Source organism: Leucopleurus acutus, assembly GCF_964270905.1.
Source record: "Leucopleurus acutus genome assembly, chromosome: 19".
NCBI lineage: Eukaryota > Metazoa > Chordata > Mammalia > Artiodactyla > Delphinidae > Leucopleurus > Leucopleurus acutus.
The window spans coordinates 58023675-58164898 of NC_139161.1; the positions used below are offsets into that span (position 1 = coordinate 58023675).

Sequence of the window (141224 nt, forward strand, 5' to 3'; positions counted from 1 at the left end):
ATTTTTCATAGTAAAATATTTACATCTTTTCCTTTTTATATTCTTTATTTACTCTTTTAGCAATCCCCAGGTTATATATAGTCTCCTAAATTTGTTTGTAATATTCTGATAATTTTATTTTTTACATTGAAGTTTTAATCCATCTGGACTAGATGGCTCTTCATAGAAGAACAACTCCAAATGCATTAACCTATGAAAATATTATGAACCTAAATAAACAATACTCAGGGAAACGCAAATTGAAACAACGAATGATATGTTACTTCCACTTCATGGAGTTGGCAAAAATTAAGAGATCTTTTGCTAGTGGAGTTTGGCAAACCATATACTCTTACCAAATGGTTATATCAACTTATATTTCCACCAGCAATCCAGCGGTATATATTTTTTTTAATTCTTAAGTAAAATTTTAAAAGCACTTTGACCCAGCAGTCTCACTTTTGGGGAATCTGCCCCACAGAAATAATAGCATCAGTGCAAAAGCATATGCATAAATAAGGATGTTTATTAAAGTATTGTTTGTAGAGACAAAGAAGAAACCCAACTGGAGACAAAGTGAATGCCAATTAATAGGGGAATGGGTGAATAAATTGTGATATAGCCATACCATGGAAAAGTATGAGAGTAACTTTTAAAATGAGTTATAGCTACACTAGTTGACTTCAAGGTATTTCCACAATTTTTTGATAAGTAATTGCTTTATTACAGAGATGTATATATACAAGATTTCATTTTTGTTAAAGTAATGGTCGCATGCATTTATATATGCATATATGTGTGCATGTGATTAGATGAACATGGAAACAAGTATGGAAGAATATACATCAGGCTGTTAATATTGGTTACCTTGAAGGGAGGGAGAAGAGAAGAAGCAGTGATATAAGTGGGGGGGGGGGGGAAACTAGGAAAATAGAAAAATGTAAATGCAGTGTGTATGGTATGAAACTATGTATTTGTGTGAACTTTTGATAGCCATGAATGAAGGGACAGTCTCCAAAAAGTTAATGACAGTTGTTTTAGATTTGTTGCAGAATCCAGTGTTTTTTGTTTGTTTTACCTCTCTCTGCTTTTCTGTATTTCTCAGTTTTTCTTTCCAATGAGCATGTAATATTTATATAAACATGAAAAATCTATTTTTCTTGTGAAGCTAATTTACTAGACACCTGTGATAGCCCAGGAGTTACCCTAGGTGCTGGATATACCTTGGCAGGGCAGGAGTGGTCATGGATCTAAGAGCATGGAAACTGGTCTTGGTACCACCTAGATTCCAAAGAAGTTATCCAGCACTTCAGGACCCCCCCCCCCTCAGTTTCATTTGGAGGAGGTAATAGAAATTTCAGGTAGATGAAAAACATATCTGAGAATATCTGGAAATTGTGTCCAGGTTATAGACCAGAAGATTTGCAAGCTTCAGAGACAAGTTCCACTTTAAACATGGCACCAAAGGAAAGATCACAGTGGTGTAAAGGTCTGTGTACAGCCCCGCAGAACACTGTGTGATGGAGTATAGAGAGGGAAACAGCCAAGAACTCCGAAGTCCATGTATAAAAGCTTGGAAGTTCTGGAAATACTAAGAGAGTCCTGGAGTCAAAATGGGAGCCCAGAGGCTGTGACCCTGGTACTGGAAGGCCCTAAGAGACCGTGGACCTAACATCTGAAAAGGACAAGGCATGTAGAGCTACACTTCAGTGGAGACTGAAGGAAAGAATATCAAATACTCCTCCCACAATGCTAGGATAAGTCTTTAATATTGGGAAGGGGATATTGGGTGACTGATGTGAGCTGTCTCCCATTTTAAAATGAATAATTTGACATTGTGGTTGAAATGACTATTTCTGATTGAATTATAATAGTGAAATTTATTAACTATTAGCAGGAGATGTGTCTACTTTGGACAAAATGTACCACTTTCTGATTGGAAAGTTTAAGGGTCTGACCTTGAAATACTATCCTTGAGAAACTCTATTGTCAAACAGTCTACATGACTTGATGTCAATTTTTTTGGCTGCTCGTATCTACCTTCAAACCCTCACCACACATAAACCCCATCTCCCTTCCCTGCCTTAGAAGGTAGAAGAGGAGTAAGGTCAGCAGGTTCAAGTGACATAAGAACTGAAAGGTGTCCATCAGGTTAGGGGATGGAGATGATACAGGGCACCTTTACTAGAGCAGTTTCCATGAACTGCTAAGGTGCCAAAGCCTGGTTCCAGTGTGTAGTGGTATCTCACTATAGGTTTAATTTCATTTCCTTACTCTCTACTGATGTGGAGTCCCCTTTTAGGTGTTTATTGGCTTTTGGAATATCCTCTTTTGAGAAGTGCCTGTTCAAGACTTTTGCCCATTTTTATTGATAACTCTTTCTGTTTATTTTTAGGATTCTTTATATATTCTGGATACAAGGTATTTTTTAGATATTTGTATTACAAATATCTACTCATCAGCATCTTGCCTTTTCACTCTCTAAATGTTGTCTTTTGATGGACAGAAGTCTTTAACTTTGATGAATAATTCAACAATCTTTTCTTTTATGATTACTGCTTTTTTTGTGCCTAGTTTAAGAAATCTTTTCCTAACCCAAAGTCATAGGATATTTTCCTACATTTACTTCTGCATAGCTACTGTTTTACTTTTCAGTTTTAGGCTACAATCCGTCTGATATTTTTATATGGTGTGGAGTAGAGGTCAATTTAATATTTTCCATGCAAATACACAATTTATTCAACATCATTTGTTGAAAAGACCATCTTTTCCCCTCCCCCTTGGGTACCCTTGTGATAAGTCAGATAGTCAGATTATGTGAGGGGGTCTATTTCTAGATTATCTATTCTGACTCATTGTTCTGTTGAATACCAAATATTTTTAGTGAAAACAGGTTGATAGTAAATCTTGGCATCTGGTGGTATATGTCTTCTAATTTTGTTCTTCTTATTCAAAATTGTCACTGTAATTCTGTGTCCTTGGCATTTTCATATGCATTTTAGAATGATTATTTTTTCAGTTACTCCACCATAAAAAGTAGGGATTTCAATGGATATTACATCACATATATAGATTAATTTTGGAAGAATGGGTACCTTAGCAATATTGAGACATCCAATCTATGAGCAGGCCATACCTTTTCATTTATACACATCTTTTAATTTTAGTAATTTTTGTATTTTTTCAATAAAATTTTGAATATTTTGTAAGGTTATTATATATTTGATGTTTTGGTGATTCTGTAAAGGCTATTATCTTAATTTCATTTTCTGACTTTTGCTAATATATATAATACATAACTATATATAATATATTAAATATATAATATGTAATAAGTAATGATATATATAATAGATTTTTTTAAACTGACCTTATATCCAGTGACCTTCATAAAATTGACTTGTTAATTATAATAGTTTGTTCATTCTTTCGGACTTTCTACGTACACAATGTGTCACCTGTGATAAGGTAAACTCTTTCTTACCTCACCCTTTCCAATATTTATGCCATTTTTGTCTTGCTTTATTGCACTGGCTAGGACCTTCAAAAGTAAAGATTGTAGGCATCCTTGCCTTTTTCCCAGAATTTAAAGGAAAATCCTAAACATTCCATTAGAAATGATATGAGGTATAAATTTGTAGATAATCTCTATCAGATTAAGGAAATTCTCCTCAAATCCTAGTTTGCTGAGATTTCTTATCATGGACAGGTATTGAATTTCATCAGATATGTAGTTTGTAGCTATTGAGATGACTGTATGGTTTTTCTCATTCTGTTAATGTGGTTGAATTATGCGGATTGATTTTTTTATTTTAAAAATTGTGGTAAAATACACATAACATAAAATTTACCATCTGAACCTTTTTTTTTTTTTTTTTTGCGGTACGTGGGCCTCTCACTGTTGTGGCATCTCCCGTTGCGGAGCACAGGTTCCAGACGCGCAGGCTCAGTGGCCATGGCTCACGGGCCCAGCCGATCTGCGGCATGTGGGATCTTCCCGGACCGGGGCACGAACCCGTGTCCCTGCATCGGCAGGTGGACTCTCATCCACTGCGCCACCAGGGAAGCCCCATCTGAACCATTTTTAAGTGTACAATTCAGTGATATTAAGTACATTCATGTTGTTGTAGCCATCACCACCATCCAAAACTCTTCATTTTTCTAAGCTGAAACTCAATATTCGTTAAACAATAACTCCACATTACCCGCTTCTCTTAGTCCCTGGAGACTATCATTCTACTTTCTGTCTTCAGTCTGTCTCTGTGAATTTGACCACTTTAGGTACCTTATGTAAATATTTATTCTTTTGTGACTAACTTATTTCACTTAGCAAAATGTTTTCAAAATTCAACTGTATGGATTGATTTCTGAATGTTAAGGCAACCTTGCATGCCTGGAATAGATTCTATTTGGTCATTATATATTACCTTTTAAAAATATTGTTCAATTAGAGTTTCAAAATTTTATATCAGATTTTATGTCTATGTCCAGATTGTCTTGTATGTTTCCTTTTTTTTAGTAGCCTTGTCAGGATTTAGTGTGTGGGATAATGCTGGGCTTGTAAAATGAATTGGTAATTACTTTTCCCCCCTCTGGAAGAGTTTGTTGTTATTTCAGTTGGTATTATTTTTTTCCATAAATCTTTTCTGTAAAAATGAACAGTAAAGCCCAATGAGCCTGGAATTTTCTTTGTAGGAAAGTTTTAAATTATAGATTCAGTTACTTTGATAGGCATAAGACTATTGAGATATTCTATCTCGTGTCAATTTTGCTAAGTTTTATTTCTAATTTGTCTATATCATTTCATTAAAATATCTAATTATTGGCTTTAAGTAATTGATAATGCCTGCTTGTTATATTTTTAATCTCTGTAGGATCTAAAGTGATGTTCCCTTTTCAGTCTTGGTATTGGTAATTTGTGTACTCTCTTTTTGTTTTCTGTGTTAGGCTCTGTAGGGATTTAACACTTCATTAATCTTTTCAAAAGCCACCTCTTAACTAATATACAGCTAATTTCTTTTTCATTGACTCATGCTCTTTTATTTTCTTCTATCTACTTTATTTGAATTTGATTCATTGTTCTTTTTCTAGCTTCTTGAAATGAAATCTTAGATAATTGATGTTCAACCTTTCTTTTTTGCAAATATTTAAGTCTAGATTTTTCTATAAGTTCCTATTTAGCTTCATCAAGTAGAGGTTTTTTTAATCAACTTTATTGGGACATAATTTACACATAATAAGTTGTACCAGATTTAACTTTATATTTTGATGAGTTTTGGCAAATTTACACACCTGTATAACCATCACCAAAATCAAGCTATAGAACATTTTTCATCACCCCAAAATTGTCCCCACCTCTGATTCCAAGAAACCGTTAATCTGCTTTCTATTGCTATATATTAGAATTGTCTTTTCTAGAGTTTCATATAAATGGAATCACATAGTATATACTGTTTTCTTTCTACCTTCTTCACTCATGAATTTGGAGGTTCATTCATGTTATGTGGTTGGTACTTCATTCCCGTAGTGTTAATATACTACAGTTCATTCAGCCATTGATGGACATTTGTATTGTTTCCACTTTAGAGCTATTATGAATAAACCAGCTGTGAACATTCACATATAAGCTCTGTGTAGACATATTTTCACTTCTATTACATAAATACCTAGGTTCGGAGTTGCTGGGTTATATGGCAAATGTATGTAATATTTTATAAGAAACTGCCAAGTTGTCTTCCAAAGTACCATTTTGCAACCCACCAACAATGTATGAGTGCTCTAGTTACTCCTAGCCTTGCCAACTCATGGTATTGTCAGTCTTTAATTTTTTTTAATTTTATTAAAGTATAGTTGATTTACAATATTGTATTAGTTTCAGGTATATAAGTCAGTGTTTAATTTTAGCTTTTCTAATGTGTGTACTAGTACTTCATGGTGGTTTTAGTTTGCATTTCTCTGATGATTAATGGTGAACATTTTTTATGTGTTTAATGGCTATTTATATCTCTCCTTTGTGAAGTATCTGTTTAAGTTTTTTGCCCATTTAAATTAGATGATGATAATGATTGTATAGTCTAGATACAAGTCCTTTGTCAGATATGTGTTGTAAATATTTTCTCCCAGAATATGGCTTCCCTTTTAACTTTTCTTAGTGGTGTCTTTTGAAGAGCAAATGTTTTTATTTTGAAGGATATCAGTTTAACATTTCCTTTTTATGGGTCATGCTTTTTGGGTCCTCTCCAAGAAATCTTCACTTTCCCTAAGGTTCTGGAGTTTCTTCTCCCATGTTTTTTTCTAGAAGTTGTATGGTTTTAGATTTTATATATAGGTCTGTGATCCATTTTGAGTTAATCTTTCTGACCACAGATTTTTATATGTTGCATTTTTATTATCATTCAGTTAAAAATATTTTCTAAACTCCTTTGTTATTTCTACCTTGACCCTGGGGTTATTTATAAGCATGTTGCTTACTTTTAATGAATTTGTGGATTTTCTATTTATATATTATGGAATTCTAGCTAATTTCCACTGTGGTCAAAGAACACACTGTATTATTTCAGTCATTTGAAATTTGTTGATACTTACTTTGTGGCTCAGCCAATGGTCTATTTTGGTAAATGCTCCATGTTCACATGAAAATAGCATGGAAATAAGAATTATCACTTGAAATTTCTGCAGTTAGATGTAGTGTTCTATAAATATTAATTAGACCAAGTTGATTAATAGCATTCCTCAAATCTTCTATATTTGTACTGATTTATTTTTCTGCTTGAACTATAAGCTACTAAGAATGGTGTCTTCAAATCTCCAACTATGATTGTGGATTTATCTTTTTTTTCTTTTACTTCTATTAATGTTTGCTTTCTACATCTTGAATATATATTATATATATATTTAAGTGCATATAAATATTCAGTGCATATAAATTTAGGATTGTTATATCTTCTTGTTGAGTTGACCCTTTTACCTATATCAAGCATCCTCTAACTCTAGTAATGTTTTTTGCCATAAATTATACTTTTTCTGATATTAATATAGCCAAGACAATTTTATTTTTGTTAGTGTCTGCATGGTGTGGTACGCAGAATTCTAAATTGGTTCCTAGATTCCCAGCCCCTGGTATACAAGCAGTTCGCAGTTATTCAGTCAAACACTAATCTAGGTGCTTTTGTGAAGGGATTTCGCAAATATAATTAAGGTCCCAAATCAGTTGACTGAAAATAGTGCAGTTACCCTCAGTGGGCCAGACCCAATCAGTTGAGACCTTAAAAAGTGTGGGGCTCGTCCTGGTGAGAGAGATTTGGTGTATAAGGGGGACTCAGTGTGAGCGACATTCTTCATTGCTGGTTTTGAAGATAGAGGGGCTGTGTGACAAGGCGTGTAGGCACCCTTTAGGGACTGAGAGCAGTTTGTGACTGACAGCCAGCAGGGAAACAGGAGCCTCAGTCCTGCAACTTCAAGGAACTGAATTTTGCTAACAAGTTGACTTCACTTGGAGTTGCTGTTTCCTCAGCCTTCAGACAAGAATTGACCCGTTGACTCCTTGATTTCAGCCTTTGAGACCTGAGCAGAGAACCCAGCCATGCCATGCTTGGACTTCTGACCCACAGAGCTGTGGGCTAATAAATAGTTGTTGTTTTAAGCTGCTGTTTCCATAAATGTGTTATGTAGCAGTAGAAAACAAATACACATGCTATATGTCTTTTTCCTATTCTTTTACTTTTAACTTAACCTGTGTCCTTACATTTAAAGTGTATCTCCTTTAAGTAGCATATATTTTGGGTCTTATTTTTATCTAGTCTGATAATCTTTACATTTTAATTGGTGAGTGTAATCCATTTTCATTTAATGTAATTACTAATATATTTGGGTGTAAGTCTCTCTATTTGTTTTGCCTGTTCTTCTTTTGTTTCTCCTTTCTTGCTTTTCTTCGGAATACTCAAATATGTTTCATTTTCTCATTTTTCTACTCTATTCAGTTTAATTATACATTCATTTATTATTTTGGTCTTACTCTGGAGCAGCAGAACTATTTTCATAATAATTCTAAGACATTACCTTTTTCATTCTCATTTTTCTCATGAGTATAGATTGCTGTTTTTCAGAAGCTGCATGGCATGTGATATTGCAAAATATTTAATGCAAAAGAAGATCTCAGAATTCAGCTATCTTCTATTGAGCCATTATTATCAACTGAATTATGTCCCCCCTCAAATTCATATGTTGAGACCCTAACTTCCAGTGCCTGAGAATGTGACTGTTTTAGGAGATAGGGCCTTTAAAGAGGTGATAAGTTAAAATATGGCTGTTAGGGTGACTCCTAATAACTCTTGACTGGTGTCCTTATGAGAAGAGAAATTTGGATGTACAGAGAGTCACCAGTGGTGCGTACACACAAAGGGGCAACCATGTGAAGAGGCAGCAAGAGGGTGGCTACCAGCAAGCCAAGGAGAGGGGCCTCAGGAGAAATCAACCTTGCAGACACCTTGATCTTGGACTTCTGCCCTCCAGAACTGTGAGTAAATAAATTACTGTTGTTTAAGCCACCTAGTCTGTGACATTTTTTTATGGCAGCCCTAGCAAACTAATCCAGTGAGACGTTAAAGAGATTTGCAAAAATTTAAAACAGTACCACTCTTTGCACTAATTTTTTTGTTTTGAAGATTTGTTTTTATTAAAAATGTTTTCCAATATCATATAGTAGTTTAATAGTATTATTTTTAATAAACTAGTAAACATTAAAATTTTTTCCAATTTTAATTTCAAATACAGTAAACTTCAATAGATGTAACCTACATAAATAAAAGGTCTTTGGCTTCCTCAATAATTTTTAAAATTGTAATGTTGTCCTGAAACTGAAATGTCCGAAAATCATTGCCCTTAAAATTTGTTTGGCTCTCCACTGGAGCACTCTTTTTTTTTTTTTGGTTCTTTTTTCTTGGAGCACTCTTGAAATTAATATTTCAAAGCAATGAAAAAAACTAATGTTTTAATTCCATTTACTCTTTGCCTTTTGTTCAATTGTTGTCATATATTTTATTTCTACATGTTTTAAACTCCAAAGGATTTTATTACTATTACTGTTTTCAGCAGTGTTTATTTGTACTTACATATTTACCTATTCCCGTGTTCTTCATTCTTTCCTGACATTCCTTGTTCCAACTGGATCATGTTCCCTTTGCCTGGCTAATTCCTTTGGGCATTTATCATAGCATTCCAGTAGCTTATCTCAGCTTTTGTCTGAAATATCTTTACTTTGCGTTCATTTAGGAAGGATATTTTCACTGGGATAAGTGTTCTAGTCTGGCATTTGTTTTTCATTGTTGTTGCTGTTTTTTCTTTCCTCATCTAAAATAAAACCTCAGCTTCTGGCTTCCAAAGTTTCTATTAAAAAATCAACTGTGTTCTGCTCTTGTTTTATTTTTTCTTCAGCTACTTTTAAGATTTTATCTTTGCCCTTGGTTTTTGTAAGTTTTAATGTGATGTTCCTAGGTGGAGAGGTTTTTTGTTTGTTTTTAAAGCATATTTTGAGCATGTGGAGCTTCTTGAGACTGTGCTGTGATATCTTTCATCAGTGTGGGGAAACTCTCAGCCACTATTTCTTTAAATATTACCTCTGCCCCATTTCCTCTCTCTCTTATTCTAGGATTCTAATTACCTGTAGGTTAGACCTTTCACCATGGTCCAGGTCTCTCTTTAGGTTTTCTGTATTTCCCATCTTTTTTCTCTCTGTGCATCAGACTAGACACTTTCCACTGAATTGCCCTCCCATTAACTAATGCCTATTCTGTTTTCAATCTGTTATTAAACCCATTTTGAATTCTTAATTTTAGTCAGATTTTTTATTTCTGGAATTTTTGTCCTGTCTTTATATGGATTCTAGGTATCTGCTGAAATTCTCCATTCTTTTCTCTTGAATATATTAATAACGTTTATTTTAAAGTCCTGGACAGTTAACTACAGTAGCTGAATCACTTTTTGGTCTGTTCCTTTGTCTATTGTTTTTCTTCCTATCTGGTCAGCTGATTTTTTTAGCATGCTTTCTGATATCTCATTTGATGCCAGACATTATAGGTGAAAAAATTCTGGAGATCCTTGGTTTGTCTTCCTCTAAAGAGGATCAAGATTTATTTAGCACTGTCACAACACTGTTAATCAACTCTACTCCAATATAAAATTGAAAGTTTTTTTTTAAATGAACTTATTTACAAAACAGAAACAGACTCACAGACTTAGAGAATGAACTTATGGTTAACAGGGAGGAAGGGTGGTGGAAGGGATAGTTAGGGAGTTTGGGATTGACACGTACACACTGCTATATTTAAAACAGATAACCAACAAGGACCTACTGTATAGCACAGGGAACTCTGCTCAGTATTATGTAACAACCTAAATGGGAAAAGAATTTGAAAAAGAACAGATACATGTATATGTATAACTGAATCACTTTTTTGTACATCTGCAACGATCACAACACTGTTAATCATCTATACTCCAATATAAAATAAAAAGTTAAATAAAACAAAGTTTTATTTTAGCAGACAGAGTACTAGTGGAGCACCCTGACCCCATTTGTGATTGACATTAGGTTGAGTTAAAGCTGGTCTGTTTCAGTTTTGTCCTTTTGTCTGTTTCAGTTTTGTCCAGCGTGGTTCTTCTGGAATCTCAGTGGAAACTCCAAGGCGTTTACCAAGCCCCTCTAACTTGCTAGGGCTTGATCTTGAACTGTAATCTCTGTCTTTCCAGTACTAGACAGCTGCTGAAACCTGCGCATCCATTTAACCTCTCAAGTGCTGCTTTTTACAGGGTTTCTTTTATTTTCACCATTCACAGCTTAGAAGTCAGCTGAAGGTTTGAGGGGAAATTTTATGCAAGTTGTAGAGCTATCTCCTCTAGGATATCATCCCTTAACTCCCAGCGGCACCCCTAAACTCTGACAGTTTCTGCCTGGAATCCATAAACAGAGGAAACACCAGGTAAATGTAAGCTCACCTCTTACACTTCATTTCTGTCAAAGATCTCAGTTGACGTCTGTCAGCTCCTGTTTAGTCACCCAGTGCTGACAACACAAGCACGAATGGAGCAGCCGTGGTGGCATTTGCCCAGCATCACAGGCTGCCCCTTCCCAAGGCTTAATTACCTGCTGCAACTGCTGTCTGCCTTCCAGCAACACGCTCTTCAGTGCTAAGTCCCCAGTATGGTTACCATCCCACTAGGAGACCAGTCAGATGCTTGGCGGCGAGTTGGCTCCACCGGACCCCTTCTATTCTGGAAGCAACGGCAATTCATACAACTGAATCAACCCACACTCTAGGTATTTGCTTGCCTTTCCTGCTTGCCAGACCTCAGACAAAGCCACTCACTATCTGGGGATTTATAGAATGTTTGATTCATCCATCTGATACCACATCAAAGCAAGGAACCTACTGTATAGCAGAGGAGATAGAGGAGTGTGCATATTCTCACGGGATCCACTGGTCATATCACATACCACATCCCCAGAAGCTGCCAGGCTGATAGATGTTGGAGATGGAATGGCCTGTTAAAGGCACACTGTGAGTGCCAGCGTGGAGGCAATAATTTACAGGGATGGGGCACCATCCTCAGGTTGCAGTTTATGCCTCAAATCAACTACCTTTATATGGTTGTGTTCCTGGTAGTTGGAACGTATGGACTGGGAACCCAGGAGTAGCAGCAGGAGAGACGTGCTTACCTCACTCCCCGTGACTCAATATGTGCTGCTCTTCCCTGCAGGCCTGGGCACTGCAGGTTTAGAGGCTTGATTCCCAAGGCAGAACAATTCATTCAGGAAACACGTCAGTAGTCCTTTTGAGATACAAACTACAGCTGCTGCCAGGGGACCAGCCAGCAACAAGAGGAGTCACCATTGTGACAGGGATATTTGATCCTGATCACTAGGAGGTGGGGCTGTTATTACAGTGGGAGAAGAGAGACGTATGTTTGGCACCCAGCTAATTCCCCATAATATTAGAATACCTCTTGGCACTGTCTCACCCATTTTGGTAGTAAGTAATGAAAACAGCAGTCAGCCTGAGAAGCACACAGTGACCAGGGCCTCAGGGATAAGTGTCTGGGTCTGGCCACTGGGAAAGCCACCAAGACCAGTGCAGGTGTTAGCTGAGGTTGAGGAGGGCAACAGTGAATGTAATTTGCAGTCCTAATACCAGCAGCAGGGGGCGAGGAGGCTGTAGTTCATCCTCCTTGTAAGTTTCTTCCAGGAAAACAGGCCCACCGGAATCCTGGCGTTGCTTCTCCCAGAACTCATACGAAGAAGTGAATCCAGGTGATGAAATTATGGGCCACCCCATCCCCCCTTTCAGAACTGAAGGTTTATTCTCCGGCCGCTAGAAGTGCTGCTGGCAGGCAGTCCTCAGCTTGAGAGAGTCGCCTTGCCCCAAAGCAGACCCATTCCTGGGACAGCCCACATCCAATAACTGGTTGACAGGAGCAAAGACCTGGCCCTTCCACTTAACTTTGGGACAGTTGTGAATTTGGAGTTCTTCGTGGGATCAGCTGATGCCTTTACTGAGACTGCATAGCAGCCCTCTTCTCTCTCTACCCAGTCCTGCTTCCTTCTCTTGTGATCCCAAAAGCCTCCATGCAAACGTCCACTCAGAGTCAGCTTCCTGGGGAACCCAACCTGGGAGAGTTTCCCTCCTGCCTCTCGTATTTCAAAAATCTACACTCTGCTTATGGAACAGAGCAGCTAAAACTGCTGCTAATTCTTCACTATTATAAACAGAATCTTGATAACCCTACAGGAAAATTATTGCAAACATCCTTAATTGTTTTCCATGGGGTCATAAAAATGGAATTTCTGGGGCAAAGTACACATTATTGAAAAGGCCTTTTAATACACGTGCCAAATGCCTTCCAAAAGCTCTGGACTCTCACCAGATGTATATGAGGGTGCTTGCTGCCCTGACATCTTTGCCAACATTGGGCAATCACATCCTTTTTAATAATTGCTATTTTGACATTGCCTTCGTTAAGTTTGAGAATTTTTGCATCTCATACAAACTGCAAAAGGAGCCTCATTCTTTCCATGTAAAATCACTAGAAGAAGGAAATGAGGTTTTTGAGAATAGCAAAATAACTGAGGAGAGCGGGATCCAAATCTCTGAGAGAAAACTTTCAACTCCTGCCGTCCCATCTGCACCAGAAATTTCTCCAAATCCTTCATGTGAGCACAGCACCACACTGTCACTTAAGGTGATATTATCGGCATAGAAAACCCTGATGTTCCACATCCCCAGGCAGTAGATACACCAGGAAACCCAGGTATACCCAAAAATGTGAGAAGAGGATTCTCACAGCAGTGTGACAGCATCACTGCTCTTTTCCTTTGGTAGGAAACTCCTGGCCAGAGTCTGGACTCGTGTTTCCTGAGGGAAAAGCTGTTGTCTCCCTCACAGTGGCTTTTCTGTGGGAACAATGCTCATGGTTTTACAAGGCAGAAGAGAAGGAAGTTACTGTAATCAGGCCAGAGCTTCTAAAATTTATATTTATCATCCACATTGCCCAGAAAAAATCAAAATAAAAAGTTAAATCAACATACACAAAAGGCTGAGACTTCCCTGGTGGCACAGTGGTTAAGAATCTGCCTGCCAATGCAGGGGACCTGGATTTGACCCCTAGTCCGGGAAGAACCCCCATGCCATGGAGCAGCGAAGCCCATGTCCCACAACTACTGAGCCTGTGCTCTAGAGCCTGCAAGCCACAACTACTGAGCCTGTGCACCTCAACTACTGAAGCCCACGTGGCTAGAGCCCATACTCCACAACAAGAGAAGCCACGACAATGAGAAGCCTGTGCACTGCAATGAAGAGTAGCCCCTGCTCACCGCAACTAGAGAAAGCCCACACGCAACAACAAAGACCCAACAAAGCCAAAAAAAAAGTAAATAAGATAAAAAACATGCACAAAAGTGGGAAATAGGTGAGCCATAATAAAAAGAGAGAGAACAGTCAATAAAACAAATCCAGAAATGATCCAGACTTGGAGTGAGCAGTCAAAATTGCTATAATTCATATGTTTAAAAAGGTAGAAGGAAAGAGGGCGACAACAGATATGTTAGCAACGTGGGCTAGAGTATTTCAAAACAGCATTAAAATAAGCCAAAAATCAAGTGGAAATTTTAGAACTGCAAAATAAAATATTTGAAATTCATTGGATGACTTTAGCAGCAGACTTTGCACAGCAGAAAACAGAACATACTAAACTTGAAAACAAGAAGAAAATAGCTAAACTGAATAACAGAGAGAAATAAGAATATAAGGAGCAAAAAAGTATAAGAAAGGAGCTTACTTACATGTAATTGCTGTCCAAGAAAGACAGGAGAGAGAGGATGGGCAGATGCAATATTTGCAAAAGTAACATTGAGAACTTTCCAAATTTATTGAAAGATGTCAACTCACAAATTCGACAAGTTCAGCCATCCCCCGAAGGGTTAATAGAAAGGTCATTATGCTTGGCACATAGTGATTTGCTGAAAATAAAAAGACACATTATATAATCAACTAAAAACTAAGGAAGGTAGCTTAGTGCAAGCCTGGCTACATGTTAAAGGAGTGCCAGCACAGAGCCAATCTGAAAAAAAAAAAAGGGGGTGGGGTTGTTGTTATGTTATTGTTGTTGTTTTTAATAAAGTACCTGGAATTCAAGGAAATCTCTGTCAAAAAACTAGCTAAAAACAAACCAAGAAACAGAGACACTTCAGTAACCACAAACAACAAGGAATACAGCCTTTGCAAACATAATTTGGGAAAGTCACTAAACAGATGGACTACTACAGCCTTCAACAATCAAGAAAAACAGCAAAACCTGTGAAGGGGGAGAATCTGATTCCTACTTGATGTGAAAAAAACCTCCACTTGTTTTTTTGGTAGATTTTCTTTTTTTTTTTTTTAACATCTTTATTGGGGTATAATTGCTTTACAATGGTGTGTTAGTTTCTGCTTTATAACAAAGTGAATCAGTTATACATATACATATGTTCCCATATGTCTTCCCTCTTGCGTCTCCCTCCCTCCCACCCTCCCTATCCCACCCCTCCAGGCTGTCACAAAGCACCGAGCCAATATTTTTGGTAGATTTTCATCCTACCAAATTGATAAAATCTGATATATCCATATGATGGAATATTATTGGGCAATAAAAAGAATGAAGTATTGATACATGCTTGCAACATGGATGAACCTTGGAAATATTATGCAAAAACTACAGGAAAGTGGTTGAATAAGCTATGCTTACATCCACACCAGGAAGTACTGTGTAACTGTAAAAAATAAAAAAATAGAGAAAGATCTCAATGAACTGACATGGAGTGATTTCCAGGATAAACTGCTGAGGTAAAACGGCAAAGTGCAAAATAGTAATTATAGTGTGCTATCCTTTATCTAAGAAAGAAGAGGATGTAATAAAACAAACATACCTGCTCATTTGTGCAAAAGAATGCAGGAAGGATCAACCAGAAACTGAAAAGATTAGTTACCGACAGGGATATTTGGGAAGCGGTGGAAAGAAGGGGGCAATGAGTCTGAGTAATAGAGATGACAAGGGAGTGACACAGTTTTTAGTATACCCTTTTATACAGCACTGGTACTTAGAACTATGGTAATATTTTACAAATGCATAAGTTTAAGGAAAATAATGAAAACTAATTATGAACCTGAAATGGAATATAAAAGTAACAACAGAGGCTTCCCTAGCAGCGCAGTCATTAAAAATCCGCCTGCCAATGCAGGGGACATGGGTTCAAGCCCTGGCCCAGGAAGATCCCCCATGCTGCGGAGCAACTAAGCCCGTGCGCCACAACTACTGAGCCTGAGCTTTAGAGCCCGGGAGACACAACTACTAAGCCCGCAAGCCTAGAGCCCATGCTCCGCAATGAGAGAAGCCACAACGGAAGCCCGCGCACCGCAGCAAAGAGTAGCCCCCACTCACCACAACTAGAGAAAGCCTGTGCAACAGAAGACCCAATACAGCCAAAAATAAAAACAAATAAATGAATAAAAGTAACAACCTAACTGTACTACAAATAAATAATATTACCGAAAGTGAAGGCTTGGAGAAGAACTAACCTAAATAACTTTTCAAAACAGTATTTTGCCTGTAAAGCTACAGGAAAAAAAAAAACAAAAACAAAAAACCCTGTACACATATAAGGTAATCCTCTTAGTAAATCTTTTCTTACAGGTGTATGGGTTAGTAATTCTGAAACACACATATATGCACGTACATATATGTATACATATATAAGTGCATATATTATAGCTAATGAGAGCTACGTTTCTCAGTGTCAGAGAAGCTACAAATAATGAAAAGGGGAATGACAGCCCATTGTAATGATCACATCTAACAACTAGATCTTAATTTCTAAACACCTTTCTCCAAAAACAGGAAACAGAGCTCCTTGGAGAAATAGTTGATTCCAGGGCTGCTGCAGGGAAACTGCAAGATAAGCCTGGAACATCTTGTGCCAGAAACTAAGGAAGTGCTAAAAACAGGATGGTAGATATCAAAAGGACACATGAGCCAACCTGAAGGAGTTTGTAATAGCAAAAGCTGGGAAAATTTCAGAAACAATATTTTTTAAATGATGTTCTATGGGTTAAACCTATAAAATTAAAAAATATCCATGAATCTGTATTGATGCAAAGAAATACTTGAATATGTAATACATAAGTAAATGGAAGAGAAGAACCAGTTCTTTCTCACAGAAGGATTATGTTGATAAATGTAGATGGAAAAGGCAAAAAAGAAAATGACCCTGAGGCAAACACTGCAGTCATAGTTGTCGCAGTCAAGATGGATGCTAAAATTAGTGGGTGCAAGGTTGAAGAGAAACAGGATATTTGCATAGCCTGAAAGCGTTTACCCCCAAATATTTATTAATTACCAAGGGGGAAATAGTAGCATACAGTGGAGGACCACGGCAGAAAGCGTGTTAACTAAATGATTTAAGTTAGCATCCTCAGTAACAAGACCCACTGACAACGCGAACTACCTGAAACCGGTGCTGAGAACGTCGTTTCGTTGGGGCCGGGGGAGGATGTGAGGGGAAAGGGATGGATTAAAAATGACATATACGTCGGAACGCCACTCCAGTGTTTGCTGATGCATATTTGGGTGATAAAACTGTAAACAAAAGCAAAGAAGTTCTTTCCGTAGGCGTCGGGGTTGGCTGCAGGTGGAGGCAGAAGGCAGATGTTAGGCTCTGCGGGGGTGGCAGGTCTGGTGGTGGCAAGGGTTTGTGATCCTTCCATTAAATATCTTAGTTTTGTGCCTTTTTCTGCAGCTGCTGTACTTTACAGCAAAGAAGCTTTAACAAACGCGGATGGACACTTGTGTATACCTGGGAGGAAGGAAATCTGGAAAGAAATACATCAAAATGCTTTACAGCGGGTGGTGGGATTATTGATTTTAATTTTTCTTACACTCTTCTATAATGTTCGAATGTTCAAAACTGAGTTTTATAAGGGGGCGGGAGAGCCGGGGTGGGGGGAGGGGTGGATACATGCGCATCTATTTTTCTGCTAAGTTCCGAAGTCACCTCCCAGGTGTGCCCGCAGAGTCCTGGTTTGGTTTCCCCCTTTAACCATGCCGGGGGCGGGAACTCGGTCCTACACGCACCCTCACCCCCCTTCGCCGGCCCGGGTTCGGGTTTTGCAGCCGCTTCCCCGCCCGGACCCGACGTAGCCGGATTGGGGCGGGGATTCCGGGGCTCGCACAGCCGCGCCTTCCGCCCGCCTCTCGCTCCTTTTCAGTTTGACCTGAAATTCGCTCGAAAAGCGAAAGATTTATACGGTGAAGTGACCTGGATGCGCGGGAAGAAAGAGTCTTAAAGGATCAAAAGTAAAGCGGCTTCTGTGACCTCGTGGCGCAATGGTAGCGCGTCTGACTCCAGATCAGAAGGTTGCGTGTTCAAGTCACGTCGGGGTCACAGCTACCCCTTTTCCCACCAAACTAACTGGGGACTTTGGGCCGCTTAGGATTTCATCCCACGTCTCTATTCAGGTCTCCGTGCTCCCTATTCCTCCGCACCGAGGTTCAGAGGACGAGCCTTAGAATTTCTGTTTCATCATTTTCATATCTGGCGGAGGTGATTTGGGAAACTCCTGGAGGCGCGAAGCCAACCGGCCAATGCCACTTCTCCTTGTCACCCAAAAAGCCACTTTAAAAGAGACCAACAGCACAGTAGAAGACAGGATGAAACAGTTATTGGAAAATGAAATGTAAATTATTTTTAAACATATGAAAGTAACCTCTTTCATAATGAGAAACGCAAATTAAAATTCAATAAATTATTTTTAACCTGTGAGATTGTCTAACCTATGATCAAAAAGCTTACATTAAATCGCATTGCTCACATCCTTAAAGCTACAAAGAACAGGACCAGAGGAAATTAAAATAATTAGAAAAGAATACTTTTCAGCCAGTTTAGAAAAGTTTTCAAGTATATTTTTCAATATTGTTTCTGTTCCTTTTGCTCCACACTTTTTCCAGGAATGCATTCACCCTTCCATATGGTGGATAATTACCACCAAATGGGAGGATAATCATGCTTCTCTATCCTCTGCATCTATAATCTTCTCTCAAAACGTTTTCTGTTTTCATATTTTCTCTGCCCTTTGGGCGGTCTTCTCAGACGTGCCCACCATCTGGAATGCCATATTCTGCAACTTAAGAGAACCCTGTGAGCCTACCATATTGTCATTTCAGTTTCCAGGGTGTCCCCTGTCTTTAAACTCAGTCAGTTGCCCCATAAGGCTTTTCACACCTCATTTCAAAGAAGCCACATCTTGGAGGAAGCCTCTTACTGTTTCTCTGAAGAAAATAAAATAAAAAATCCTGAAACTTCCCATCATTTTCAGTGGTATGCTTTTCTTCTCTCAGGAACTACTCTCTTTTTCTAGTTCTGCAGAATTAAAAAGACAAAAACAAACAACAACAATTTGCTTTTCTCTCTCACTCATACTGTGAAATTACTCTTGCTGATCCTTTAAAATCTGTTCAGACTCAGTGTGAAGCAACAGATGGGGCTGTGCTAACGCTTGGCCCTGCTCTCTGTTCACTGGTGTGGGTCAGATGCCTTCTCAGATCCACTGGCTGGAGGACAGGCTGGGGCACAGCGCCCACCCCGTTCCCAATGCTTAGGAAGGTGTCCCCTAGGGCTTTGTTGCAGTGACATTTTCTCCTCTCCTGTGAGGTTCCCTTGCTACTGTGAGCCAGTGAAAGCAGTACTTAACCCTAGAGATCCCACATTTCAGTGTGAGTTTCAACTTCAATGTCTTAAGTGGATCTTGCCTCTTTAGCTAAGGCAGAAAACAACACATTTCTATTCACTTAAATCTCCTAAGAGTAACATTTTAATTTAATGCCAAACAAATACTCTGAATTCCCTGAGATTCTTTTTCTTTCAAGAATTTTACATTCAATCTATTTTGTAGATATTCTAGCCTAAGAATTTGTTCTAAGCAAACCTTATTAATTTTAAAGTTTTAATGGTGTCCTTAAAGTTTCTTATGTGAATTGATAAAATTCTCTTTTCATATATTCATAAGTCAAATTGTAAAAGGTTGTAAAATTGTCAGATAATATATTACCATACAATCTCATCTTTATTATAAGGAGCAGATTTTCAGTCATCAGTTTTAACCCTCAGCTCATTTATTTCAGATGAATAAGCACTTGCCCCTCCACATTGAGAAAACAAAGGCAGCATACATTTTTAGAAAAACCGGGGCAAGGGTATTTTTTGTGGGTAAAGTATCACTTCTTAGACAGAAAAAGTAGGGATGAAGAGGAAGAAAAAGAAAAATTGCCTTAGACTTAATTTCAAAGGTTTATTCCACCTGCACCAATGCATCAGATATTTTTAAATTTTAAAATTTCCTAGAGATTATTCTGTTCTGTTAATCTAGTTGTACATTCCTGCTTCACATGAAGCTGGCTGTATTGCTTTATTTTAAAAGGAAGGTAAAATTAAAGACAGCACAGCCTTGCCACAGATACAGTATTTGATAAATTCTTTTGGCCCATTGTCTCTCCCATTGAAGGTGCTTCCTTACGTCAAGCCAGATAGGCCCTGGGACACTGCCCCTGGCCCGAGAGATGCTCTCCTGCAGAGGCTGAGCCAACTGCATGGTCTCCAAGGAATTTGGATTGGAAGCAAATGGGACCTGCTGTTTGTTTCAGAGGGTGTTCTGAACATGTACAGGGTGAGCTGAGATCATACAATGACTTTGTTTCCTATCATCCCTTAAAAAGATATTCAGTTTCTCTCTTTTGTTTTTGTTTTGATGGTTAAAACAATTTGGGTTTTATTGTTTTTGCTAAACAATACTAAAAATTTTTCATTTTGAAGGCAGGGCTTGAATTATTTAATTTTGATCCACTTCATAAAAAAAGAAAAAAAGGAAGGGGAAACAGATCATGGCCAAGAAAAACAAAAAATAGTAGTTAGGGACTTCCCTTGTGGTCCAGTGGTTAAGACTCCACGCTTCCACTGCAGGGGACACAGTTTTGATCGCTGGTCGCGGAACTAAGATCCAGAATGCCTCATGGTATGGCAAAAAGAACAGGGAACGGGGTGGGGGGAGATTTTATTTAACAAAGAAAAAAGAAAAAAAATAGTAGTTAACTCCCCACCCCTGAAGCTCTAGCCAGTCACATGAGCATCACCCGCTTCCCACGATGCCATGATGCCTGATATTCAGATGGTAGCACACTCTACCCCACTGGACTGCCTTGAAGGCACAGGGGCAGTAAGTGCCAGTTTAGCAAAGATATTCAGTCTCTAGTTCTCCTTCTCATGGATGAGGGAGCAAAAGGGGCTGAAGAGAGTGAGGGGCAATTCCATGACTTTTCTGGTCCCTTTGTGATAAGAAACACTCCCCCAGGCTGTGAATATGACAAGCATCCTATGTAATAGTCAAGTCTCTGAACGTGAATTAAAGTCGGGGTCCCTTCCCTCCTGGTCTTGTACTTCTGGTTTCCATCCACGGCTTGCTAACGGGTGTCTCTGACCCCTTCTGAGTCAGAGCAGGGGAGGAAGGATAAACAAGGGTGCAGGGAACGTCTCCACGTCAGTAGGTCAGTAGTGTCGTCAGCAGGCGTCCTACTCTCTGGAATTTTGAGAGACTCCCTCAGTGCTGAGGATCCTTCTGAATTTCACTTAGCCCTGGTGAAAATACTATTTCAGCTGGTTGCTGTCTATTGGGGCAACATTTAGGACTCTCTTCTAGGAGATGTGATCAGCCCTCCAGGCATCCCTGTGGATAGCAGCTAAGAGGAACTCCCCTCAACCCCCCACCCCATGCACATGAATCATGTCTAGACCATGGGAGGAATTCATGCATCTTTTGTCCCCAAATTTGTGCTTTAAAAAGTGTGCAGACACCTTTTCCAACTCACCATGAACAGCTAGTCTGGCCAGCTCTTGCCCCTTAGGTTTCTTAAGCAAAGATATACATCAGGCCACGGAGTCCCCAAACCCCAGGGGGACACACATCAAGCTGTCCAGGTGGCCTGTTAAAACGTCTCACTAGGTTTGAACTATGGGACAAGCAACCTCCCCACCATCTTTCCTCTGTGAAGCTGTTTCCAAACGTTTAGAAACCCCCTTCAACCCTTTCTAGGAGCCCTTTGATACTCTCAGTATAGGTGAGGGGTTTAACAATCCCCTAACAGTTTCTCAGCCACTCCTTTTTTTTTTTCCAATTCTGCCTGGTGGCCTGCCTCACAGCTCACTTCAGGTATCTGATATCTGCTGTCTTAGATTCTTAGCAGAAACCCCCATTTTAACATTTGTTGCACTTAAGCAATGGAAGGGAAGGATGGGGGTGGGCGTGGGGACAGCCCTCTCATCTGCACAGGATTGGGGTTGCCCAGGGGTCCCGCCAGCCACACTGCTCTGGGTCGGCTCTCCCAGGGTCCTAACTTGTCCACCGCCTCCAACTGTCTCCCATCTGTCCCTGTGCGGTCACCACGCCAGGGCCGGCTCCCTTCCCCTGCCTCCAGACTCAAGCTCTGGTCGAGGGGATGTGGACACGTTCTCTTAGGGCGCCTCCTGCCAGGACAGAGGGCGCTGTCCAGACCTCGGTGCTGAAGCACCTCGGTTCTCTCCGCCCTTGAAGGAAGTGGAGATGATCTCGGAGATGCAACAGTGAGTGGTGGCATGAAGGGAGATCTTAATTCCCGGCCCAGGAATTGAACCTGGGGAGCCTGTATGGAAACCAGGAATCCCAGCCAGCACACCCCCTGGCTCTTGCCCCCCGTGAAAAACGCATTTCTCACGGAGGCAGAACTGTAAAAACAGGTACAGAGTTTATTATTAGAGACATAGCACAACAACAAGTGAGAGAGCTCACAGAGAAATGATTTGTTTAGTTAAGACAGAAGCAAGGCAGAGATGCACACCGGAGAGAAAGGGTGTGGGCATTCCCCCCAATGAGGAGGAACGCAGTGAAGAGGCGGGTAAGTCACTTATATAGGGCAGGTCTTCCGGGTCTCTTTACCTCTGGCCAATTATCTGGTTTCTTTTTCCACACCTGCCCTGCCCTAAGACCCTCCCCAACATGCGTGTGCAACTTTTTTCCAAGAAGGATTACAGCCCAGAGACATATGGGACGGCCTTAGCATCACCTATTATGGGGTGGTGCCCCTTCCTTTTTGACCCCCAAGGAGCCTTTCTGCGCATGTGCAATGTTTCCCTTGCCCCAAGGATGGGAAATGTATGACCTCTTGATCTTTTAACAGGGTTCGGTCCCACTCTGTCCCTGCCATAAAAATGTCCATTGTCTGGTTATTTACCCTATTTCTCTTACTGGTTTTTATATCGAGGTGCAGATCTCGAAATATAGACAGGAGTCTGGTCATAAATATGTAGTTCTGGAGTCCGTGTGTCTCTTGCTTCAGGAAATGTAAACAGGGGGCTGGTAATGAATGTCCTGATGGAGCCCATCTTCTTCTCACCCCAGGAGGTGTGAACAGGAGGCCAGTTGTAAATGTCTAGCCTGGAGCCCATCTGTCTCCTGCCTCAGAGCCTCAGCCTGCAGCAGCCTCCTTGTCCCCGCGGCCCGCCCTCCAGACCCGGCCACGCGGGCTCAATAATCCACGGCCTCAGAGCTTCCGACCAGTACCACCAGGCCTTTGAACCGTCAGCATCTCCGCAGGAGGTCGAGTCTTCCCTAAGGAGGCCTGGAGAGGGCCAGTGGCTTGGCAAAGATTCGCAGGTGAGAACGGGAGGAAATCCCAGTCCAATTCCCCAGAACAAGTAGGAAGGCACGCACCTTGGACGTTTTCACCACCGGCTCAGGCCTTTCCTGTGAGTTGTGAATAGGGGGCTGGCCCCACGGGAGCTCCTCCCACTTTCTAGGGACACAACCCTTTCCACAGGCCTCAAGAATATCCCTAAATTCCTCACAGGCACATTCCATGCAGTAAAGACACCTCCACATCTAGTCTGGGTGACTCCCAGCTGCGTGGACATTCACACCCCTTGTCCCCAAGCCCAGGCAGGGAGATGCAGGCAGGCATCCCTGATGAAGGGCATCCTTGGGGGAGTAGATGGCAAGGTTGCCCTGAAAGCTTTGCAAAATCTGACAGCAGTGATGTTGGGGAGCACGAAGAAGGGGCAGCGGCCAGTTCAGAAAAGAAGGGCCGATGGGAACCCGGAATGAGCAGCCAGGTGGGCTCTGGTGGCCACTACCCAGGCTCCACTGGACTCACCAGCTCCACAGCCCAGGACCTCCCACCTCCTTAAGCAGTGTAAGGGATCATTGTGGAACCAGGTAAGAGAGGTATAGACCAGGTCATGTTCAAGGGAAAGGGGTTTGAGAGGGCATCCCAGGGATCCTGCACCTGGCCCTCCGGAACCTGGGCAAGGGTCCTGTCCTGGCAGCCCTGGAGTTTCGCGGGGGGGCCTTGCCCAGCTCCAGCTACTGCTAGTGGCTCTCCAGTCGGAGGCTCCGCCTGGTGTGCACAGCGGTGCTTCACAGGCCTCAGGACTGTTGAAGCATCCCAAGATGTCTGGTAAGATAGAGTATCTACTGACTGCTGATGGGTGTAGCCAGACCCATGCAGCCTGCAGCTTTCTTTATCCAGCAGACCAGCTGGGATGGGAAGAGGCACTTCAGGAGTCCTAAGTAAGGGAGGCTGACACTAGCATTAAACGGGCTGAAAGCTAATTGAAGTCTTCACCTCATCTATGGGGACCATGTTCAGGACGCATAGGGGTATACCAGGGGGCAAGTCCTTTGTGGAAAAACACCTGATCTTCATCCATTTCCAGATGGTTATTTGAAATATATGATTTTTTTACACCCTAACATAGAACACATTGATGGTACATTTAACAACGTTTTTAAATTTAATTTTTTTGTGTGTTTTTCCCCCTAGCTTCACTGAGGTATAATTGACAAATCATTTAGCAAATTTTTAAACAGCAATTTTAGTTACATGCTTGGCCATCATTACTCCGCAATAGAATAGCTCTGAATAATCATAAATTTTAAATAAAATTAACATACAGTAGTAACTCCCTCACTGTTTTGTTTCATTTTCCTTGGTTTATGAGAGTCTTACTCTTAGGGTTTAGTTGTTAGGGTAATGGGAACATGGGCAGAATATCTAGAATTGTATTCAATATTGTGATTTAGCTGATGAAAGCAGTAGGAGCTCATAGGCGAAGACAGACGAGAAACGCTCATTCTGACACCAGGTAACATTCAATCTGCTTTGCCAAATTCTTCACTCCCAAATGCAGACAATGGCCCTTGGAATCTCTGATCATATATTCTTTGATGTGTTGTCTTCTTGTGATCACTACACTTGAGAAGAAACATCATGGCAGCTGGATAAGATTTTGTCTTTCCTTTTATGCGGAGTCAACCAGGACAGATATGGATGTATTTTTCTTCCACAGCTCAGAACCATGTTGCAGAAAGACATAGTTGAGACTAACAGGGAGACTGCCCACCTGAAACACAGGTATGGGATTTTGACATTTTTTTTTCAGGGTGTTTGAAAATTTTAAGGCTAACTTGTTTAGTATCTAGTAAAGGGCTTTGTTTTGTAATTTTTTTTTTTTTTTTTTTGCGGTACGCAAGCATGTGGGATCTTCCTGGACCAGGGCACGAACCCGTGTCCCCTGCATCGGCAGGCGGACTCTCAATCACTGCGCCACCAGGGAAGCCCTGTTTTGTAATTTTTATTCAAGTCATTCTGTCTATATTCAGGAGAACTGGAAATAATTTTTTAGATGACAAGGCTACAAGAGAAATGCTGGATTAACAAACCAAATCCAGAAAGACACCTCCCCACCCTTCAAGAGGCTGGGAGACTTTGTGAAGAGCACCACTTTCTTTCCTGGGAAAAATCCACAAAAATTGCTCTCTGGTCCAAAGAGCATCATTGTTATGCTGGGAACAAGCCCAAGGATTTACTACAGAGAAAATTGTCTCACAGTGGTGACCAGACACCAGGCTGGCTCTTTGGGCCTGTCCCCTGGGAGCTGCAGAGAGTGCCCCCTGTCCTAACAGTGAAAACAGCCCCACACACAACCTGCTGGGCTCAGGGTTACTTTTTTTTTTTTTTTTTTTTGGCTGCAAAAAGCTTTACTGTTTCCCTTTGGTCCAAGACTTGGGAGAGGGCTCCAGGGCGGTTAACAAGCTGCCCAGTGGCTGCAGAGAGAGGAGCTCCTCAAAGGCCGCTGGGCTCCAGAGCCTCCTAGTGCTGCTTGAGTCTGAGCCTTTGGAAGAGATACTGGCTTAGCCCAGCCTGGGGACCAGCCAGCCTGTGGAGGTTAGTCAGGTGGTTGTCCACCTTCTTGACGAGTTTCACCTGCTCATCTAGGAAGTGGCTCTCCAGGAAGTCACAGAGGTGGAGATCTGCGCGGGTGGGACCCAGGGCCCGGTTTGGGTTCTCCATGAGAATGGTGGCTTCCATAGCGTCCCGGGTGTTACCCCACTCATCTCGAGATGGCTTCTGCACGTCCTGGAACAGGGTGAGGCAGCCGCACTGGTTTTGCATTTTCAAGACACACTCTATGCCCTCGCACTTCTCCTTGGCCAATTCGCAGAAAAAGTGGCCTATGCCCTCCAGAGGCACCTCATCGCGGTCGAAATAGAAGCCCAGAGAGAGGTAGGTGTAGGAGGCCCGCAGATGCAGGTTGACCAGGCGGTTGACAGTGGCTTCTATCTCGATGGAATAATTCTGACAAATCTGGGAGCTCATGGTTGATTCGGTAATAAGGAGTTAAGCTCAGAAATGGTGTTGGTTGGTCCCAGTGGCCAAGGATAGCTTGAGTGGCTGATTCTGAAGATTGCGACTGGAAAGAATGTTGGGGGGTGGTTAGAAGCTGGAGCAAGGGGCGTCCCTGTGTCTGTTCCATCCAAACACTGTTGAAGCAAGAGACAGATCTGCGGGAACCACCGAGCGCACAACTCAGGGTTACTCTTTATGAAGGGACTTGAGTAAGTGTGCCTCCCGGCTTTCAGTAAACTGTTTGAAAGGTTCTTTTTCCTTTATTTGAAAAGTCTAACACAGATGTTTTACGAAGTGGGCTGTCTACCCAGAATAATGAAGAAAAGTTTCTTAATTAGTCTTTGGGGATAAACAGTCACGATGGGGTCCTTCAAGAGAGAAAACTGAAATTAATGAACAATTATTTAAGATTGTCACTGGGTCGTGAGAAATTGCCAAACATGTCAATTATATCAAGTGAAAACGAGATAAGGTAAGAAGCATATTTTTTAAATGTTATTGATGACCTTGCTTCCAGTAAAGCCAGGAGAGTAGACATATAAGTTTTCCTTTGGTATAAACTAGACAGGATGTTTAACACCCCTACTTTCCAATTTTTCAATGTTTTCAAGTAGTTTAACGTTACAGGGAAAGCGAAACATTAAAAAATGTATAAAAGCACGTCCAGGGGAGCGCTTGTTTCCCCTCCCACCTCCAGCTCATATTGGGCTCGAAGGGACCAAGATTCTGTCCGTTCCTTCACCCCCGTCTGCGTTTCTTTCTCTGAATTTTATAGAATACTCCCTCACATGGGCTTCCCTGGTGGCGCAGTGGTTGAGAGTCCGCCTGCCGATGCAGGGAACACGGGTTCGTGCCCCGGTCCGGGAAGATCCCACATGCCGCGGAGCGGCTGGGCCCGTGAGCCGTGGCCGCTGAGCCTGCGTGTCCGGAGCCTATGCTCCGCAACGGGAGAGGCCACAACAGTGAGAGGCCCGCGTACCGCAAAAAAAAAAAAAACCAGAAAACCCCACAAGACTCCCTCACGTTATGAGTACGACGTTCAAACGCCTCAATGAGCGCTATTATTGTAAAATAGGCCCTGGTACCATGAGAAAGTAAAGAACGAAATACACAGGGGAATTCTAGAAAAACGAAAGCTTCTGCATAAGAAGCCCGGAAGCGCATTCTAAGCTTTTTCCTCCTGGTGGACCAGACGCCCCATCCGCGGCCGGAACACGCATGCGCTCCAGGAGGGTCGGAAAGGGCGGGGTTCGCCCGCCCTCTTGTGGCCAGAGGCGGGCAGCGCACAGAGGCCGGCCGCCTGCTGAATCACTGGAATTGAATTTTCAGTTTCATCTAAATTACCTAAATCTGTGGGCGTACATTGTTCATTGCACTCTCTTATAATACTTTTCATTTATGTAAAGTCCTCAGCAATGTCTCCACTTTCCATTCTAATTGGCCAGGCCCATGGCAACTGGATCTTCCTCCCTTATCAAACCCAGCGTTTCCCTGGTCGACTTTTGTAGTGACCGGACCCTAGTAATTGGTCTAGTTATCAGGAGGGGAGGAAAGAGTAGACTGCACCGGCTTTATCACAAAGTGGAGGCCTTGTCTGCATCATCTTCAAACAAGACTGGGAGGCGTGGGTCACATTTGCAGGCCCAGAGGGACTGGTGTGTAAAGGTGTTTGCCCACATCAACCTGAATGTCCCCATCCCAAGTCTCAGGGTTTCCTCCTTTCCAAACAAGGTCCTGACCTTGACATAGTAAACTTTCTGGGACTGAGAATTCAACTTATCTGCAGTTATGCTACTCTTCCATTTTTGCCATCAGGCTTCAAGAAGCCCTCTGATTTTCACACTTTCCCTTTACTTGGTGATTAACCACCCTCCACCTGTCCTTGTCGATGGCTCCCAGTAATAGCCACTCAATTCCACAGTCTGGAAAATTGCGACCTCCCCCAAACTCCTAAAGATCTAAGATGCAGCACCCACCAGCGGTTCCCTCCCATCAATATCCCATCCTGGTTCAACACCAGGGACAGTTTTAATGATTGTGCCACTACAGCCTGACATATGCTATCAGTAGTCCATCAATCACAAGTGATAGGGTCCTCACTGACGGCAAGCTGACGAGTGATCTGTCACCCAAATCCCATCTTAGAGTCTGCTTTCCTAGGATCACGGCTGGTACCACTTGTCATAGGGTAAGATTCCATGGAAGCAGATTCTGAGATGGAAATCGCGTGCAGAGGTGTTATTGGATAGCGTTCTCTAGAAAAATACCTATTAAAAAGTGATACCTGGAGGGAAGAGTGGGCGGAGGAAAAAGTTGAACTGCTGTACAGTTGCAACAGAGGCCTCATTTGATTCTACAGGGAACTCAAACTAGGATGGCCCTTTAGAGAGACTGCAAGTTGAGGCAAGGGGGCAAGGTCTTTGAACCCCTGCAGCGAGCACCACTGGAAGTGGAGTGCCCCTGGGGAGGACGTGTGACCTGAGAGGGGCAGCCCCCTTCAGCCAGGACAATTCCCAGGGAGGTATTCACACACTGGCAGCTGGAGGAATGGGCGCCCCAGCCCTGAAGGGGGACCCTGGCAGCCCATCACAATGTGCCCTATCGGGTGTACTAAAGTTTCCAGGTTCAGTTGTTGATTTCTCTCTGCAGTTATATCAGTTATTGCTTGGTATCTTTTGAGGCATTATTTTTAGAGATATATATTTATGATGGATATATCTTCTGTCAAGTTTTATAACTTTTATAGGTAGATCTCATGCTTATCTTTTCCTAATGATTTTTTAAGATTCTATTTTGTCAAACATTAGGATTATGACTTGCATCAGTCAGGGTTCAGCCAGAGAAGCAGAACCAGTAGGTCATACATACTAGGAGGGTTTTTTGTTTTGTTTTGTTTTGTTTTTTGCAAGGAATTGGCTTACTGGATTGTGGAGGCTGACTAGGCAAGTTCAAAATCTGTAGGGCAGTCTGTCAGGAAGGGCAGGCTAGAAGCTTTGTCCAGAGTTTCTTCTTCATCTAGGAAGCCTCAATTCTGCTTTGAAGGCCTTTCAACTTATTCATTCAGACCCACCCAACTTATTTCAGATAATCTCCTTTACTTAATTCATCTGAGTTTATGGGCTTTAGCCACACCTACAAAATACCTTTACAACACCACCTAGGTTAGGGTTTGATTAAACAGTGGGAGACTTAGCCTTGCCAAGTTGACACATCAAAGATCATCAAACTACCCAACTTTCTTGTTGTTCAAATTTGTCTGGTGTGGTTAATATTAAGACTCTCTGACACTCCACCCATCATGAAATGGGGTCTACATCAGACTCCACTTGATTCTGCACAGACTTGTGACTGCTTTGACCAAGAGTACAATGGAAGTGATGCTTTGTGACTTCCGAGGTTATATCATAGTCAGCTTTGGAGCTTGTCTCTTGTTTACTAGAACACCTGCTCTTGAAGCCCAGAGCTGCCATCTCAGCTGCCGGCTGAGTCCTTCATGCCGAAAAGGCCACATACAGGCACTCTGGTCATATCCAGGCTGAGCTCATCTTTGAGCCATCTCAGCCAGAAGAGGAGGCATGTGAGTAAAGAAGACATCTTGGAAGTGGACCCTCCCGGCCATCAAATCATCTCAACTGAGGTTCCAGACACAGTGGAGCAGAGAAAAGCCACACCCACTGTTCCCCTTCCAGATTCCTGACCCACAGAATCCAGGAGCATAATAAAATGCTTGTTCTTTAACTCCATTAAAGAGTTTTGCCAACATTATCTAACGTTGGTTTGCCAACACAGCATTAGATAATGGGACCCCCTGAATGTTTTTCTATCCTTTTATTTTCAAGCATTTTATGCTGTGAGTCTTTCATAAACAACGTGACGCTGGATGTTGTTCTTTTTTCCGATCTGAGAGTCTCAGAATCAGATTCCTGCGGAGTGACTCGGAGCCTTTACGAGTGAATGGTTATGAGCAGTAAACCCCAAACCAGCACTTCGGGTCTTTCTGCCTTAAAACCCACATCTTCCCTGTCCATCTTTCCTCCGTGAACTCTGCCACCAGGTTTTCTCTGGTTGATTAGCGCGGGGCTCCAACCGCCCCCCGCCCAATCCGCATTCCCTTCCCCCAGATGCTGTAGCTCCCCGACCTCCTCCCAGTCGTCTACCAGACCTGACTCTGCTCAGGCAAACTTTAAAGTTTCCTCAGAACCTCTGCGGCTAACAAGCAAGTCCCGGCAATGGGCGGAGGAGGTTGCCATGGAGACGGGTCCAGGGTCCGCAGGTCTGGCAGGGAGGGCCGGGCGCGGCTTCCGATTGGCTCCGAGGGTGCGCGGCGTCCTTCCTGCGGACATGCGCAGTGGCGCCGAGGCGAGGTCAGAGTGGAGTCGGGGCGCGGTGGGTTCCGGGCCGGGCTTCCCAGGACCGGCTGCACGGGCGGCTCCAGCCGAGGCGCCGTTCTCTACGGGACGGACGCGGCGGGGCCGAGGCCCCTCCGCAGCGCGGGACCGAGCCCGCCACGCAGGCGCCGCGCCCGTCGCCATTGTTGCCCGGGGCTTCTCGGGCCGCTCGGCTGCGCGTCCCCGGTCCGGCCACAGGTCAGGATGCTGGCGGCCTGCGGGGTCGGGGCTGCGGGGCAGGGGCTGCAGGGCAGTCCCCGCGCAGCGGCCCGCGAGCCTCAGACTGCGGAGTTAGGGGGACCTCGCGGGGGTGGGGAGGCGAGGAGTGCCTCTGCCCTGTAGGCCTGGTGCGCAGCCGGCTTTGGGGGACACGACGGGTTGAGGGGGCTCAGAGCTGGAGCCCGTGGACAAGTGGTGTCGGTTCTCCTCCAGGTCAGGCCTGCAGTGAGGTATTCTGCGGGAATCCTGGTTTCAAATGTATTCCTTAGGAATTGTGTCCTGTAGAAGCTCTTCACGGGCTTCAGGTTACACCAGTCTGCTTCTTTCCCGTGCCCAGCCCTCTGGTAGTGCAGGGCTGGAACAGTCTGGCATTGATACGCAGAGCGGGTAAACGGCTCGCCCTTTTTCCCTGACCGTTCCCTTGGGAACCTTGAGCTCTTTAAGGAGAAGTTCTCCTCCCAGTTTTTTCTAAATAACAGATTTGCTGTGTTTTAGAGGCACTTCAGTCATTACAGCTTCTGTAACATCAGTGACTATAATACTGAAGCTTTTGTTTTTCTGTAAAAAATGTTTGTTTCAACAAGTTAGAAGTTTGATCTGTCTTTTTGCTTTGCTTCTATCACCACCGTTTTATGGCCCCAACCATAAAACCGTGCCCAGGGCAGGTTGCATCTATTTTACAAGTCTTAAGGGTATCAGGGAGGTAGAGTACGGTAGACTCTCAGTGTTTATTTGTACGCTGTGGGTCGCCTGCCTATTACTGTTTGTGCGTATGGCAGACACCACCAGGAATACTTGACCTTGTGTCTGTTCTTGTGTTTCAGGGTCTCTTAGCCATCCCTACAAGTTCTGGGCTCAGAGTTTGTAAGGAAGACTGCTAACTCTACCTTGCCTCTGTCCTGCCCCTGGCCGCAGCAGCCCTTGGTAAATGCCTTTGTGGTTCTAGCATGCAACTTCAAGCATTCGGCTCACTCCTGGAGAAATAAAGGCTGTTGCCGGGTTGACTCTCCTGTGTGTAGCCATGTTCTCCCCGAGCAAGAGGACGACCAGTTCGTCACGTGCCCAAGTCCTTCTAATGTGGAAGCCGGACAAGGCTCAGAGTGGACCCCGCAGTGCTGAGAAGGAAACCCTCGCCTCAAGACTCCTGCGTGACACTGAGACCTGTCGGCAGAATTTTAGGAATTTTCCATACCCAGACCTGGCTGGTCCTCGAAAGGCATTGAATCAGCTCCGAGAGCTCTGCCTTAAGTGGCTGAGACCCGAGATTCACTCAAAGGAACAAATCCTGGAGCTGCTGGTCCTGGAGCAATTCCTGAGCATCCTGCCTGGGGAGGTTAGGACTTGGGTGAAGTCCCAGTACCCGAAGAGCAGCGAGGAAGTGGTGACTCTGGTGGAGGATTTGACTCAGATTCTAGAGGAAGAAGGTAAGACTTGTAAGGGCAGAGAGAGGAGGAGTCCTGGGTGGTCCGAGAAGACAGCCATCACGTCAGAGAGCAGCCCTTTGAGGTGATTAGGAAAACGGAGGTCAGGGAGTGAGTGAGAACAGGCTTCACTGAGCCCCGTCCCACCTGGCATTCCCCTTCCAACTGCTCGGAACCCAACACACGTTCTGTAAACCCAGAGGACGTATCATAAACAGTGGCCAGACACAACCAAATTACCCCTATGTGCGCCCTCAGGAAGTTTCCCTGCAGAGGTTTGAACCATTCTGCCAATAAATCATTTGCTTTGTGAATTGAGTTTTATGGTAACATACTTCCAAATATGTAGAGAAGTGTCCAGAGAATATTTCTTTCCTAAGTAAAAAGACAGCTCACAAAATTTCTATCACGCAAGGGTTTAGTAGAAAACTCTGAATTTGGTACATATTCTGAAGCATCCCAGAGCAGACTTCGTTTTTGAAGCCTGCTCAAAAACAGGACAAGTTTCAGGATAAGTCATTGCCCCTTCTCTCTGGTTCTGTGAAGCAGGGGCTTTGTTTTTGGTTTCCTTCTGATTCCTCGCTTTAAGAAAATGTAGGCTTCTATTGGTGAAGAGTTTCCTAGGCTATTCAAACAGGGCTGATCTCCACCACGGTCTCTTTCTCTTCGCTAGCTGTTCCTCAGAGCTCCACCCTTTCCCAGGAGACCCCAGAGGAGGACCCCAAAGGAAGACAAGCTTTCCAGGCAGGGTGGCTCAATGACTTCGTGACCAAAGTGAGTGTCAGTTTCTTCTGTGATTTTAAAATGCCTTCCTAGTGTGTGAGGACATTTTCTAACCTGGCCCTCTACCTTCTGTGACCCCAGAAGTCCTATGAAGGACCTAAGCCTCAGGTTTTCTCCTTAAGTCACCGTGGCCTGTTAAGGTAGGTGAATGCCTTGTATAGGAAATGGGATCCATTGCTTCCCGTGATATCCCTTTCCTCACTTTTTTACTTTAAAGCAGTGGTAGTGCATAGAGGTTAAGGGATTCACCTCCACAGCCACATGGATCTAGATTTGCTTCCTGGTTCTGCCACTGAACCTGTGATTTGGGGCAAGACACTTAAGCACTCATAGCCTGAGTTACTAAGCTCTAATGAATATTCCTCTTAGATTGTGACAATTAAATATTATGAGACCTGTTAGCCTGGATTACAGTAAGTGATCAAGAAGATCACAGGAAGATTAGACAATAGTTATTATTTTTCTTTGTTAACAAGTAATTAAAGGCCATGTATTGTTTGTTGTTACTGTTTATTACCAGTCTGTGTTATTTTAAGGAAGAGCAGCTCAGGCCATCTTAAGAGAAAGGTTTACTGTAAAATACACTGTAAAATATACATGGTCTGAAATTGGTAACCAGAGTAAATTATTATTTGTAGATAATATGAATGTTTACAAAAAAACCTAAGAAAATCAAGGGAAAAACTGTTAGAAACAATAATAGAGAATTTGAGTAAAGTGACCACGACAGAAAATGGCATACAAAAATTAATCACTTTCTTAAATATACATAAAAATCAGATAGATGCTAAAATGAAATAAAAGGTTCCATTCACAGTATTACCCCCACATTTAAAATAACTACGACTAAGCATAGTATAAGCTTTGCAGTCCTGTGTTATTCTGTAGACATGAAAGAAGCCTTGAATACTGTAAGACTGCCAGCTCTCCCTAAATTATACACTTACATGTGATTTGAAAAATCCCAGTACAATTTTTTAAAGAAACTTACAGAGTTTATTTGAAAAACATGTGAGAGTAAGCAAGAATTTTTTTTTTTAAACAAAGGAAGGAAGAGCAGAGGGTTGCTAACTTTACCAGACTGTGAAATGTATCTACAGGTACAGTAGTTCAGTGTGGTTATTGGTACCAGTTTTATTTTAGAAAGGAAGAAGGGGGACTTCCCTGGTGGTCCAGTGGATAAGAATCTGCCTTCCAATGCAGGGGACACGGTTTCCATCCCTGGTTGGGGAACTAAGATCCCACATGCTGTGGGGCAGCTAAGCCCACATACTGCAACTACAGAGCCCACGCGCTCTGGAGCCCAAACACCACAACCAGAGAGTCCACATGTCGCAACTACTGAGTCTGTGTGCCACAACTAGAGAGAAGCCCGCACGCCACAACGAAGAGCCCATGCACTGCAACGAAAGATCTGCATGCCACAACTAAGACCCAGCACAGCCAAAAGTAGAGAGATAGAGAGATAGATGATAGATAGATAGATAGATAGGAGGGAAGAAGGAAGGGCTCTGCATTCCATCATAGAGCACAGAAAATATCTTAAAATGTCAAACTGTAACACATTTAATTTATTTGTAAGGCAATGCTTGAAAGTCAAACCATTCTCTCTGTGTCATGAATGTTTAAATCCTTTTATTCTTTAAGATGGAGCCACCAACGCATGCACTGAAACTGATGTATTCTACTTTGTTTTCAGACTTCCCCTCAGGCCATTCAGGTCTGCTTACCATACATTGGGTAAAGGTATTGACTAGGTAATTTTTAGGGTCCCACCAGCGCTCAAGACTCTGGTTTCCCCCACCACACACACACCTGTGCTGTCGCTGTCCCCTTCCTACTAGTTCCTGAACCAAGTTAAGTCACGTTTGATGTTTCAGGAATCCATGACATTCACAGATGTGGCCGTGGACATCACCCGGGAGGACTGGGAGCTCATGCGTCCTGTGCAGAAGGAACTGTACAAGACGGTGACGCTGCAGAACTACTGGAACATGGTTTCTCTAGGTGAGCGTCGTCCGCGCCCGGCCCTCCTCCCTGCATACACACCCGAGTCTTTCTCCCCTCAGCTGTTAAAAATGGTCAGGCCTAGAGGTGAGCGTGCTTGTCCGTTCAGGCACAGAAATGGCAAAGTTCTCCTCCCTTTTCCCAAATGAAAGGTTTCTAAGTGAAAGGTCATCAGAAGGTACGACGCACAGCCTCCCAGGGCCACCACCCGACGCCGCACCCTGCCCAGTGCCTCCTTCCCCGTGATCTCTAGGCGTGCATCCTCCAGCGTGCAGGAAATTTTTGTCCCAGCTTCGAAAAGGACAGTGACCTCATTCATGAGGTCATGTCCGTGAACCATTCTTTTCCTGTAGAGATCTGTCCTCATGCGTAAGAAGTCAGGTAGGAAAACTTGAACAACTGTTTATCTCCAGGGTAAAACTCACTCTGTTCCTCCCGAACAGGACTTACAGTGTACAGACCAACCGTGATTCCCATATTGGAAGAACCATGGATGGTGATAAAAGAAATTTTAGAAGGCCCTAGTCCAGGTGAGAGAACCACCAGCCGATGAGATTCTTTGTGCTTAAGAGCCTGTACTGTCCTAAGTATGGTGAGATGTGTTTTCACATGTGGCCAAGTCACTTGGCACAAAGACATCCCAGCCTGTTGAGAACACTGGGCTGCTTGGCGTTGCTTCCTTACAGAGGCCGTCTTCGGAAGAGATTTTCCAGGTGTCATTTTTACACGCTGCCAACCCACCCCCAACCCCCCTCTTATTTTGTGCTTCTCCATGACCCCTGGGTTCCCTCCGTTAGAGTTTTGTCTGGGGCTTTCCGTGTGTTTCCTCCCTCTATTTTTAAGCATGCATGAATGTCCCCTAAAATCTTAAATTTCAAACCTTCTCAACTTCTTTTTGAGTTTCTTTTATTCTGTTTATTGACAAAACCCTGTAGCCCCCTGCCTCCACTCTCCTCATTCCTTTCTTTTTTATGTTCTAATTATTGAAAAAGATAACATGTTTGCAAGATCAAAAATTGTAAAAATATATAAAGCCAGATCTATGCAGACAGAAGTCCCCACCTGTTTGCCGCATTCACCTGGTTCCTGCATCTGTGTTGTCACCTGTGGCTCGACACCTAGAGGTCACGTGACTGTTCTATTCCCTGATGACCTTCCAGTGAAGGTTCTTAGCATCCGCTGTGGATCCTTGCTTTAGTACATTGCTGGCTGCAAAATGGTGATTTTCTAATTCCACCATCTCTTCTAAGTGATTCATCTGTAAGGAATACCTATCCCTCCCACCCCGTTTTTATGTGTAGATGTCACTATGGACTAGTGGAATTTTTAAAAATTCAATGTATTGTTAGTCCGTTAATTCCAGTGGTGGTGGGAGGGGTATTTGTTTTTGTTGCTCAGTTGTCCCAAATTTCAGCGATGGGAGCCTTTCAGATCAAGTCCTTCTGAGACGTCCCCATTAGTCTTTGAGCATTTCCTTGCTTTCTGGCAGAGAATGGTCTGTGGGCTCACTTCATGCCTACCTTAGACCTGGAATTTCTCTAAGGAACAGTGGTTCATCTTAGTGGGGATTAGTGATGAGAGGCCAGGATCTGGGCAGTGAGTGCGCTCACTACTCTGGGTACCATTGCTTCTAGATCTGTTCAGTAGATAGAGCTGTGAAGTGTGTGTGTGTGTGTGTGTGTGTGTGTTTGTAGGGGTTTTTTCCTTGTTTTTTGTTTTTTTCCTGTGGTACGCGGGCCTCTCACTGTTGTGGCCTCTCCCGTTGCGGAGCACAGGCTCCGGACGCGCAGGCTCAGTGGCCATGGCTGACGGGCCCAGCCGCTCCGTGGCATGTGGGACCTTCCCGGACCGGGGCACGAACCCGTGTCCCCTGCATCAGCAGGCGGACTCCCAACCACTGCGCCACCAGGGAAGCCCTGTTTGTAGGTTTTTGAATCCTGAGTTCATACTGGTGACTTGAATTCAAATCTAGCACCACAAGGGCAGTCTATCTTGTACCTTCCCATATCTGTTTTCTACTTCCTTTCCCACAGAATGAGTCATCTGGTTCCCAATATCAGTATATCTGCTCATTTGCTTTGTCATATAATCACACAAAAATGGTTTCAGAAGTATATCATTATCTCTCAGATAACAGACTGCTCAGGTAACGTTCAAAATTCCTTCATGTCCTTAGAATATATTCCACTAAAGATATAGAGGATACTGGGTTCAGAGTTAACTTGAATTCTTCCTTTCTGGTTATCTTAACAGTTTGATACACAGTTAAACTTGTTTGATTACATTTGTATTCAAGTTTAGTATTTTCTTGTTTCTTTATTTAATTTTACATTTTTGAGTATGTAAAAACATTAACGCAGTTCAAAAGTCAAAACTATAGAAAGGTGTACACTCCCATCCCTTCTGCTTTGTTCCCGTCCACTTCCTGTAGGTTACAGGGCTCACTTATCTCTCTTTTATCCTTCCTGTCTTTCTCTTTGAAGAGATAAATCATAAATATAGTCTTATCTCTCCTTTTGTATACAAAAGAAGTACACTGTACTCTTTTGCATTTTGCTTTCCTATTCCCTTTGTTTTTTTTAATTTCAGCCGCTGCCTTCTAGTATGTCTACCAGTATTGATGCTGGAATCTAGCATTAACAGCAAATTAAACAATAATGACAATATAATACTCTACTTTAGAGTGAATTGCTTAACTTTTTTAAAAAGTTAACTTTATCTGGTCATCTGGTATTTTGAGGGTCCTACTGCTTGAAAAGCTAGTTCTTCTCATAATTTATGGCCTATTTGCTTTAGTTGGCAGAATGACCCAAAATATACAGTGAATTCTTTAGGGAGAGAGTTCAGCACACTCTCAACACTGAGAAAACCCATGGCAAGATGGAGCTAGGCCTTTGCTGGAGTCAGGACCATCTTCTGGGAGGTGCTGCCCATCTGGGACCACTTGAGGTTTTTTGGTGATTCAGGTTGAATTAAGGCTGTAAACCCACAAGAGGGGCAATTTATGATTATGTATTTTGGGGGGAGATTTTGCTCCCACCAAAGAGCATAAAACTGAAAAAGGCAAGGTCCTCTTTTCCTTCTGTAGAGGTGAGGTGTTTGGGTTTTGTTTGTTTTTCTAGCCTGTCCTTATACAGGGTGTAGCACAGAGTGTGCAGACTCCTGCCAGCTGCCCCAGGTTGGCTGCAGGCTTTGTCTTCTGGCCCCCGAGCCCCTTGCACCCTCAAGGGGAAGCTGAAGGTCGTCAGCAGGATGGAGGAGTGTCTCAGGAAGCCAGCTTCAACTTTTTCTGACTTCTGGTCTTCCTGCTCTCACTTGATTTTTGGCTTTGAGGATTTCACTTTCTTATCAGGTCAGAGACGTATAAGTTGAACCTTTGGTTAGGGCATCTCATCAGTCATACCTGAGGGAATGGAAACTTTGATGATTCACAAATCGAGCAGTAGTGTTTGCTTTCGATGGCCGTTCCTGTCTCAGAACTTTATGGTCTTTACATCATACAGGACCCAGCCATTCTTTCAGGTTCAGCCCAAACCAGATCTGCGCTAAAAGTGTTGCTTCATTACCTGGTCAACACTGATCTCTTCTGCTAGAAATATTACACCACTGTTTGATATTTAACACTTCTAATCGGTCCTTTCCAGTTAGTTATATACACATATTTAAGCCCTGCTTAATGATCTTAATTTCTGAATTACCAGTAAACTGACTGGTTTAAAGATGTGTGCTTTTCTGAAGGAAATGTAAAAGAAGCATAAGCCATTTCCAGAGTTTGCATCTGAGTTGGAAATACAAGAAATACACAAAACTGTGATATAATAATATAAAGCCAAGTTCTGCCATGGGCCCAATATTTTATTAGGTTGGACCATATGAAACTGCCGATATTCAGCCAGATTGACCTACAAAAAAGGCAGTTTCATATGATGCAACCTAATCTGTACTTTAGGATTCTAAGAAGGAGGAGAGAAACATGAGCTGGGCCATAAGCATCTTTTTCAGTAGGTGGAGAAGGTGTCATAAGAGAAGCCTGGAGTCTGGAATTAGTGGCACCTTTAGAAGATTATAAGGACATAGTTCTAAGTTATGTGGATAACTTTGAACTTTAAGCTGAATATGAGTTGTGATAGAGGAGGGAGTACAGTAGAAAAGGCTAGATTATTTGGGGTCTCAGTACTGAGTGGAGGTATTTTAACTTTTCTTTCTTTAACTTTTGTCCTTTAAGCCGCTGATCCTGAAACTTCAGGTGTGATTCAAACCTCCTGGAGGGCTCAGCCCCACCCCCATTTTCTGACTCAGTATGTCTGGGAGGGGCCCAGTCACTTGACATATTTCAGGTGACAGTGATGCTCACGCCACTGGTCTGGGGATTGTACCCCTGAGAACCATGACTTCAGGCTGTAAGAGTTACTAGACGTATTAAAACACGGAACACACACCGTGAAACTGCCTCCAGAATATTACATACAGTGTGCAGGGTAGATTGGAAGGAGGAGTGGTGACAGTCAGCCTGCTTTATGACCCATTATGTAAATTACAGCTTATATGATTATAAATGTTTGTGTAATAAAATTCATCCCAGGTTGTCCCACAGTTTATCGTCTGTTTTTACTTCTTAGCTCTGTCGCCTGACCTAACCTATTCTATTAACTCCACACTCATGTTGAATAGGGAAGAGCCTCTCCTTCTTCAACAATTTACTCCTGTTTTCTGCCCTCTTATTCTCCTTTCCCAAGCATTAAGGACCATGTTATGAGGTTGTCAGAGCCATAGTCTTTTTAGGCATTTTATTTATGTTCATTATTTTGTTTCTGCTTTGGCAGTTTCCTTTCTCCAAATAGAGGAAGACTTTTTATGTACTTTTTAAATTTCAGAGTGGGAAACAGAAGCCCAAGAGTGTACTCCAGTGGAAAATGTTTCTAAACTCACAAAGGATGGAACCAAGACCATCAAGCTGGAAGAACCCTATGACTATGATGACAGATTGGAGGGGCAAGCAACAGAGGCCTTCAGGAGAATTCCCACCAATGAGAGAGATTTCAGTTTGAAGTCAGTCCTTTCAGAAGAAGATGATCGTGCAGAAGACTATAAATATGATATATATAGAAGTAATTTTGAAAAGCATTCAAACCTAATGATACAGTTTGATACCCAACCAGATGATAAAACTTCTGTGTACGACGAAAGCAAGGCCACCTTCAGTCACGTCTCTTATGGTATTGTACACAGGAAGATATACCCCGGAGAGAAGCCTTATAAGTGTAATGTGTGCGGGAAGAAGTTCAGAAAGTACCCATCCCTCATCAAACACCAAAGTAGCCATGCCAAAGAGAAGTCTTATGAATGTGAAGAATGTGGGAAAGAGTTTAGACACGTCTCATCCCTCATTGCACATCAGAGGATGCACACTGGAGAGAAGCCCTACGAATGCCACCAGTGCGGGAAAGCCTTCAGCCAACGCGCACACCTCACCATCCACCAGCGGATCCACACGGGAGAGAAACCCTACAAGTGCGACGACTGTGGGAAAGACTTCAGCCAGCGCGCACACCTCACCATCCACCAGAGGACACACACGGGAGAGAAACCCTACAAGTGCTTGGAGTGTGGCAAAACCTTCAGCCACAGTTCATCGCTGATTAATCACCAGAGAGTTCATACTGGAGAAAAACCTTACATATGCAACGAGTGTGGGAAAACGTTCAGCCAGAGCACACACCTCCTTCAGCATCAAAAGATACACACAGGAAAGAAACCATATAAATGCAACGAGTGTTGGAAAGTGTTCAGTCAGAGCACTTACCTTATCCGACATCAGAGGATTCATTCTGGAGAGAAGTGTTATAAATGCAACGAATGTGGTAAAGCCTTTGCTCACTCCTCCACTCTTATTCAGCACCAGACCACTCACACTGGAGAGAAATCCTATATATGCAATATATGTGGGAAAGCCTTCAGCCAGAGTGCAAACCTTACCCAACATCACAGAACACATACTGGAGAGAAACCCTATAAGTGCAGTGTGTGTGGGAAAGCCTTCAGCCAGAGTGTACACCTTACTCAGCACCAGAGGATTCACAATGGAGAAAAACCCTTTAAATGCAATATATGTGGGAAAGCATATAGACAGGGTGCAAATCTTACTCAGCATCAAAGGATCCATACCGGAGAGAAACCCTATAAATGCAATGAATGTGGGAAAGCGTTTATTTATTCATCATCACTTAATCAGCATCAGAGAACTCATACTGGAGAAAGACCCTATAAGTGTAACGAATGTGACAAAGATTTTAGCCAGAGAACATGCCTTATTCAGCACCAGAGAATTCACACAGGAGAGAAGCCCTATGCATGCCGTATATGTGGTAAAACCTTCACCCAGAGTACAAACCTCATTCAGCATCAGCGTGTTCATACAGGTGCCAAACATCGTAATTAATGCATATGGGAGACTTCATTTAGGTTTTAAAACTTAACCATTTAAAATTCTATTTTGTATTCTGTGTTAGAAACATTATTCAAGAGAAGTGCAATATGGGTTAGATTATCACTCAGCAGAAGTATCAGAATTAGTGATGTGGATATAACCTATTTAAATGTACTGTGAAATTTAAGAAGAAAACATTCACTTCTTAACCTTTATTTGATACCAGTTTAATTCATTCCAGAAATAAGCCCTAGGAAAGTAAGAGTACTCAAAATCCTGTAACTCATCAACTCTTACCTTGTTTCAAGTACTTCTTAAGGAGGCCTTACGAATGTAACTTGGGAAAGCTTCCATCCAGTAGAGCTTTCACACCAGAGAGTAATCCTGGGGTAACAGAAAAAAAGCTGCTTTCAGGCCTTTAGTTCTTCTCAGCTTTGAAGCCTTAAATATGTAAAGGTCCCTCCCCCCTTTTTATTTCCCTTTTCCTATTATACCATAACTGCCATGTGGAGCCAGTAGGTTTGCAAAAAAAAAACAAAAAAAAACAAATTTGAAAGTATCTTAACAATTTCTATGTGACCAAGTTTAATTACGCTTTAAATACTGAAACATTAAAGAAAGAGAAGCTTAATGAAAGATGATCTGTTAGGAGAAGCTAATGTGTCTATAATCCTTAGACGTGTACAAATTTACAGGCAAAGATTAAACCCCCAAGCTTAATATTTAAGACATATTAGACTTAGTTTCACTAGCTTTTGACAACTGTCATCCAGAAGGAAAAAAAATAAGAATACTTTTTTGTGTGTGTGTGGTACGCAGGCCTCTCACTGCTGTGGCCTCTCCCGTTGCGGAGCACAGGCTCCGGACGTGCAGGCTCAGTGGCCATGGCTCACAGGCCCAGCCGCTCCGTGGCATGTGGGATCTTCCCGGACTGGGGCACGAACCCGTGTCCCCTGAATCGGCAGGTGGACTCTCAACCACTGCGCCACTAGGGAAGCCCAAGAATACTTTTTTTTTTCCACCTGACTCCAAAATTCATACCTTAAAGTTCCCCTGTGACTTAACTGTAGAAAGTCTGTTTCTTCCTTTGAAACACGTTTCTTGAGTGCCTGCTGTGCTCAGGGCCCAAACTTCCTAACTGGATTCTTCCAGGGCTTACATGCCGAAAACCACAGCTGGTTTAAGCAATAGAAAGCTTTCTAAAGTAATGAAAGATAAAGTCAAGGACATGATGTTAACCAGTACGTCCTGGAATGAACCTAAGAAACCTGCTAAAATGGGTTGCCAGATGCAGCCCCATTATCGTAAGGAAGTAATGAAAGCAGCTATTTAAATAGTATGAGGAAAAAACAAGTAGTGGAAAATAGGTTTGAGTTCAGTGCAGAAAGTGGGTTGGGGGAAAAAATTGAAGACGTAAGGGTGAGGAAAGATAATACAGAGGCAACTGTTACAACTGAAGTGTTGCTGGACTTGGTTTACCTAAGAAAATGAATGACTACTTGAATTAAAAAGCAAAATTCAGCCTGTTTATAAGAAGAAACTGAAACTGAAATGACTGATTTCAAAAGGATAATTGAAATTGGTACTCCTTGTATGTGTAAGTAAAATAGGGATTACTCTTAAAATAACAGGGAAAAAAGTTTCATTGGAAAAAGAATTGACGCAGAAACTATCATTGATACAGTAATCATTCAACAATAATAACTGAGTTTGCGGGGTCCCAAACAGCATAAAAGGAAAACTGGTAGAAACGCAAATAGAAACGGGTGAAAATACTATTTACTATCCACAGCATTGCACTCAGAATTTAAGACCATGTCCTGAGAGCTGACCTTCCTCTTGTTCTTGTTTCTTTCTTCAGTGCCTTGCATATGGTAGGTGGTCAAGTTATGTTGGTTGAATTAATGAATAAATAGTCAAGTTAGACTTGAGTAATAAGGTAGAAGTAACTGATATGGAGTGAAATTGGCAAAATTTAAAATACTTTTTGGTGCATACATGCAAAGAAATATTTAACAAATATTGGTCATTTGTTAGTGACAGGAACTACTTAAAAATGAAGAATGAGAATCCCCAAATCTTAACAATGGGGACATTCCTGAAAAATCATGGGACATCTTTGCAGAGGAAGTTTTCCTGAGCTAGGTGAGGAAAACCTGATATAAATTCTGGTGTCATAAATACCAATTTAAGCATGTGTTGACCATGCAGCTTCATTTGGACGTTGGAAAAACCTGGTTGGCCAGGGGCGGGGGGGGTGGGGGGGCAGTGGCTAAGGACCTGGGGTACCAGCATCTTCAAGTCTTTCTTGTTGAGTGTTTTCTTCAAGAAGTTGCTTTCCCCTTGTCCTCCTAATAGTTAACCTTGATGTCACGGAATCATCCTTCACAAAGTGCACATTTTCTCCAGGTTGCATAATACTCAAATTATGCTTATGCCATAGTTATCATGTTAAAAAATAACCATTGTATTTAAGATGCAATTTTTATAATAGCACTTCATAACTTACACAACGTTGTTTTCTCCTGGAATGAATGTGTGGAATGTTACAGTCCATAGCGCCTTTCTTTGCATTGATTTGTATTTCCTACCTTTGTGTGTTTTATGTAAATAATGCATTTATAAGGTCTTCCACTGAAACACTGAGGCAACTGACGCTCTTATAAAATAACAATAATAATAATAGTGGAGAATCCGAGATCTTTGTGTTTTTCCCACTTTTACAGTTGTCTGATCCACGCTTTGAAGTTTTGTTGTTTTTTTGGTTTGGTTTTTTTTTTTTTTTTTTTTTGCGGTACGTGGGCCTCTCACTGTTGCGGCCTCTCCCGCTGCGGAGCACAGGCTCTGGACGCACAGGCCCAGCGGCCATGGCTCACGGGCCCAGCCGCTCCGCGGCATGTGGGATCCTCCCGGACCGGGGCACAAGACCGTGTCCCCTGCCTCGGCAGGCGGACCCTCAACCGCTGCACCACCAGGGAAGCCCTGAAGTTTTTTTTAACAGGCAGTCTTATTTCCAACTTTTTATTATGAAAATGTGCAAATATACAGAAAAGTTAAATAATAATAAAACAAATTGTATATCCACCTAGATTTAAAAATTAACATTTTGCCATATTTTTTACTGAACAATTGGAAAGTAACTTACAGACATTTCACCTCTAAACACTAAGCATGCATCTCATAAAAGCAACCACAGTAACATTATGTACCTCAAAAAATGAACAGCACTAATATCTAGTGCTCAGCCCATGTTTCCATTTTCCCTATTGATCCAGTCTCATTGCAAGCCTTACACATGATTGTCTGTTCCATCTACCTGGAACAGCTTCCCACCTTTGATTTTTTTCCAGGACTTTTTTTTTTTCTTTAAATAGAGCAGATCAGTTGTAGAATGTCTGACTTTCAGGAGGTACCTGATTGTTTACATGTGGTTTGTTTTTCTTGTTCCTGTAGTTTCTGTAAATTTGCAATTAGGGCCAAAGGCTTGGTGTATTCAGGTTACAAAGTTTTGACATTAACACCTCACAGATGTATTTCATATTGCATCACAACAAAAGTCTCATTAATATCTGGTTGACTCACTATCTGTGATGCAGAATTTGATCACCACATCTTCCCAATGTAAGGTATGTTTTTACTGTTGCAGTTAATAGATAGCCTATGCACTGACACCAGCAGTGCATGGATAGCCCGTTTACCAACAGCCTTGTATCTGGTGGTTTTGGGATCCAATGATGATGATCCTTGCCGGAATCAATCATTTCGTCAAGATTTGCAAAATGGCGATTTTCTTTATTTGTTTTGGTTGCGCCATGTGGCGTGCGGCATCTTAGTTCCCGACCAGGGATCGAACCTGTGCCCCCTGCAGTGGAAGCGAGTCTTAACCACTGAACCATCAGGGAATTCCCCCTGCAAAATGGCAATTTTCTATCATTCTTTTTACATCTACTGACTGGCATTCTTTAAGGAAGAGCTTTCCTTCATCGGCTGGGAATGCACGTAGGGTCATGCTCAAGTCTTTCCTTAAATTACCAGTTTTCAGAGGCAGGAGTCACTGGCAGTGATGAGTGATTCAGTGTGTCACAAACAATTATGATCATTGTTTCTGATGCTCTAATTATCCCAAATTTGGCCAGTTAGAACCCTTCAAGTAGCCCTTTTGTCCTTTGACATTACCCCTCCAATCGCTGGGCATTTAATGGCCTTTTTTTTTTTTTTTTTGGTAAATGTTTTTATTTATTTATTTTTGGCTGCATTGGGTCTTCGTTGCTGTGCGCGGGCTTTCTCTAGTTGCGAGAAAGGGGCTACTCTTCGTTGCGATGCACGGGCTTATTGTGGTGGCTTCTCCTGTTGCTCTAGGCGCTCTAGGCGCACGGGCTCTAGAGCACAGGCTCAGTAGTTGTGGCGCACGGGCTTAGTTGCTCCGCGGCCTGTGGGATCTTCCCGGACCGGGGCTTGAAACCCGTGTCCCCTGCATTGGCAGGCGGACTCTTAACCACTGTGCCACCAGGGAAGCCCTGGGCACTTAATGGCCTTTTGACAAAGCCATCTCAGGTTCACCTTGCACTTTAAATGCCCCAGGTATGACATGAGCCATTTCTCCAGGAATCCCTGGCTCTTTTTAATAGGTAGCAATTTAGAAACCAGATCTGGGCAGTGGGCAGGCTCACTGCTACTGGGCGTACTTAGCAAGTGGGCTGAGCCCTTCCAACCATTGAGTCTGCATAAAGGCAACTCTGCCCTCAGTTTCATCAGTTACATAATATCTATGTAATGGGAGACATAATTACCTCCCAGACAAAGGACTCTGGGAGCAAACAAGTCTTGCTGAGCAAACTAAACTGGAGAGAACACAAGTGTTAACGCTTACTAGGAAAGCAGCAAACTTAACCACGAAGTCTTTTGCCAAGGCCATCAGCAGAGCATTTCCAGAGGACGGGAGCATGTCAGTCAACCTGGCAAGTGGGTTAAGTAGAGGGCAGTTAAGAGCAACGAAGTAAGGACACCAGCTATGTTGTGTTTTAACTATGAACTTGATGATTTACTATGTTGATAAGTTAATCACACTCCTTTCCCATCACATTTCCTTAAGGCAGGTTTCTGATCTAAATTTGAATTCTGAGAGTCTATTTCATGCAAAGTACTAGTTTTTCTTGCTAAACTTTTATTTGGCCTTTAAAACTTAAAGCCATTAATTTTCACTCGACGCTCTATCTTCCGGCCGGTATGAATTCACTTGCATGTGCCTGTAAATGTACTTCCAGCCCTCTATTTCCGTTACTTTCCTCGTGGCGCTCTATTTCACTATAATTATCCCACCTCAGAACACTATAACCATTGAACATGGCAAGCATGTGCACTGCGGTGATATGTATGCATGTGTGTATAAGCCTGTCAGCAGCATTGAGTCTGCTGTGTAGACGGGGAAAGTGAAGCCCAGGATGCTGACCTGAGGTCACGTACACAGTGTGACAGAACAAGGGTTGGAACCCATGACTCCAGCCCTTAGTTGAGTTCTTCCTGTAAAATATTGTTAAGTGAAAAAAAAAAAAAAATATATATATATATATATATAGTTAAGTGAAAACTGAGAACACAGAAAGTATGTACCTAATTACGTATTTTGATGAGATTAGAGCATTGAAAGTTTTTTGTCTCCCCGTGTTTTTTAAATTCAAATCTTTATATGAGAAGAGCCCAAAAAACGATGCACTCCCCTCCCCCTTCCCATTCTGGTCTCCCACCCAGATCTTTTCCCCGTTCGGCAACCACATAGTCAATGACCACCTGGACCATCGGATTTGGGCTTTACCCCTCCATGTTCCGGTTCATTCTTCTCTATCCCAACAGCCACTACCTCATTTCAGGCCTTTCATCAGCTCTTGTTTATTTTGTAGCCAGGTTAAGTGTTCACCCTACCCCAGATCTTGCACCTCTCACTGTATCTGCCACATTTGCCAAAGTAAAGACATCTAACCAGGACCACCACATGCAGCTGTGCAGGTTGAGGCGTGCATGTGACCGTGTCACCATTTGCTGAAAAGCCCTCAGTATCTCACCGTCCACAGCAGTGGCTCTCACTCTTAGCTGAATGTTAGAATGACCTGAGCAGCTGATTAAACTTCATTTGGGATGGGACCTGGACCTCAGTGTTTCACTGCCCAGGTGATCCTAATGTTCCAAAGTGGAGCAAGGGCAGAAGCAGCAAAGCCAATTAGGAAGGTGTGTTTACAGGTGATTCAGAGGAGAACTCGTGGTTGCGGTAGAGGTGCTGAGAAGTGACCCAGCACGTGGTGTGTTTTGCAGGTAGAATACAGGACTTGCTGGTGGCTTGGACTGGGGTGTGAGGCAAAGAGGAGCCATGGACGGCTGTCGCTGCTCCCAGGAGGAGAGACTGGCGTATTCACTTCTGTATCTCCTACACCAAGCACAGCGCCAGGCACATGGCAGGAAGTAGGCCCTCAATAAATGTTTGATGAGTGCATCTCTGCAGGAACCTCTGCACAATAATCAAGATTGTTTCCTCAGAAAAAAGAATAATTTTACATGTCCATCCAGAACTGCAAAGGGTCTGGGATTTTACTTGACTTCCAAGATAATAAACTAGCCTGTTATTTTCATGGGTGCTGGCACAAGACATGCGACTCCTGGGTCAAAGACAAAGAACTTTGTTACTCGTGGCAAGAGCAGTAGCCAGACTTCATATCTGAGCCAATTACCCTTGCTTTCCCTCATCCCCACCCCAATCACAAGAGGGTACCGGTGGGCCTAGATGGCGGGACTGCATCACAGGAAAGCAACATTTGGGGAAATCACTCCTTTTATAGTGAACGGCAAGCAAGCATGCTCTGTCCTGGGACACGCTGCTCGCTGTAAACACAAGCCTGAGAAGTGGCCCAGGTAAAGATACCAGCACAAACATGTAGGGATACTCAGGGCCGTGGCCTTACTGTCTCTCCCAAGAATGCCCTTCCACTGAGAAGGGGGGGTCGTTCTTGCCTACAGGTAAGAAGAGAGGAAGCAAAATGATGTTGCCTGTTCCAAGCCTACGGAGTAGAGGCCTTTTCCTGAAGAAAAATCTTAGGTCATACTAAATCAGACCTACACCCAGAAGTTGAAAAGTAATGATCTCACTACACTGTACACTGATTTAAAACTGCACCTGGACTACTTGATCTCATTTTTGAGCATCATGCTTTACACTAGAGTGTAATACATTACATGAAACTTAAATGGTTGAAAAAAATTAGAATATCTCTTGACACATGAAATTCAAATTTCAGCGTCAATAAATAGTTTTACTGGAACACAGCCACACTTATTCCTCTAAATATTGTCTATGGCTGCTTTCCTGTTGCAAAGACAAAGTCGTGGACCACCAAGAGACCTGAACTATTTACCTTCCGACTCTTCACAGAACAAATCAGCCGACTCTTGGCGTCTGCACAACAGGGCGCGGGCTGAGGTCTACCGGCTAAGCGAACACCAGACGAATTAGCAAAAGGAGCAACACTCGGGGTGTGCAGAGGAGGGCGAGAGCACTCGGGGTGTGCAGAGGAGGGCGAGAGCCCTGGAGCACGGAAGCGAAGGGTACAGACGCGCGCAGCCGCCAGTCCGGGCTAACACGGGAGGGGCGGCCGGCTGCCCACGAAGCGAGAGGCCAGGGCTGCCGAGACCCGCGCCCGAGCCATGCCGTCCCTGCCGACCACTCCCTGCCTGGCAACCAGGAGCCCCGTCCCCATCCGAGCAGAGGTCCGCGGGTCGTCAGAGGTCCTCCCTTCCCAGAGCGGCCGGGGTCACGGACTCGCTTTCCCGTCTTGCGGAAGGAGACGTGGGTGAACTCGGCACCCTCTCCTCCAGTTATTCAGCCGTTCACTCAGTACACAAACGGGGAGGTGGCTCCTCGGCACTGCGCCCTCCTCCCACTCTGAGAAATTCTCAGTAAGCCGGAGGGGCTTCGATGCCCACCTTCCGCCGCCCCGAGCGGGGTAAGTCCACCCAGAGACGAGGGACCCTCGCCCGATCCAGACGGCCCGCCGTCAGGCTGAGGGGAGAGAACGGCCAGAGACCGCGCTCACCCTCTACAGGGAGGGGTTCGGACCAGAGCCGCCCTCCCGTGACCACGGCCCATCCATCCCAACACCCGCTGCAAGCTCCCAGCTTCCGGCTTGCAGAGGATTCTCGGTTGCTGGGCGGGGCCAGGCGCGCGGGCGTTCCTGGGAAATGCGGGCGGCGCCTCCCTGCGCAGGCGCACCGCCTGTCGTCGTGGCTCTGCCCGTCGCCACCTATCCCACCGCGCCGTGCGAGAGCACCTGCTGGCGCGCTGCGGTCAGGCAGGGAGGGCTGGAGGGAGCGGGGGCATCCTTGGGGCGGCCTGGCCGCGCACCCCGACACCTCCTCCGAGGTGCCCCCTGAGCTCTGCCCTCAGGGGCGGAGGAGATTGTTGGTGCGGATATTCAAACAGCCCCTTCTAGCTGCTCCCATCGCCTCCCTCCAAGAGTGCAGCAGCCGCTCTTGTCTCCAGAGGTGAACCTCACGTACCTGTCCACCTGCTTGGGCAGTCAGCGAGTCTCGCTTCCGGTCTACAGTCCACCACCAACACTCACCGCCCCTTATCTAGAACCAGATCTCAGCATCATATTATTTTACCTGTGAACATTTCAGTGTACTTTTTTTTAAGCAGGTTTTTTTAAATTTATTTATTTATTTATTTATTTTTGGCTGCGTTGGGTCTTCGTTGCTGCCCGCAGGCTTTCTCGGCGAGCGGGTAGGCTTTTCATTGCGGTGGCTTCTCTTGTTGCAGAGCAGGGGCTCTAGGCGCGCAGGCTTCAGTAGTTGTGGCGCACGGGCTTAGTTTTTCCGCTGCATGTGGGATCTTCCTGGACCAGGGCTTGAACCCGTGTCCCCTGCGTTGGCAGGCGGATTCCTAACCACTGCGCCGCCAGTGAAGCCCCCGCCCCCCCACACACAAAATCTTTTAAAGTTATATTCCCTTTGCATTATTTTAATTAAAAATCTCAATCCTATTAAAAAGTAAAGTGAAGTACTGAAGTACATAACCAACACCAATGTTCACTCTGTCTTGTCCATTCTTAACCTGCCCGATTTGTCTGATTTCTTATTTTGTTGTTAAGAAATAAAACATTTGAAGTAGGCTCTCTCTTCCCACTGATTCCAGGCTGGCAGCCAATTTGACTCCTCTTAAAATTGGGGGGAGACTAGTGAGGCCCAAGACAAGAGAACTTAAGGCTGCAGGATTGTCCATTTGTCATCGACCCTCCCAAGTCGGGTCCCAACAAGGGTCCTCCTGCCCGGTGTCATTCGAGCCAATAGGAGACCAGGCTGGGATGAGAAGCAAAGGAAGGCTTTATTCTCCGATCAGAAGGTGGAGAGGACAAGCTCTCCCGACAAGCCGAACAGGCCATGGTGGAGCTGCTTTATAGGGTCTCGAGGGTGGGGAGGGGGCGGGGTTCTCACGGGCCTGCGCGGCTCTGCCTGCAGATGGCAGTGTCGGGCGCAGCGTCTCTGCACACGGCCCGCCGCCGCCATCTTGGACTGAGTGTCGTGCGCTGTGCGTCTGCACGCGGCCCCGAGCTGAGGTGCAGGTGCACCCATTTCGCACCGGCAGCTCCAGGCTGAAGGGCCGGGTGCCAGCCCCGTGTCCGCGGCCCGCTGTGAGCAAGAGAGACTGGACTCAGCACAGGAGAAGAAAGGTTAGATGTTGTTTTATTACCCAGATTCTATGTTTATCGCCGGGAATTGTTCATGGGCTTTGCGGGTGGCACGAAGCCTGGAGGGTGATAGAAGCATCCCCTTGTCGCCAGTGAACAATCTATGATAGGCATGGGAAAGAGTTTTATCTGAGCCAAACTGAGGACTGTGGCCCAGCAGACGGCCTCTCAGTAGCTCTGCGGATCTGCTCTGGAGAGGCAGGGTTTTCAGCGCGGTTTTAAATCTTGTCAGAACAGAGGTCAAACCAGTCAGGGATACGTTCCTTCAATGTTTCCCAAAAGACCGGCACGGACGCAGCGGGACAGTATGGCCTTGGCGCCTGGGAGGGCAGTGTTTTCATTGAAGGGGTCCCAGGGAGGGAGGCATCTCATCTTTATTGTTAACAGGGACGTCCTTTACTTCTGGTCAGTGAGCCCTTTTCTTTAATGGTTAAAGCAGACGTACGATGCGTGTCATAGGCCACACGCAGGCTGTTCTAGTTAACATGAAATTCGAGTTAACTCATGTATAACCGGAATAACTTCCCCACACCTGAGTATGCGAAAACTTCCCTCACCTTCTCAGCAAAGAAGAGTGGGGTCAGGTGAAGGAGTTTTTCCGTTAAGGATTGTGACGAACTTCTAAGCAGGATATTGGCTGCAATTAAGAGGAAAGGAGTAAAAAAAGAAAAAAAAAAAAAGAGGAAAGGAGTGACCTGGGGTCTTAGACCACTGCTGCTCCCCGCTGACTCAAAATGTTGAAAAGAACCTTCCAGAGAACCTCCTTCTAGGGGCTGCAGGACAGGCAGCCTGTGACTCAAAGGAGAGTCCGGTCAGAAGCGTGAAGTCAGTCTTTACTGCTGGGCAACAGCTTCCCGGCAGCACGCTGTTGGCAGCAGGACTGAAGGCAGGTGTCCACGGGTGACAGATGTTCCCCGCAGTGTGACCGCGCTGACCCCAGCTCCCTCTCGTCTTCCTTGTCAACCCGTGTCATGCCAGGCTCCAGCCCCCGCACCACCAGCACAGCGGCCCACACTCAGCAAAGGTAGAATTAGCTCTGCAGTTATAGTTCCTACAGATTTCAGCCCAACATGCCAACCAGATACTTTACAAATACTTTTAAAGAAACAACCCTCCACGGACATCTCCTCAAGCGAGTAGAGACCCTCCACCCACCCCAGCAAGCCCGATCCTTTGAGGATGTCCCCGGGGAGGAGGGCCAGTCACTGCCCAGCTGGGAAGGGCTCCTGGCTCTTCGGAATCTAATTCCTCTGGACTTCTTTGCATCCCTGTCTCACCTGTGTGTCCTTAAAAACGTCATTCTTAAAGTTTATAACACCTTTCTGTGTGCTGTCGTGGGCGCGCTGGTCTGTTGCAACCTTGTACATCAGACCAGAAGCCGTGCGAGAGCCATTATTATGTGAAAAGGTGCATCTTGGAAGCAGAGAACTTGAGAGTGGGCAGGATGCCAACTACAGGGAAATGGCAGCATTTCCGGGCGCGCTGGTTTGAGTCTTTCGATCCTGCATTTAAAGTGAGACAAACTTCACACAACTGTGTAATCTTTCTTTGAAACAAGCAGTCATTTGAATGTAGGCCTGGAGAAGGAGCCCACCTGAGCTCATCTAAAATGTGGGTTTTATGGTTAAATAAGGCTTTTGTGAGGAAGTTGGGGTATTGCAAGGAAGTAAGTGTCGTGACCAACTTGCCAGGCGGTGTCGTGGATGGAGCGCTCCCAGAGGTACAAGGGTCTGAGCATCACAGGTTCTTGTGAGCTGACTACTGTGCGGGGAGAGAATGGGGCTCTGAAATGGATATTCCAGAGGGAGCAGGTTCCTGGTGGTGGCGGGGTCTGTGGGGTGAAGCCTCAGCGTGAGGCCTTATGTGGGTGGCGAGGAGATACTCCAACAGCAGCGTGTCTGGGTGGGGGTCAGTCATCCTGTGGACACTGACCGCGCTGAGCAGGAAGCTAAGACTTGGGGTGGAGAGAGAGTTTGTGGGCAGAAGTCTTCAGTAAAGAGGCCGGAGGTGGGTGGCCAGCAGGTTTGCAGGAAACGAAAACACAGTGAGCATGAAGCTGTCTCCTGGGTGCTGTGAGATTTAAAGGAAAATAAAGCAAATAATTGAAATCTGGTTAAGGTTTCTAATCATGCTGTCCTGTCCTCTATGTATTTTTCTCATGAGGATAAGAGAATTGGAGAGTCTAGGACATATTTATGTGCAATGAAGGTAGATATTGGCCGTCTTTCACATATGAGAGATCTTAAGCTTGTAAGAAAGTGAAGAGAATGTTTAAAATGTACTTTTTTGTATTGTGAAAATGGTTATATCCTGGAGAATTAGAGTGGAATCGCCGTTTCACCAATCACTCCTCATCTAAGAGAAAAGTGTACCTTTAAGTCTGTAGAAATCTTTTCAGCAAGTTAAGCACAGGGCATTCTGGGAAAATGTCTCTGACAACTTTAAAAAGTAAAAAGCGGGCTTCTCTGGTGGCGCAGTGGTTGAGAGTCCGCCTGCCGATGCAGGGGACACGGGTTCGTGCCCCGGTCCGGGAGGATCCCACATGCCGCGGAGCGGCTGGGCCCGTGAGCCATGGCCGCTAAGCCTGCGCGTCCGGAGCCTGTGCTCCGCAACGGGAGAGGCCACAACAGTGAGAGGCCCGCGTACCGCAAGAAAAAAAAAAAAAAAAAAAAGTAAAAAAGCAAATAAAAATCAGTGGTGTTCAAAGGAGCAGCTTTGCTCAAGTCTTTTACGCTGAGTGGATTAAAACCCCACAGCTCTAATGCTGCTGCTAAATTGTAAAAGACAGTAGGGAATATAGTTCATTTTATTATTGATTTAGAAATGAATTTTACCTCATTTCCAGGGTTTGAGAGTGTTGTTACTGAATGGACTTGGGTCCGCTCGCCCACTGCACAGCGAAGCCAATTCGCTGGCACCGGGTTTGTTTTTGTTTTGTTTTTTTTATTAAACTTGGCATTTGTGAGGCAGCCAAATAAGGGATGTAGAGTTTGGCTGGTATTTCCAGGACTTTTGTTTTTTTTGTTGTTTTTTTTTAACATATTTATTGGGGTATAATTGCTTTACAATGGTGTGTTAGTTTCTGCTTTATAACAAAGTGAGTCAGTTATACATATACATATGTTCCCATATCTCTTCCCTCTTGCGTCTCCCTCCCACCCACCCTCCCTATCCCACCCCTCCAGGCGGTCACAAAGCACCCGAGCTGATCTCCCTGTGCTATGCGGCTGCTTCCCACTAGCTATCTACCTTAGGTTTGGTAGTTGGCACCGGGTTTTGGTGAAGGAAGGTCCAGTGTTTAGTTGCAGGACACCAAGCAAGGAGTCTGGGTGGCTCGTGCTCAAAAGACCCAAACTTCCAGGCGGCTATCAGGGAAGGGTTTTTTTTTTTTACATCTTTATTGGCGTATAACTGCTTTACAATGGTGTGTTAGTTTCTGCTTTATAACAAAGTGAATCAGTTATACATATACATATGTTCCCATATCTCTTCCCTCTTGCGTCTCCCTCCCTCCCACCCTCCCTATCCCAGCCCTCCAGGTGGTCAGAAAGCACTGAGCTGATCTCCCTGTGCTATGCGGCTGCTTCAGGGAAGGGATTTTAAAGGCAACATTTGGGGGAAGGCTGCTGGGTGACTTTCTTCTAGTTTGTTAGAGGTGAGATAACAGGGTGGTGTTTCAGGAATCTTAATCATCAACCTTCTGATTCCAACCGGTCTGGGGTCTACGAGCTGGTGGTCTGCATCAACCTGGGGGTGGGGGGATGATCTTAGTTCCTGCAGAATACTCTAAGGTAAGCATCAGATTGTTATGTATATCCCTTGGGAGGAACTAGGACTCTGTTTTACCATTGACCTATTGTCATTACAGGAAATCCCCTACATACGAACAAGTTCCATTCTGAGAGCACATTCATAAGTCCAATTTGTTCATAAGCCAATTTGTTCATAAGTCCAACAAATTTAGCCTGGGTGCCCAGCTAACACAATCGGCTATATCATACTGTACTGTAATAGGTTTATAATACTTTTCACACAAATAATACATAACAAACAAACACAAAAATAAACACTTTTAATCTTGCAGTACAGTACCTTGTAAAGTACAGTAGTACAGTACAACAGCTGGCATACAGGGGCATGTTCACATCTTTGAAAGTTTGCAACTTGAAGGTTCGTGCATAGGGGACTTACTGTACTTTTCTTGCTTAACTGCTTTTCCTTTGTTTCTGTGTTCCCTCACTTCCCTAATTGGTAACTGCTTGTGCTCTTTGAAACTCAGGGAAGGCCTAGGAGACTAAAGTCTTTCCCTACAAACAAGAAACGGGGGACACAGAGGGCTTTTGTACCCTTTAGGGCCCCAAAGGGTCCTGCTCAGTTTCAGTATCACCTCCAGTGGGGAAGTCCAGCCCCAAACAGAGCAGCTCACAGTGCTGCAGGTATGGGTCCGTACACAGGGGCCCTGTGTCAGCGGCAATGATGTTGCTCTGGCTGGGCTGTTGACCAGATGCAACCATACAAGTTTAACTACAATTTTTACTGTGAAATTGGACTATAATAAGAAATACATATGTGGGGCTTCATCCAGAGCGCCTGGTTAGAGCTCCTAACACCGTTGTAATTTCCTAAGCAATAAAAGAAATAGCATCATTATTTGGGTTCTGTGAGTCATAAGCAGGAAAAGAGTATCTTTTGTTATTCATAGCAGCACCTAAGTTTATATGAATGGGGTGAATTTTGGAAAGCCCCTAAGGATGGGGGGCTGGTTGCCAGGGGAACCAACCATGTGATTCAAGGGTTGGAACTTCAACTCGAGGGGACCTCTGGGGAGGGGAGAGGACTGGAGATTGACTTAATCACAAATGCCCAATGATTTAATCAATTGCGCCTATGTAATTGTCAAGGAAAAACCCAGTTCTTCGCTACTTCTCTCTCTTTTCTGTGAGTCACACAAAACACTTCACTACTGGTCACCAAATGTTTTCTGGTGGAGTTTTTTTCCCAACATCAAGCAGTTCTCCACAACACCAGCTGGGTGTCCTGCACTTTAACTCAATTCCAATACTATCTTCCTGGAGGTAGTGTCAGATCCCACAGATTAAGGGCTCAGTCCCATAAGACTGCCCCCACAAGCACACACACACTTCAGATGCCAATCACAAGTCCAGGTTATCATCTGTGCTCTGACCAACCGCTATAGATGGCAGGTTCCAACAACTCCCTCCTTGGGTTTGATTGATTTGCTAGGATGGCTCAGAGAACTCAGAGAAGTGTCCCTCAGTATCTGCTGGGGATTTGCCAGAATACCAAAACTCTCGGATGCTCAAGTTCCTTATATAAAATGGCCTAGGGCTTCCCTGGTGGCGCAGTGGTTAAGAATCCGCCTGCCGATGCAGGGGATACGGGTTCGAGCCCCGGTCCAGGAAGATCCCACATACCGCGGAGCCGCTAAGCCCATGCACCACCACAACTACTGAGCCTGTGCTCTAGAGCCCACGAGCCACAACTACTGAAGCCCGCGCGCCTAGAGTCCGCGCTCCGCAACAAGAGAAGCCGCCGCAATGAGAAGCCCGCGCACCACAATGAAGAGTAGCCCCCGCTCGCAACAACTAGAGAAAGCCCACGCGCAGCAACGGAGACCCAATGCAGCCAAGACTAAATAAAATAATAATAATAATTTAAAAAAAGAAAAGAACTTAGTCAACTAGCAGCTAAACCTTTGGGTGGCCAACACTTGAGCACAATTAGACTTCTGTAATATAGTAAACCTGAGAGCTTATTCTGTGTTACAGACCAGGGGTCCCCAACCCCCGGCTGTGGACCAGTACCAGTCTGTGGCCTATTAGGAACTGGGCCACACAGCAGGAGGTGAGTGGCGGGCAATTGAGCGAACCTTCATCTGCCACTCCCCATTGCTCCCCATCGCTCCCACTACTGCCTGAACCATCCCCCAAGTCTGTGGGAAGATTGTCTTCCACAAAACCGGTCCTGGTGCCAAAAGGGTTGGAGACCACTGTTATAGACTTACTATCTTATGGCCTCAGGAAGCACTCATTTCAGAATAGGAGCAAAAACGAAGAGGAGGAAAGTAAATTCAAGTTATTGAATACACTTTGGGAATCGGCTGAGAAACATGGAAAATGGAGAACTACCCAGTCTGCAAACACCACTCACCTTAATGCAGGGGCCATCACCTGAAGGCGGCCTTAACCACTGGCCCTCAGGTGCATGCAGCCCCTGTTTCCCTCAGGATGTAGATTGCACTGTGTACAATCATGTGTTGCATGTCAGGCCATCAGAAGAGAAACACAAGAGGAGACCAAGACAGGAGGGCATTTTGTAAATGAATGAATCATACACGTCCAGGAACCTTTAGAGGAGTGGTCCTAAGACCTTTTTGAGTATCCGTTGCTACCGCGCACTCAGCTTCTACGTTTGTTACATAGAGTGTCCATGACATGGTTCATTCCCGCACTCACGCCTGCTCCCAGCTGTGAGCTGCGATGCCAGGAGGGATCCAGAATCCACGGAATGCCCCTGGTGTAAGAGGGAGAAACCAAGAGAGGGAAGGAACTAGAAGTTACCAGAGTTTTCACACGTGTATTTGGAGGTTTTTCTCTCACCAAGACGAATTTTGGAAATATCCTGGGCGGCTCTAGTTGCACTGCTGAAGCTGCAAGATTAGGGAAGGACTAATGCGGCCCCATAACATGTGGATGTGAAAACAGCTAGAAGTGGGTTAAGCTCAGACCGAGACAGAGGTCGGCAGAGATGGCCCGAGTGGACTCCTTATTATGTACGTGTACTTCCTGAGGAAACTGTGGCCTGAATCCGAGGGGGCTGTTCTGGGAGAGCGTGGTGGTCCTGAGCCCTGAGAGCCTTTCCTAGGAACTGAGCAGGAATGCTGACCCCAATACCGATTGCCTAGCAGAGGAGAAAGTGATCTGAGGAGGGAGTCGTCCACGGGGACGGTGACAAGTGGATCACGTGCACGGGCTGTCGATTTTTCCCCCCAAAATAGATGCAACTGATCTCCTTGTGCTTTATTTTTAGTTTGTCTCTCTTTCCATTCACTGATTTTCTCTTTGAGTCTGTCCGGTATCAAGCTTATCCCATATGTAGAGTAATTTTTAAAAATTCCAGTGACTCTCTTTCCAAGATTTGAAGATTTCAATTTGTTTCTTTTTAACATCACCTGTTGCTGCTTTATTTCTGATTGCTTTTTAAGAATTGTTCTTTTTTAAAATGGAAGTTATCCCTTTTTGTATCTCTCTGAGCATGCCACATATACTTATTTTGAAGTCTTTATCAGTCTGTTCCAAAGTGTGAATTTGGAGTGGATTCACATTCCAATTTTTTATTTTCTTGGAAAGCTTTTTTTTCTCTCTCTCTTTCTTATCCTGGACTCATACTTCCCTGCCTAGTGGGGTTTTTTAATTAAAAATTATTAAAATAATAATAAATTAATAATTTATTATTAATAAATTATTAATTTATAAATAAATTGAATTTATTTAAATAATAAATTCATTCATTCATTCATTTTTGGCTGTGTTGGGTCTTCATTGCTGCACACCGGCTTTCTCTAGTTGCAGCAAGCAGGGGCTACTCTTCGTTGCGGTGTGCGGGCTTCTCACTGCAGTGGCTTCTCTTGTTGCGGAGCACGGGCTCTAGGCATGCATGCTTCAGTAGTTGCAGCATGCAGGCTCAGTAGTTGTGGCTCGCAGGCTCTAGAATGCAGGCTCAGCAGTTGTGGTGCACGGGCTTAGCTGCTCTGCCCTGCCTAGTGGTTTTATGGTTGCTTACACCTGACCCCTGGCTAAGCCATAGTCCTACAATGACATTTTAGGCCCCCCCTGTCCCACGGTGGTTTCAGAGTCATGCAGAATCAGGAAGTATACCGACTGGAGGCTTGGTTGTGAGGCTTATCGCTGTGTCCCTACCTCTCCAGTCTCAGTCTAGGAAATGCCATCTCCCCAGGTGGCAATCAGCAATAGTTGTTTATTTTTTCCCAACTTCCTTTCATGATCTACTCTGCCTCTCACTTCCAGCAGTGAGCCTTGTGTGGAAAATTTTTAGTTCTCTTTATCCCATAGGATCAAACTCCCAATCAGTTCTGCTGACTTCCGGGTTAGAGCACAGCACACCCCAGGCTGCCGTCTGCTCTGTTTTGCATTTCTGCAAAGGGAGTACTTATCTCTTTTCTGCTGGATCTTTTCTATCTTCAAATACTCATCTTATCCTTGAGTTTATCTAGGTATACATATCTAGGTTTTCTATTTCAATATTTTATCTGTCACTGCTGTATGTTTGGAACAGAGAAGGTACATCAAAGCATGAACTCTGTCTTATCCCTGGCCTTTCTTCTCTGCCCCAAGTCTTTATGTCCAGTGGCTACTAAGCAAGGGAATTTTTGTGTCTGTTGATGCAGTGATGTATATGGGTATGAGCTGACCACAGTTTACCAAATAATCAGCTTTGATGAGACAGATGGGGAAAGTTCATTACAGGTAGATTATTTCTGAATGACTTAGTAAATTATGAACCAACTCTCTCTTTCATGCCTGAACCACTAAAAGAGAGGTTGGATTACAAAATCTGAGAGATCTGTTCCAGATTTAAATGACCTCTTATCCATATTAAGTCATAACTTAAGAGGAATACACAACAACCAGGTTGTTTTTGAGAGTTGAATCAGTGAATTTGTAATTACCACACTTGAGTATGAGCTCATTAGCCGGTCTCATCCTAGGATGTATAACACCAGAGGACATGTTACAGCCTCATAACAGAATATCCAAGCCTGTGAAGGACTGGGGTAAAGCTGGACACATCTAACCTCGGTGACCACCTACAAGCAGGATGCCTCTTATTTAGGAAGGTCCTTTCCCTCAACCCAAGGCAGGTCCTTCGCCCATCAGAGTGAGGGAGCCCCCCACCCTTCTGGAAGGAAGCAAATATGACACAGGGCTCGAAAGCATGGGTTTTGGAATTTGTGAGCCTCAGTCCCAGCTCTGCCACTGATTGGCTATGAAATTGGCAAGTTAACGCTCTCTGCCTTCATTGCCTCATCTGTTGAGAAAGGAGTAATAGTTGTCTTCCCTCCCAGAGCTACCATGAGCGCTAAATGAAATAATGAGTGTAAAGTGTTAGCCTGGGATAGCATGTATGTTCCTCCAAAAATTAGTAAACACAGAATCACCATATAATCCAGAAATCTGGGTATATACTCTAAAGAACTAAAAGCAGGGACTCGGACAGGTACTTGTACTTCCACGTGTATAGCAGCAATATTCACAGTAGCCAAGAGGTGGAACCAACCCAGGTGTCCATCGATAGACGAGTAAATAAACAAAATCTGGTCTGTCCACAAAATGCAATATTATCCAGTCTTAAAAAGGAAGGAAATTTTGACATATGCTGCAACACGGATGAATCTTGAGGACACATATTGTGAAATAAGCCAGACACGAAAGGACAAATGGTGTATGATTCCACTTATACGAGGTCCCTCAAATGTGGATCTGTCAAATTCATAGAGACAGAAAGTAGAAGGGTGGGTGCCAGGGGCTGGGGGAGAGGGAGTGGGGAGTTAGTGCTTAGTGGGTAGACTTTCAGTTTGGGAAGATGGAAAAGTTCTGGACATGCGTGATAGTTGGTTGCACAACACTGTGAATGTACTTAACACTTCTGAACTGTACACTTAAAAATGGTGAAGATGGTAAATTTTATGTTATGTGTATCTTACCACAATTTTTTTTTTTTTTGCTGTAGAAAGGGATTTTATTTTCCAGCAGCCCTTGCGCGGAAATCACAAATACCAGGGTTTTACCCCTCTACTTCCATCTTTGCCCAAATAGCGAAAATGCAATCAGGATAATTACTTTTTTTTAGACAATCTAATTACAAAGTTGTTTCCCGCCCAGTAACCAACCAAACACATCAGAGGTATCTTATGTTTAGGTTCAAACCGAATAACATGAATTGACTTGAGAAATTCTGTGACTTCTCCTTCTAAACATGTTTACTACTGTTGCTTCTAAGTCCCCATCACTTATCAGCAGTTTGAATTCCAGATGATATTTTCAGACCTTTCAGTATTCAGCTCACCATCCACAAGACTGTTTCTCCTGTTGGTGGCCTGGTATTTAGATGTGCTGTGATTTCTTCCTTCCTCAGGGCAATTAAGAAACGGTTTCAGGGGCTTCCCTGGTGGCTCAGTGGTTGGGAGTCCGCCTGCCGATGCAGGGGACACGGGTTCGTGCCCGGTCCGGGAAGATCCCACATGCCGCGGAGCGGCTGGGCCCGTGAGCCATGGCCGCTGAGCCTGCGCGTCCAGAGCCTGTGCTCCGCAACGGGAGAGGCCCGCGTACCGCAAAAAAAAAAAGAGAAACAGTTTCAGTTTCACGAGGAGCGAGGGCTTCAGGAAAGTCGTCCCACAAGGCCCCTGGAAATGAAACGTGAACCTGTTCATGACTGGGGTGGTTCCCATGTTAAATTCTGCCACTTCTACTCCCTGGGCAGACACGTGGGGGGCAAACATGGCGGCAGGGTAGACCACAGAGGACGTTCCCACCACCAGACACAAGTCACAGAGGGCCAGCTCCCTGTCAGCCTCCTCTGGGATGGCAGGGTCCAGGTTTTCTCCAAACCACCCCACGTGAGGTCGCAGCAGGCCCACACAGCCTGCCTCCTCACACCGGCGAAGTTTCAACATTGGGATTCTGGCGTTTTGAGCTTCAGGTTCTGGAGCCCCTTTTCCTGATAAAACTGGACAAATTAGACTCTTGTAATTCTCAGCCACAACTCCACAAGAGGTACATCGAGTTTTAAATAAGCTACCATGGATTTCCAGAAGGTTCTTGGTGCCAGCCTTGTGGTGCAGCTCATTGGTGTTCCGGGTGATGACCACAGCCCGTCGGCCCACCGGTCCAGCCGCGCCTCACGCTCGGCGATGGCCAGGCACCTGGCGTCGGGCCCCTTGCTCTGCACCGCTTCCCGCCGGTACTGGTAGGACTCCCACACCTGGGACGGGCTTCAGGCAAAGGCCTGAGGCGTGGCAAAGGCCTGAGGCGTGGCCAGGTCCTGAGCTTGCCATTTTCTCCAATAACCTTCCGCTCCTCTGAAAGTCGGAACCCCACTCTCAGCACTGATGCCAGCCCCTGAAATTGATGACTGTGTGCTTGGCTTTTGCAAAAAGCTTCCAGAAGCCCGGCCGTATTTGAACTTGGACGAGCCATTGTTAGGCAAATCTTGGTTTGCGCAGAGGCTGGAGAGGTCAATCCACAATACAGCTGGGCAAGTAAGTGGCTTGGGACAATCCGGAGAGGTGGCATCAGGTTTTCTGTGTCGTACTAATTATTGAGATGGGCTCGTTTCCTGCCCCTCCCTCGTCTCTCGGGCCGCAGCTGCCCCAGCGCTGTGCCGGGAAGACACCGGGCCTCGGGCCTCTGCACATGCGGCTCTTACCACAATTTTTAAAACAAGAAGAGCCACGTGACAGCCTCTGCACTTGCTGCGTAATTACTGTTCATTGCTTTGTTCGATCATTCTTATTGAACAAACCTTCTCCAGATCCTGTGTTAGGACTGCTGCTCCCAAGAGGAATAAGACACAGGCTCTGCCCTCAGAGCTCGTGGTCGAACAGGGGCGAGGCATCCACACAGTGTGGGGAGTAAAGTGCTATAAAGTGCCCTGGGTGATAAAGGCCTGTCGACGGCACGAGGGGCACTGGGCAGTGACTGGCCAGCTCTTCTTGAGAGACCAATGGAAGTCAGGAAGCCTTTCTGGAAAGTGTAACACGTGACCTGAATCCCGAAACCCGGCAAAGTGATCATCGAGCTCTGGAGTTTGCCGGGGAGAGAAATCTGGGCAATGCAGGGCCTGGCATGTCCTGCTGCATTGGTAGCCATGAGGAGGCCGGGGCCAGCAGCAGCCAGGGCTCGAGAAGGAGGCAAGGGCCAGACCCCAGGGGGCGCTGGGCTCGTAAGAACCATCCCTCAGCAACACCAGATTGGTTAGCCTGGTTTTCATTGTTATTTGCAGACTAAATAGCAGCTGGTAAAAAGCCAGAAGAGCCTAGTGTTTTCAAGCTCAGAGAGAATGATCCGCATGGGTCTGCGAGGCATCGGATCTTCTTCAGACCCACACTGCTCATCCTCTGAAGGAGTGCTTAGCTATTTGCACACAAACCTCAGTCTGACATAAACCTGCTACTTTGTGCAACTCCAGCAGCAGAGAAAGCGTCTGTATTCGTTTTTCTCAGCAGTGCTTCAAAGTGAGCTTTATTGACTATGACCTTGTATTCATTTCAAGTAAAAGACTTATGTAACCAGTTTTATTTAATATTCAAGAGCCTTGCATATTCCCAGTGAATCAGGAAACTAATACGTTTGTACTGGCAGCTACACACAAACCTAGGCTCATTGTTGGGGACTACAGCCCGAAGCCTGAAGCGTGTCCCAAAGTTCTCCATGGAATGTGAAGGAATCCCCATCAGCTGTAGCCTGAAAACTGTTTCCTGTGAAGTCAGAACAGCGCGGTTGGGTTTCTAGGAGATAAAGCACACTATTGACATTCTAATGCCTTGCTGGGTGGCAGTACTTCCGGTTTCCACCAGGCTGCAAGGAATTCTCACTGATATTCCAGGACAGCCCATTTCCTGCAAACCAATATGTTCTTAGGGGTCTGCCCTAGTTCGCCATGTCCATCCAGAGCAAGAACTCACCAGGGGCTTACAAATATGGCCTCCTGATAGAGAAGGTATCAAAAAAATCTTATTTCTCACAGAAATTTCAGGGAATCAGCACCAAATAATTCAGAAAGCCTGTTTTGAGCAAACAAGCCAGTGCCATTTTGGGTTTTGTATTGAGTGAAAGGACTTAGAGCATTTCTTTGCATGCTGCCCTGGCTGTGACGGGCATCTGCAGAATCTCCTAAAGTCGTTCTCATCATGCACTCAGGAGCTGGGGTTCATATCGTTCACTGCTCTGTGAAACTTCAAGTCGGCACCTCAGCTAATCTGTCTGTCAGCCTCGTGAGCACAGACCAGCAGCCACGCCGTGAGATTCCCGAGTGACAAAGTGAGAGGAGGTAATTTCACTGCATTTCCTCCCTGGTTGACAAAGATTCTGACATTGCTCTCAGTGTCTAGAGCAGTGATTCTCAATCAGTGGTGACTGTGCTCCAGGGACTTTGGCAATGCCTGGAGGCATTTTTGATGTCATGACTGGGACTGCGGGGGAGTTGGGGGAGGGATGCTACAACCATCAGGTGCTGCTAAACATCCTACAGTGTACTGGGCAGCACCCTCCCACCCTCAGAGAACTGTCCAGTTAAAACAGCAAGTGTGAAGATTAAGAACACCTGAGTGCCTCCATTTAGTCCTCTCAAACTTTTCTGCCAGGCAAAATCTTCTCCCTTTGTAGCAATGGGGGTTATAGCAAGGTGCGAGGCTGGACTACATTTCCCAGCCTCCTTTGCAGTTCAGTGTGGTCGTGTGACCGGTGGTCACCAATAGAATGTGACCTGAAGTGATGTCTGTCCCCCTACTGCTGGCAAGATGTAGATGACAGCTAGGCTGTGGTAGCGCCACATGTTGGATCCTGGATCCCTGAGTCATCCCATGGGACAGAGCCACCATCAGCTAAAAGCACAGGCTGCGGTCTGGCATGTGAATGAGAGAAACTTCTGTTGTGTTTGAGCCAATAAGCGTCTTTGGGTCTGTTTGTCACGGCAGCTTAGCTCATCCCAGCTAAAAACGGACATTCCCCCAAAAGCCCATTGTGGCCCTCGGAGCCTTGAGAAGCTGAGACCTGTGAGTGAGGCAACCATGGCGGGAATCTTTGCCCTGGGGTTAGCATGGGGCCCCCTCCCCTAACTGTCAAAGCCCACTACCAGGGGCCCTGCTTTGCTCAGCATAACCTCGACTCCAGAATACGTTGTGATATGATCCCAGCTCTGTGTGACCTCGACTGCATCATAAGGATTAGGGCACTTGAGTTGCCAATGACAGAATTTCAACGGGGACCAGCTTAGGCAACAAAAGCAAGAGGCTGAGGAAACCAAACCACAGTGAAAGCAGCAGGGTGGACCTGCCGCAGAGACGGCTGGAGCAGCGGGGCTCCCCTCCTCCACCTCTTGCCTCCACTGTTCTGGGGGTGTTGGCCCCGTTCTGGATTTCTGCGCTCGAGCTGCTTCACACAGGAGGGAAAAGGCACCTTCACCCTTGAGCTCATATCCTCATTTTGCAAAGCTCCAGGAAGGACCTGGGTTGAGCATTCCTGCTGCGGCTGGAGAGGGGTGTGCTCTGGGAGCAGTAAGGAACAGGCCTGTCCCCACATAGGCAGTGAGCGTGCACACACTGTACTCAGTGGAGATGTGCCCACCTGCCCAGCGACCCATCTTTTCCCCAGTCCTGCTGCTCTGAGCCAGGGGATCGGGCTGTAGCCTCGGGGAGCACGTCACAGGATTGTTTTCCCCACGCCCTCTACCCCAGCTCCTACCACTGCCAGTGAGCGCTGTCTGAAATGTGACAGGAGAAAATTCTAACTGTGCAAGGTGTGATCAGTCATAAAATACGACGGCACGGCACGTGAAGTCTGCTATGTGACTAAAAGTTGGAAAATTTTCAGCAAGATAAACTGAGTACCATCTGTCTCAAGTAACGCTCTCCTGTTTCTACTGGCTCATCCTAGTTTATGTCATCCATAGCATTTATCGCACTCTGTGATTACTTGGTTTATCTGTTTACTTGTTTATTGTCCATCCCTCGTACTAGAATGCAAGACCCCTGAGGGCTGGGATCTTGTCTGTCTTGGTCCCTGCAGCGTCCTCACCGAGCCTGGTGCCTAGCATGGCCCTGGCGTGACGTGTGCAAGAGAGCATTGCTTCTGCCGAAGCTCGGGCGTGTGGGGCTTTGCTGAGGGCCGCTGCACTTGTCCTCTGTGTGTGATAACCCGAACGTCTGCAGGCGCTTTCTGGAATCTGCTCTTGTTTGCATCACCCCTTGCAGAAGTTCCTTCAAGTCTCTGAGAACTGAACGTGTATTTTCTCCTAATTTCGAGTGTAACTTCTCACTCCTTTGTAACCCCCTTCTATTTCTTTCACTGATCACTGGGAAGAAGGGGATTTCTGTTACAAACAAGAGTCAAAATGAGAAGGGCGTGAACCCATGAGACAGCGATCGCCCTTTGGAGACGGTGTTCAGAGCCTCACCTCCCAAGTCTTTCCCGTTCGTTCCATAAATATTTATTTCCTGGCAGGGGCTCCGTTCACTCTCTTGAACCCAAATTGCCAAGTCCTTGTGGGGACCTGTCTGCAGCTATGCCACCACTGACTGCTCTTTCTGGGACTTTCTCTACCCTTGGCTTCCACAGCAGTGGTCCAAAACCCTGTTTCTTCCTCCTTTGCTGTCTTCCTCTGACCTCACCTCCAAGTTCTTTTCAGGGGCTCAGCCCCGTCCCCTCCAGCATGTTAGGCGACGCAGCGCCCACCGGTCTGCCCGTCCGCGTCCTCAGCCCGACCTCGACACTCACTTGGGTTCAGTTACTTCCGGGTGTGGTGCTTCTTGACCTCACACGTCTCGTTAGGTCCTGCGCTCTCCCAGCATGCATCTCAGACTCCACGTGTGCGGGACAGAAGTCATTTTCTGCCCACACTCTCACTCCTCTAGATGCTGCTTTCTCTAGGCATTTTCCTGTCCCTCATCCAACTTGTAAGCAAAGCCTGTCCATCCTGCGTGCTTAGCGTCTCTCTCTGAGCCCGCGTCTCCTGCCTCTGCTCCAGCCGGCATCCTGTTCCCATCTGCTAGTGCAGCCTCCTCTGCTCACCTCCAGTCCTGCCCTCCTACTGGCTCTCTCCACACGTGTCCTCCAGAATAAACACAGCACAGCCCTGTCACAGTTCACTCTCTTACCCGAGCTCTTCAGCCCTTCGATACCCTGAAGGCAGGATTAAGCCCCAGACCCTTGCCGCCCTTTCCAGCCTCCCCTCCAGCCCTTGCACCCGATACTCCAACTCTGTTGAACCTCTTGCAGGCGCCCCGTGTGCCTAGCTACAGCACGCTGCTTCCTCTTTGCAGAAGGCCTCCCCTTAGACAACCTCGGAAATGCCACCGCCTTTAATAACCAGTTTATCGGGATGCCTCCTCAGGGCCCTCTCCCTCCTCCATCACTCACTGTCCCCAACCCTGTGTTTATCTCCATCACAAGCCCTATTACACTTTACTTCATTTATGTGATTACAAGTCTCTCTTCCCTGCCAGACTATAAACTTCGCCACACATCGTAGGCTTTCAGTATGGTCCCTGGGTGAATATCACGCACACATAAACTCCATGAAAGGGGCACTTTATTTTGTCACGGCTGTATCCTCAGAGCCTGCTTCGTAGCAGATATTCAACAAATATTTGCTGACCCTGTGAGTGAATACAAATAAAAAATGTACACACCAAATGTATATCATACGCACACGTTCCAGAGGCCGAGGTTCCGGGAGTCTGTGAATCTGTGGAGTTTCTCTTCAAAGCCCAAGGAGGCAGCACCACCCCTCCTGCCCCTCAGTGGCCAGCTGCCGGCCGAGCAGCCGTGGGCTCCTCCCGGGCCTCCGGGTGACTCACGGGACGACTTTTTCTTGGGGAGGCGTGGGGGGAGATGAGGGGTAACAAAAACCACAGACGCTGGGGGTCATCCAGCCTGCGTCTGTGGAGTGAACAGCAGGAGCGAATCCCAGGCTCCCCCGGGGCAGGGCCAGGCAGGCGTCCGTCCCCTGCGGCACCGCTGGGCTCAAGCATGCATGTCGTGCGGGAGTCAGCCAGACTTACGGTCGATGCAGGAAAACAGCCGCTGCTCCAAAGGCACCCGCTGCAGCGTTAACGTGCGCACATTCCTTGTAGGTTGTGAGAAACACACACGGGTGCAGTGATTATTAAACATCAAGTTGATCATTCCCCCTGTGTGTCTTTTTTATTCTTTACGAAGGGCTTTATCTCATTTGATGGTAACATCAACCAGGAAAGAAGGGCAATTTCACAGGTGAAGAAAAGACTCAGAGAATCAGTAACCTGCTTAGAGCATGATTCTCAAAGTGGTCCAAGGACTGGCAGCACCGGCATCACCTGGGAACTTCATAAACACGCAAGTCTGGGCCCCACTCAGATCTCCTGAATCAGACGCTCTGGCATGAGGCCCACCTGTGCGTCGTCACAAGCCCCCTCCAGGTGGCTCAAATGCATGCCCAAGGTTGGAAGCCCGGACCTAGAGTCATGCTGGCGGCAGCTTACAGACCTGGGAGAACCCAAGGATGTCCTCAGGCGCTGTCCTTTGTGGAGCTACCTGCACGTTAGTCGCTAATCGCTAATCGTTTCCTGAGCCTACTTGCTGCAGGCAGCCCTGCACACGCCCGTTCCAGCTACGTCTCTGCCTCCCTCCAGTCCACTCTCCCCCGGCCCCCACCAGCCTCCTGTGTTCCTCGGATGTGCCAAGGTCTTTTCTGCCCCAGGACCTTCGCACAAACTGTTTCCTCTGCCTGGAATGCTATCCCTCCCGGCTCCATTCTCCTCACATCGAGTCTCAAGGCAAACGTTCTCTCCTCAGAAGGACCTCCTCAGGGCACCTCCATGACTCTGTCATATCCCTCTGTTTATTTTCATCGCAGCATTTGACACCTTCTGAAGTTTACCTTGTGTGTTTGCTGAGGAGTAAACTCCCTGAGGCAAGGTGCTGTCCTTTTTTACTGTCATGTCTCCACAGCCCACCACAGCGCTTAGCACACGGCACGCACTCAAACATTGATTGCATAAGTAAACCACAAACTAGAGGCAGCTCGGAAGAAGGAAAAGGCAATTTCCTTCTCCTGTGAGAAGGGCCAGTCTAGGCTCTCCTTGGGGGAGGGGGGCAGGGAGAGCAGTTTACAGTTTCTTTGAATGTCGGGGGCACCTGATGGAAGCTCCCACGCAGGACTTGGTTCCCAAGGAGAAGCAGATCAATGAGTTAAGCTTCAGTTTCCACAGATGGAGGCGGGGAGGGAAGGTGGTTCTAGATGGGGTGAGTGGAGTGGTGGGACCCAGGGGAGGGCGTGGCTGCCCTAAGACTGGGAAGGGACAGCGCTTTATTTTATTATTAATATTTGTGGTTAAAAAAAATACCATGAAATGCACCTGCTTAACAAATATGTAAGTGTATAGTACAGTGCTGTTACTATACATACATTGTTGTACGGCAAATCTCTTGCACATTTTATCTTGCAGGGCTGAAACTAATATTCATTAAACAACTGCTCACTTCCCCCTCTCCCCTCCCCCGGCAGCCACTGCTCTACGTCGTGTCTCTGTGAGTTTGACCCCTCTAGGCACCTCATATAGGTAGAATCATATAGGATTTGGCTTTGTGTAGCTGGCTTATTTCACTCAGCAGAATGTCCTCAGGATTCATTCATGTTGAAGCACATGACGGGATTTCTTCCTTTTTTAAGGCTGAACAATATTCTACTGCATGTATAGGTTTCATTTACTCTATCCATCCAGCCATTAACAGACATTTAGGTTGTTTCCGCCTCCTGGCTATTGTGAATAATGATGGTCTGAACATGAGAGTGCAAATCTCTCTTTGAGAGCCTGTTTTCGATTCTTTGGGGTAAATACCCTGAAGGGCAATTGCTGGGTCATATGGTAGCTCTATTTTTAGTTTTTTTTTTGTTGTTTTTTTTTTTTGCGGTACGCGGGCCTCTCACTGTTGTGGCCTCTCCCGTTGCGGAGCGCAGGCTTAGCGGCCGTGGCTCATGGGCCCAGCCGCTCCGCAGCATGTGGGATCTTCCCGGACCGGGGCACGAACCCGTGTCCCCTGCATCGACAGGCGGACTCTCAACCACTGCGCCACAAGGGAAGCCCCTATTTTTAGTTTTTTGAGGGACCTCCATACTGTTTGTTCTCCATAGTGGCTGCACCATTTCACATCCCCACCAACAGTGCACGAGGGCTCCACAGTCTCCACACCCTTGACAACACTTGCCATTTTCCGGGTTTTGGGCCATTCCAGCCATTCTGACAGGTTGAGGTGATATTCCATGGCTTTGATTTGTATTTCTCCGATGATTAGTGATGTTGAGCATCTTTACACACACCTGCTGGTCATTTGTGTGTCTTCTTTGGAGAAATGTCTATGCAAGTCCTTGGAAGGGACAGCTCTTTTTTGTTTTGCTTTGTTTTTAGAAATTTATTTATTTATTTAGGCTGCGTTGGGTCTCCGTTGCTGCGCGCGGGCTTTCTGTAGTTGCGGTGAGCAGGGGCTGCTCTTGGTTGCGGTGCGTGGGCTTCTCATTGCAGTGGCTTCTCTTGTTGCGGAGCCCAGGCTGTAGGTGCAGGGGCTTCAGTGGTTGTGGCTCGTGGGCTCAGTGGTTGTGGCTCGTGGGCTCAGTAGTTGTGGCTCGCGGGCTCTAGAGCGCAGGCTCAGTAGTTGTGGCGCATGGGCTTAGTTGCTCCGCGGCATGTGGGATCTTCCCGGACCAGGGCTCGAACCCGTGTCCCCTGAATTCGCGGGTGGATTCTCAACCGCTGCGCCACCAGGGGAGCCCCGACGGCTCTGTTTTGGAAGGAAGTTCTGCAGGAGGTGGAGACCCATCGGTGCCCTTACATGGAGCGCTCTACACCAGGGGCCCTGGACGCAGCCCCAGCATGCAAGCTTGACAGAGGGTGAGAGGTGAAGACTCATCGGTGCCCTCCCATATCCAGAGGGGCCATGCAGGCCACACCAGCTGCTGAGGTGCTGTGGTGCTTACACCATGTTCTGGACTGTGTAAACCCCTGGGTTCCAGAACAGTCTTAAGGCACGCACTGTCCCGAATGTGACAAAACTCCTGTGTCTGTCTAGTTTTGTTTAAATTGTGATAAAATTCACAGAACTTAAAATTTACCATCTTGGCCAGTTTTAAGTATAAAGTTCAGTGGCATTTTAAGTAGGTTATGGTGCATCCATCTATAGAACTTTTTCTTCTTGCAGAACTGAAAACTCTGTATCCGTTACTCGCTAATTCTCCCGTCCCTCTCCTTCCCGGCCCCTGGAAACTACCCTTCTGCTTTCTGTCTCTATGAAGTGGCCGACTCTAGGGACCTAAGGTGTGTGGAATCGTGTAGTCTTTTCGTGTCTGGCTTATTTCACTCAGCCCAATGTCCTCAAGGTCCATCCATGTTTTAGCATGTATCAGAGTTTCCTTGTTTTCTTCCAGCTTTATTGAGATATAATTGACATACAGCGCTGTGTAAGTTTAGGGTGGACAGCACAATGATTTGACTCGCACACATCATGAAATGATTGTCACAGTAAGTTTAGTGAACATCCGTCATCTCACAGAGATACAAAATTAAAGAAACAGAAACAAGTTTTCCTGTGATGAGAGCTCTTAGGGTTTACTCTCTGAATAACTTTCCTGTCTAACAGCAGGGTTAGTTATCTTGATCATGCTGTGCGTGACATCCCTAGCGTTTCTTTATCTTATAACGGGAAGTTTGTACCTTTTGACAGCTTTCATCCAATTCCCCTTTCCCCCCTCCCCCTGCCTCTGGTAACCACGACTCTGATCTCTTTTTCTATGAGTTTGTTTGTTTTTGAGGTATAATTGACCTGCAACACTGTGTTAGTTCCTGTTCCACAACATAGTGATCAGATATTTCTATACATTTAAAAATGATCACCACAGTAAGTCTGCTTACCATCTGTCACAATACAGACATTGCGTAATTATTGACTCTTTTCCCCACACTGTACATTTCATACCCTTGACTCATTTATTTTGCAACTGAAACTTTGTACCTCTTAATCTCCCTCACCTATACCTCTCCTCCCTTCTCCCCCTCCCCTCTGGCAACCACTTGTTTGTTCTCTGTTTCTATGACTCTGCTTCTCTTTTGTTAAAATCTCCTTCTTGTTTAAGGCTGAATAGTATTGCATTGTATGTATAGACCACAGTTTGTTTAGCCATTCATTCATCAGTGGACACCTGGGTTGCTTCCACCTTTCAACTATTATGAATAATGCTGCTGTGGACATGGGTGTATAAATATCTGTTCAAGTCCCTGCTTTTAATTCTTTTGGGTATATACCTGGATGTGGAATGCTGGATCATGTGGTAGTTCTATGTTCAGTTTTTTGAGGAACCACCATACTTTTTCCCATCATGTTGGCTGTGCCATTTTACATTCCCACCAATAGTGCACAGAGGTTCCAGTTTCTCCACATCCCCCCTGAAACTGCCTATTTTTTGTTTTTGTTTTTGATAGTAGCTATCCTAATGGGCGTAAGGTGGTATCTCATTGTGGCTTTGATCTGCATTTCCCTAATGACTGGTGATGTCGAGCATCTTTTCATTGCCCATTCATGCATCTTCTTTGGAGACATGTCTATTCAAATCCTTTGCCCATTTTTAAATCAGGTTGTTTGTTTTTGTAGTCATCTATTAAACTTGCTATCTGCCATTCATGAAGTGTAGTATATGTCATGGATTATGTAAGCCAGTAACAGACACGATCTCATTTTATCCTCATAATAACCTTGAGGTGCAGGTACAATCAATATTCGCCTTCTATAGAAGAGGCACCAAGGCCCAGAGAGGTTAAACCACCTGCACAAGGTCACACAGCTGTAAGTGGTTGAGCAGGGACTTAGATCAATCCTGTGTGATTCTAAGCCCCGCCCCATGACCCTGCAGCTCTCACCATGTGGCAGTTGATAGGGGAGGCTAGAACCAGGCCCCCTCACAAGTCACCTGGGTCCCTCCCCTGAAGCGCAGCATCCTAGGAAGACCCCCAGGTTGGGGGTTAGGAGCATGGGATATGCTAGTCTCAGCGCTGAGATGGGAAGCTTCCAGCACAGTCCCCCCACTGCACTCGGCCTGTGACAGTGTCAGAGCCAAGGGAGAGTGTGGATGGGAAAGCGCTCTGAATAATATAACATGTCGGGAAGAAGTGAAACACTGTCAGGACACGTGAGGCAGGTATGTCTCCTGGCACCTGGGAACATGGACCGTCCCATGGCTCAGAGGGTCTGCGGTGGCGGGGCTTTGCACTCTCCCCAAACACCTGCAGGGGCCCGGTGGAGAGGGTGGGAGCAGGTACCTCCATGTGGGACTGGCCTCTGCTGCACCATCCTGTTCAGGGCTCTGCTCACAGCGACCAGGAAGAAGGTGAGAGCGCAAGTGTGACAGGCAGAACGGTGGTCCTCAGCGATGTCCACGCCCTAATCCCCAGAACCACTGAATATGTTGGCTTCCGTGGCAAAAGGGACTTTGCTGATATGACTAAGCGAGGGATCTTGAGATGGGAGATGATGCTGGAACTTCTGGGCGGGGGGCAATGTCATCTCCAGGTCCTTGTACAAGGGAGGCAGGAGGGTCAGAGAGAGCAGAGATGTGACAACAGGATCAGAGGTCAGAGTGGTGTGATTGCTGACGGGGAGCATGAGCAAGCCACGCAGGTGCCGCTAGCCACTGGGAAGGGGCAGAACAGATTCTCCCCTAGAGCCTGCAGGGGGAGCGCGCTCTGCCAGCGCCTTGATCTTACCCAGCAACACCCACGTCACACTTCTGGCTCCAGAACTGTAGCTTAATAAAGTTATGTTCTTTTGAGCCACCAAGTTTGTGGGGATGTGTTATAGCGGCAGTAGAAAACACATTCGACAGCCCAGTTGAAAATGGACAAAAGAGGTGAACAGGCGTTTGACAGAAAAGGAGACGCACGGGCCAGTAAGCAGGTGAAGGGCTAGCCAGCATCGCCGGCGGACTGGGGGGCTTAGAATGGACATTCCCATTCCCAAAGCGGGAAACAGGAAGGAAGGAGGGGGTGACAAGTCCCTAGCAAGGCCAAACCCTAATCTGTGGTGTTTTGTTTGGCAGCCTAAGCTAAGACACCAGTTATCGAGGAAATGCAAATTAAGGCCCCAATGACGCTCTGCTGGGTTAGCCAAAAAGTTCGTCCAGGTGTTTCCATAAAATGTGACGGAAAACCCTGAATGAACTTTTTGGCCAGCCGGATACTTTAATTGGCAGAGTAATCGGAAAAAATTAATAAGCCTGTCAATAACCAACATTAGGGAGGAGAAGAGGCCGTGGATGGGGGAGGGGTCTCTCGTACAGTCTTGGGGGTGGGGCGGTACTTTGGTGGGAAACAACCCCCTGTCAATCCTAAAGCCAAACCTTTCCACTTCTAGAGCTCTACCAGGGGTGCGGCAAGAACGTCAAAGAATAATCATAAGAGCGCTCTTCCCAGTAGCAAAAGGCTGGAAACACCTTGAATGGCCATCAGCGGGAGTGTGGAGAGATAAACCAAGGGACATTCATACAGCGTTCCGTGATACCCCAACCAAACGGACAGACTACGGTGACAGGTGGCAACTGGCATGATTCTTCCCAACACAATACTAAGTGAAAATAGGAGCTCTGAAAAAAATGACACAGAGCAAGATATACTTTGATACATCATTATATATATATTGATATATATATAAATTATATATATATATATATATTTACTTGATACAAAACAACCAAACTAAAAATAGATACCCTTTAGGATCGCATAAATACAATACAACCACCTAAAGAATGTGGGAACAGAGAAAACGGGTAAAACAAGAGCTGGGCATGATTTGAGAAGTTAAAATCTGGACAAGGACATGTGGATTCACTAGTCTCTCTAGCTTTGGATGTGTTTGATGTTTCCATTAGAGAGAGAAATGTTAAAATAATATAAAGAGAAAGGCAGGGGGTCGGGGTGACGGGATACAGGGAACCCTACGATGAAATGTCGGTTGTTGTCATAGGTCTGGCTTGGCTTGTTTTGTTTTGGATGGTGAGTTCATGGGCACTTGTTACATAACTAACTAAATAACCAAATTAAAGCCAGTCACGCATGGAACCACGAAGAAGCAATTTGGGAAGTAGACGGAAATCGTGCAGTCAGCCTTGTGTGCACTTCTCAGTGGCACGGGGTGGGCTGCTCCCAGGACGGTCCTCTGGAGCTCCATCTGCAAGGGGAGCCTTGGGACTTGTGCAGCCCTGGCTGCTCGCTCGTTCTCCTGCCCTTGCCAGCCCTTCTCCCCGCCCAGGCCACTTCTCTAAATCCTCTCCGGCAAAGGCCTGGGCCAGCTGTCCTGGGGCTTCGAGCTTCCTGATGAGAGCTGGTCCCACGTTTGGGACGTCACAGGTGATCTGCTTGCACTTTGGGACAAACTCAGGGGCTCACGTTCATCCCCAGCACAGGGCAGCATTCAGGGGCCCTGAGGAAGGGACCACGTGTGGGAGTAGCTGCTGGGAGAGAAGTAGGCGGGGGGGAGGGGGGAGCACCCTGCAAGGGGGAAGGGGTCTTCCTTCGAGAAGAAAATGGACTAAGAGACAGGGCCCCTGCATCGCGCGTGCCTGTGCGTGTGTGCGCGTGTGTCTTTAGTGTTCGCTCGGGGCCAGTTCTTCAGGGACGCCCGGAATTCCTCTGAGCCCAGAACTGGCCCCTTGGCACCTTAATGAGCAAAAGCTCTTGCTCACTTCTTGCCCACACCAGCTCTTCCGGCTCTTCTCAAAGTGTGGTCCCCTAACCCTAACCCTCACGCTAACACTGTCTCCTGTCTCCCGCCTACAGAAGGTTCTGCACGTGCCCGTCCTGCCTGCCCTCCCCTCCAGCTGCCTGGCAGCTGCCTCTCCCCTCAGTGGAGGTCCCATTGCACCTCCCTTCACAAGCCCCTGCCCTGCCTTCCTGGCACCTTAGCAGGTAGTTACTCCCCTAGTTTCTCTTCCATCTGCAAACTTATTTGTGTCTTTCTTCCTCCTTTCCCAAATCTGTGCTGGAGTCTCCCTGAGGCTTGTCTGAAGCTCATCCCTCCAGTGATGTTCTGGACCACCTCCCAGCACCTGGGCAGGAGGCTTCCTCTCCTGAGCTCCTCCCGCTAAGTCCTCTCCCCACGTTCAGAGATGAGCGGCACCAACATAACATTTTCAAACAAAACATTTTTAATTACGTTGAGCATTTATATTCTCTCAAGCAGCACAGACCTGGTTTTGAATTCCAGCTCTCCAGGAAGCTTTGGCCAAACTCTTTACTTTTTTCTAAACATTGGTTTCTTCTGCTGTAAAAAGGGCTATCAAAACATTTTTGCATGATTATTAAGAAAAGGGTTCAATATTATCAGTGTAAAATGTATTGCAGCAAATCAAAACTACAGTGAGATATCACCTCACACCGGTCAGAATGGTCATCATCAAAAAATCTACAAACAATAAATGCTGGAGAGGGTGTGGAGAAAAGGGAACCCTCTTGCACTGTTGGTGGGAATGTAAATTGATACAGCCACTATGGAGAACAGTATGGAGGTTCCTTAAAAAACTAAAAATAGGGGCTTCCCTGGTGGCACAGTGGTTGAGAGTCCGCCTGCTGATGCAGGGGACACGGGTTCGTGCCCCGGTCCGGGAAGATCCCACATGCCGCAGAGCGGCTGGGCCCGTGAGCCATAGCCGCTGAGCCTGCGCGTCCAGAGCCTGTGCTCCGCAGCGGGAGAGGCCACAACAGTGAGAGGCCCGCGTACCGCAAAAAAAAAACTAAAAATAGAATTACCATATGACCCAGCAGTCCCACTACTGGGCGTATACCCTGAGAAAACCATAATTCAAAAAGAGTCATGTACCACAATGTTCATTGCAGTTCTGTTTACAATAGCCAGGACATGGAAGCAACCTGAGTGTCCATCAACAGATGAATGGATAAAGAAGATGTGGCACATATATACAATGGACTATTACTCAGCCATAAAAAGAAACGAAATTGAGTTATTTGTAGTGAGGTGGATGGATCTAGAGTCTGTCATACAGAGTGAAGTATGTCAGAAAGAAAAACAAATACCATATACTAACACATATATATGGAATCTAAAAAAAAAAGAAAATGGTTCTGAAGAACCTAGGGGCAGGATAGGAATAAAGACGCAGACGTAGAGAATGGACTTGAGGACACAGGGAGGGGGAAGGGTAAGCTGGGATGAAGTGAGAGAGTGGCATGGACATATATACACTACCAGATGTAAAATAGATAGCTAGTGGGAAGCAGCCACATAGCACAGGGAGATCAGCTCGGTGCTTTGTGACCAGCTAGAAGGGTGGGATAGGGAGGGTGGGAGGGAGACGCAAGAGGGAGAGGATATGGGGATATATGTATACGTATAGCTTATTCACTTTGTTGTACAGCAGAAACTAACACCACATGGTAAAGCAATTATACTCCAATAAAGATGTTAAAAAGTAAAATTAAAAAAATAATAAAATGTATTGCAGCAATAAGAGCTTGAATCGTGGATAAAAATATTTAGTGTTTGATCCATACATTAGATGTTTCTACTTAAGCATTTAGATAATCTGAAAGAGCTTTAATTTTCGCTAGGCATCTTATACTTCAAATTCTTACCACAGGAGAAGAAACTGCAGTGTGTTCAAAGAAAGACCATGATGAGAATTCCGTAATTGCAGGTCTGATGGTGAGAAAAGGCCAGTGCTTCTCATGTTACAAAAATTACCTGCGTAAAAGAGAATGACCGAAAGGATAAATTCCCTCTAAGTACATGATCCATCTCCCTTGTAACAAGCCGCCAACAAGGAACAGCAGCAGCCTCTCCGCCCCGTGTCCCTCTGGTCACCAGCCCATATGCACAAGCAAGTTTCTTGAAAGAACAAGCAACATTAGCGCTCTCAACTTTCTTGTCCCGTTTGCTTCTCAGTTGCCTGCGAATGGATTTCCTGAAGGTCGTCTATGTCAACACACCCCACCGGCATATCAGTGCTCTGGTTCCTGAGCGCCTGCTGTGCACGGGGAGTGGGGGGCGCCCCACGGGATTTTCGTTCAGCAAATGTTTGCCGAGCTCCTCCCTGATGAGGTCACCAGCCACGACAGCAGTGTCGGCACAGGCGGTCAGACTTGGAGAAACACGAGATGGACACCTAACTGGCTGGTGGGAGGCAAGGGAAGAAGAGGGATTGGCCAATGAAGGGATGAAGAAGGATGCTCCAGGCAGAAGATTAGCAGCACGTGCCAACGAACGGTAGAAACAAGATACGCGGTCGTATTCACGGGGTATTGTAGTCACATGGAGGCAGGCCTGGGAGGCATTCAGGGAAGGCTTCCTGAGGGAGGTGATACCTAAACCGAGACCTGAGGAAGGACTAGGCATCTGTTAAGGAGGTGAAAGACGACATCCCAGGAACATATGCAGTGTGTGCAAAGGCACAGGAGATGGCATCTTGGGAGTTCCCAGATGGCCTAGTGGTTAGAATTCCGAGCTGTCACTGTCGTGGCCTGGGTTCAATCCCTGGTCAGGGAACTGAGATCCTGCAAGCCGTGTGACATGGCCAAAAAAAAAAAAAAAAAAGGAATATGGCATCTTGGGACGGGTATAAGTAACACAGGATGATGACAGTGTAGCACCTGGAGAACAGCAATGCATGTTGAGTAGTTTGGACCGAAAGGGATAGAAGTCACTGAAGGGGGAGAGGTTGTGTGTGTCTGTGTGACTGTGACCGTGTTTCCCCTTTTAGAATGATGGCGCCTGCTGCTCCACGGAAGATGCACTAGAAGGGGCAAGACTGGCGGTGAGGAGACAAGTTAGAAAGAAGGCTGTTGTGACGCAATGGTTGGGGTGAAAACGACAGGTCGGCCACAAGGCCGGGGCTGTACCGTGTAATGTGTATCCAGTAGGGTCCATGATATCAAGTCATGTTCACAGCTAGGCTTTCAGGGTAGGCAGACCTGAGTGTGAATCCCCGCCCCGCCCATTACTAACCTCTCAGAGTCCATTTCCTCAGCTGTGAAGTCAGGACAATAGTAAGACCGACCTCACAGCTGTTGAAAGGATGAAAGAGCACTGTCCTGGAGAGCACAAAGCCGAGACGGAGCACGCAGTGAGCACACACAGATGAGGGCTACCACCCTGGGCACCATCACCTGGACTCGGGGACCAGACGCAGATGCTCAGAGACCTGAGCGCGCAGTGGCTCCAGGGTTTCTGGCTGCCGCTGCTCACAGGAAACAGAGCCCCGAGTGGGCAGGTCGCAGGGCAGTCAGGTTGGGAAGGAGATGTGCTCGTTTGTGGAGTCTGAAGTACCCACCGGCAGAAGAGAGAATCCTCCACGGGCCTCTCTCACTCCTTCACATCTCGCCATGTGTGCCAAGAAGGCAGGACCTGGCCACTTTGCATCTGGACCACTTCTCAGCGCTGTGTTTGTTTCCTCCTGGCTTGCTTACCGGCTTCCTATATAAGCAGTAGATTCCCAAGCTGGGTGTCCTCCACCCTTGGTGGTGCAAACCCGCTGCGTGTGCAGAATCCCTCTGGGCCCAGCACACTGCTCCTGCAGGACTCAGAGGCCAGGGGAACTGATGCAAATATGCTGATGCTCACGCTAGGTGCTGTGGGTGCCTGAATAGAAAGTCCTGCGTCTCTGACCCAGCGTCATGTCTTCTGCCAGCAGCCAAGATTCAGTGACAGGTTAACTTAGCAGCTTGTGAGTTGGAGAGAGAGACTTACAGTCATCAGTGTGTGCATGTCAGATGAAGCCATGAGTATAAATAACATTGCCTAGGGCTTCCCTGCTGGCTCAGTGGTTAAGAATCCGCCTGCTAATGCAGGGGACACAGGTTTGAGCCCTGGTCTGGGAAGATGCCACATGCCGCAGAGCAACTAAGCCCACGCGCCACAGCTACTGAACCTGCGTGCCACAACTACTGAAGCCCGCGCACCTAGAGCCCATGCTCCGCAACAAGAGAAGCCACCACAATGAGAAGCCCGTGCACTGCAATGAAGAGTAGCCCCCGCTCGCTGCAACTAGAGAAAAGCCTGCGTGCAGCAACGAAGACCCAATGCAACCCAAAATTAATTAATTAATTAATTTAAAGAAAAAAATATTGCCTAGGAAGAGGTCTGGGGCCGCACCCAGGGTAGCAGCAATGAGTAAAGGATACGGCTAAGAAAGGGAGCTCCCAGAGGACGTCAAGAAAGAAGCCTGGAGGAGAGCAGTTCCTTACAGGCCAAGGGAGTGCAGTTTCCATCAAAACAGAGTAGGCAACAGGATCAGATGATGCTTAAAAGTCAAGGAAGATGAAAACTGAAAGTAGTCACTGAGTTTAGCAACTAGGTCACTGGCAAGAGACATTTCAGTGACATGGTGTGGCCAGAAGCCAAAGTGGAGTGGGTGAGGAATGAATGGACGTACATACAAGGTATCTCTAAGGAACTTGGCTGAGAAGAGAGAGATGGGGCCTTGGGAACCGGAGGGGTGGGAGCAAATACAAGTTTCCTTTCTAAATAGATGGAAGAGATTTGAGCAGATTACATACTGAGAACAAGCCAGAAAAGAGGGGAAATTGGGGGTGAAATTAAGAGCAAGGAGAAGGACGGAACCAGGTCTCTGGAGGAGAGGAAGGGGGTGGCACTCAGATCCCAGCGGGGATGGCCTGGGCCCTCTTCCACTGAGATGGCATTGCTCCAGCCACATGCCCTCCCGCCGGCCAACCTGCCAGGGGAGTGGAGCCCAGCGTCCCTAGGGAGGGGCCTGGTCAGCACGTTTCCTGGAGGCCACTTTGCCTCGTGGTCCTGCAGGTTAGAGATGAGAGGCACCGGAGTGTTTCCTGGCCGGGGTTCTCTGGAGATGCCAACAGGTGTGTTCTACACACAAAGGGTGCAGGTGAATTTGGAAGGTGTCGCCCAGCCCTGCGAAGCCAGCCTTCAGGAAGACTGAGCGTTCTCTGCCGGCAGAGGTGGGCCCTTGCGAGTGGGGCGTCCAGAGGGCAGAGGAAGCCAGCTGGGGGACACACAGGCCGCCCTCCAGGTACTGGGGGCTGACCCAGCGTTCACTCACAGAGTGGGAGGAGGCGAGTCCTCTGTGGGGCACGTGCACCCTGCTTGGAGTTTCTGTACCCTTCCTCTTACCCTCCCAGCTCAGGGCACAGTGTTCTCCTCCCACGCGGCACAGGAGGGAGCTGAGGACTTGCCTGACGCTCCGGGCTCAGGACACAGTGGACTTCAGCTCTCTCTGATTCGGGATCCGACTCTCCTGCCCTACATCCCACGCTGTCCTTTCCCCCGAGCAGCACCCGGGGCCTGGGTCAGAGGCAAGGACACAACTGCTGCTCCTCCCGCAGCCGTGACCCTGAGACCAGGGTGGTCCGGGTCGCGACAGAGGAGGTTCCCAGGTGCCTGAGCCTTCTCTCTGGCAGGGCTGTGGTCAGCTTTCCTAACACCTTCTGACCCCGGGGGATCTGCCGCACCAAGGGGGTGAGGGCTGGTCTGGCGTGGAGCCAGGAAGGGAGGGGACGGTAGGAACGTGCCGTGGGGCTGCTTGCAGGCATGCTTCTGCTTTTTCGCACGGGGATTACCCCCAGGCCCCTTCTCCAGAGGTGTGAGAGCGAGAGCAAGAGAAGACAGCTGTTCTTTGCACCTGGATGGTCCAAACCCTTTGACACTGATGCCAGCAATGGGCTCTCCCTAAAAGAACACGCACACAACACGCAGCCTTGCACCTGGTTTCTGGTTCACGCACCACCGCCCGCCGCCACTGGCCGAGTCTCAAAGGAGTGTCCGTCAGAATCAGCCGAGAGGCTGGCTAAAAATGCAGCTCGCCAGGCCCCGCCGCGGAAACTCTCATCGGGCGGGTCTGGGGCGAGGCCCGGGAGTCTGCGTTCTCAACCAGCCCTCGGACGACTTGGGCTCTGATGCTCAGCGGCGCCCGCTTTGAGAAACCCGACTCCGGGGCTGAGACCCGCCCCCCCCACCCCACAGCTTCCATGCTCCAAACCTTCCCCACGTCGCCGAGCACACGGACCCCCTCCCCTCCTCTCCCCTCCTATGGGCCTCACCCGCGCGCGGTCGTGGAAGCATCTGGGGAGAGTGGTGCCGGCCGGGAGGGAAGCCCCCGGCCGCCCCCTTCGCCCCGCGCCACCGCCCGGGAGGCGCAGCGCGGCAGCCGGCAGGGGGCGCGGCGCGGGGACCACACGGAGGGGGCGCCGGGCGGCCCAGCAGGAGCGGAGGAGCGGGGAGGGGAGGAGGGGGGCACGCGAGGCCTGGGAGGTGCGCGGCGGCGGAGCCGGGGGCGGGGCGGCCAGGCCGGGGCGGGGCCGGCGGGCGGGCGGCGAACGCCGGGGGAGCGCGCCCGGGGAGCGCGGAGGAGGAGCGCGGACGCCGCCGCCGCCCCCGCCCGCCCGCGCGCAACAGTTCCCCGAAAGTTGCCGCCCGGGAGGCGCGCGCGCCGGGCGGCAGAGGGGCGGGCGGCGGCGGCGGGGACGCGGCGTCGCGGCCCGCCGCGGAGAGCGCGGGCGGCGGCGGCGGCGGCGGCGGCGGCATGGGCACCCGGCAGACCAAGGGCAGCCTGGCGGAGAGAGCCAGCCCCGGCGCGGCGCCCGGCCCCCGCCGCGAGCGGCCCGACTTCTGGGCGTCGCTGCTGCTGCGCGCCGGGGACAAGGCGGGGCGCGCGGGCGCCGGCTCGGGGCTGCCCCCCTACCACCGGCGCGTCGGCATGGTCCAGGAGCTGCTGCGGATGGTGCGCCAGGGCCGGCGGGAGGAGGCGGGGACGCTGCTGCAGCACCTGCGCCAGGTGAGCGCCGGGAGGGGGCGCGGGGGTGCCCCGCCCCTTCCCGCAGAGGCCCCGGAGCGCCGAGGGGCACCGCCCGGGCCCCTGCTCGCGGGGATGGAGCCCGGTCTCGCCGCAGGTGCCTCGACGCTGCCCCTGAATTCGAGGCCTCAGGACAGGGCGGAGAAAGGCTGGCCCGGTGAGGCCCGGCTGAGGGGGACCTGTTGGAATAATGTCCCCGCTTCAGTCCTCTGCAGGCAAGGACTGAAGGAGGAGGAGGCTGGTCCCGGGGACGGTTCGTGGGAGGGGATGCCTGCCTGGGCCGAGGCGCTTTTCTTCCCCTCTACCCGCCGGCAGTCACCCCCGTCAAGGGTCCTCAAGGAATGCGCAGTCGTCAGCTTACCCAGGGGGCGTTCAAGGGCGCAGCCCTGGGGCTGGTGAGATAGATGCCAGTCCCCAGGGGCTTTGCCCACCCGGGAGGCCTCCTGGAGAAGAGGCGTCCCGGATGGCGGTTCGGGTGGGCGACAAGGTTTTCTCTCCTGTGACTAACTTTGGCAGGCGCTCAGCCGGGGGCCCCCGCGGAGCAGTGGAGGGGGGCGGGGGGGGGCTGGACTGGGTTCTTGCGTGACTGTCTATCTGCAGGGACTTCAGGAGGCTGCCTGCACCCTGCCCTCAGCCTGTTCCCGTCCCTGCCCCGCTGCTTAGGGACCGTCCGTGCACATCTGGCTGGTCTCCTCTGCTTTGGGGCTGCCATGGGGCTGACGCTGTCCCCCACCTCTCTTTGGCTTTTTTCCTTCCTCACTTTCTTTTGAGGGAGGGGGCGGCCTGCTCCGTGGATTTTGTGGAGTCGCAGAGAGGCAGGAGAGTGCACCTCCTGCATCCCCGGAGGTTGTCTTGGCGGGGCTTTGTGAGGGTAGCTGAGTCCAAGCCCGTATTCTTGCTAGATTGACCCCGTTAGTGGTGGAGTCCGGAGGGGATGGGGGAGGGGGCCTCTCGGGTGGCCTTTCTGAAGTTCTTCCGTCACTGATGAGAGAGGCTGTAGGAGAACCTTCCCGGGAGGAGCTTCCAAAATCGAATCAGACCCACATCCCTCCTGGAGTCTGCAGCAGACCCCCAACCCCCTTTATATGTGGTGTGGGTTACCCTGGAGTGTATGTTCCCAAGGTGTGTGCTGTACAGGGAGAGGGAAGCAGAGGCTTCTGCTCTGGCCTCCACTTTCCCAAACAGCATCCGGAAGGCTGCCTGAGATGCCACTGGATCCCCAGGTGCCTTCTCTCGAGCCCAGTCATCAAAGAAAGATGACATTCCACACCACATAACTTTCTTGGTGTGTATTTCTTTGTCTTTCAAAAACTGGAAACCAGTGTATGGCCTCTGTGGAAACTGTTTTGCTTTCAAACGGCATAATGGATTTTCCAGACCATCATATCCATTTGCACAGCAGACAGTTTTTCTGATCATGTGCTGTTCCCTCGCACCGGGGTGGGTGCTTCGGAGGATTCAGGACCGTGGAGGGGCTGACGGTGGAGGTCCAGACAAGCCCTTCTGGGAGGATAAAAGAGCACAGTGCCGCCAGTCGGTCCGCTGGGGCCTGCGGGGTGAGGCAGACCCTCGAGGCTGAGTGTGATTCCACATCCTGGGGAAGCTTGTTTCGGAGAGTAGATGCAACCCTGTGACCCCCACAGGGTCCCTGAGACAGAGAGCATTTCCGGAGAGATAGTGTCTTGTTGGTGTCCTGACACCCTTCTCAGTGGCAGGACTGCGAGGGCTGATGGAGGGCAGAGGTTAGCCAGGCTCACCCTTTTCTGTGAAAGCAGCAGCATAACTTGCCCTCCAGTTCCAGCCATGTGCTGGGCTTTCCTGACCTCTGGGTAAGGTCTGTGGGCCTCTCTGGAGCCAGTGACGGGCCTGCCCAAGGCGCCTGGAGAGCTGTGTTGCCTAGAACTTGCAGATCAGGGCCCCTCCAAGAAGTGGCGGTGGGCCCTGGGCGGTGTGGGAGGGGAGCCCCGGGTGTCCAAATGTCTGTGAGAAACCCAGAGGTGGTCTTTTAGGACCCTGAGGCTGTTTGGAGGAACGTAGAGCTGCATCTGTGCTGTGCACTGAAGTGGCTTTCTCCTAAATCGTATTTTCCTTTCCAGTTTCCTCCTCTAGGCTGGAGGTGGTGATGTTCAGAAAGGGAATGAGAAGTCACTGAGAGAGGTGCAAACACCCGGGGCCTCAGCGCGGGGGGGGACCAGCAAGGCCTCATCAGTAACAGTGGGCAGAGGCGGGGTGTGCAGAGCTCAGGGGCTGGTCCTGCTGGGATGCTGCCACAGCCCCACAAGGCGCAGGGTGGCGTTGATGAAGAGAAACAGGCAGAGATGGTGGCAGCCTGACAGCCACGGCGTCCGCACTTGCTCCTGTGTTTGACAACGTGTGTGGCTGCCCAGAGCCCGAGGGGGGGAGGAGGCTGGAAGTCCTCAGTCCCTGTGGTTCTTCACCCCCTTGAGTCCGTGAGCTTTTTGTGGCCCTGAACGAGTTCTAGACACTCTTCCCAGACCAGTGCAGCAACATTCACAATCTTGCAAGTATTTCGGAGGGTTCGCAGACCCCAAGTTCAGGATATGCCCCCATCTGGGACCTCCCCTCCCCCGACCATGTGACTTGCTACAGGCTCAGGATGTGGAACTAGAGACCCCGGGACCACGTGTGGCAATTCACGGTGGGCTGAAGGATGGTGGCTGCCGCTTCTGAGTCTAGGATTCTTTCCAACCTGCGATTTGGGGGGTGGTTTCCCTGATGGGAGACTCTCCAGCCTGTCCGAGCCTGTCCCTTGCCAGAGAGGAATCAGGAGGCCTCCTTAATGTTAAGGGTGCCGAGCTGTGCTGGGGGTGCCGGCAGGATGCCAGGAAGCTGCCAGCTGCCTGGAAGGAGCAGAGAGCCGCCCCCTTCCCTTTAGGAGCCGAGTCATCTCAGTAAGAGCCTGGGGCCAAGGGTCAGCTCGGGCAGCTTGCCTTCCGGTCCTCAGTCTGCTTTGACCTTGGACCCAGCTGATAACCTCTGTGTGGTGTTTCCTTGCTTCCCAGAGGGTATCTGAGGTACTAAGCAGAGCAAATGCTACAAAGCGTGTGAAATTGCCTTGGCTCTGCAAATCAAGACTCGTGCTCCCGGCCACGATGAAAAGAAACAGGAGACTCTGCTTGGGGTCTGGGCAGGCTGCGGGCAGGGTCTCATACCTTTTCTCCGGCCGGGCCCAGGATGTTTCAGATTCTGTCTACCTGACCAGGGCTCAGTCCGGGTCAAAAGCTCACTGCAAGTTCAGAAGCAGTGTGGGGCGGCGTGGGGATGAAAGAAGTCAGCTGTGGATAGAAGAGGCCGCTCCTCTCCCCTCCCCCGGCCCCGTTCCTGCAGGCCTCACCCTTCCCCAGATGTTGCTTCCTAAGTCTTAGGCTCACACTTGCCATCTTCAAGGAGGCCTGGGGAAGAAGTAACCTTTAGTCATGGAGAGAGGGCAAGTGCCGAGCTACAAGGGAGGTGGGGTGTCATCTCTTCAGGGCAGTGGTTTCTCTGAGTCCCCAGATCCCAGACTGGGCCATCAGCCAGCTTCCTGGAGCACCAGAGGAAGGGCTCAGTTTCCCCGGGACACCCCAGGCTGAGGTGGCTGCCTCCTCCCTGCTTTCCCATAAAGAGGGTCTGGTCGGGTTGGCTTATTGCCCCTCAGTGTGGCGCAGCCCCGCTGAGCAGAGCTGTGCCAGGCTTAGCCCGACGCTGTGGCCCCTGGGAACGTGAGCCTCACCAGCAGTGCAGAAAGGAACCCTCAGCAACGAGGATGTCTGGCTGCCCCAGGAGGCTGGCTAAGGGGCGAGCACGCGGAGGGCCCTTGGGAGCCTGGAGGTTGGGTGCTTTTTCCTGCGACAACCCCCCAAGAGGATTACTTAGGCGAGCAGCTTGGAAGGCCACCAGACAACGAGCAGGGAGTTCCCCACCCTCAGCCTCGCTCTCGTTCTTCTCCACCTGGGATGCACTTCCTCATTTCCGCGGAATGCTCCTTACCTTTCCAAGGCCACCCTTCTGAGCCACGTCAGCCCAGGGCTCTGAGATCCGGGTGCCAGTTAGGCTGTGTGGATTTAATCGTCCCTACAGACGTAGTTTTCCCCGCTGTCCATTTTGTTTGTCAGGCTATGTCACATGCTCCCTGAGGGTGGAGACCCCACCACTGCCTTTGTGTTGAACACCAGCTGCTGCAACCTCGAGTGAGTCGTGTGTTGGGGATGCGCTGTCACGGCATGTCCTCGGCAAGCGCTTGGATCTGGGCTGTGCGTCCAGGGGCTTATTTGCCCGGCCGGCTGGTACGGTCGTGAGATCTGGCGAGTTTGCTGTCATTTGGTTGGATTCCTGGGAGCCGTGTCCATAGGGATCGGCTGTGGCCTGGCGGCCTGCCAGGCGGTGGTGTTCTTGGAGAGGGGAGTGGCATGGTGCCCGGCCTCCGAGGGCTCCGTGGGGATCCCGCTCGGCAGGTGCAGCGCAGGGCCTCTGCTGAGGTGGCGGGAGAGAGTGGAGCCTGACTGGAGGCTGGCCTCCACGTTCCTCACTCGCTGCTTGTGCTGAATCATGTTTGTTCCATCCGCAAAGAGAAACCTGCCTTTTTAAACGCTGCTGCTCTCTGACCGGGCTGGGCATTTCCAGGGCTGCAGAGGCAGGAGGAATCCCATGCCAGGGCCTGCTCTACTGGTTTCCAAGGCCAGGACACGGCCACCTCAGTATGGCCGGGGGGCGGGGAGACGGCAGGGCCGGGGCTGGGCCAGCTATCCTGGCTTCAGGTCTGGTGCGGAGGGGGCCCTCTGCTAGAGCTAATGCCCGCCCCCTCAGAGATGCCCACAAACAGCTTGGGCTCCACCGCGGACCCCCCCCCCAACCCGCCTTGCCTAACGCCGCCTTGGGGCATCGGGGCACCCTCCCCTTGCCCAGAGTCATTTCATTTCCAAGTGCACTTTGCTGGCAGAGGCCACAGATCGTATACCGGGCACAGGAAATCCTTGAGAGGATTTTAAGCTTGTCCTCAGGGACGCTCCCCCCCCCGCCCCACCCCCCCACAGTGTCCTCGCTCAGGAGCCAGCAGGGTCTGGCTCAGACCTCTCGAGTCATCCTGCCAGTAACCGGAGGCATTGTTGGTACAGCCTCCCCCATCCTCAGGGTTCCAGCGGCTGCGCCAGTCCGCCCACACAGCCCACACACGCCTGCAGGCCGGAGCCACCTGCAGAAGGGTTATCCAGGTGATTAGGGTTTCTCCCCATCGGGGTGCCCAAGGGGTGGGGTCAACATCTGGGGAGATCCCCACCCCGAGTGGAGGTGTCAGCCAGCCGTCTGCCCCCGTCACTTTCCCGCCAGGAGCAGCACCGTGGGCGGCCTGTGACAAGGGTGACCCCCCCACCCTATGCTGCGTGCCCTGGCCCTCCGGCTGTGTCACATCCACTCTCCTCAGGAGAAACTGGGGGTGGGAGCCGTTGTGTAAACCGGCGGGCCCCATCACTGTCGCTGGGAGAGTCCGCTGTTCTGATGAGAGCAGTGACCTTGACGGGCCAAGCAGGGCGGGGGCCGGGCCTTACAGTGCCTGCTTTCCTCCCCACCCCACCCACTGGCCCGAGCAGAGCCCACGTGGCTCTCTGGGAACACTTCCCAGCCTTTTTTTTTTTTAACTTTTATTAGCTCAAACTCCTGGCTGCTGCAGCCATATGGAGTTCTGCCGAAGGCTGCTGCTCAAGGGATGTGGCATTTTGATGTTTCTAACTTCTCTTAACCAGGATAGACGCAGAGTCGGGTGAGAGTGGAGGATGTCAGTGTTTGCCTGCAGGGTGGCCTCACGTTGGACCTGAGGTCTGTGCCCACCTCCAGGGCTGCCCCTGCCTGCTCTGGCCTCCGCCTCCCGGCCTCTGTCTGCCTCTCTCCTGCCCGCCTCCTGGGCCTTCTCTGTGTCTCTCCCTCTCCCTGGGCGAGAAGCAGACTTTTCGTCTCTGTTATTTGGCCCCATCTTGTTCAGCTTCCCTCTGCAGCCGCCACGCCCCAGCCTCCATGGCAGGAAGGCAGCCATGGGGGCCGTGAGAACTGGAGGGAGTCAGCGGCGGGGGGGTTGGTTGTCTGGTCTGGTCGGTGCCCGGTGCCTTGGGCGGGAGGTCAGGCGCTGGAGACACCCCTCCCGCCTGCGTGCTGCTTCCCAGCCCATAAAGCATTTTCTCCTGTTTATTTTGCTCCTTAAATAGTCTTGTGAGGTCAGCAGCATATTGCTTAAAGCAAAAAAGGGTGGGTTTTCTTTTTTAATATTATAAAAGCAGCGCATCATCATTGTATGAAAACAAGAAATTACAGATGAGCAAAACTAAGACCTGAGAGTGTTTCACGTGTCCCACGGTCTAGTGCCCGCTCTTCCAGGCAGTGGTCTAGGCCCCGGGAGGCAGAAGAGACAGTAGTAATTGTCCCCCCACCTCATGGAGGGGTTGTGAGGATCCAGGAGGCCGGTGCTGGTGCAGATGCTTAGCGGGGCTCCGAGAAAGGGCTCCGCTCTGGTGGCCGCCTTCACTGGGAACTGGGGGGACCTCGGCTCTGGTCCCGGCTCAGGCTCTAACTTGCCAGCCCCTTCCCTTCTCTGGCCTCAGTTTCCCCACCAACAAAGTGAAGGGCTGTGTGGCTGAGATGACCACTGAGGTTCCCTGTCACCACGCAGGTTCCACCAGGCTCCCGTGGATTCAGGGATGGACCCGTTCATTCCCACAAGAGCCGGATTCACAGTCGTGCACTGATGTCACTCCCTTGTCCCCACCTTGTACAAGAGCTGGGACACGGGGAGGGGCTTCTGGAGGGAAGCAGACCCCTGGGGCTGACCTCTGCACACCGGCACAAACCCTTCCTCCCTCGGGGCTCCCAAATGGACCAGGAGCTGGGCTGGGAGCTGCAGGGCGCCAGCCCCCCACTTCCTAGTTGGGACTTTGTCTCACCTGCCCTGCCTGGTCCCTCCCAGCGGTCCTGGTGCTCAGGCCTGTGCCTCTCCTGTCCACACCCCCTTCCCAGGCCCTTGGCCCCTTGGCCCCCTGTCCCCCAGCACGTTCTCCGAGTGGTACTTTTTCAGTGGTTTGTTTGTTAAAGTGGGATGATGTGGCAGTGGAGGCCCAGATGAAGTTGGAGGAGGTGGAGAGTGGAGCACAGCCCGAGGAGAGGGTGGTCCCCGCACAGTGGAGCGTGGCCACGCCCCTGCTCCCGGCAACCAAGGACTCTGGGGGCGTGAAGGCCATTCAGTGAGTGAGTCCAGGTGGCCCAGTGGTGCCTCATCACTTCAGTCCTTCAGTGAGATGTAAGGCAGCTCCTAGCCCACACAAGTGCCTTTGTGAGAAGTAGAAGAAGACACCTCTCTGGTTGGCAGAGACAAAGTCAAGGCTTGGTGAGTTCAGCCCCACCCAGACACCCTTGTGCAGTGTGCATCCTGCACAGCTGTACTTAGCATCCTTGGTGAAGGTGCACAGAAGTTCAGTCTTTATCAGCTGAAGCCAGTCAGGAGGCTCACCCCTTCTCCCATTTGCCCCCTCAGGCATGGCCTTCCTACATCACCTACGGCAGGGAACAGTGCAGTGTCAGCCAGAACATGATTTCTGCCTCTGAGCTGAACGCTTGCCCTCTCCCTCCTGAATCAGGGAGCTGAAACGATCGGGTATCTTCTTCTAGAAGGTTCCAGATCAACAATCCTGCCTCTCCAAGGGCGTTGGACAGATGCAAAGACATCAGTGAGTCTGGAGTCAGGCTCAGGGGGGAGCATCAGGGGGGACACAGGTAGATCAGAGAGTCCTTCCTTGCTGGGCTCCCAAGGACTCCAGCCCCTCGCCCATGTCCTGGGGACCAGGAATCCCTCCCCAGCTTCCCAGACTGTTTGCATCCCCGCCTCCGCTGATTCTGGGGGAAATTAGGTCTGGATGCTTGCACCCCCTGTAAATAACCTCCACGTCTCCAGATGAAATAACTCCCTTCAGTTTAGTTTTTCCTAGTACGAGCCAGTCTTCTGAACTTCTTATCATTCTCATCGGCCGATCTACGTTTTCTATTTTCTTCTGCAGTTGCGGAGTTTCGGGGTTTCCAAACAGCTGCCAGCCCAGGGACCATGGGAGGGGGGAGGTTCTCGGAGATGGAAGCTCAGACACAAGTTTCCAAGTTACCTGTTCTGAGAATTCCCATCTCTCCAGAAATCACCTGCTGGTTGAGAATCGGCCCAGTCAAGCAGGGGGAGAATAATAGCGATGTTTTCGGTGTGACACATCTCAGTGGGAGGCTGGACCACGCGCGAGGGCCCAGAAGTGGGCACTGTGAGGGGGCCAGAGGCTCAGGAAGTTGGGGGAGCAGGCCTGGAATAGGAGAGGGGGCAGCAGGATGGAACTGGAGAAACAGTTTTGGAAAGCTGGCAGGAGGTGGCCAGGAAACCCAAAGGAGCAGAGGCAGCTGGCTGGGGACGTGAGAGCCGGTGTGTTGCGCCTGGGCCAGGCTTTGGTAGGGAGACGCCACCAAGGAAATCCTGTGGGCAGAACCCAGGGACCCTGGGACCGGGAGAGAGACCTGGGACCCGGGCAGGAGGCTCTGGGCCTCCGCGGGCCTGTCACTTTGGCCCTTTCACTTCACCCACTTCCACCTCCAACCCGGCCCTCCCAGGGTCCCTGGAAGCTGTGGACAAACTCGGTGACCTCCCAGAGACCAGGCAAAGGCCCTCCCTCCCCAAGGACACTGCCCTTTGCAGCCTTTGAGGCTCACTGATTCTTTCTTGTTGCTGCTGGCTGTGGCCCCTGGTTCTTCCACTTGTGGGGCAGTGAGGCCCCGAGGCAGGGCCTTAAGATGGGGAAGAGTCCACCTGGCCAGGGCTCCTTCCCTGGGTCCACTCCTGCCCCACCCCCTGCTGCCCAGAGAAAAGGTCTTGGGGAAATCAGCTGAGCTGGAGCGCAGGCAGGCAGGGCCTCGCCGCAGCCGTGGACCTGGGGAACCTCTTACCCCTGCACTTGGGTGTGAGCTGCATTCGAGCTGGACTCCCTGTCCTGTGACTCATCTCTGCTCCCCCGGATTCTCGGAGGCTGTGCCCGGGCCTTGCCTCTGACCTAGAGATTTAAAGTGATAAAGACCCCTAGTCTTGGGGCGGGAGGGGGGGGGGGTTGATTTTATGTGCCGTCTCGGCGAGGCCATGGTACCCAGTTTTTGGTCAAATGTGAGTCTAGATATTGCCGCAAAGATATTTTTTAGGTGAGATTAACGTGAAATCAGTCAACCTTGTGTAAAGCGGGTGACCTTGTGTAGTGTGGGTCGGCCTCAGGCGATCAGCTGAAGTCCCTTGAGAGAAAAGGCGGAGGAATGCTGCCCCAGGCTGCCTGCCTTCAGACCTGCCAGCTCCCACAGTCACTATTCCTCACACCTCCCTCTCTCTCTCACACACCCCTCTTATCAGGTCTGTTCCTCTGGAGAACGCCGACTGTTACAATTGTCTTCCAAGGGCTGACGTCTGGGGGAGGCGGGTAAGGAACTTCCCGAGGCCCCCGCGGCCCCCCTGCACTGCCACTGGATCGCAACCCTCCGGTCCTCGACTTCTCACTCTGAGAAGTGGGCTGTCCCAGGCAGCCTGTCCTGCTTGGAAAGCAGGTTGTCAGCGAGCCAGAGGAGCCTTGAAGTCACTCCTCCACCCCTTCTTCTTCTGCATTTCCTTCCACAATGGACCAAACCTTTTATTTAAAATGGACAACAGTAACCACATGGAAAGACAGATGGGCTTAAATGCATTCACCGGAAGCCATCAACAAAGGATTATCTCCCAAGCACAGATCAGGAGGGGCGGGGTGGATGACAGAGTGCTGAGAATCTGTGGAATGTAGGAGCGGGTGGACCTCAGGGACCTGCTGGCCCCAGCCTTTCTGCAGAATCAGAAGCCCACAAGGTGCTCTGGGGAGCGGGAGGCTGGAAAATAAGTTTGGGAAGTAGCGCGAATGCTCCCAGCCTTTCAGTCTTAAAGCGGTGGCTGAAACGTCGGACGGGAGCAGGGCGCAGGGGTGGGGGGCACGTGCCTGGGGCCACACAGTGACCTAGGGGCTACCTCAGGCCTGGAGCCTGGGGGCTCCTGCCCCGCCCTGAGCAGAGCCCGGGTGGACCTGTGACCGCAGGGGGCAGAGCAAACCCTCTTCAGGCCTGCTGTGCCTCCCGGCTGATTTTATGTTTTTCTGAAGAGAAAGCAGCCTTTTATTTATTTGTTGCTACTGCTGTTTCTTGGATTTTAATTGCATTACACTTGGCAATGGTCAAACATCTGTTTCCAGAGGCCTGCTTTGTGCAGAGAGTGTCGTTTTTAAAGACCTCAAAGTTAAAACACAAATAACGTGCAGCCGTGAAGCCAGCACACGGCGTGCTGGCGGGGAGAGCAGACCCACCAGGCACTTGTCACAGTTAAGGAGGGTCGCCTGCCAGGGTGCCCGCCTTCAAACCCTGCAGGGCCGGTGGTCGTGGAGGGGCAGGAGCCCCAGCCGCCCCCCTGGGGGACGGCGGCCCTGCAGTGGGACGAGAGAACCGGCCTCGCCCCTCAGCGGGACAGGCAAGCGGGCAGGGCAGCGCCCACCCTGGAGCTGGCGGGAGCAGCCTTGCCAGCAAGCAGGCCAATGCCAGCGGGTTTCTTTCAGGGAGAGGCCAACGCGGCGGTAGCTTTTATGACTTCTTCAGGTTTGCTTTGCTGTTTGGTGTTTCTGAAGTCTGAGAGTGTGTGTGTGTGTGTGTGTGTGTGTGTGTGTGTGTGTGTGTGCGCGCGCGCCTCTGGCCTCCCTCCCCGGGGACGGGCTACACTGGACACACAAACACAAGGACAGCTGCCCGCCCGGACCTCGGCCTCATTGTCGTGTCCCTGGGAGGTTTATGGTGTCCTTGGGGCGTGTTTGTGCACACACACCACACACACACATACACGCACATATATACAGACACACGCAGTACTCATGGGTGCTAGATTTTCTCAGTTACGATTCAACATACTGAACTAAAAATGTTAAAGCCTACTGTTTCCCTAAGATTTTACGTCTAAGCTACAAATGCCATTCTGTTTATGAATCTAGTAGATTTAAGTAATCACATTTAAGGGTAGAGGGCTTATAACTTTGTTAAGTTTCTTTCAATATCTTAGTGATTTCGCAAGTTTAATATATCCAGTTTTCTTAAGTTTATAAGTAGCCGTCTTAAAAAGCGGGACTTTCCCAAGCTCCCGCACAGTTCTTAAAATGCAATAAGCTTATAAATACGGTGAATATTAAATTCTGTTAGACATTTCGAAACTGTCACAAACTCGGCCAGATCCTCCTTCAGCGTCCTGCTTAAAATCATAAGCCTAAAGTCAGTTACTCACTTACCCCTCTCAGATTGGAATTGCAGGCCTCATCTGTTAGGTGATTCTCTAAAGTGTTACAAGTGTGTGAAGTGTCAGATTTATGAATTTCTGGGTGCATCTGAGCCGCATTACTCCAGTGTCTGCCGGTGTAATTCAACGCCTTCGGGGTTAAGAGGCAGCGGATGAGCCCAAGAGCGACCTTCTGTCCTCAGTACCCCGAACTGCGCCCCCTCCAACTCCTCTGTCCGGGCGGCTTCACCGCTGGGCTGGATTCTGTCTGCTGCTGTTCCTTTCATCCGTCCTCCCCTGTTCCTCCTGCCCTCAGGGCCCCACCTCTTCAGCTGTTTCGCGGTGTCCTCTTGGATGGTGAACACCCCACGCCCTTGGCTCCGGGATCGTGCATCCCAGGGGGCCCGAAGAAAGAGTCCTTAGCGGCGACCTTCCCTCCTGGTACAGAACTCCTGCTACAGCCGCACTAAGGGATCTCTCCCCACTGCTTACATAGTTCCAGTGTCTGTGAACTCACTACTTGATTTTTTTTAAATTGTGGTAAAGTGTAGATAACATAAAACTTACCATTTTAACCACTTTTACGTGTACAGTTCAGTGGCCTTAAGCACACCTACAGTGTTGTGCAACCATCCATCTACAGAGCTCTTCATTTTCCCAAACTGAAACTCTGTCCCCGTTAAACACTAATTCCCCGTCCCCTTCTCCCCAGCCCCTGGCACCCTCCATCCTCCCTTCTGGATTGGACTCCTCTAGGGACCTCATACGAGTGGAATCGTACAGTATGTGTCCTTCTGTGACCGCCTTATTTCACTTAGCATCATGTCCTCCCGGTTCATCCTGTTGGAGTGCGTGTCAGGATTCCCTTTACCACTTGTTTTTAAATGTTCTTTCTTGCACTGGGCTGGAAGCCGTCTTAGGGGATGTGGTTCTATAGGGAGCATTTCTTTTTTTTTTTTTTTTTGGCTGTGCCACCCGGCTTGCGGGATCTTAGTTAACCCTGTCCAGGCATTGAACCCCGGGCCCTCGGGAGTGAAAGCACGGACGGAGTCCTAGCCACTGGAGCGCCAGGAAATTCCCTACAGGGAGCATCTCTGACTAGCCCAGTCCCACCTCTGGGAGCAGACAGCAAAGGAGAGTGTGTCGGGGGTACACGCATCCAGAGAGGACCCAGGGCTGGTGGAAGCAGCAAGGTTTCTGCCGATAACGGTCCCGGTTGCCCACAGCTGTGCTCCTGGCTGAGGTCAGCACAGGCCAGAGGAGGAAAGGGGTCCCCGCCCACTTGCCCTAACCTTTTCGCCTCGGTGTGTCCCCTGGGGAAAATGCCACCGCTGTTTCCATCCGCTGTATTAGTTTCCTAGGGCTGCCGTCACAGATGACCACTGTTTTGGTGGCTTCGAACGACAGAAACTTCTTCTCTCACGGCTCTGGAGACCAGAAGCCTCAAATCAAGGTGTGGGCAGGTCACCCTCCCTTGAGAGGCTGTCGGCAGAGTTCACTCTTCGCTGCTTCAGCGGCTGGTGGCCCTGGCTGCATCCATCTTCCCATCCCCTTCTTCTCTGTGTCTGTCTCTTGTAAGTACACCTGGCGTTGGATTTAGGGCCCAACTGGGTAACCCAAGATGATCTCAACTTGAGATCCTTAATCTGCAAAGACCCTTTTTCCAAATGAGATAAATTCGCACGTTCTGGGGACTAGGGATGTGGAGTTGTCTCTGGGGCGCCGCCATTTAGCCCGGCGCATCCGTTTCCGTTTCTCACACGTGGTGTGTACCTTGCCCCAGGTGTCCCGTCCACCCCGTCCATCCCCGGCGGGACTCTGCCCACCTTCCTTAGAGGTCGTGGTCTTCATTCACGCGGAGCTCCTCTGGCTTCTCCCCTTGGCGGCTTCCTGGGGCTGCATCTCCCTGACAGCACCTGGCAGTTCCCGTCCCTCCCCTGGGAATCCCCGAGGCAGCCGGAATGTCAGGGGGGAAGGGACACGGAGACCGGTGGCCCAGGCAGGCCAGTACTGCAGACTGTGTCCCTCCCCCGGAAGAGTGGCCTCTGATGTTCCAGAGGAGGACCACGTGCGATCACTGCCTCGTTATCGCCCCGCGCACGCGGGCTCCGGTGCCCTCAATGCAGCTGTCTACCTTTTCTGGTTAATATGCGGAGCCTGCTGCCTGCTCCTTCCCTGGGCTCGGCCGCAGGAGCCCTAGCTTCATGCCTGGAGGAGAGAGACAGACACAAGCGCATTTCCCGCAGGGCCTTCCTCCTGGGAACAGGCCCAAAACCTGGAACTTAAAAGGCAAGAGGGTGCTCGCGGTTTAAAATAGCGAGTGCGTGGCAGCCTGCTGAGTGGCTTCCGCCTAAAATACCTGCGGAGACACACCAAAAGCAGATGAAAATTCCTGAAAGCCAAGAAAGGTGGGCGGCCTGGGAGGAACCCCTTCCAGCTCTGAGACAGATGGAGCTGCCCCGGCTCTCCCCGGAAGCTGAGACCTCCCAGAGGAAGGGGAAGCCCCCTTCTCCCCAGTCGGAGGGAGTTGTCAGGCAGCTGCCCCTTTCCCACGCGAGCAGTGATTCGGGGGCAGAAACAGTACTGTTGAGCGCTGCCCTCACTGCACCTCCCCAGGCATCTCTGCGTGTATTTGGAGAAAGCCACGCTCAGACACTACCTCCACCAGGCAGGCGGGAGAGAGGGAAACCCGCGAGCGGTGGCCGCTGGCAGTCCATCGTGGCCCGTGGGCTCAGCCAGGGATGCGGACGTCCTGGGATGTGGACACCACTGTGGGTTTCCATAGACTCCATCTTTGGAGTTTTGGCAGCCCAGGCTGTGGAGGTGGGCAAATATGTCCCTTCCCAAGGTCAGAGTCACATTAGCTCAGTGTCCGGGGTGTGGTCCCCAGGCTGGGCTCCTTACAAACCAGAACCTGAGAGGTGGACTCAGCTCTTATCCAGGGAGGCAGCCGTGGGACAAGGTCAAGATTCTGGTTAAAATTCCAACGTACGGGTGTGGTTTTCACACCAACAGGCAGTTATTCCACACGAGCTGGGTGTCCTACAATTCAACTCGATTCTGATGCTCTCTACCCAGAGGTGGTGTCCGATCCCACAGGTTAAGGGGATCCCACAAGGCAGCTCCCCACTTCAGACTCTAATCACAAGTCCAGGTTGTTACCCATGCTTCTGACCAATCAGCTATAGGTTGGAGGTTCTCACGACCCTCTCCTTGGGTTGGATTAATTTGAGTGGCTCACAGAACTCAGGAAAACATTTTACTCACTAGTTTATTATAAAAGGATGTAACTCGTGACTTCCCTCGTGGCGCAGTGGTTAAGAATCCACCTGCCGATGCAGGGGACACAGGTTTGGGCCCCAGGAAGATCCCACAGGCCGCGGAGCAGCTAAGCCCGTGTGCCACAACTACTGAGCCCGTGTGCCGCAACTACTGAAGCCTGTGTGCTGCAACTACTGAAGCCCGTGTGAACCTAGAGCCTGTGCTCCGCAACAAGAGAAGCCACCACAATGAGAAGCCCGTGCACCACAACGAAGAGTAGCCCCTGCACGCCGCAACTAGAGAAAAGCCCGTGCACAGCAACCAAGACCCAACACAGCCAACAATTAATAAATTAAAAAAAAAAAAAGATGTAACTCAGGAGCAGCCAGATGGGAGAGAGGCACAGGACCAGGTGTGGAGAAGGACACGGAGCTTCCAGCCCTCCAGGTGTCCACTCTCCACACCTCCCCGTGCTCACTGACCCAGAAGCTCTCCGAACCCCGCACTTTGGAGAGTTTCTGGAGATTTCATCACATAGGCTCGACTGATTACCTCGTTCGCCACTGGTGACTGATTCTCTTCATCCCCTCTCCCCTCCCTGAGATAGGGACGGGACTGAAAGTTCCAACCTCTAATGACATGGTTGGTTCCCCTGGCCCCATCCTCAGGTGACCAAGGGGCCTTCCAAAAGTCACCTCATTAACAAAAATAAAGTCATTAAAAAAGTCATCTCTGGGTTTCCCTGGTGGCGCAGTGGTTGAGAGTCTGCCTGCCGATGCAAGGGACATGGGTTCATGCCCCGGTCTGGGAAGATCCCACATGCCGCGGAGCGGCTGGGCCTGCGCGTCCGGAGCCTGTGCTCCGCAACAGGAGAGGCCGCAACAGTGAGAGGCCCGCGCACCGCAAAAAAAAAAAAGTCATCTCATAACAAAAGACACCTTTGTCTCTCTCATCAGTTAGGAAATTCCGCAGGTTTTAGGAGCTCTGTGCCAGAAAGAGAACAAAGACCAAATATCTATTTCTTATTATAAATCACAACATCACACTAGACAGATGGTGGATGGGCATCTCACTAGATCACCCCTCCTTCAGGGGTGAGCAAGTGGGGAAAATAACCCTGTGCGTCGGAGAAATACTGTGGAGGCTGGACCCTGACTCTGGAATGATCTACGGCAGGATCCGGGGGACGTGAACTTCGTGGGCAAAGAACAAAATGAACAAAATGCCACGAAAAGAGGCAAAAAAGAGAAAAAAGACAGAGGGTGAGATGAAAACGGAGATCGATGAGCGAAATAAGAATTGCAAGGACTCGAAACGCTGGCCAACACACAGTCCTGACTGGAAGCAGTGGGAGTGGGGTTGACGGTGCCGGACGTGAGGTCAGTGGCAGAAGGCAAACCCGGCCCGTCCACGGGCGTGTGTTACGGGATGAACACGAGAAGAGGTCAGCTCAGAAGGCGCTCAGAGCCGCCATCCGCCCTCCTGATGAGACAGGCTATAAAAAGGTCCATGTTTGTAGATGGAATGACCCCAACACTGAAGGTAAATTCAAAGAAAACACCCACAACTAGACACACAGTGGTAAAAAATTGTAATAACCAGGTGTGGCAGGCAGAAAAACAATGGCCAGAAACATGTGCTCCCTCCTATCTCAGGAAGGTGTCTGTTTTTGCCTGCCTAAGTGGCAGGACCTTTTTTTAAAATTTAAATTGTTGCAAAATGCACATCACATACAATTTACCATCTTAAATTAACCATTTCTACACTTGAGTATCGTTAAGCACATTCACATTGTTTTGCAACTGTCACCACCGTCATCCTCAGAACTCTTTTCATCTTGCAAAACTGAAACTCTGTCCCCAAGAAACAACTCCCCAGCCTCTCTCCCCGAAAGCCCCTGGCACCCGCCGTTCTACTCTGTGTCTATGCAGTTGACTTCTCTGGGTGCCTCATATGCGTGGAATCATCCTTTTGTGACTGATTTCTCTCAGCGTAATGTCCTCAAGGATCGTCCACAGTGTAGCATATGTCAGATCTCATTCCTTCTTATTCCATTGTAGACATATACCACACTCTGTTTATCCATGTGTCTGTAGAAGCTGATGGACACTTGGGTCGTTTCCACCTTTTGACCATTGTGAATAATGCTGCTATGAACATAGGCGTAGAAGGATCTGTCTGAGTCCCTGCTTTCAGTTCTTTGGCATATGTACCCAGAAGTGGAGTCGCTGGGTCATACGGTAACTCTGTTTTTAATTTTTTGAAGGATCGCCGTGGTGTTCTCCACGGTGGCTGCACCACTTCACATTCCTACCAGCAATGTACGGGAGCTCCAGCTGTGTGTCCATCCTCATCAACACTGGCATCTTCTGGTTAGAGTGGGGCTGGCGGTGGCTTGAGCTAAGAGCTGGATGAGCCAGAGAAGTTGATTTGATTTGTATTAGGAAGGGAAGGGCTGGGTGCTGAGAGGGTTTGCAGGGTCGAGATGAGCCGCTGAGGGACAGGTGGGGTCTTGGGGGAGACACAAGGAAGGGATGTTAGGAGTTTTGGTGGGCTGTCCTGAGGGTGCCCTTTTGGTGACGTTGTGAGATTGTTGTAAAGACATCAGCTGCTTTTCGGGCTATGCTGTATGTTGAACTGATGTTCCTGGGAAGGGGACCGTGTGCTGAGACCATCCAGGAGAGGCAGCTAGAGGTTATTGGCAAAGACAATCCCATGGACGTCTGGGCAGAAAAAGCAGCTAAAGACACAAAACCCAGGCTGCCTCAGAGTCGCCTGCCATGCTGAGTACCAGGGGGCTACCGCGTTTTGAAGGTTAGTTTCTCTCTAGCCAGGTTGCCTTCAGGTGCGACGTTAACATAAAGGATTTTTCAGGTAGGCTAGAGCTCAGAAAATAACCACCCGTGTATTCATTCTGGATGACGTTCTCCGGCAGCAACGGCATGAGGTGCAGGTATGGGAGCAGCTCCAGGGAAGGGCTGAGGGGTGGCCCTGAACGCTATCGCAGTCCCAAAGACGTGCAAAACTGTGTTCAAACTGAATGCAAATGGCCAAATTTTATCATCGATAGAGTGCCTTTAACAATTAAAAAAAACCCCACAAATTAAAACAATAAGAGCAGTGACCTGGATCTAAAATCTCTGATTATACCCATAAAGGCCAGGAAGAGGAGAGGCTGGCGGTCAGGCAAGTGTCAAAATTCCCCGCTGACCCTCCACCCCAAGCGCGGCCGAGGTCCTGGGGGCCCCCTCTGAAGCTGCCCGGGGTCCCCACGGTGCCAGCTCACTAGTTCGGGGCCAGCCCCCGAGATTGATATCGCTTCTGCTCCCAGACACCAGAGATGAGCTGTGGGCATGGGCGGAGCTTCCTCTCCCAGACCCCCCACCCCGCTCCCCCGCCAAAACCACACCCGCATCAACAGGGAGCCTCGCTGAAGGTCGGAGTGACGGGAGAGAGCACAGCAGGGAAGCTGCACCCTCCCCAGGGGCTCCCTGGCTCCCAGCCTGGCTCAGCTTAGCCCCTTTCTCCCAGGGTACCCCATGCTTCTAGCGCTGCGGTTCTCCAGCTGTTTTCGGTATCAAGAGCCCTCTTTATTTTTTCTAACTTAATCGTTTTTGTTTTTGTTTCTGGCCGTGCTACGCGGCGCGGCGTGCGAACTTCCCCAACCAGGGATCAAACCCACGCCCCCTTGAGCGGAAGCGCAGAGTCTAAACCACTGGACCACCAGGGAAGTCCAAGAGCCCTCTTTATACTTTTTTAACTCTTTTAAATTGAGATATAATTGACCTATAACATTGTTTAAGGCCCACAGTGTATTGACTTGATACATTTATATTGCAATGTGGTTGCCATTGTTGCGTTAGCCAACACCCCTGTCTTGTCCCATAAATATCACTTCTTCTAGTGTTGGTAACAATAGTTTTGTTGTCTTTCATAGTTGTACTGTGTATTAGTCTCCAGGACTTATTTTTCTTCTAGTTGCAAGTATGTACCTTTAAACACCGTCTCCCATTCCCCTACCCCCCCAGCCCCAATCCACTCTGTTTTTCGGAGTTTAGTTCTTCTTAGGTTCCACATATAAGTGAAATCATGCAGTATTTGTCTTTCTCTGACTTACCTCACTCAGCATAATGTCCTCAAGGTCTATCCACGTTGTTGCAAATGGCAGGGTTTCTTTCTTTCTCACGGCTGAATAGTATTCCATTGTGTATATAGACCACAACTGCTATATCCAGTCTTAGGTTGATGGGCACTTAGGTTGTCGCCGTGTCTTGGCTGTTGTGAATAACGCTGCAGTGAACATGGGAGTGGAGATATCTCTTTAATAGTACGTTTTCATTTCCTTTGGATATATACCCAGAAGTGGGATTGCTGGATTGTATGGTAGTTCTGTTTTTAATTTTTTGAGGAACCTTTATACTCTAAATTATGGAGGACCTCAAAGAGGTTTTCCCTCTGTGGGTCATATCTTATAAATGCTATCTGCTGTATAAGAAATCAAAACAAAAATATTTTAAAGATTTATTTATGCATTCATTTAAAGTTAATAACCTTGTAATGTGAAAGAAATTTTTGTGAAAATAACTATATTTTCCAAAAGAAAAAATATAGTGAGAAGAGCGGCATTGTTTCATAGTTGTGTGACTCCCTTTCGTGTGTGGCTGGCTTAGTAGAAGACAGCACGCACTGCTTCTGCATTCGGTGTCTTGCAGTAGGTTGTTCTGGTTGAAGTCTACAAAGAAAATGTAGCATCGTGCTGCTGTGTCACTGGAAAAGAGGCCCTCACAGAGGCCCTGGAAGGGTCTTGAGGACCCCCTTCACACTTCGAGAAATACTGTGAATCTCTGCTCGCTTTTTGGAAAGCCGTACCCCTCACTCTTCCCACTGGAGTGAGTCCCCAAACCTGGTTATTCAAGCTTCAGTAACACGGGAGCCCCACTTCCTCGAGGTGACAGGTGCTTGCCGTTCACCCTCTTGGTCGCAGGCCAGCGACACTCTCCGTGCCAAGCTGCCCAGAGCAGTGACTCGGGCTGGTGTTCCCAGGTTTTCTGATCGGGGACGGACCACACGCACAGGTCCCAGAGACAGTACCATTTAGATTCGCAATGAGGAATCCAGGAGTCTCCTCAGTGCCTGGTATTTGCAAGGCAGGCCAGCCCCTCCAGGGCCAAAGCAGTTGCCCGGGGCAGCCTGGAGGAGCCGCACGTGGATTTGGTTCTTCCACCCCCGCATTCCCCCACCCCGACGGGCAGCCGGGGCAGAGCGGAACACTGAGGTCCCTGGTGGGCAGGGTCGGTGGCACTGTCAGTGCAGTCATGACACATTTGTCCCCAGTGTGGGTGACAATGTGGGTGGCTTGGTGGGTGACTCGGAGAGGACACCAAGGACGCCAGACGTGGCCCGAGGCCCTCAGGACATGTGAGGTGTCTGAAAGCCGCACAAGCGTTCCGGGGGCCTAGGTGGGGTCGAAGTAAAGGAATGAAGCGCTAGATAAAAGTGCAGCAGCGTCTGTCAGGCCCCCATCTGGGTCTCCCTGTTGCAGCTTCTTGTAACCCGGAGCCCTGGGACCTCCGGGAGCCCCACCCCAGCTGGAATTCACAGGGCGGGCGGTGGCCATGACTCACACGTAACTTACCCAGAGCACGGGAGCAGAGCCACATCTGCCTTCCTGGGGAGACCCCCTCCCTACCCCCTCCCTTCCTCCCACCCTCTGCCCCCTCCCCAGCCACAATTCCATGACCCCAGACAACAGCAGCAGCATGCAGAGAGAGGGACCCACTGTCAGGCTGGGCGCCCAGACTGACAGGGAGGGTGGGGACATGCAGGGCGGGACGTGGCAGGGGGCCGAGGGGCTGGGGAAGGACAGTTTACATCTTCCCACACCTGCCCCAGCGTCCTGGGTTAGCGGCTAGGGTTTTCTTGGTCCTTCCAGGATGGGATGGCCTCTGCTGGCCTGGGAAGGAGGGGAGTGGGAAGACGGGGCAGGGCTGGTAGGAACCCAAGAAACCCAAGCAGCCGTCCAGTCCCGGGGTTTCAAACTTCTCTGACAACAGAACTACTTTAAAAAACAGAAACAAACACACAAAAACCCTGAAGGGCAGCCAGAGAGCTGTTCTGCGGAGAGCTGGGCCCAAAGCCTTGGGCCTCTCTCCTGTCGTCATCAGCCCCAAGGTCTTGGGACATGGCTCAGTAACTACGAGTGTGGTCCGTTTGCCCATTTCACAGATGGGGAAACGGACCCCAGGGGGAAGAGGTCTCTCGTCCACGTATTGACAGCCTGAATTCCGCTTCCTATATTCCCAGCCTCTCCTACCACACAGAGGGCAGCGCCGGAGTCTGCACTTTGCTTGGTGACAATTAGCGTCCCCGCGGCCCCGGCACGCCCTGCTGACCGTGAGGCTGGTGTGGTCTGCGCGCCAGGCTCCCTGTCCTGCCCCGACTCCCGGGCTTTTCTAGAGAGAGAGAGGTCGTGGCTTTTGTCAACGTTCTCAAATGGGCCTGGTATCCAAAAAGAGGCTAAGAACCTCTGTACGTGGCGGGGCGGGGGGGGCACCGAAGGGGGAGGGGTGCTCAGCTGGTGATTCTCTTCCCTGCGGAGGCGTTACCCTGTGTTACTAGGTTTATGTCCCTCGCCCACCTGGGACGCGGGGTCACCGTCCCCATTTTACATACGAGGAGGCTGAGACGCAGTGACACAGGTAGCGTGTCCCGGATGCCTCCCGAGAGGCTGAGGGGCCGGACAAGCAGGGTGGGGACAGGTCCACGGCAGGATTGGACCTGTCCGCAGCCTGATCCGGCGCCTCCCTCACCGCGTCCACGCCAGACCGTGTCAATTATCTCCGCAGCCAGAGAACCTGGCGCCGGGCACGGCCGCTGCCTCCGACGCTCATTCCTGCGGAACAGAAACAGCCCAAGGCCGGCCCCTCGTGTCCTCAATGGCACTCGAGACCCATTTCTTCCAACAGGGAGGTGGAGGCAGAGGTCCCGGAACCATTGAGGGGGCGGGACCCCGCTAGGACCTGGACTCGCGAGGCTCCCCATGGGACAGAGAGCACGGCCCCTCCAGATACCCCAGCAAAGCCCTTTCTCTCTTTGCTCTTAGAAATGTCAGCGGCCAAACCACAGGGCAGCATCCCCGCCCTCCAGCCTGCTTGCTGCCCAGCTCACCTCAGGGGTGGACAAGGCAGATCCTCCCAAGACAGGCCCTAGGCCCACGTGGAAGCCCGCCCCTACCATTCCTGAAATTCTTTTTTTTTTTAACATCTTTATTACATGCAATTTATTTTTCTTTCTGTGTTACTGAGATATAATTGACTTGGCACTGAGGTTAAGGTGTATAGCATAATTACTTGACTTACAAATATTGCAAAATAATTACCACAGTAAGTTTAGTTAACATTCATCACCTCATATAGTTTGAAAACATGTTTTCTTGTGATGAGAATTTTTAGAATCTACTCTCCTCACAACTCTCAAATATACCACACAGCTGTGCTAACTATAGTCACCAGTCGTACATTCCATTCCTGAAATTCTGACGGTTGGTTAAAAACAAAGTCAGCTGCTCTGAGCCTTAGCTTCTGCATCTGTAAATTGGGAATAACGAAACCCAGCCTACTTGCTTTCGGGGATTTCTAAGAATCACATGGGGAAGGTATTTAGAAAAGTTCAGGATAACTCACCGCAATGACAAGGGAGCAAACCCCGGCTGGGACTCACCTGTCACCACACATTCCTGTCCGCAGGTCGCTGGACCATGGCAACCCGGGCTGGGAGCCTTCCTTCTCTGGGCGGTGATGGGGCAGCTCCACATACGGCTTGGGGGCCCAGGGGACCTAGGGTGGGGCAGTCCTCAGATGGGAATGTCCTCGTTCCTCTCTGCTCTGTGCAAGGGACCAAGCTAGGAGGGAACCACAGCTCCCGCCAAGGACAACAGAAACTGGAGAGGGGGGTTTGAGAAGAGTCAGAAGCCATACCCAAGCTCTTCCACAGACAGAGGGCACAGTGTAGTACAACACCCTGGGCTAGAAAACCATCTTTCTTTACTTCTCTAAAGCAATTAACCCTGTTTCAAGCCCCCGCCAGCTTGGCTGGTGGGAAATTCAAGCTTAGCCGTGTCTGGGGGGCCTGCCCCTTTCCTGGGGTTGGACAAGGATCTTCGGGTCTTGTACAGTCCAGAACATTTGGAGCGAGGCCCCGGGGATTAGGACCCAGACCGGTCACTGCTCTTGGCCAAGCCCGTGGGGTCTCTTGCTGGTGGACAGGGGTCTCTGCAGATGCTCCCAGCCCTTGCCCCTCCCCAGGCTTGGGGAACCTCTGCCCCAGAGGTTTCTGCCATGGCCCCCGCCCACCCCGTGCCCCTTGCCTCTGTGCTCCCGCCCCTCCTGTTACGAGGACTGCACTTGACACCCTTTCTTAGGGGGAGGGCTGGTGGGTTTTCTTCTGGGTGCCTAGCAGCTTCTCCTTTTAACCCCACAACTCAGAGACCCAGCCCCCCAAGGCAAAGGAACACCAAGGCGGGGTCCTTAACAGAAGGAGCAGTAAAAATGACCTCAGAAGCAAAAAGAAAGCAAATAAATATCAATTCAATACGTGGTCCTGTCACAAAGCACGGGAGTTTTACAATCACGCCGTTTCCAAATTTCGTGGAGAAGCAGCCACCAGCGCTGTGGCCCACAACCCTTGGCTTCGTCCTCGGGGGAATTGGAGAGGCAAAGGCTGGGGGGCTATCTGGGGAGGGCCGCCTCTGCAGGGGCTTGTCTGGCCCCCGGGGGAATTTCTGTAAATGCTTCCGTGTGGGATGGGAAACCTCTTTGGAGGGGTCTCCCCCCTGGCCAGGGGGTACTCTGGGCATGTTGGGCGGGGCTCCAGGGTAAGGCGGGGCCTCGCTGACCTCTGGGCATCCTTCCCTCTTGCAGGACCTAGGCATGGAGTCGACCTCGCTGGACGACGTCCTGTACCGCTATGCCAGCTTCAGGAACCTGGTGGACCCCATCACACACGACCTCATCATCAGCCTGGCACGCTACATCCACTGTCCCAAGCCGGTAGGGTGGCCGTGGTCTGAGCCAGCAAGCGCCAGGATGTAAGGGGGGAGCTTCCTGGGCGGAGCAGCCCGGTGCCCGAGGGGGGCAGGTCACCCTGCCCTGAGGCCCAGTATCCAAGGCGGAGGCTGCGTACCAGCACCATCAGCGCTGGCCTCGTTTGGCCCACGGGCTGCAGTAAATCTGGATTCGTTGCCAACGTGTAAACCTCAGAGTATTTCACACAATCCCCATATAAGCCGCTCTTGAAAAATGGGAAGCTCCTCATTTCTACAGGCCTGGAGCTGAGTAGCCACCCCTGTTACATGGGGCCAGAGCCACCAGGTACGGTTGTGTAGGCTGTACCCTGCCCAAAGATGTGTACACAGAGGTGGCAGGGGTCGGGGAGACAGGAGACAGCTTGGTCCAGCCCTCTCTCTGCCCACCAGCCGGGGGCACAGGTGCAAGACTGTGTGCACCTAGAGATGGGCTTTGTCTTCTTTGCACAAAGGCGCTATGTAAGCAAATGTAGCCGTGGCCCTACATGCCGCTCTGTTTGCTGCAGTCCCCGCTACGCCCACTTGTCCTCCTCTCTGAGGCCAAGTGTCATTTTACACCCACCCACTTCACTTCCTGCCTGGCTCCGAGGCTCTCCAGGCTCCACGGGCGCTGCCCAGCCCCTCTGGGTCTGGGGGATCTGCCCCTCTTCCCATTGGCTCCACAGTCCAGGCTGGGACCCAGGCAGGGACAGGAGGGCCAGGGCAGGGCAGCTCCACACTTGGGCTTTTCTCTCTGTTTTGGTTTCTTCTCTCCCATCCCTCAATTTCCAGCAGCTTCCAAGAGATGCCCTTCCTTGCAGCAGGAAGGAAGGGGCAGGAAGCCAGAGCAGGATGGAGGAGTGCCTGGGGCGGCCTCCACTTAACAGCAGGACCTAGGATCAGGGCGGGAGGCGGTTCCCAAGCCCACGCCGCACCTGGCCCGGGCGCCCAGGGGCTGGAACCTTGCTCTGGGGTGGCACCTCCATCTGGGGCTTTGTCTAGGGCCTTCTCTGTGGCTTCTCTCTGCACTGCCTGGCGTCAAGACTTCAAGGTGGGGAGCTGGCCATGGAGGGCTGGGAGCCCGTCGGGGCAGCTGTGGGGTGGGTTGGTGGAGGGATACAGCAAGAGGCAGGGGTGCTGGGCTCAGACGTGTGACAGTAATGAGTGTCAGCAGACTGGGAGCCCCAAGGCCTGGGGTCGAGGAGCTGGTGCAGGAGCCACAGGGGACCGGCTGCAGCTGGAACCGCCCGCTTCTCATTCAGGGTATACCTGGCTCTCCTGGGGAGCTGAGACCAGGCCGTAGGAGGCCTTGTGGGTGCCAGACCCCTGCCCTTTCCAGAGCATGGATTTAGTTGCCCACAGTTGAGAGGAGTGACAGATGACAGGGCACTCAGAGCAGCTCAATAGGAGAGGACTGTTTTTTATGCCCATCTTAGAGTTGAGGAAGACGAAATACAGGTGATGAAGCGATCTGAGAAAGGTTATGGCCCAGGGGAGAACCCCAGCGTTTGGGCCCCCCTGCTGGGCAGGGCAGGCCAGCGCTCAGGTGCTGGATCTCTGGGCCATCAGTGCTCCGTGGGGCTCACAAGGCCTGGGCTGGGCTGGGCTGGGGAGGAGGGGCCTGTTTGGGGGCAGTTCCAGTGCCCCCCTCCCTCCACGCAGGCGGGTCTGCAGGTGGCCAACTGCCCATGTCGACCCCAGGAAACAGGACAGGGCTAAGGGGCTGCGGGCTGAGGCCAAGGGGTCCTGCACTGCCATCTGTCCCCTCCACTGGGGAGGGCTAGAGGGCCATTCATAGGTGGTTTTGCTCAGGCTCCTACATCGAATTACCATTGACTGGGCGGCTAATAAACAAGAGACACTCATCTCTCACAGTTCTGGAGGCTGGAGGGCTGAGATCAGGGTGCCGGCCCGGGCAGGTTCTGGTGAGGACGCTCTTTGTGGTTTGCAGGCGGCCACCTTCTCCTTGTGGCCTCACGTGGCAGAAAGGAGGTGAGCTAGCTCTCTGGTCTCTTCCGATAACCCTCGTGGCCTCATCCAATCCTAATCACCTCCCAAAGGCCCTCCCTCCAGACACCATCACGTCGGGACTGGGGTTCAGCATATGAACTGGGGGCAGAGGGGGGACAAACATTCCGTCCATCGCACAGGTGTAACCTTCTCAGGTCACTTAATTAGCTGAACTTCGTTTTCCTCAACTCGAATGTGGACACAGCCATGCCCTCCCCTGTAAAGCTGTCTCCAGAGCTCAGTGAGGTGATTTACAGGAAGCATGGGCGTGTGCCCGGCACGGCCGAGAGCCTCATGCCCAGGAGCCGAGGTGTAACCAGTCTGTGGGCAGGTGCCGGGCAGGGTGCTCAGACTTAGCAGGTCAGTTGTGGGACACAGAAGCAAGAGTGTCGCGGCCTCAGGCCCAGCCCCTGTGGACTCAGAGTCTTGGAAATCAACAGGCTGATCGCCAACCCAGATTTCCAGAGGCAGCCAGAGTGGGGTCCACCCCGCTGGAGGCCTAGGGCCTGGCCAGTCCCCTCCCCGTACCCAAGGCCACGTGGCAGGAGAGGCCCTCTGGAAGGACTCTCCCAGCTGGGGTTGAGGCATGGGTGGGAGATCCTGGCTCTGAGGTCCCCAAGCTGATGATGGGGACGGCCTCTGCGCGCACACACACACACACACACACACACACACACGCACACCCATGTGAGCTGGCTCAGGGCTAGCCAGGCCTTGCTGCTCGGACCTCTTTCATCTGAGAATTTCAGATCAGCCCAAGTGTGTGCCGGGAGGTTGTAGACAAAGGGGGGGGGGTCTCCCTTAGCTGTGAGAGGGGACGAAGAAAGTAGCCGTTTCTGGTCCAACTCCTGGTGAAGCATCCACAAGACACAGAATCCTTCCCACTGCTAAGATGACCGCCTCGAATGAGTCCTGTCTATTTTCTCAACCTACCAGAAACCCCCTCCTGTACCCCAGCAGGGTGTGGGCCGAGACGCTAGAAAGGGCTGGGTCTGTGCCTGCCCGCAGAAGGGGGAAGAAGCAAAACCCCATCCCGCCCCTGACTGCGTATTGATGAATCCCAAGTCTGTATCTGCAGCCTGGCTTTAGACTCAAAAGTCTCCCCACTCCTGGACATTTCCGCCTGGGTGTCCCTAAATCACCCAGAACAAATCCCCCTGTCAGCGCGGATCATGTGGCGGGAAGTTTTAGGGACTCCTTCCTTCCCACCCAGCACGTCTGTTCCCTCATGTCCACCGTCAGGCTTCCCACCAGCAGACACTAAAATGAGGGTGTATGCTCAGTGATTTGTTGAGGAGCTCTCCCAGAGCCACCTTGTGGTTTGTTTCTTCTTTTATATTTTACTGTATTTTCTGTTGCTGCATAGCAAGTCACCCCAAAGCATGGCGGCTTAAAACAACAGGCATTCACCATTGACCCCTGCCTGCAGGTCAGGAATTCAGGAGCAGCACAGGCGGGGGTTCTAGTCAGGGGCTCAGGACACTGGCCCAGGCTGCGAGTCCTGGTGGCCCGACGGGGACTGGCAGGGTAGCATGGCTGCTGGTGGGAAGCCTTAGCTCCGAGCCCCGTGGCCGGTCCACAGGACGGCTTGAGCTTCCTCACATCAGGGCAGCTGGCTCGCCCCAGAGGGGGTGATCCCCGAGAGCGAGGGAGAAGCACAGTGTCTCCTATGAGCCAGCCTCAGACGTCGCATACTGTCCCTGCTGCCGTAGCGTATTGATCACCCAGTCAGCCCTAACGCAGTGCGGAAGGAGGCTGTACCCTGCCAGGAGGCCAGCGTCCGTGGGGGCCGACTTGGAGGCTGGCTAAAGCAGGGCGAGAGTGAGAAGAGTTAATCCTGGGCCTTTCTCTCCTGCCCTCTGACCTCCCTCCCGTTAGCTGAGTCGCACTGACAGCCAGGAGCAGGAGGGCCAGGTGGTGCCGCCTGTGAGAGCTCAGCCTTCCCAGCACAGAGAGCGGGGTGGGGAGTGAACAAACAACGCAGCACAGTCTCCGGATCTGCAGCAGCGTCCAGGTGCAGTAGACAGGGCAGTCATGTCTGATGACTGAGTGAGGAAGCCGTTGGTAGCGGGGTGGGGAGTGAACAAACAACCCAGCAGAGTCTCCGGATCTGCAGCAGCGTCCAGGGTGCAGTAGACAGGGCAGTCATGTCTGATGACTGAGTGAGGAAGCCGTGGGTGCACAGCGGTCGGGGCTGTGCTTGCTACACTTCTTGGGGTGGGGGGTTGAAGACGGCAGGGGAGTCGGAGGGACACGGTGACCCGGCCCAGAGGGGCCTGCAGGTCTGCCGTGGGCCTCTCTCCCAATGGGTCAGTGAGTCCCTCAGGCAGGGTCTTCTCCGAGGCCCGCGGTCAGCGGCGCTGGGCCGGTGCCCAGTGTACCCGACTTGCGCCACAGCCCCTCCCCCTCCTTCCTTCTCCACGGGTGGGAGGGAAAGCTGCAGATTCCGCAGCCTGCCTTGCAGCCTCCTCTGTAGCAAGCAACAGAAGCCTCCGCGGCCTGCCTCGAGCCAGGAAGAGGACTTATCCTTCCCGGTGGCAGCCAAGCTTGAAAGAGGCACTAGAACCCCAAACAGCACAGACACCTGCCCCCCTCCCTCTGCTCCACCCAGCCTCACTCCCCGCCCCCCGTACCCACACCTCATGGCTGCCCGGGGCTCCTGAGTTGACTTGTCAGTGTTCAGCCCCCGAGGAGTCTTGTCCCAAGTCGGGACTCCCCCAGGGTCCGCCTCTGGACCGGTCAGCTGTGGCTTGGGAGTGGGGTGTGGTCGCACAAAAGCGCTGCTGGGCCCCGCGGCTTTCCGAATAAGAGGAGAGGGGCCAGCATCCTCCTTCTTCGCCTCCTTCCTCCCCTTCCTTCCTCGTCCTCCACGCTGGGCGACTCCTGCTTAGTCCTCTCCCTGCAGGAGGAGGGCTGGAGGGGGCTTCCGACAGTGATGGGGTTGGGAAAACGTAGGTGGGCTTGCTTGAGGCTTTTCTGGTTTGCAAACGATAGAAGCTCCTTGAACCAGCCTTTGCAAAAGACTCATCCCTCAAGGGCAGAGCAGCGCCCAGCCCCAGAGCGGCTGCGGGGTTTGGATCCTGACGCCATCCTACACGTCGAGTGGCCTGCCACCCCCTCCACTTCTTGGTGCCTCGGTTCCCGCGTTTGTCAAGCGGGATCGTAGGGGCCCCGGTTTCATGGGATGGCTATGAGTTAGTGCCCAGCGTATAGTAGGTAATATAACTCGGTAAAGGTTAGCTGTGTTTCTTTAGTCCAGACAAGCGGAGGGGCTCTCACTTCCGAGGACATTAGCTCACGTTTGGTCTCGGGTCCGCTGTTAAGTGACCACATCTTCTGTCCCTGTTTAGTAGATGAGGAAACAGGCTCAGGTTGGAGGCCTCGCCCTGCGCGCGGCTGCCGCCTGGTGGCAGTGTCGGCGCACTGCGGCGGCTGCTTTGCCGCCTCTTTTCCTGTTTCTTCCTTCCGGGCCTGGAGGGCGGAGGGAGAGTACGTGGCCTCCGATTTTGGAAGCCCTGCGGGAGGTTAGGTTTAGGGCTCATTCTTCGGCTTTGGAACGGGTGCTGTGGGAGACTGACCACGTTCTGTCCCGGGTGGTCGCAGGGGTGATGCCGAGCAGACCACCACACCCCACCCGCTGGTCCTTCTTGTCTTTCAAGTGTGTCCACCTGGCAGCACAGGGGAATCACCGGGGGAGCTTTTAAAAGTCCCCGTGCCCGAGCTGCCCACCCATCAATGAGGGGTGGCCCAGGCAGCAGTGTTGTCTAAAGCTCTGGGAGATTCCAGCATGCAGGGGTCCTGGGTGCAGACCCTCCCCTTCTCCCTTTGGCCTCCAAAGTTGGCCTTCACCCCAGCCAGCACCGTGCCCCTTGGGATACGTTCCAAGACCTTCATGGGATGCCTGAAACCGCAGAGAGCACCAAACCCTAAGAACACTGTTTCTCCTATACTAAAGGGCAGGTAACATACACAGCGATAATGCGCTGTACAAAGGGATGATTTATGTCCCACGCGGGAAGGAGCGGGACAGCAGGCAACTTCATCACGCTGCTCAGAATGACGCACAATTGTAAACGTCTGAGTTTATTTCTGGAAGTTTCCACGTAATATTTTCGGACCGAGGTTGACCACAGGTAACCTGAAACCTTGGCCAAACAGCAGATGAGGGGTGGGGGGGACAGCACTAACAGCGTGATGATGATAATGGTAATAATCAAGCCAGCCTTTACTGGGCAGCCACTCTGTGCCAGGCGCCCTGCCGGGCACTGGCCCCTGGCTCATGGTTGACCTCACCACATGGCGTTGCTGTCTGCAAGTGGGTTTGCATCCGTGCCGGGTACTTCCTGGCCTTGGCCCTTGGCACTGGACCATCTGGTGGGAGCACACGCTCTGGGCCACTCAGTCTCCCAGGCCTCGGGGACTCTTCGTTGAATCGACTCCCCTTGAGACAGAGTTGGAGCCTCTGAAATCTCTCTGCTGCCTCCTTTAACCCAGCGTATTTGTTTGCTGGGGCTGCCATGACAAAAATACCACTTAAACAACAGAAATGTGTCTCCTCACAGTTCTGGAGGCTGGAAGTCCGAGATCAAGGCGTCAGCAGGGTTGGTTTCTTCCGAGGCGTCTCTCCTTGGCGTGTAGACGGCCGTCTTCTCCCTGTGTGCTCATATGGTCTCCCCTCTGTACATGTCTGTGTCCTGATCTCGTCTCATGAGGACACCAGTCGTACAGGATTAGGGCCCACCGCAGTGATCTCATTTTACCTTAATTACTCTTCAGAGGCCCAATTTCCAAAGACAGCCACATTCTGAGTTACTGGGGATTAGGACTTCAATTTAAGAACTTGGCGGAGGGACACAATTCAGGCCATAACACCCAGGGTCTCAAGGTCAGATGCTGATGGGCCAGACAGGTAACGAATATGAATGAACTGGGCCGGAACCACTTGGCGCCTCATTTATCTTTTATTTTCCCACCGTTGACGTGGGCAGAAGAGATGTGGTAAAGTATTTCACCGTCCCCTTTGCTGTGTGGAATACGCGAGCAAGGACGTTTGCATGTGGTTGAATCCCCAGCTTCTAGAGCAAGTGCCCGGCACCTAGGAGGTACCCGGCGGGTATCTGTCAGGCGAGCGAGTGAGCATGATAAGGTGGCCCTGGGCATCGGGGAGCGGCAGGGACCGTGGTGACCCTGGGTAAGGGGTCAGCTGTCATCACCTGGAATCTAGACGTCTATAGAAATCTCAGGTTTTTCAATGATAGCAACGAATTCACAGAAACTAAAACCATCGTGCAGATGAGTTTGCAACCCCTGCTCCCTGCTCAGGGCGGCCGCCTTGGGCCCGCACAGCAGGCCTCCCCAGCTCGGCCTGGGGTCCATGCTGGTCCCGCAGAGGCAGGAAGCTGGAGGTGGGGGCCTGGGCTCCCTGCCTGCTCCATCGACTCAGGGACCTGTGGCTTCCTCTGCAGGAGGGCGACGCGCTGGGCGCCATGGAGAAGCTGTGCCGGCAGCTGACCTACCACCTCAGCCCCCATTCCCAGTGGAGGCGCCGTCGCGGGCTGGTGAAGAGGAAGTCACAGGCCTGGTGAGTCGCGGTCACCCGAGGCGGGTCTCCTCCGCCACCGCCCAGCCGCCTCCTACAAGGGCAGCTCAAAGCCAGCTGTGCTGGGCTGGTTGTTGGGGAACAGCACTCCGTCCCAGGGCCGTGGGGGGGGGGCAAGAGCTGCTTGGAGAAGGTGAAGTGAAGGGCCGGGGGCCGGGGGAAAGTGGCAGGCAGGGTGGGCATTCCAGGTGGGCAGGAGCCCTGGGAGATGCTGGCGGCTGGGCCCCGCTCTGTGTGGTGGGATCTGGGGGTGCGCACCCGTTCTGATGCTGGGGGAAGGGGACAAGAGGGGTTTCTGATCCTGGTGCGCTGAATGCGGGCACTCGCCCCACCACCTCCCTCCCCCCAGCCCTCCTGATGTCTCCCAGGGGGACCCAGGCCCCAGCCTTGTCCCTGGCGTACAGCAGTGAGGACCCTCAGGGCTCGTGTGGCCCCCTGCACCCTGGGGGCAGAGGGGACACTGGGACACAGGGCCTGGGAGCCAGAACAGCACCGCAGAAAGAAGCAGAGGGGAACTGTTGCAAATCACGGAGCGAAGCGGCTGGGGTCCCGAGGCTCTGGCAGGGCCCTGCTGGCGCGCAGGCTCCTCCAGGCCCCACAGACAGCAGGGGAAGGCCAGCCTCCTCGCTGAGCAGAAGAGCTCTGGGCCCCCTTCCCTTCTCCTGGACACCACCCCCCACCCAGGGCAGGAGAGGAGATGGATCCTCAAGGGCCCTTCCCTGGTGGAGGAAGTCACCAAAGGGGGCGCCAGGTGGGCTGAGGGCAGGGACCAAATGCGGGGACAGGGCAGTTCTGTCTGCTTGTGCGCTAGTTCTGGAGGAGGGAAATGCAGGAGGGTACGCTCTGCTGGGACCCAGGGGCCTCCTGTCTCCCCGGCACACAGGGCGCTCAGTCCATTCTTCGTTCAGAAGCCTTACTCTGCTCGGACGCCTCCCCGTCCCGCTGACTGAAACCCACTCAGGCCCAAGTGATGATCCCCCGCCCGCCCCCGCCCACACACTGGCCTTCCTGCTGGTTCACAGACACGCTGAGCTCTACCAGCCTCAGGGCCTTTGCACTTGTGTTCCCTCCGCTGGGACTCTTACCGAGCTCTTCCCTTGGCCTGTTTTTTCTCCTAAGAGGCCGACAAGGAAGGCCAAGCTGTGATCCCAGGGCTGCTGATGGTAACAGGTGCTGTGCCCCCTCTAACTCCCTGTCCTTCCCAGGGTTGGAGCCTCGGGGCTCGCCTGGGGTATCTGGAAGCTGGGAGATCTGGGCCCCCGAGCAAGGGAGCGGGTGAGAAAGAAGAGCAAGGGGTGGCGGGCGGTAGGGAGTGGAAGGGGGTGGACAGCAGCCCACACCAGGCTCGGGGCCCCTACGCCCTCACCCGCCTGCCGTCCCGAGGGCCCCCGCAAGGACCCTCTGTCTGGTGGGGAAGATGGTCTTGAAGGAGGGGCTTCCGAGATCTGTGGCACTCGTGGGGGAGCAGGGAGCTCGGCCGTTCGCCGCCCTCCTGCACAGGGCGCCGTTCTGACTGCGTTCATTATTTCACATGACAACCCTGTGGTACCCAGTTGGCTTCATTTCTCAGGCAAATAACAGAGGCGCAGAGGTTAAGGAACTAACTAAAGGTCGCATGAGGGACGAAGCCCGCCTGCCGCAACTAAAGATCCTGCGTGCCGCAAAAAAAAAAAAAAAAAAAAGCAGGAAGGAAGGAGTCCAGTGCAGACCCCGGCGTTGGCCCCAGAATGTCCCCTTAGTCACTGCAGAAACACTTGGGCCTTGCCCTGTGATCCCCAGGCTCTGCCCGCTGGGCAGCCAGGCTGAGATGTGGGCAGTGCAAGGGGACCGGGGCCCCTGGTCTCTGCCCCGCGGGCAGAGGGCTGAGCGGAGGCTGCCTCCGGAGAAAAGCCTGCCCCACCCGCTTGAACCCTGCTGTCTCGTCTCCCCTTCAGCCTCAAGGCAGTCCTGGCCGGGAGCCCTCCGGACAACACAGTGGACCTGTCTGGCATCCCGCTGACCCCCCGTGACCTGGAGCGGGTGACCGGCTACCTGCAGCGCTGCGGGGAGCAGGTGGATAGCGTGGAGCTGGGCTTCACGGGCCTCACGGACGACATGGCCCTGCAGCTGCTGCCCGCACTGAGCACGCTGCCCCGGCTGACCACGCTGGCCCTCAACGGCAACCGGCTGACGCGGGCCCTGCTGCGCGACCTCACCGACGCCCTGAAGGACCCCAGTAAGTTCCCCAGCGTCACGTGGATCGACCTGGGCAACAACGTGGACATCTTTTCACTGCCCCAGCCCTTCCTGCTCAGCCTGCGCAAGCGCTCCCCCAAGCAGGGTCACCTGCCCACCATCCTGGAGCTGGGCGAGGGCCCGGGCAGTGGGGACGAGGCCCGGGATGAGACTGTGGGCCAGGAGGACCCTGGAGGGGACCAGGAGGCCGGGGAGACTACAGGTGCATCTCAGACGTGACAGGGAGGTGGGGGCCTCTCCAGGGAGTCCTGCTGGGGTAGGATGGCTGAGGCAGGGCGGGCGTTCCCAGCGGGGTAGCGGGCCACCATCCAGAATGGGCCTGGCAGCACCTCCCCCCGACCCAGGAAGCCAGATGGTAGCATCTAGGAAAGGACTGTAATTCCTCTCTGGTCCTCTCCATCACCCCCTGGTCAATCCACATCTGCCTTTTGGCTCCTGAGCAGTCATCCCTGGCTCAAGAGGAACCACCCCTCAGCTTCCCAACTTGTGGGTGCCGTGTAGGGGCTGGGGATGCTGGAGGCTTGAGTTGATGTGAGCGGTCAGAGCTTCCCCCCCAGAAAAGGAAGTGTAGTGGGGGCTCTGCATCTAACCCGGGATTTTCCAGTCCTGAATTGCCGAGCTCCAGATGCTGGATGTGCCCCTGATCAAGGCAGGTCGGAATCTCAGCTCCTGGCTGACGGTTGGGGTAGGGGACTGGCTGCTGGAGACCCCAGGAGCCTCTTCCCCATCTGGACTGAGGGGGGTCTGCCTCGTCCTTGTGGCGCCCAGGCTCCTTGGGACCAACTTCCCGGCCTCAGCCTCCATTTTCAAGGCTCACCCTTCAGCCTGACCTCGGAGGCCACGGGACCAGCCTTCAATATTTAGGACATCCTAGAAGTCCGGGGCAGACAGTGCATGCCACTCAGAAACCGCACAGCATCTCCACCTAGTGGAACTCCACATGCATCGGTGTTCCTAGGGTACAGGCCAGAGTGAGCCTTGCTTCCTTTCATAAGGACCCTTTTCCCATAAAATCCCTCCCCATGGAGTCCCCAAAGTAATCCTTGCTACTTTGAGCACATTCCCGAAAACCCAGGGCCACAAAGCAAGACAACTGGGAGAAGGGGAAAAAAAATAAACCGGAGGTTCCCAAGGGGAGAAAGCCAAGGTTTTCACCCTACCTTCCCCTTACCCAAGGCCTACGGGTTAAAAAGTCATCCCTTTCAGGCACAATTAGCAAGTCCAGGGAGATTGGGAACCAATCATTCTTGAGCTAGAGAACATCATTCTGGGTGCCCAGTGTTGGTGAACCAGACAGAGCCCCTCAGGCAAACAGCAGAGGGCTAGGGAAGCACAGCCTGACATGCCTCCAGCCTCAGGCCAGGTACGTCAGAAGGTGGCAAGATGGGGGTGGGTGAAGAGCCAGACAGAGCCCAGAGGGGCAGGGACTGGACTCACGTGTTACAGATGCCTTAAAATGCTTCGCGATTTTTGCCCCAAGTCTCAAGAGGGAAGAACAGCTTAGACCTACCTAAAGGGAAGGTGACAAGTACTAATACCTGGACCGCTAATATTTGTCAGCAGTGATCAAACTGGACTTTTTCTTCAAATACACATTTGTAAGAACCAATACCAAAGACCATACTTTTATTACATTGTTGATGGTTAACTGCATGGAGATACAAATTTCAGTAAGTTTCCAGTTCAAAAACCTCAGGCTCTCACCCAAGAACACACTTATACAATATTTAAAAGTACAAAAGCTCCTTTTGGTTAAGGGACGATACAAGAAAACTCATGAACTTAGTGACACCAGAAATGCCAGTCCACGCGGTCCCAGAAAATCCATTTCTTGGCTCTCATTGGTAAGAATGTCCCTCTGATACTGAGCACAAGGTGTTTCTACACCAAATGCGGGAGGCCCAGGTTTTCAGGGCCCAAGCTGATGGCTGCCCTTGTTCCTTTGGACTTCAAATTCTGCCCCTGCCGCAGCACAGCCTGCAAGGAAATTAAGTATCAGTTAATCTTACTTTATACTCTAAGAACAGTCATTCACAGCCTAAAAGATATCTTCAGAAAACCGTAGGTTCACCACCACACAATCTGCCGGTAATTCCAGCTTTTTTAGGTGATTTCATCATTTGATATCCTTTTCTGCAAATCCATTTCAACAAAACTAGCTGCTTATCCATTCTACCGTGGGGGTGGTCATTGTGAGACCAGATCTTACATCTTCTTGGGCTGGGGTACTGCTGCCACTGCCGCCCGCTTTAGAACTCTGCTGTGCAGATCCCACTCTTCGGTGCTCAAAGCTTGGCGGGATGAATGAGGCACCCACGGACAGACAGCAGATGCCAAAAGCAACTGGAGGCAGTTCCCATCGTCTTAACCTCCGTTCAAGTCACGTTATCGCAAACAGACCCAAGGCTGTCCATCTCAGAGCAGATAAGCAGTTTGCTCAGGACTGTACAGCCACGACATCAAAAGGAACTCCTGGGCTCACTCTGCAGTCTGGTCCAGACATCACGAACCGAAATCATTCTCAGATATTTTCTCAATAATGCTCAAGGGCTGCACCGCCACAAAGTATTAGGTCAGCCGGACCTGTATCCGGTCCAGCAGAAACTTCACATGAATCAACAGCTAGGCCTCCTCAACCACGAACTTCTCCAGAGCCCAAAGCTAGCTTACCTCGGAGCAGGCCGATGCTCGGGCTCCCATACGGTGATCACGCGCTGGCCACCCTTCACTAGCTTGCAACCTGGGTGAAGACAGATTATGGGTCACAGTCCAGCCCAGCTTACTCCTGGGCACCAGCTACTGGTGAGGACGCGTGACTGCAGTCAGCCAGGAACTGGTTTCGTCAGTTATCGCTTCTGACGGCACTTCCTATTAGTGATTTCATCAGAGCAGCCAAGCACCTCACCACAGTACCGCCCCAGAGACCTGGGCTTCGGCTAAAACCGCCGTAAGGCATCCGTTTCTCAATACAGATGCGGCTTAGACATAACTAGGGGCCGCAACCTCCTAACCGTTGCAGTTATGCAACGAGGCAGCGCATCATTACGTCAAATGCATGAAAGCGACAACAGGGATAAGACACCAGGCAGTTATCAGTGCATTTAAGGTTGCAAGACCGACACGGCTAAGTTACAATACGTATTAATCCTTACCCAGACTGGCTCTTAACCTCGGGTTGGGATGCTGCTCCCGTCTCCAAAAGCGAGTGTGTCTACCCTCTGAAACAAAGATTAGGGCGTGCATTTAGGGCAGACTCGGGCAGCTACAGTAACGTAAAGCATCAGGTGTCAGCGACTGCGGTCGGATGGGCTTAGAAATCGTCAGTCCTCGCGTCTGACGGCACTTGCTACGGAATCATCAGGATAGCCGAGCAAGCCTCCCCTGCGGCCCCACTACGAACGTCGCTCCGCGCCCTAGGGTGCAGGCAGCCCCGCTTACCTAGTTCTCTCGGGGGGTGCTCACTCCCGGCGGCGAGCCCGGGGTCAGGGGTCCCGAGACGGCGGCTGCCCGGCCGGACGAAGACGCACGCGGTCCTCGGGCCTCGGCCCCCAAACTCGGACACAAGGCCACGGCGCCCGCCCTGAGGCCCGCGTGGACGCAGCCGCCCGCCGCCCTCCAGTTAGGCTCCCCGAGGACAGCGTTCGAAAAATCAGAAAAGTTCTGGGGCTTCCCTGGTGGCGCAGTGGTTGAGAGTCCGCCTGCCGATGCGGGGTACGCGGGTTCGTGCCCCGGTCCAGGAAGATCCCACATGCCGCGGAGCGGCTGGGCCCGTGAGCCATGGCCGCTGAGCCTGTGCGTCCGGAGCCTGTGCTCCGCAACGGGAGAGGCCACAGCGGTGAGAGGCCCGCGTACCGCAAAAAAAAAAAGAAAAAGAAAAGCTCTGGCTCCCTCGCCCTTGCTGCCCGCGGACTGGCCTAGACGAACTCACCACCAGCCGCCCGACACCTACGCTGGAAAGGCCCAACAACAGCCGTCCCAGCCTCTTAAGCAGTCGGAACATTCCACCCCTCACAGAAGGGAGGGGGATTATGGCAAAAGACTCAACGGAACTTCCAGCCCGTTTAATGGTGCAGGCGCCGCCCCCGGACTCCCCTCTCCTGCAGAGCCCATGGTCTCTTCCGAGGCCGTGGAATTCTGGGTCACAGGGGCACAGCGAGCCCCAGCGCGCGTGCGCAGGTCCAGTGCGCGCCAGCCGTTTGGGGACTTTCCCGCCGCTCCGCCGCCCCTCCGCCCCTCCGCCCCTCTGCCGGGTGGTCCCGAGCGAAGAGTCCGCCGTCGTGAGCTTCCGGTTGCTCCTCTGGAAGGTGGAGCGACGGAGGCCCCAGACGGCGGTTCTGCGCATCACGTGCGATCACGCCCTTGAAACCCTGCAGAGCCTGGGCGCGCGGCAAGTGTGCACACACCGTAGCTGCTTCTGGCCCTGGGGGGCGGTGCCGTCTGCTCTCCCTGCACGAGCCTCTCCAGCCCCCTACGCTCCGACCCCCCTCCTCAGTCTCCTTCCTCCGTCTCCTCTCCTTCGGGACTCCTCCAGCTGTGCTCCGTCTCACCGGGGGCGAAACCTCCCTCCGTCCCAGCGTGGGAACAGGCTCGGCTCTCGCCACTTAAAAAACATTCAACCCGTGCACGCGCGTCTTACGAACACACATTACCCTAAGGGTGAAAACTGGAAAAGCGGTAGTGAGACATAGGTTTTTGAGCTGGTTTTAGAAATAAGCGTAGCGTTTTAATGGAGGGAGGGGAGGCTTCTAGGGAGAGCCAATCCTAGGAGTCAGACACACACGAGGTCCACCATCCTGCGCGAAGGATATACTGCAGGTGCCAAGGAGAGCAGGAGGCGTCTGCAAAACCGCGGAGGGCTGGGGGGTGCCAGCTAGGGCCCCCGTGGGCGCCGGGAGCCTCTCAAGCCTTCAGAGACGGGGGTAACTTGTTGCCCTTGTGTCTCAGGAAGGTCCCTCAGGCTTGGAAGGGTGGGAACTGCGCAGGAAGCCAGCGGGGAGAGGAGGCAATAATCCACAGCCTGAACTAAGTAAGCCCAGGAGCGCAAAGGCTTTGAGAGACGCCCTGGGGTGGCTTTAAGGGGCGTCTGGAGGCTGTGGGAGAGGAAGGACAGGCGGCTGTGCTTGCTGGTGTCCACCACCTCGCGTCTGCGGTGACAGCAGGCACAGCGCCTCGGCTAGCTGCCTGCACCCCGAAGAGGGCAGCTGGGGGGCGGTAGGTGAGGGTCCCTGTGCCCAGGAGAGGGCGGGAGCAGCCCGGCCCCAGACACAGACGTGAGCTCACAGAGACATGCAGACGCCGACTAGCTCAGGGGCCCAGTACCTTTTTATTTTTTTAATTCTTTTTAATTTTATTTTTGGCTGCGTTGGTCTTTGTTACAGTGCGCGGGCTTTTCTCTAGTTGCATTGAGCGGGGGCTACTCTTCGTTGCGGTGCGTGGACTTCTCACTGCGGTGAGCTTCTCTTGTTGCAGAGCACGGGCTCTAGGCACGCGGGCTTCAATAGTTGGGGCACGTGGGCTCTAGAGACCGTTGTGGCACACGGTCTTAGTTGCTCCGCGGCATGTGGGGTCTTCCCGGACCAGGGCTCGAACCCGTGTCCCCTGCATTGGCAAGCGGATTCTTAACCACTGCGCCACCAGGGAAGTCCTGGGGCCCAGTACCTCTACTCAAATAATGTTTCCAGGAGAGTTAGCCACAAGAAATTGCTTATTTATTTTTGCCACCAAAGTCCCTTGAGGTCCCAGAGCCAGTAGGTGGGGCTGGAACCATTCCGTGCTCTGTCCTCCCGGCCTCCTGCTGCATCAGTGGGACTCAAGGAGCTGGAGGGGCACATGGTCTTCCTCCACGGCACTGTCCTGGCTGGATTGGGAGGCCAGGGCTGGGTTCTTCAGGGCGCCTGTGAATGGGATGAAGGGAGTGTCCCCAGGACGCAGGCACCAGGGAAACAGGAGGGAGCCACGGCCATGAAACCACATCATGCCAGGGGACAGCAGCCTCGGGGTCCCCAGCAGTCCCTCTCCTGCCTCCCTGCTTCTGCAAGCATCTCTTGAACCCCTGCCAGGTGCCAGTCAGGGACCTCCTCCCAGGAGCTGAAAGTCCCTGCAGGTGACAGGCCTTTGTGTTAGAAACCAGAACAGCCGATGATGTGCTGAGGAGCCAGAGGGAGGGGAGCGTCAGGTGCTCAGACGAGAGAGGAGACCCCGCCCCCCGGCCCCCCGCCACCGGTGGGGAAGGTGGAGAAGGGACGCCCGGAGGATGGAAGGGCACCTACAGAGACACGAGCCCGGGAAAGGAAGGAACGTGAGCACTGTGGAGGGACCGGCCGGCACATGGAGGGAGGTGCGGGGAGGGGGCTGGACAACGGCTCTGGGCCTTGACCCCGGGGGGAGGGGTGCGGCCTGCTAGGGAGTGGGAGGCGGTGTGTGGTGCGGCTGTGTGTAGTTTTCGTCTACGTACGAGGGATTGGAGTAGGACGAGCCTGGACTTAAAGCCTTGTCTGGGGTCCGGGTGCCAGCTGAGCAGCCCCCGCGTGGTGCAGACGTGGGAGAGGTGAGGCGCAGGGCAGAGGGGCCGGCGGCGGGACCGCAGCCACCGGAGGCCCCAGGACACTCAGCACCAGGGGGAGGGGGAGGGGGAGAGACCCGCAAGGCCCCCCGCCTGGGCCAGGAGGGTGGGGCCGACGGCAGGGCAGCCCAAGGCTGTTCCTGTTGGGGGTGTCCAGCTGGAGGCGGCGCGGGCGGGTGGGGCAGGGAGTCGGGGCGGCTTGGGGCAAGATGAGGGACAAGGGGGCTTTCCGAGTCTTGCAGGGATGGGACGGCAGGACTCGGAGGAAGGGCGACACAGAGACAGGTGCGCAGGAAAGCTGTCGCTTCGCGAGGGCCGCGGTCAGGGACCCAGGAGCCCGGGCGGCCGGAGAAGACTCCACGTACAGGGTCTCGGGTGGCCACGGCAAGTGGAGGGGTGGGAAAGAGCACGAGAAAGGAGAGGAGGGGGGACGAAGCCTTGAGGTGGGTGCCTGCCGGCCGTGGAGGGGGACGAAGGAGTCGGGGTGGAGGGGGCCAGCGCCACCCTAGAATGGAGGGGACGCGGGCCTGACGGGGACAAAGACGGATGAAGTGGCCTCTCAGCGGTGTGGCGGCAGCGAGGCTGGCCTGTCGGGGCGGAGCCACGGGGCTGGGGGGCCTCCCTAACTTGTCCCCCTGCTGGCGGAGGAGGGAGGGGAGGGTGCCCAAGAGCCGGTTTCCCAGGCGACCGGGGGGGGGGAGGGGGAGCGCCGCTTTAAGGGGCAAACCCTTTACACGCACACGCACACACGCGCACACACACACACACACTCCACAGCTACTCACCAGGGCCGCCTGGCCCCGAGGGCTCCTCACGCACCGTGGGCAGCGTCTGCTCCCACGCAGCCCAGTTCACCTCCTCTACCCTGCGGGCCACAGGGCAGCTGTGAGGCTCCAGGAGGCCGAGGCGGCAGCGTGCTCTGCCCCAGGAGAGGGGCCCCCGAGGGGTGCACACCAGGGCTGTGAGGAGGACGGGGCTTCTCTCCGCAGGACACTGGGCCACCCAGCAGCCCCCCGCGAGCCCCGTCCTCTCGGCTCTCAGACTGCCGCCCCGGCCAGGCGCCCACCGGGGGGAACAGGCGTCTGTCCCCTCTGGCTGTTCACGGCGACCTGGGTTGCCCCCAGCATCCAGAGAGGAGTTTAGATCAGCTGGATCTGTGTGTTCCCAGGTTCTGCGGCCCTTTCACGGCTACTCTACGTGGCTAAGACCCGCCGCCCTTGCTTGGCTGCTACCTCAGGAAAGTGTGTTGCTGGCCGAGCACTTGTCACCAGGTTCCCGCCCCCATGGGAGCGTCTGCTCTGCGTGGAAGGGTTTGTAGCCTCCGTGGTCAGGACTGGGGCGTTGGGAGGACAGAGCAGACCAGCCAGGGCAAGCTTAGCATGCTCTAACCCGAGGATGCCTCTGGCTTCTTGGCCTCCTAACTGTGCCCCATTTCAGGCCAGAAGGAGTCGGTCAGGGACCACTGGGGAGGGACCTCCAGTTTCAGTCAGTGGGACAGGAAGGTGACCAGACAGGAAGAGCAGGCAGTGGAGGCCGGGCCTATGAGATCCAGCATCGCTGACCTCGCCTGTCCAGGGCAGAGTCCCCTGGCGCTCCGAGGCCCTGCCTTTCCCACCAGACCTGACTCTTGGCCGCTGTCGCCTGGTTTTCAGCAAGGTCCCCAGGCCGCCCCCCAGCCTCTCCACTCACCTGAAGCACCAGCGCTCGTCGGGGAGACCGTCCGGCCTGGTGCCAACTGTCAGTCTCACCCCTGCCCGCTGCTTCTTCCTCCTGCACCACCAGTAGCCGTTCTCCATCTCCAGGACAGAGATGGCTTTCTGGGGACAAAGGATACATCAGACAGAGTGGCCAGCACTTTACAGTAGAACTCTGCATCTGCTAAGTGCATGGATTTGAGTCCAGCCCCGAGGTTTGATTACCTATGTGGTGTCAGGCCCTGTATCCCTCTGAGTCTCTTTCCCACTTACAGACTGAGGCCAATATGCCTTGGGTGGTTGCTGGGAAGTCGGCATGTGACGAGCGCCCTACAGTTCCTTGCAATTGCAACGTTACAGGTTCTAGAATTCCACCAGGTATGGAACGTCACATGTGCCTGCTGCTATCACACAAGCGAGCTGGGGGCGGGGGGCGGGCACAGAACTTTGCAGGTGAGGGGCTTGCCCAAGGTCAACGGTGAATTGGTCACACAGTCCAGCCCCCGCGGGCGAGGTTCTCCCTGCACCAACTGCCTAGGCCCACCCCCGACCCTCCCCAGTCAAGAAGCAGCTCTTGCTTCCACGGCAGGCAGGTGCCACATGAGCTCCCAGCTACCCGAGCCCCTGCTCCCAAAGCTCCTGCAGCCTGGGCCAGCTCCAGGATCGCGCATCCCGCCTGCCTCGTCCACCAAGCCTGCCCCACAGAACAAGCGACGAAGGGGGCTACATGAGGGCGGGGTCTCCGTCTCGTTCTCCGCCGGGTCTTTAGAGCCTAAACTGTGCCTAGCCCTGCACTAGGCTCTCAGGAAGCACTTAATACTAATGATGACGGTGGCTAACACGCTGAGCACCTACTGTGTGCCAGGCACCGCCCTCAGGCCTTACTGCAGCCTCATGTCAGCCCTGCGCAGGAAGGAGTGGCCGAGGGAGGCCCCGTGAGGGCCGGACCCACTCGGGGGCCCAGCTCAGTGGGTTCTGCGCACTCCTGCCGGGCCTGGAACGCTGGAGGGGACGGGGCACCTCGCCGGGCACCTGCAGCTTCCAGATGCTCCAGCTGTCGCTGGCAACGCTGCTGACGGTCTCGCTCATGAGGGCGACGAGCATGTTGAGCAGCAGGACGTAGGTGAGCAGCACGTGGGTCAGAAGCAGCAGCAGCGCCACCCCACGGAAGCGCAGCTGGGCCTGGACGGCCAGCTCGCCCATGCCGATGGTGAACTTGAACAGCTCCAAGGAGGCGTCCAGGACGCCCTCGTACGGGGCCGTGCTGCCCTCCGCGTCCCCCTTTCCCGCCACCTTCGTGGTGTTGGAGCCCGCAGGGGCCCCGGGGTCCCGGGCCTCCCGGCTCAGGCTCACCAGTGCTGAGGAGATAGGCAGGGGGTCCTCAGCCTGGGGAGACCAGCGGGCAGCCTCGAGGGGGCGCAAGGAGTGGGTGGGGGACGGGGGGGCCTTTACCTACAGCGAAGCCGAAAAGGAAGACCAAGTAGACCAGGAGGAAGCGGAGCAGGTCCCGCAGGATGACCTAGAAGGCACGAGCCGGTGGGGGGTTCAGCCTGGGGGAGGTACCTGCCTGCCGGGCCCACGAGGAGCCCCCTGGGGTGTGGTGTCCAGCCCTGCCCGGTCTGGCTGCACGGGGCCACCCCTGCCTCTCACCTTCTGGATCATGACACTGTAGATGCCCGTGTGCTGCAGGCCGCGCGTGTAGTACAGCAAGTTCAGCCAGCCCAGCGCCAGCGAGCACACGAGCAGCGGCAGGTACCACTCGATGGCCAGGAAGCACAGCACCTGGGACAGCACGGTGAGCAGCGCCTGGACCAGGCTGCGTGGAGGCAGCGCGGGGTCAGCTCGCGGGCCTCCTGTGGCCAGCGCTGACCCCCGCTGCCGCTGCCTCCGCGGTCTCAGAGATGAGAAGGTCCGCCTCTGTCTGGGACTGGCTCCAAGCATCCTGACCTCCACCTCGGGCAAGGCATTCAACCCCCGTGGGCCTCAGTTCCCTCCCCCGTACAACTGGGGTAACAGTAACAACGCCCGGCTCGGAGAGTGTCGGCGAGGATTCAGGGAGACACGCGTGTAAAGACTTCAGGCTCCACTGGTGCGGAGCGAGGGCTCGGTCGATGTGACTACCATGCTCGGGGCCCGGACCGGACAGCAGCCCGACTCCGGGGTCTGGCCTGTGAGCTGCTCCCAGCCTCCTGGAGCTCCCTGGCCCAGGGTCCTCACCCCCAAAGCCCGCCTGGTGCCCTCTCCCAGGCAGGAGACGGGGGAGGAGTGAGGGCGCACGTACAAGAGGATTTCAAAGTAGCTGTCCATGAACGAGATCCAGATGAACAGACGGCGCCTCCAGAAGTACCACAGCTGCGGGGGAAGGAGGAGGACAGGCCGTGACACCTGCTCTCCAGGCCACAAGCAGCCCCGCTGCCCTCAGGGCCGCCAGCCGGCCTGCTTGTAAAAGTCTCGCCAGGACCACCTCAGGGGCTCGGGTGGCAGCTTTGAATTTTTGGGGTGCTCATGAGTCCTGCTGGTAGCTGAGAAAGTTTGGACCCTGTTTCCAAAAAGTGCAGAGACCCAGACAATGCCAGGGGCCTGCTGTCTCCCTGTGGGTCCAGGTGGAGGGCTCACACTCCGCCTGGTGAAACAGGCTCCTTTCCCTCCCCCGCCCTGGCCTCACAGGGACCACCGGCTGCTCCAGCCAACCTGGCCTCGGTGCCTACGTCCTGCCCACCCTCCAAGACTCACTCCAAGAGTCTCAGTGCCACGGCCCAGCCTGTCTCCTGCAAGCTGGCAGCATCTTGCCCTGAAGAGGCCGTGCTGGAGGCACTGGGCTGAGTTCCCCCTGCCGCCACCCTTCTGTGCTCCCCAAGTGAGGAATGAGCCAGGGACCTGGGGTCAGGGGCTTCCAGCTCCATTCCCAGGGGAGCAGAGCCGGCACTGCCAAGGAGTCATAGGAGATATCTGCTGCCCCGTGGGCACCCCAGAAAGCACAGCAGGGAGGGTACCCAAAAGGCAAGGCCAGAACCTTCGGCCCTCAGCTGCCCTGAGGCTGGCCAGGATGGGACCGGGTGTGGGATTCAGCTTCCCGTACATGGAGGGACTGTCGTGAACTCACTCTCAGGCTGCTTGTAGCAGAATTCCAGGTTTGAGGTGGGGGATGGGAGGAACCCTCACCTGGCCCATGAGGATGTTGGCCCCCACAAGCAGCATCAGGATGTGGCCCAGCAGCAGCATGGAGTTCCCAGCAGTTCCTTCCAGCGGGAGGAAGTCCTGCACGAAGACACACTCGGGTCAGGCCTGGGGTCCCCCCCAGCAGCTCCCCGCTGAGAGCGAGGCTGGGGGCCCATTGCTCGTGAGAGCTGTGGGGAGGCCCCCCGAGCAGCAGAGCAAACGTGGGCTCTGGAGCCAGACTCCCTGGGTTCAGATCCCAACTCCACCACTCACAGCCTGTGTGACCCTGGGTAAGTTCCTTAAACTCTCTGTGCCTTCCTTCCCTCAACTGCAAACTGGCAATGATAAGAGTTCATCATCTCAGAGGGTTGTTGTGAAATTAATTAAATACGTTAACACACGTCGTCAGTCACTTGAATACTTTCTCACGTGTGCTGCACACTCAGTGAGTAGTAGTATTGTTGTTGTTACTACTATGTTGTCACTTCCGTATCATGACCAGCTGTGTAAGCGCCGTGGGCAGGCCACCAAGCGGTCCGGCCTCCGGTCAGCATTTGCAGGACGGGGTTGTAATCCCTGCCCCATCGTCTGCCAGGATTGTTTCCAGGAGGCCTCCCCAGGATGTGCCCCTCCCTGCCTTGCCTTGTCCAGGGCAGGCTGGTGGTAGGTGACAGCGGTGAAGATGGACATGTAGGTCAAGTAACACAGGAAGTTGAAGAGGAACCTGGGGATGAGCAGATTCCACTTCACCTGCAGCAGTTTGTTCAGCGGCTCCAAAACCACCATTCGGTGCCGGTGCTGGGATGGGAAGGCGAGAGCCAGAGGTGCATTCAGCAAGTACACGTGGAGGCACCAGGGGAGAGCGGAAAGGGTGCGGAGCCCCGAGCGACCCCTCCCCGCCGGCCGCCACCCCACCCTCGTGGCTGTGGAGTGACAAGTCCAGAGCAGGTGCTGGTCAACAGAGAGGCCCCCAGTGGTAGCCACCGGGACCCCGGTGTGACCCCTGTGTCGGGTGGGACCGGCCTGTGTGGAGCGAGCGTGTGCCCAGCGGCCGGGTGCACACGTGCGGCCACACCCCGACTGTTCGGTTAAAGGGCAGGGGCGGCCCTGCAGGCAGCCCCGAACTGTGGACCTTGCAGGGAGCTCTGCCAGGCCCCCTACGCACACCCCCGCCCCTGGGGTGAAGCAGGCTCACCGGGCTTTGGCAATGAAAGGCGATGATCTCCAGCACTGAGTTCTCCTCCCAGCTGTCCACAGAGGCCAGGTCATACAGCGACACCCGCACAGGCCCGTAGGACCACTCCGTGAACTTGCGGGAAAGGGACTGGCACGGCCCCGGGAACTCCCGCTGCAGGATGTGTCTGAGAATCTACAGGGCAGGCACGTGAGCTTGGCGTGCAAAGAGCTGCTCACCGCCCAGACACGCGTACATGCCCTGCACCCACGGGTCCTTGCGCATATGAACTCTTACACAGGTCCACGCACACTCAGCCACCATGTAGACACTCCCACCCACCCGCCTTTGCCAGCCTGCCTCTTCCTTCCGCACTCCTGCCCCAGTGCCTCTTTCCTGGACACTCATATGGCCGACGGACCCCCAATCCAAGGGTCCTTAAGGCCCCATGAGATCAGAGGCTACCAGTTACACATGTGTGTGCACGTTTGTGGCCAGAGTCTAGAGCTTTCAACAGACTAGAAGCCACCCCTAACCCGGACAGCTCCAGAAGCAATTTGGTCTTACAAATGAGGAATGGTGGGGAGGCTTCCCAGATGGGGCAGCGGCTTCCATAGGCCACACAGCCATGCCTCTAGACGGCAAAGAGAGGTACCCACACCCCAGGGACCTTGGAGGGCAGGAAAAAAACATAAAACTTCTGCTTATGTTTATTTTTATCTTAACCTTTAAAAATACCTGTGTTCTAAGCATTGGGCCCTGTGTCGGCTGTGTGGGTTGTAAGCTCCCCTAATAATAAGGATCAGACAACAGGAAAGTCTTTTGGGAAAAAAGTAAAGCTGGATCATGCTTTTCTTTTTTTTTCTTTTTTGCCGAGCGGCTCTTAGTTCCCCAACCAGGGATTGAACCCGGGCCCTCGGCAATGAAAGCAAAGAGTCCTAACCATCGGAACACTAGGGAAGTCCCTCGTGCTTACTCTTTATAAGAGTAACCTATAACTTTCAGATGAATCAAAGTTTTAGGCATTCAAAATCAAACTGCAAAAGAAAAGTCTGGAAGCAAATATGGATACGGAATATACACACTCACGTGCACACATGCACACGCACACACACAGTTTTAAAACCTTGTAGAAGGAATTAAGCAATAGCAAAACCAAAGAAAAGATTAACACTTGGATACGTAAAAATTCTGTGTCGCAAAAAATGCCACAAAAATTTTTTTAATGTTGAACTGGGAGAAAAATTTGCAACCGTTATAGTAAACAAAATGATGATAACGTTCGTTATCAAGAACACTTAGCCATCAATACGAAGAAAACCTGAGAGCTAAGAACATGACAAGACTGTCTCCTAATCAAGAAACCCAAGTGACTTAAAAAATCCCTGGGAGTTCCCTGATGGTCCAGTGTTTAGGACTCGGTGCTTTCACTGCCGTGGCCTGGGTTGAATCCCTGATCAGGGAGCTAAGATCCCGGAAGCTGCGCAGCCAAAAGAAAATAAATAAATAAAATAAAATCCCTGTTTTAAAATGTAATATATTCATTCTGTAGCTCATATATAATTTATCAGTAAACACACACACAGGAGAGGTGCATGCTGAAATTGTTCTGAGCTAGACACCACCCCAGGCTCTTCCTGCAGAAATCCCGGGTTGAGTCCTGCTGCTTCTCACTGGCCACTCACCTCAATTTTGAGTGGCCACTCACCTCAATTTTGCCCTCCTTGGCGGCCAGCTTCAGGGGCGTGAGGCCCTGCAGGTTGGGGATGTCCTCGAGCCGCACCGTGGGGCAGAGGCGGGCCCCCGCCTGGAGCAGCCCATCGTACATGCGGGTCACCATCTCCGTGTTCTCGGCCGAGTCGTCTGCAATCATCACCAAGGCGTGCAGGGCCGTGTTGCCCAGCGAGTCGGCGGCCTGCAGGCTGGCGGGCTGGTGCGGGTTCTCCAGGAGGTAGGTCACCACGTCCCACTGCTTGGTGCACGCGGCCAGGGAGAGGGGCATCTCGCCTGGGGGCCGAGGGGACAGCTTGGGCCTTGGGCCTCCCAGCATCCACCCGCCTGCTTCTCACCCTCCCTGAACCTCCTTGAGGTGGGTCAGGCGCCCACAGGAGAGGATGCGCACAGCCTTGGGGTCCCGGGCCCACCCAGGCCAGTGCAGTGAGCGGAGAAGGCCCCGGGCCCCGCATCCTCCTAGGAGCCCCAGTCAAGGTGGCTCTGTCCAGCTCTGACCCAAGGGAGAGGGGCCCAAAGCTCTTCACCATCTAAGGGAGCAGAACGGGAGCCTGCCAACCAGGGTTCCCGCCCCCCGCCTCTTTCTCTTTGCTTTGCCGGGGCCTAGACACCCCTTTCTTCAGGCCCCGTCTGGTCTAGTCTCCTCACACACCAGTTCTACGCCCCCGTTCCCCTGCCCTGGTCTGAGCTCATGTGTGGTGAGCTTCCTTGGCCAGACAAGGATAAAACACCTCTTAAGACAAACTGCTTTTGCAGGCGGCCTAGCTGTTAGAAGCATGAGCCTCAGGGTCAGACAGATCTGGGTTTAAGGGTCACATTAACCCTGTGACCTTGGGCAAGGCCTTACCCCCTCTGCAGCTCAATTTATCCAAGAAGGTTCCTCACCGAAGTAGAAGCAGGTCTCTTGGCTTTTCTTCTGGAAGAACTGGCCACAGGCCCGGGCATGCACGTCAGCCCCATTCTCCACCAGGAGCTTCACACACGGCAGGCTCCTCTTCTCGATGGCGATGTGCAGGGCGCTGTGGCCTCGGTAGTACTCATCTGTGCACTGGGCGTTGACCAGAGGCCGAGGATTGCCCAAGTCCCGGTCAATCTGCAGCAGCGGCTCAATGCAGGCGTTGGTCCCGTTCCGAAGGTTCAGCACGGCCTTCATCAGGCATGTCTTCCCTGTGGAGCCCTCTGTGGGAGGAGGGGGGGGCACCGTGGTGCTCAGGCCACCCACCCGCCTGTACAGTGAGCCCATGCCCCAAAGTACCCCGGCTGGCTGGAGGGAGCTAAGACTCCAGCCAACAGGTGTTAGAATACCAACAGGTATGACTACAGTTTCTGCCCTAGAAATTAAGTTTCTAAGACAGAGTTCGTCATGTGTGCAACACTATCTACACGAGAACATGTGGAGCAGTATTTCTTTTTTTTTAATTTTTAAATTTATGGCTGCATTGGGTCTTCGTTGCGCACGGGCTTTCTCTAGTTGCAGTGAGCAGGGGCTACTCTTCGTTGTGGTGCACGGGCTTCTCGTCGCGGTGGCTTCTCTTATTGCGGAGCACGGGCTCTAGGAGCACAGGCTTCAGTAGTTGTGGCTCGCGGGCTCTAGAGCACAGGCTCAGTAGTTGTGGCACATGGGCTTAGTTGCTCCGCGGCATGTGGGATCTTCCCGGACCAGGGCTCGAACCCATGTCCCTGCATTGGCAGGTGGATTCTTAACCACTGTGCCACCAGGGAAGCCCTGGAGCAGTATTTCTTAAGTGGCTCTACCACTTAATGACTCTGTCTCTTCTGGGCAAGTCACTTGGCCTCCTGTTTATTTATTTATATCTTTGGCTGCACTGGGGCTTCGCTGCTGCGCACGGGCTTTCTCTAGTTGTGGTGAGCGGGGGCTACTCTTTGTTGTGGTGTGTGGACTTCTCATTGCGGTGGCTTCTCTTGTTGCGGAGCATGGGCTCTAGGCGTGCAGGCTTCAGTAGTTGTGGCGTGCGGGCTCAGTAGTTGTGGCTCGCGGGCTCTAGAGCTCAGGCTCAGTAGTTGTGGCCCACTGGACCAGGGATTGAACCCGTGTCCCCTGCATTGGCAGGCAGATTCTTAACCACTGCACCACCAGGAAAGCCCCTTGGCCTCTCTTAACCTCAGTTTTCCTCACTGTAAAATGGGACCCTTCAGGGTTATTGTAAGGATCACATGGAATTATATACAAAATTCTTAGCCCACAGAGGGCCTGGCACACAGTGTGTTGAGGTTGAAAACTACACACAACCTAAATGGCCACCAATAAGGGGTTAGTTAAGTAAATTGTGGTAAATGTACAGGATGGGAAACTCTGCAGGTTGTTACAGTGACTTGAGTTAGAGGCCTGTGTACTGAAATGGACTAAGTTGGGGGAAAGCCCATTACAAGCACATCATTATGTATTTACATCAATGGCATGACCCCATTTATGTAAATATATGCCTAATGTATTTAAACAGTTTGAAAGTATGTACCCCAAATCATTATCGGGGTCCAGGATGACAGACTGTTTTTATCCTCAGCTTTATACATTTCATTACTATTTGAACCTTCTAGAAGGCACACATGTTCTTTTCCTAATCAGATATCCCCAAACAATACAGATATTTAGATTTGGGGCAAAGAATGCTCTGAGATGGATAAAGTGTAAGGTACGTGTATTAGACCTCAGCGATGCTGTTACTGAGAGAGAGAGAGACAGGGAAAGGCTGCATTGGGAAAGGCTGCATTGAGTAAGGCCGTGAACATCCATCCATCCGGCCACTGAAGCAGCTGAGGGCGGCAGACGCAGGCAGGGAGCCGGTGGGGTGAGTGGAAGAGGGAGCGGGCTGTCCTCGCTCTGTCAGCAGGGCCCCTGCAGTCATCCTGGCAGGAGGGCTGCTAGAACTCCGCCCCTGCTCGCCCCTCAGTTCCTGACTGTGGCCAACACCCAGCGGCAGCCTGGTCTCAGCACAGCACACGGCGGCTCTGGCCCGAGCAGCAGGCCTACCTGTGTACTCCGAGTCCGTGAGGTACTTGCTGGTCCGGCGCAGGTACTCTGGTAGCCCCACCAGATCCTCGGGGACCCCCCGGGCCACCACGCTGAAGAGCCGGTCACGGTCGAAGCGGTTTGGGTCTGGTTGGCTGTGGGGGGATGTGGTTTGTGACTGACGCTGCAGGAGAGCCCTGGGCCCCCAGAAAGTCCTGCTTCCCAGGGAGCCTTTTCTGGGGCCCAGGAGCCCCTTTTGAGAGCCTCTACGCACCCAGGCAGACCAAGGAGACCGCAAGTGCTCAGACCCCCGGAGCAGGGGCCTGTCTGGGGCACCGGACCACGCGTCCCGACTGCAGGCGTCTCCCGTCACTTGCCAGGTGCCCCGCTGCTCGCAACAGCCTCATTATCCATTTCAGCACAGGAGCTCGTCATGGCTCTTGAGCTGGGCTCCGGGGCGGGGCGGGGCTACCGGAGGTGCCCACAGACTGTTGGGGGCCGTACGTGCCGCTGGCCTCAACAAGAAAATCAAGAAAAGCCCCACATCCTCTCCGAAACCATCTATGGACGAACAATGGAGTACCTGCCCCTTTGGCCCTCACTTCTGCCCTGCGTGAGTAATCTCTATTTTCTCCATCAGACAAACAAGGAGGTAGAGTAACTTTCCCAAAGTCACACGGTGCAGAGCTCACGGGGTGTGGGATGCTGGCTGTTCAACTAACTCTAGACCCCGACTCCCAACCCCAGAGAGACTCCAGGCTGGACAGACGGAGGTTTCTCAGAGACGTGGGGTCCAGAGCGGACACCAGACACTCACAGAATTTTCCTGAGAAGCCACACCTCCGGGAAAGGCCCCAGGAGGTGCTGGTAGCCTTTCTGAATCCAGCGTGTGTGGGCATCCCCGCCTGGGCTCGCCCCTGGGGCTCCTGGTACCACGACCAGCAGAAAGGAAGGGACAAGAAAGGGGGGACTATTTGATGCTTTGGGGACCCTCAGGTCTGCCATGGAATGGATTAACCAAGAAAGGGCTGGGGGCTCTGATGAGTGGGACTATTGGGATCAGTCGTGTTTTAAGCCATGACCCAGCAGACCACGCGGCCGCGACGTGACCAATAGGTCACTGCGGCTGACTGGTGAGTCCCGTGGGCAGTCCGGCCGGGGGAAGTGGCTATTTGGACAAAGCACTTCCTGTCACAGGGAGGCATCACGGTCCTGGTATAGGGAGGCCCCACGGGAGCTCAGATTGAAGCACCAAAGGGCATCGAGGGGCCGGTTCTGCCTCGGGCAGCCTCTCCCCGTTCCCAGAAGCTTTGCAAGCATCCTCTCCTGACCTGGTCTGAACCTGACCTCGGGCCTGCAGCACAGACAGGACAGGCGGCTCGGCGCTGGGAGGCCGAGGCTGGGGGCTGAGTCCCAGGCATGAGCAGGGAGGGCGGGGCTTCCCTGGCAGAGTGCTGCCTGGCCCACGCAGGTTCTCCAGCCTCGCATGTCAGACCTCACACTGCGGGGATCCAGGTGCACCCTTCCCCCACACCTACAGGACCGGAGGTGGCGCTTCCGCGAGAGTGGCTCCCACAGTCTGAATTAGAAGACATCACGGGAAAGTCACAGTGAAGGTGGCTCTGAGCAGAAGGCCACCGTCCTCAATCCCCAGAGTCCACGACCCCAGGGCAACAGGTCCAGCCTTGGAGCAGAGCCCGGGAACACCTGGGACATTTCCAGATGTCCTTGATTCTCTTGGACTGGAGCATGGATCTTGCTAGCACCCCCCGCAGGGACTGTGGCTGGGAAGGGGACAGCACCAACAAGGGACGTGCCAGGAGGTGAAAGAGTATGTCCCTACAAGAAGAACACAACCCCAGGAGACAGAAGGCCAAGAGTGGGGAAGGTTCTGGAAGCAGCAGCCCCAGAGAGCAGAGCAGGGTTCAGCCTGTCGGGCCCAGGAGCCATCAGAGCCAGACCCAGGACCCCCAAGGCTGTGGCACAGGGGCACTGGGGCTGGGCTAGGCCACCCAGTCTGACTCTGCTGGAGGTGAGGCCCCCGGGCTCCCCCCGCCCCGCTTGCTGCCTCACCTGGCACCTGCCCCCTTTCGGAAGCTGAGGTTCACTTTGATCTGGGGCGAGAAGTTCCGGTCCTCGCCCTGGAATGGTGACTCCATGGGGGGTGGCCCGGCACCGCTGCCCAGTTTTCCTTTGTCCACCTGGGCACCATCTTCTTGGCCTCCATCTGACGTCTCGAGCCTGAAAGCGGGCGGGCTGGAGGGCGAGGACATCCTAAGGGGAGGAGGCTGCTCCTTCCGGCTGGAACCTCTGTGGGGACAGAGATGTCAGAGGCATCTGCTTCTCCCAGCAGGAGTGGGGGCAGGAGGGCTGGCTGAGGCCCAGGCCCAGAGAGGTTTAGAAGCTGGGTACAAGCAGACCAGCTGCCAGCCGGGAGCTCAGCCCGGCAGGAGCGGGGAGGAGAGCAGGAGGGAGGGCCAGGATCTGCTGGAGGAACAGGGGCCACAGCTGTCCCTGACCTTCCCTCTGGGACTTCCTGATCCCTGAGAGGCCACAGGCCCTGGTCCGAAAACATCTTGCTCAGTGGCCAATATTTACATCAAAAAAAAAAAAAAATGCAGATTTGGGTGGGGCAGGTCGCTCAACCTCCCACACAGGGGGTGTGGGGTGCTCTGGGGAAACCGTTGGAAACCCCCTGGCCTATCAAACCCCTCATTTTGCTGCCAGGAGGACCAGGGCTCAGAAAGGGGAAGTGACTCTCCCAAGGTCCCAAGCTGCTGGCAGAGCCTAGTCTGAAACCACCGCGGCCTACCGTGAGGTTCCTCTGCAGTTCTCAAAACCTTTCAGGGCCCATCTGTACTTGCAGTTTCTGAGGAGTGCCACCTCGGTGTGCCTTAGGGTCTCTAGGGGCTTCACAGCAGGAGGGAGACGCCTCGCTGGTGCCCAAGCCCCCCTCGCCCAGCAGCTCCCCGGCAGGCCCGAGGCCAGGCTGGGGAGCTCAGCGCACCCTCCCGGGAGAGCTGAAACCACAGCCGCCAGCGCTCGCCAGGGCGTGGCCCCAGGGCGGGGAGGGGGAAGCCCCGGGGGTCCCCCCCAGTGGATGGGCAGAAAGAAGGCAAATGAGTCCAGAGCTGGGGAGGGGGGAGACAGCGGGGCTGGCAGGGAGGAGAAGGGGGCAGGGAGCGGAGCAGAGCTTGGGGACGGGAAGCGGAGGGTGGGAGGGTCAGGGCCTGGACCATCTTCTGCGCAGCTTCAGCCCCGGGGGGGGGGGGGGCGGGGGGCCGGCGGGGGGCATCTTCCCACAGCAGCAGGAGAGCCCAGGGCCTGTCGACTGCCTCATCATGCAGTTTCGACCTCGCGTCTTTCTGCCCACCCTGGGGCGTCCTTCCCGGGCCACACGCCATTCAGCCTGGCTGATGTCCCCAGCCCCTCACCATTCTGCCTCCCAGCCCTGCTCCCAAGTCTCCGCAGCAACAGCTGTCTGCCCAGCCGCTGCACCACCGGACCCCCCATCCTCCTGGCCGGGGAGGAAGGATCTGGTAGGCCAGGTGGAGAAGAGAGCCGGAGCCCCTCGAAGACCCTGGCTCAGGGCTGGGGGAGCAAGGCGCCCACCCAGGCTTCCCGGCCGCCACCCTTCACCGTCAGGATTCGGGGCCCGGGCCCCTGGGAAGCCCGCATCATCCCTGACTCACCGGCTCGGCGGAGGCTGCGCGCGGCGCGTCCGGGCGGGCGGCGGAGCTGCCGAGGAAGTGCGTAGGGGGCGCGGAGTGGCTGGGAGCCCCGCGAGCCGGCTGGGTCCGTCGGCGTTCCGCACGCTCAGCCCACCCGGCCCGCGCGCCTGGCCGCAGCGGGGTCAGCTCTCCCGCGGCAGGACCCGCTGGCCGGGAGACTGACCCTCCGGACCATGGGCCACACCCTCTCTGGGGAGACACGCCCCTCCTCCCACCCGCCCCCACCCCACTGCCTGCCGCTGAGGCCCCCAGATGCGGGGGGGCAGTCTGAGGCAACCCTTGGGTGCGGGGCCCTGCCTCGGGGGGAGCTGGCGTGTCGCATGGGGCGGGGAGGGGACTCGCCCCACTGCACGGACATCCGCCCCTCCCCTTCCCCACCACTTGCCCCCCAGCGGCCATGTGGCTCAGCCTGGGAACTCGTTGACCCGTCGCAGGGCAGGGAGAGCTGATGTGAACGCCCCCCGGAGAGGAGAGACTCAGCCCAGCACCTCTCCCTGGAAATGCACCCCGCCCACCCGACCTTCCGGGGCCTTCCCCCAGCCCCCCAGCCCCCCAGCCAGGGGCCCTGACGGCCGCTGCCTTCCTTCCCTGAGCTAAAGGCGCTTCCAGCACCAGCCAGCAGGGGCGGACAGGAGGCCGACTTGGGCTTCGAAATTAGACCTCCCTTCCAGACCAGCCCTGGTCCAGACTCCAGGGACTTGGGGACGCAGCCACCATCCAAGTAAGTATCCAGCCCTAGGTCACCTCCCTCTCCCTCACTCCTAAAATCCAAGCCGTCAGGATCCCCACACCCGGCAAACCTACCAATTTGTCTCTATCTCTGCCTGATCCAAGCAACTATCATCCCTGCCGGGGAGACCACAGCTGCCTTCAAGCTGGTCTCCCTGCTTCACTCCTGTCCCCAACACCCCCATAATCGATTCTCCTTACAGCAACGAGAGTGATCTTTCAAAACTGAAAACCAGATCACCTAACTCCCCTCCCCCCAGCTGGTGGCTTCCCTCGACACTTGGAGTAAAAGGCAAAGTCCATACCAAGCCGGTGCAGTCTGGATGCCCTTCTCCACACTCCACCTTCATCTCGGATTGAAGGTACACACTACACTCCAGTGTAAACACCTGTGCTGTCCAATGTAAGTTCACCAGCCACAGTGGCTATTTAAATTTAAGTCAGTTACAATAAAATTAAATCAAACATTCAGTTCTACAGTCACATTAGCCACATTTCAAATGCTCATAGTCACATGTGGTTAGTGGCTGCCACGTTGGATAGCACAGAGATAGAACTTTTCCATCATAGCAGAGAATTCTATTGCACAGCCCTGCTCTAGACATTCTGAACACATTTCAGTCTCTCCAGATGCCATGCTCTCTTCTGTTGCCTCCAAGCCTCCAAGACTTTTCACAAGCTGTTGCAACTGCCAGGAACACACACACACACACACACACACACACACACACACACACACACACAAACACACACTGCCTTGCTCTAGCCAATTCCTACCTCTCTGTTTAAACATCACTTCCTCTGGGTAGCCTTTCCTAGACCCCACTCTGTGTTCCATGACACTTTGCATTTCTCTGATCATAACTCATTGTCCAGTATTGTTAACATTTACTTTATCATCTGGCTTCATCTCTTTTTTTTTATAAATTTATTTATTTGTTTATTTTTGGCTGCATTGGGTCTTCGTTGCTGCACGTGGGCTTCTCATTGTGGTGGCTTCTCTTGTTGCGGAGCATGGGCTTCTAGGTGCGCGGGCTTCAGTAGTTGTGGCTCGCAGGCTGTAGAGCACAGGCTCAGTGGTTGTGGCGCACAGGCTTAGCTGCTCCACAGCATTTGGGATCTTCCCAGACCAGGGCTCGAACCCGTGTCCCCTGCATTGGCAGGCGGGTTCTTAACCGCTGCACCACCAGGGAAGTCCTGGCTTCATCTTTAACAATAACAGATGCCTTGTGAGCAGTCACTATGTGCCAGACGCTGTGCTAAGTGCTTTACGTGCAACTCTCAGAGCAACCTTATTTCACAGATGAGGAGACTGAGGCTGGGCAAGAGTAGATACCCTGTCCAAGGCCACGTGGCTGCGAGGTGACAAAGCAAGGATTCAAATCCAGAGCCACACATTTACCCACCAAGCTCTCCAAGAGGTGAGATCTTGCTTTTTTTTTTTTGCTGTATCTCATCACCCAGCACAGCGTCCAGCCCCCAGTTGGTGCTCAGGAAGGCTTTGAATTATGATCATAATGCAGAGGGCATTAGTGTACTGTTGGGGAAAAATTAAAGAGTAAGTGGAGACCCTCAAGTCCTTCAGAGGCATCACCACATCAGGTGACAATGACAGTTGTCAGACAACTGTAATTGCAAATCAAGTTTATAAAAAGTTCTCAGATTATCAGTCATCGGGAAGATGCAAATCAAAAACCACAATGAGATACCACTTGACACCCACTAGGATAGCTATAATTTAAAAGACAGATAATACACTACATTGTAAATCAACTATACTTGGATAAAATAAATTTTTTAAAAAGACAGATAATAATAAGTGTTGGTGAGGATATGGAGAAGTTGGAACCCTCATACACTGCTGGCGGATTATATGGTGCAGCCACTTTGGAAAACAGTCTGGTTGTTCCTCAAAAAAATTAAACATAGAGTTACCATATGACCCAGCAATTCCACTCCTAGGTAAGTACTCAAAAGAAATGGAAACTTAAGTCCACACGAACACCTGTTCACAAATGTTCACAAGAGCATTATTTATAATAGCCAAGTGGAAACAACCCAAATGTCCATCAGCTGATGAATGGATAAATAAAATTCTATCCATACAATAGAATATTATTCAGCCGTAAAAAGGAATGGAATAATGATACATGCTACAACAGGGATGAACCTTGAAAAAATTAGGCTAAGTGAAAGATGCCAGTCACAAAGGATTTATATTGCATGATTTCATTTATGTGAAATGTTCAGAATAGGGGACTCTACAGAGACAGAAAGTAGATTAGTGGTTGCCTAGGGCAACAGGACTTAGGGGGTAATGGGGAGCTGAAAGGTACAGGGCTTCTTCTGGGGGTGATGAAAAATGTTCTAAGTTTGATTGTGGTGATTGTTGTAAATATGCCAAAGACCATTGAATTGTACGCTTTAAATTAGAGAACTATACGTGAATTTTATCTTAAAAAAGAAAAAAAAGGTCCTCTGAGCAGAGAAGAATGCCTGTTTTTAGTGGGAAATGAATCAAGCAGAGAAACACAGCTTCCTCAATTCCAAGGCCACTGGACTCATGTTTCAAAAAGCTTCAACCAGTCCAGTGTCCATGCGAGGAAAATCTCCCCCAAGCCATCTTTAGGCTCAAACTTTCCATGTGTTTCACTTCACACTTAGTAACTTTTTGTATAGGAATGTTTTTTCACTTGAATTGATTTTCAGAGTCGATTTTAACAAAAACAAGTGAGAGGTTCAAAAAAGGTGCAGCAGGGGACTTCCCTGGTGGTCCAGTGGTTAAGACTCCGTGCTTCCACTGCAGAGGGCATGGGTTCCATCCCTGGCCTGGAACTAAGATCCCGCATGCCACGCAGCCAAAAACAGAAAAGAAAGAAGGAAAGAAAAAAGCGCATCCGAGATATCCTCTGGAGTGGGGAACTAAGTAAGGGTGGAGGGTGGGAAGGCAACTTCCTTTACGATATGCATCATTTGGACTATTTGAATTTTTTACCACTGCCTTTAGAAAAACAAATATGGCATCTCTTGCAGAGTTAAACAAGCAAACAAAAAAACCCAACTCAACTGTGCAAGAGATGTCTAAAGCCTGTGCATAATTAATGTAAATTCTAAAGAGAGGTGGGA

At 50.9% G+C, this 141224-nt stretch overlaps 4 protein-coding genes, 1 long non-coding RNA gene and 1 pseudogene across 6 annotated transcripts; 2 read left to right on the plus strand and 4 right to left on the minus strand.

Moving 5' to 3' along the window:
- Positions 1-25576: 25576 nt before the first annotated feature.
- On the minus strand, positions 25577-26238 carry LOC309975024 (ferritin light chain-like; the record flags this gene model as incomplete). Its single annotated transcript, XM_082859905.1, has 1 exon — positions 25577-26238. One exon carries the CDS (start codon positions 26236-26238, stop codon positions 25732-25734), a length of 507 nt encoding a protein of 168 aa, XP_082716031.1. The 3' UTR covers positions 25577-25731.
- Positions 26239-30794: 4556 nt separating this feature from the next.
- On the plus strand, positions 30795-42046 carry ZNF287 (zinc finger protein 287). Its single transcript, XM_082861278.1, has 6 exons — positions 30795-30854; positions 31700-32299; positions 32970-33070; positions 34960-35086; positions 35530-35616; positions 39961-42046. The coding sequence occupies exons 2-6, from the start codon at positions 31897-31899 to the stop codon at positions 41523-41525; spliced, it is 2283 nt and encodes a 760-aa protein (XP_082717404.1). The 5' UTR covers positions 30795-30854; positions 31700-31896; the 3' UTR covers positions 41526-42046.
- A 19237-nt stretch (positions 42047-61283) lies between these two features.
- On the minus strand, positions 61284-62577 carry LOC309975515 (NAD-dependent protein deacylase sirtuin-5, mitochondrial-like; annotated as a pseudogene). The gene has a single exon. The product of its transcript is annotated as an NAD-dependent protein deacylase sirtuin-5, mitochondrial-like (transcript).
- Positions 62578-82525: 19948 nt separating this feature from the next.
- Positions 82526-117699, plus strand: LRRC75A (leucine rich repeat containing 75A). The gene is made up of 4 exons (XM_082860319.1): positions 82526-82843; positions 106361-106489; positions 113979-114094; positions 116047-117699. Exons 1-4 carry the CDS (start codon positions 82592-82594, stop codon positions 116564-116566), a joined length of 1017 nt encoding a protein of 338 aa, XP_082716445.1. The 5' UTR covers positions 82526-82591; the 3' UTR covers positions 116567-117699.
- A 257-nt stretch (positions 117700-117956) lies between these two features.
- On the minus strand, positions 117957-120275 carry LOC309975341. Its single transcript, XR_014326938.1, has 4 exons — positions 119786-120275; positions 119500-119565; positions 119018-119087; positions 117957-118324 (listed from the first exon to the last, which is right to left on the minus strand). It is a non-coding gene; the product is annotated as an uncharacterized lncRNA (long non-coding RNA).
- Positions 120276-121333: 1058 nt separating this feature from the next.
- On the minus strand, positions 121334-135911 carry TRPV2 (transient receptor potential cation channel subfamily V member 2; the record flags this gene model as incomplete). The annotated part of the gene is made up of 14 exons (XM_082860073.1): positions 121334-122241; positions 123695-123774; positions 124599-124726; positions 125636-125961; positions 126056-126122; positions 126254-126419; positions 126885-126955; positions 127766-127861; positions 128405-128560; positions 128958-129131; positions 130645-130943; positions 131553-131846; positions 133660-133793; positions 135712-135911. 14 exons carry the CDS (start codon positions 135909-135911, stop codon positions 122147-122149), a joined length of 2286 nt encoding a protein of 761 aa, XP_082716199.1. The 3' UTR covers positions 121334-122146.
- Between the last annotated feature and the right edge of the window lie 5313 nt (positions 135912-141224).

Excerpts from the sequence above, each read along its gene's own strand:
- ZNF287 (XM_082861278.1), top strand. The coding sequence starts at position 31,897 with ATGTTCTCCCCGAGCAAGAGGACGACCAGTTCGTCACGTGCCCAAGTC. Across the intron at positions 33,071-34,959 it reads TCAATGACTTCGTGACCAAA|GAATCCATGACATTCACAGA; the intron begins GTGAGTGTCAGT and ends TTGATGTTTCAG. Across the intron at positions 35,087-35,529 it reads CTGGAACATGGTTTCTCTAG|GACTTACAGTGTACAGACCA; the intron begins GTGAGCGTCGTC and ends CCTCCCGAACAG.
- LRRC75A (XM_082860319.1), top strand. The coding sequence starts at position 82,592 with ATGGGCACCCGGCAGACCAAGGGCAGCCTGGCGGAGAGAGCCAGCCCC. Across the intron at positions 106,490-113,978 it reads ACATCCACTGTCCCAAGCCG|GAGGGCGACGCGCTGGGCGC; the intron begins GTAGGGTGGCCG and ends CTTCCTCTGCAG. Across the intron at positions 114,095-116,046 it reads AAGAGGAAGTCACAGGCCTG|CCTCAAGGCAGTCCTGGCCG; the intron begins GTGAGTCGCGGT and ends TCTCCCCTTCAG.